The sequence below is a fragment of the Nyctereutes procyonoides genome, unplaced genomic scaffold (genome assembly GCF_905146905.1).
Source record: "Nyctereutes procyonoides isolate TBG_1078 unplaced genomic scaffold, NYPRO_anot_genome, whole genome shotgun sequence".
In the NCBI taxonomy this organism is placed as follows: domain Eukaryota; kingdom Metazoa; phylum Chordata; class Mammalia; order Carnivora; family Canidae; genus Nyctereutes; species Nyctereutes procyonoides.
Genome location: NW_026575146.1, coordinates 52,220,268 through 52,364,446, shown reverse-complemented (window position 1 = coordinate 52,364,446; position 144,179 = coordinate 52,220,268). Strand labels below are relative to the sequence as shown.

Sequence of the window (144,179 nt, the reverse complement as noted above, 5' to 3'; positions counted from 1 at the left end):
ATGATTTCACTCATATGTGGAATTTAAGAAACAAAACAAAGATAAAAAGAAACGAACAAAAAACCCAGAGTTGTAATTACAAAGAACAAACTGGTGGTCACCAGAGGGGAGGTCAGAGGGGAGGATGAGTGAAATAGGTGAAGCAAATTAAGAATATACTTATTGTGATAAACACTGCATAACATGTAGAATTGCTGAATCACTATATTATATACCTGAAACTAATATAACACTGTATGGTAATTATACTGCAATTTAAAAAAAAAAAGGAAGAAATCACAGTATGCTTTGGTGCTCTCTTGTTATTCGTCTTGATGTGAGCCAAATGTTTATATACTTAAATCATGACTTGGTTTATAGCAAGACTAGAACCAATGTTTTACTTTATAAAGTTATTTGATTCAAGGAAATTAAAGCTTTTATTTATTCTTTTTTTTTTAAAGCTTTTATTTTGAACAGAGATGTATCCACTAAGTGGCCACTAGCTAACTGTGGAGATGAATAATGGGCCCTTTCTCACAACTCCTTGGTGACCTGTTGTAACCTTCACTATCCAGATTTAATCAGTGATGTGGTCATTCCAAGATGGCAGGAAGTTTGAATTGCCTGAATGGACATACTGATCTGTCACACAGTAGGGCAGCAGAAGAAAGTTTTGGTCACACCTAAGGGTGACATAACTGTGTATGTCAAGAAGCCTAACTTATTTGCACAGCACCTGACAATTAACAATCCTTACTAATGCAAGGTGCAGGCCTAGGGGGATCATGATGGAAAATCCTTTTAAAAAGCCAATTTGACCTTGGCCAAAACTTGCAGTGTGTTCCATCTCAGATGATTCAAAGCTCATTTTAATAGGCTTGAAAATCTGAAAATAAATGATTTTGAAGTGATGATATAAATTATGTATGAGTATCAATTGAATATTCAACTATAATGAGTTTATAGAATACAAGAGAGTATTTCTTTTGAGATGCTGCAATACTGCTATTGTTAGATTCAGAACCCAGCTGATTGCTTATAGGGAGCCTTTGTGCAAATTTGAAAAAGCCACCCCTTCTGGGTGATGTGGCCCTGTGGGTACATGATTTGGCAAGCAGAGCCTGGGCTGAATCTTAGCTCCTTTTTGTCCCATTCGTTGGGTGCTTTTGTGCAATGCACAAACTGCACTTCCTTAAGTGGCAGCTCCAATTGCTATTTGAAATGCGTGCCAGCAGAAAGGATTTAAAGCCTTGAAGTGCTTATGTTGGTTTTTAGAGAGTACATTTGAAATATACAAAAGTGATGGTTCCTTCTCCTAACCCAATGCAGAATTTATCAGCAAGAGATAAAGAGTCCAGTAAGCTCTAAAATACCATGAAAGCAGGTGAAGCCTCCATGACAGAGAATGGCAGGTATGTTCCTTGAAGAAGCACAGCTAGTAGGCCTCACTCTCCAAGCCAGAGGCAAATAACCTAACACCCAGGAAATTTAGATTTCCAGGACCAGAATTGTCTTATTTGCCCACTGCTGCACTGATGCTGGAAGGAAAAGCTATGTTGTGTCGGTGTGGAGCTAAAACCCTTTACATCCATTTACTTGGACTGAAACGTAGAGGTGGTGAGTGTTAGTAATAAAAAGTATATGGGCTTGATTGTTCATTTTTCTTTGTGGAACCATTGCCTCGTGGTACCATGGCAGTGAGAACAAAACCATGGGTATCTGAAATTGAGTTACCAGTTCTGGAACAAAATGGAGTAGACACACATTTCCCTACTCCTCCAGCTAAATACACCTAAAGACCCTGGACATTGCATATAAAGAAGATTTTAACAGGTTAGAGAAGCCAGGCCTGCTACGGATGGATCTCAAGACCCAGGAAGCATGGTGACAAGGGTTTTCCTGTTTGACTCATGTAGCCTAAACTGGGTGCTAGGGAAGCCAATAGAAAGACAAAAAAAAAAAAAACAAAAAACAAAACAAAACAAAACAAAACAAAAAAAACAAGACAATTCAGCTTTCTCTAGCTACAGGACAAAGAAAGGGGCAGCCTGGCGAAACATAACTTTGAGACAATAACTGCTCTACTCGAGCCAAAAACCATGGGAAAAAATGTCAACACAGAGCCTAGGCTTTTGCCCATGCCCAAATTTATCAAGGTACTTCTCTGCCCTCCCGTCTAGATAGTGTCAAGAAGTCCATCTGGGGAGTCAGAACTGTTATCCATACCTGGTAATAATGAGATTACCCCAACCTCTGCCACAGGTTGTTAGTAAAGGCCATGAGGGAAGCTGGAATTTCATCTCCACCCAGTCAGTGGTAATATGGCACCCCACCCTGGCAAGGTGGTATCAGAGAGGGCTGAGTGGGAGGCTCGGACTTTTTTTTTACCACATTCCAGTGGTAACTAAGCTTCCTAACCCCCTGCAGTGTTGGCAGAGGCTGTAGTGGGGATCCTGAACTCCCATCTTTTTTTTTTTTTAATTTATTTATGATAGTCACACAGAGAGAGAGAGAGAGAGAGGCAGAGACACAGGCAGAGGGAGAAGCAGGCTCCATGCACCGGGAGCCCTATGTGGGATTCGATCCCGGGTCTCCAGGATCGTGCCCTGGGCCAAAGGCAGGTGCCAAACCGCTGCACCACCCAGGGATCCTTGAACTCCCATCTCCACTCAGCAACAGTGAGATGCTCTTCTGCTTCCCATCTCAAGTTTCAATGGAGGCCAAGTGGGGAAGCTGAACTTCCACACCACTTGGTGGTAATAAAAGCATCACCACCTTTCCTCCACTCCTGTAGTATCATAGGACACTTGCTAAAAACAGAAGATGATCTAGAATCTCATAACATAATAGTAAAATGTGCAAGATACGGGGCACCTGGGTGGTGCAATTGGTTGAGCAACCAACACTTGGTTTTGGTTCAGGTTGTGATCTCAGGGTTTGAGATCAAGCCCCAAGCTGGGCTCTGTGCTGAGCTCAGAGTTTGCTTGAGATTCTCTCTCCCTCTGCTCCTCCTACTCATGCTCTCTCTCTAAAACAAATAAATCTAAAAAAAAAAAAAAAAAAGTCCAAGATACAATTGAAAATCACTTATATCAACAACCAAAAACATTTCAACTTAAATGAGAAGAGAGGATCCCTGGGTGGCGCAGCGGTTTGGCGCCTGCCTTTGGCCCAGGGCGCGATCCTGGAGACCTGGGATCGAGTCCCACGTCGGGCTCCCGGTGCATGGAGCCTGCTTCTCCCTCTGCCTGTGTCTCTGCCTCTCTCTCTCTCTCTCTCTCTGTGACTATCATAAATAAATAAATTAAAAAAATTTTTTTAAAAAATGAGAAGAGATAATCAATAGACACCATAACAAGATTATAAGATGTTGGAATTACCTGACAAGGATTTAAAAACAGCTATCAGGGGATCCCTGGTAGCTCGGTGGGTTAGCGCCTGCCTTTGGCCCAGGGTGTGATCCTGGAGTCCTGGGATTGAGTCCCGCATTGGGCTGCCTGCATGAAGCCTGCTTCTCCCTCTGCCTGTGTCTCTGCCTTTCTGTCTGTGCCTCTCATGAATAAATAAATAAATCTTTAAAAAAAATAAAAACAGCTGTCATAAAAAAAAATGCTGGGATGCCTGGGTGGTTCAGTGGTTGAGTGTCTGTTTTTGTATTGGGGCGTGATCCTGGAGTCCCGGGATCAAGTCCCACATTGGGCTCCCTGCATGGAGCCTGTCTCTCCCCAGCTCACGCTCACTGTCTTTCTCTCTAAAAATAAATAAATACATCTTTAAAAAAATACTTTGACAAGCAATTATGAACACAAATACAACATGCAATTTGTTGTATCTCTGGGCAAATTGAGTCTATTATCAGCTTTAGTCTGATATTCTCAGAAATTAGAGCTTTGGTTGGGTGTTCGGATTCTTTGGGTAATGTTCTTTAATTTTTTCCTCCTAAACCACAGAAATAAACTCCTTTTTATGTGACACTTCTGAGTATCTAGAATACTATTAAATACTTTCAACCAGCAGCCTGGTGAACAGTTAAAAAAGTCAAATAAATCTTTGTATATATGTTGTAATACTTTATCCCTTCCTTTTCCAGCCAGTCTTAACGGCCCAACCAGAAACTCTCTGAATAAGAACATATCAATTTGCTATCCTTCTCTCCCCTAGGAATCAAAACTATCCTCTCTACATATCTGTTTCTTCTTTTTTTCCCTCTTCATTCTTCTTGTATCCAAATGAGTTTTGCCATTTAGCATTTCCTTGATGTTTTCCTCTTATGATCCTTGCCCTCATTTGATCATAGGAATTGCAAGAACAGGTTGTAATCCTCAGGATATATTGAAAAGGTTCAGTTCATTTCTCATTTTGTTCACAAGAGGTTAATCTGGGAAAGTCTTTAGTCCCAAGACAGTGGTGTGACCTGAATCTGCTAGGGTCTGTAGCAAACAGTTTGAATTTGATGTTGTTTTTGGCATCTTCTTTAGAATCTCTTCATTCTCTGAGGTTGTGTCTAAAAATGCTAAGGCTTGGGCATGAGTAATTGTGTTTGAGTTAAAAATACGGTGTAATCTAATGTCATATTGGACATGAAGGTGAAAAGGGAACGTCCTTGCATGCCCTCTTTATTCACCAACAAAATTAATGTTTGGCAATAGAAGAAAATATATTCTCTTAGCATTGTGCCTATCAGATGCCTCTTAAAACATACATTTTGGGTATGTGTATATGTAAATTTCAGTCGGCTAATTTAAGTAAACAAAATCTGCTTAGCCTCCCCCTCCCCCAATACAGTTGTGTCTGAGCATGCTGGACCCTGTTTAACCTCATAACATATCAACAAATTAGCCTTTTTTTTTTTTTAGGAGTGATATGATCTAAACTACAATTAAAAAAAAAATCTCTATATCCAATGAGGGGCTCAAATGCATGACCCTGAGATCAAGAGTCACATGCTCTTCCAACTGAGCCAGCCCCCAGTCAGTTATTTCTTGATACAAAAGATTTCCTTTTTCACCATGAGGTAATAAGTATGGATTATGTGGTGGTCACTGTTTGTTTTTATTATCCAAGTTAGAATGATAAAACACCATGGGAAAATTATCTTTTTGGTTAGGAGAGAAAATTTTGAATAGGATTGAAATGAAGAGCAAGAGAGGGAAAAGAAGGGAGAAGGGAAAGATAAGGGGTAAAATTAGAGGTGAAAGATGAAATATATGGTTTTTTATGTATTTCAAGGAGAAGGTGGAAAGAAAACAGCTATAGGGAATAATAGAGAAGCTAAGCTAAAAGTTCCCTGATACAAACTATCTTTAGCAACAAAAATCTGGTGGTGAAAAAGCACCAATGGATCCTCCTTAATGGATCTGAAATGGCTAAACATTTCAGATGCAAAACATATCAACATAGTTGCATGTAGTGCAAAGGAGAAAACATTTAAGGGACTATCTGCAACATAATTTGTATAAACTCCATTTCCTCTTACTTCCTCTGCAATCATATTATAAGCTAGATTCTACAGCCACTTCTATGCATTTCTAAAACAGAGTGATTCAGGGCAAAAGCTTATTATTATTATTATTATTATTATTATTATTATTATTATTATGTTATTTTAAAAGATTTTATTTCTTTATTCTAGATTGAGGCAGAGACATAGGCAGAGGGAGAAGCAGGCTCCCTGCAGGGAGCCCGACTCAGTACTCAATCCCAGGACTCCAGGATCACACCCTGGGCGGAAGGCAGGAGCTAAACCACAGAGCCACCCACGCGTCCCCAAAAGCTTATTATTATTATTTTAAAGATTTTATTTATTTCTAAAGTTTATTTACATATTTTTAGAAGATTTTAAGTACTCTTTAATTTTAAATAATCTAAAAGATTACTTAACAGAGAGAGAGAGAGAGAGAGAGAGAGAGAGAGAGAAGGGAGCCTGATGTGGAGCTCCAACCCAGGACACTGGGATCATGATCTGAGCCTATGCATAGCAGATGCTTAACCGACTGAGCCACCCAGGTGCCCCTATTTATTTTATTTTTTTAGTAATCTCTACACCCTGAGCACCCTGAGATCAAAAGTTGCATGCTCTACTGACTGAGGCAGCCAGATGCCCCAGTTTATCTTACAGATCTGCATTTTCTTGGATGATTTACAGGGGAGATTTAATTATTTTCTTGTGCACTCTAACTATGAACATTTAAGGAGAAATTCAATCTACTCTGGATTACCTTCACTTTTTTCTATGTATGATTATAGCAAATGATGAAACAGATAGTTTTTTCCTGCTTTCCTGTGGTACTAGATGGTATGTACTCACGGTACACAGTATCAGCCTCAGTAAGTGGGTAAGAAGGAAAAAAATCATATGGCTTATTTATATCTATATAGCTTTGATTTTGTGTTTTCCTTCAAATTTTTGAACATATTTACAATACCTGTTTTACAGTTCATGTTAGCTAAATCCAACATTTCCTTTATTTATTTATTTATTTATTTATTTATTTATTTATTTATTCTTTTTTTTTCTTTTCTTTTTTTAAAAGGTTTTATTTATTTATTCATGAGAGACACAGAGAGAGATTGGCAGAGACACAGGCAGAGGGAGAAGCAGGCTCCATGCAGGGAGCCCGATGTGGACTCGATCCTGGGACTCCAGGATCATGCCCTGTGCCAAAGGCAGGTACTAAACCACTGAGCCACCCAGGGATCCCCCATTTCTCTTATTTTTTATCTATGATCTTTCTCCAGGTTATGGAACAGAATTTGCTTTTTCCCCCCCCACAACGTTTAGGAGTTTTTTGGTTTTTTTAAAACATTTTATTTATTTATTCATGAGAGACACAGAGAAAGAGAGAAGCACAGACACAGGCAGAGGGAGAAGCAGGCTCCACGCAGGGTGCCCAACGTGGGACTCGATTCCAGGTCTCCAGGATCAGGCCCTGGGTTGAAGGTGGCGCTAAACCGCTGAGCCACCAGGGCTGCCCCAGGAATTTTTTTTATTGGATGCTAGACACTGTAAAAGTCATGTTGTTGAATGTTGAGATTTTGTCGTTCTCTTTAAAAAGTGTTGAAATTGGTTTTGGCAGGCACTTCCTTTAAACTGCAGATCACCTTGATTCTGCTGAGGCTTGCTTTGAAGTTTTGCTATCATGGGTGTACTGTTGCCTTTATTCTAGGGCCAATTAGCCCTAATACTAAGGTATGACTCTTCTCAGATCTCTTTTGATGACCTCAAATGTTCAAATAAGTCGCTATGACCCAGATGGATGGAATTCAAATGTCCTTAAATCCTGTATGAAAAGTCTTTGGTCCTTTTTTTTTTTTTTTTGGCCTGGCTTTGTAGAATTTCACTCCATGCATACATAGAGAAATATTCAGAAGGGACCAAGAGCACCCTTGTAAAAATTTCTGCATATGCAGCTCTTCCCTTATACTCTTCTGCCCTGCAAATTCCAGCCACCTCAACCTCATCATACTAGAATTTGTTTCCTCATCTTATAGAAATTAGCATGCTCCATGAGTTTCCTCTTCCTTTATTGCAGTTTAAAAATTGCTCCCGGCGAGGAGCCTGCTTCTCCTTCTGCTATGTCTCTGCCTCTGTGTCTCTCATGAATAAATAAATAAAATCTTTAAAATAAATAAATAAATAAATAAATAAAATTGTTTCCAGTAGGGTTCCTGGATTTAGCAAAAATTCAATATTGCATTTTTATATACTTATACAAAAATTATTCATTATGTATCTGAAATTCAAATTTAACTAGATAGGATAGCTGCCCTACCTATAATTCTTTAGGGGAGTCATTAAGAAACAGTACAAAAAATGCGTCTCTTCTACTCATCCTGGGGTATCCTACATAGTTACTCACGTGAAAAAGAGCTCTATCATAGTTCAAGATATCTTATTTGAGATCATTTTATTTGAAATCTTCTTACTTAAAATCATTATTTCTCTTCTGTTTTATGGGCTTTAAATTTATCACAGTTTCAGATGTTCTGTACAATGTTAACCTATCTCTTTGGGAAGTCACAAGAATCCTGCAAGGTGAATTCTGGGCACTTTACACATTGCCTACTGTTAGAAAGAGCATTTCCAATATATCCTCAAAAGTAATGAGATGTTGTGCAGGCATCTTCATACAACAGAGTTCATTTTATTTACATAGATTATCTCAACAATAAATCATTTCTTGGGAAATTCAAAGAGATAGTGTTCATAAAACAATAGTTAAATGGCATGGTAAAAAGAACCTGTGCTTGTGAAGATGAGAGGGCAACTAATATTTATTAAGTATCTACTCCATGCCAAGTGTTTTATATTCAGTGGTGTGCTGGAGCCAGTCTGTGCCAGCTCGTCTGTGCTTGTGAGAGGCAATTGTTAAGTTTTCAGGAATATTGCCAGCCATTTTTTAAACTGTTGGAAGCTTGAAATTGACAACAGGAGGAATATTTATACAATGAAAATTATCAAATGCCCCAAATCATGGTTCCTCCATCAATTCCAAGAGCTGATTGTTAGGCATTTACCAGCACATCACTGTCATCACATTTCTCATATTATTTTATCCTCCAACAACTGCGTGAGGTATTTATTAGAATGCACAGTTTAAAGATGGCAAGAAACCAATTACGTAAGCAACATGTCCACATTTTCCTAGAGAACAAGAAACAAAACCAATTCTGTGTAATTCTATGTCTTTTCTGCTTACATCTCTACATCTTTGAGTCAGGAGGCTTTTTTTTTTTTTTTACGATTTTTATTTATTTATTTATTCATGAGAGACAGAGGCAGAGAGACACAGGAAAAGGGAGAAGCAAGGCTCCATACAGGAGCCCGATGCGGACTCGATTCCTGGTCTCCAGGATCACACCCTGGGCCGAAGGTGGCGCTAAACCGCTGAGCCACCTGGGCTGCCCGAGCCAGGAGACTTAAATTGAACTATTGCCTTAACCTTGGCTGTATGTTCTTGGACCAACACCTGACCACTATGGATCAGCATTTATTTATCTGTAAAGTTGGAAGCAATATACTACTCAATATCCAAAGTCTCTTTTGGATGTAATAGTCTCTGTTGTTTACTAATTCTTCCTCTGTCCAACTGTGGCAGAAATGCTAAAAACAAATACCTTCCAAATAGTTGTTAGAAAAAGGAATTTGTTAAAAAAAAAAAAAAAAGAAAAGAAAAAGGAATTTGTACCAGCAGGGGCTTCATGGGACTCAAGGCTATTATTACACTACCAGGTTTTTCTTTTTTCTCTAATGTCCACCATCAAGGAGACATTAACAGAGAAAATGCATGCAGCCGTTGATTTATTAAAAATCTTACAGGGCAGGGATGCCTGGTGGCTCAGTGGTTGATTGTCTGCCTTCGACTCAGGGCGTGATCCTGGAGTCCTGGGATGGAGTCTCGCATTGGGCTCCCCACAGGGAGCCTGCTTCTCCCTCTGCCTATGTCTCTGCCTCTCTTTCTGTGTCTCTCATGAAGAAATAAATAAAATCTTAAAAAAAAATTCTGACAAGGCAAAGTAGCTTTGTGTAAATTAGCTGTTTAGTTTTCTCAGTCTTTTTTTTTTTTTAACATTTTTATTTATTTATTCATGAGAGACACACAGAGAGAGAGGCAGAGACACAGACAGAGGGAGAAGCAGGCTCCATGCGGCGAGCCTGATGTGGGACTCAATCCCGGGTCTCCAGGATCAGGCCCCAGGCTGAAGGCAGCGCTAAACTGCTGAGCTGCCCGGGCTGCCCCAGTTTTCTCAAGTCTTTGACTAAAAGTTATCTACCAGGACCCTCCCGTCCCAGAAGGATAAACAAGTCTTTGTGTCATTGATGGGCTTATCACTGAGGACAACTATGTAGATCTTTGTTTTCAAAGGATACATTAAGGAAAAAAATAAAGAGGACTTCAAATGTACAAGAGAATTATTCCATTTTAGAAGATATATTCAATTTATATATAAAATTTTTAAAAAAGATTTTTATCTGATAGAGAGTGCATAAGTAGGGGGCATGGGAGAGGGAGAAGCTGGCTTTCCGCTGAGCAGGGAGCCTAACGCAGGGGGGTCCTGGGATCATGATCTGAGCTGAAGGCAGACACTTAACTGACTAAGCCACCCAGGTGCACCAAGATGGATATATTCCTAAACACTGGGAGAAGAATTGCCGGTTTATAAGGTTCAGAAGACCCAGTTTATGGGTTGCACACGGGAAAGATTGCAGGGATGCCTATAGGGACCAGGCACTAAGTCCCTTGGCTGTAGGGCTCCAACAAAGTTTCTAATAATGGGGCCCTACTAGATTTAAGACTCTAGAACAACCACTAACCTTCGAATGGACCAAGAAATGATTTCTGAAGCAGACATAGACTGAGAATTAGGGCTTACTTATTTAGCTTAGGAAAGAGGAGTGGGTTCTGAAGAGTATTATTTTAGTGATTGGGCTTTACACCAAGTTTGATCTACTTGTTAAAAAAATATCTACTTGTTATGAAGAAATGCATACCTGTTATATACAACTAGCTATAATTCATAATATCCAATATTATCAGCAAAGAGATTCCATAATTTTTTAAAAAGATTTTATTTATTTATTCATGAGAGACACAGAGAGAGGCAGAGACACAAGCAGAGGGAGAAGCAGGCTCCAATGCAGGGAGCCCGGCGTGGGACTCGATCCCATGTCTCCAGGATCACGACCTGAGCCGAAGGCGGCACTAAACCGCTGAGCTACCAGGGCTGCCTGAGATTTCATAATTATACCTGTGTAGCAGAGTGGAGAAATATGATAATCTTAATGCTGGTATCATGATTCTTCTTAGGGGATATTTCAGTTGGGGCCTTCCAAGAAGCAGGTGGAATTATATGTGCAATAGATTTACTGGGGAGAAGCAGGATGGTGGCCATGGAAGTCGGAATCCGCTAAGGAGTGTGTAACAACTCACCTGCAGAATCAAAAAAAAAGAAAAAAAGAAAGATTTACTGAGGAGAGAGGCACCTGGATGGCTCAGTGGTTGAGCATCTGCCTCAGGTCATGATTCTGGGGACCCTGCTCCTCCCACTGCTTATGTCTCTGCCTCTCTCTGTGTGTCTCTCACAAATAATGAAAATCTTTTTATAAAAAAGATTTACTATGGAAAAAGATATGAAGCAGAGAGGGGAGGGATAGATGAGGAGGACCATCAGGTTATATGAAGATCTGATGGTAATAAGAGGAAAAATATGCAGGATAAGCAGTAGAATTCTGAAAAAGTCTTGGCCAGGTCAATGGGGAATCCTTGAGCAAAGTTCTAGGGACTCGTATGGAGAAGTCCTATGTCAGGCAAGAATGACCACTCCAGAATGTTCACTGCATGGAGTCTTGGCTGGGGGCAGCTTGGGAAAGCACAGCCTCTTTGTGAATGCCACAGTGAGACAAAGGTTTCTCATCTGTTAGCTACCTGTGGTCTATATGCTCCTGCAGCACATTCTCTTGCAGGGAGTTCAAAGGGGTGCCTGCCATGTTTCAGAAAATTACGTTTTTAAAAGCACGCTGTGATGCTGCTGTGCGGTAGAAAGTGATACCCTGAGGAATGAGCTTACTGAGAAAAAAGGCAGTAAAAGAGTGCTAAAATTTTCACCTCGATAGGATTAGAAATTTGGGCGAATGATTCAAGAATAAAGGACACACAGGCTTAACATGGCAGGAAAATGGCTAAAGGCCCTTTACAAAGAGGGGTATCTAATATTCAGAATTATTTTTTTTAAGGTCTAAATCCCCTGCCACTCCAAACCTTAAATAAAATATGACATATGTACAATTGCCTCATGGGATTGTCACACAGCTAAGAAGATAGTTTGAATCTAGATAATCCTTTTTTTTTTTTTTTAAGATTTTACTTGAGAGAGAATGAGTGAATGCAAGAGCAAGAGAGTGAGAGTGAGTGAGAGAGAGAGAGAGAGAGAGACCATGAGCAGAGGGACAACAGAGGAAGAGGGCAAAAGACTCCTCACTGAGCATGGAGGCCGACATAGGGCTTGAAACCAGGACTCTAGGATCAAGACCTGAGCCAAAGGCAGACACTTGACTGAGCCACCCAGGTGCCCCTAAATCTAGATAATTCTTGATCCAAAATCTCCCTTCTATCCACTGTGCTACTTTTCCACTGTTCCTTCTATGTAACTTGATTTAGTGATTAGCTTCCATAATTCAGTGACCCTAGGACTTACAAATGTTTTAAGCTATGGGGAGTATTTTCTTAGGGATTCCCAGAAGTAGAAGTAGACCCCAAGACAACAATTTCAGGGCAAATAGTCTACTTGGAGAGTGAAAGAGATTTAGGAGGGTAATGGAGAGGTGAAATGGGAGAAAAGCCAGCCAATAAAGTTTATGAAATTGAGCCAACGAGGACAGTGAATGACTAGAGCTTACCCTCTTAACCCCTCTGGGGAAACTGGAGACTGTGTAGGACATATGACTCTGAGTTATCCCACCTAGGAGGTAAGGAACCTGGGGTGTAAGCTCGCCAGTCTTTGGTTAAAGTCTGCTCCTACTGAATGTTATTCTGTTGTATTTCCAGCTGGCTGGCCAGCAAAACTGGCTCATATAGCAAGAGAAAGCTCTCAAGGAAAGAAATACAAGTGCTGGCAGGGGGTAATTGTGCCTGGGTGTGTGAATGAGGAAATGTGAGGCCGCAAAAGCACCTCACTGGAGGTATCAATGAAATATTTTATATACAGTCATCATACTCATTTTTTCCTAATGAAAAATAATAATCATTAGAATTAAATTTAGTATTATAATTTTAAGAGTCCTTTCATATATATCATCTTATTGGATTATCAAATGGTCCTTTGATATAAGCAGCATTCTGCAGATGAAAAGGATGTACATTTTATCTCCTCTATGAAGACCTCATGAATTTAAATTTATAAATTTCTTTTCTCAAGCCAAGTTGATAAGTTCCAGTTTTCTTTATATTGGGAATTTGCAGAACATTTTTGGTGGGGCAGGCATGGAGGTAGGAAAATTTAAGAGGTGGGAGTAATGAACATTTTTGGGCCTCAATCTAAAAAACCTTTTTCTCGGGATCCCTGGGTGGCGCAGCGGTTTGGCGCCTGCCTTTGGCTCAGGGCGCGATCCTGGAGACCCGGGATCGAATCCCACGTCGGGCTCCCGGTGCATGGAGCCTGCTTCTCCCTCTGCCTGTGTCTCTGCCTCTCTCTCTCTCTCTGTGTGACTATCATAAATAAATAAATTAAAACAAAACAAAACAAAAAAAAACAAACAAAAAAAAATAAAAAACCTTTTTCTCAGAACTATATGACCTAAACAGCATATTAGAACTTCATTAAAAATAAACACAGTAAGGATCTTGGGGCCCTGGGAACGAGCCTGCTCAGTGGGGAGTCTGGTTCTCCTTCTCCCTTGGTCTCTCCCCCACCCTCACTTGTACTCTCGCTCACTCTCTCTCATGAATAAATAAAAATCTTAAAAAAAAAAACAAATATTAGTTATAATCAGAAAAGACAAACCATGTGTAGATGAAATTTAAGCCAATTAAATTTTCTCATTTATACACATTTTATGTCATCTTATGTAATAGAAGAAACATTTTTTTCATTAAGTGGTTTATTTATTTATTTTTTAAAAAGATTTTATTTATTTGAGCGAGAGAAACAGAGATAGCGACAGAGAGCACAAGCCTGGACAAGAGGGAGAAGTAGGCCTCCCGATGAGCAGGAAGCTTGATGCAGGTCTCTATCCCAGGACCCTGGGATCATGAACCCAGCCAAAGGCAGATGTCCAACTGACTGAGCCACTCAAGCACCCCACATTAAGTGGTTTAAATCAAAGTGTTCCTCTTTACCCCTTTTTTAAGTCTGGCATGATGAGCTTATTTCAGTGAAGCTGCCGCGGTAAGTACTGGGAGAACCCTAGGATAGTTGGAGGCCAATTTTGTAATTACTAGCTTGTGTTTCAAGGTGGCTAAATGAATGGTAACTCTGCCTGCCCAACTATTTTCATGGGATTATCTCTTCTGGGCTGAATTGCTGTTTTTAAGAATTTTTTCATTGATGGTTGGGTAAAGCAAAGGAGTGACTGCTGTCAACACATTATAATGAGAAAGTAAAAAAAAAAAGTTATGACAAGAACTTAGTCAAGTTATAGCTTCTTGTAGGCCACATTTTTGTTTTAAAAGGCAAATCTGGTTTTATGTTAAGAAAGGATTTATATTTTCAAATCCTTGACAAAAAGGATGAAATCTTATTGTTTATTAACATGTTAGTAGTTAAAAGTTAAAAGTTAAACATTGGGGCACCTGGGTGGCTCAGTAACCGTTAGGTGTCTGCCTTTGGCTCAGGTCATGGTCCCTGTGTCCTGGGATCAAGCCCTGCATGGGGCTCCCTACCCTGCACGGTGGTGGTGTAGGGGGTGGGAGAGGTGTGTGTGGGGGGTGGTGTGGTGTGTGAGGGGGTGAGTGGGCCTGCTTCTCCCTCTCCTGCTGCTTCCTCTGCTTGTGCTTTTCTCTATCAAATGAATAAATAAAATCTTAAAAAAAAAGCTAAACATCAAGCCCCTTATAAATTAAATTTGAATCATTCTTATATCAATGGAGAACAACTGTGATTGAAAAAATGCATTCAGGATTTTACTTATTTTTTAAAGATTATATTTATTTATTCATGAGAGACACAGAGAGAGAGAGGGAGGCAGAGACACAGGCAGAGGGAGAAGCAGGCTCCATGCAGGGAGCCCGACGTGGGACTCAATCCCGGGTCTCCAGGATCACGCCCTGGGCTGAAGGCGGTGCTAAACCACTGAGCCACCAGGACTGCCCTGCATTCAGGATTTTAAAATTTCGTTTTAGTAAAAATGAACACTAAGGATTTTTATTTTTAACACTAAGGATTTAAAGACCAAATCCTTCCCGAGATTTCCTTAAGAATTTCATTTCAGCTGTCCCAGAGTTATATGCTTGTCCTGCCTCCTGAATTTCCAGTTTAACTCTCAAAACTACGAACACAAAGGCAGTATGTTTAGTGACAATAGGACACATTTGGAGCCAAAGTGTCACGGGAGCAAGGCAGAGTTGGACCAGACAAAAGGTGCATTTGCTCTCATTTGCTATGGTTCATCCAGCTGTTGCTGCCTTCTGGGTCTGACCAACATTTTAAGGCATGTCAGATAGGAGCTTCTGGTTGCTTTAGATTCTCCTATCATCTAAATATCGCCAAAGTAAGAAATGGGCCAGAATTTACCACATAATTTCACGGACTCAAGTTCTCTGCAAATTTGCTAGTAAAATGGCACATTGTCAAGAATAAAAATTCTTAAAGAATTATCTAACAGTAATTCATGGCTTGACCTTCATTTCTATACACAGACCCACCTTCAGAACACAAACCCCTTACATTATTATATTTCTTTAGAGTACTGAAATTATTCCCACTTAGTATTATCATTTGATTATTATGGTAAATCTCTAGTGTCAACAGAATAGATATCAATATTAACTTTTAACTGAAAGTGAAATTCTGGCTCCACGACATTAATTAGTAGGTCTAACATTTTAAAAGCTACGTACCTCCCATCAACGCTTGTACTGTTAATTCTCTAATAATTTAAAGATACACAAGGAAAATATGAAGTCACAGCTTTGAATTATGAGGAAAAGTCCTATCCTTTTGCAACATGTTTTCCCCTTAATATTAATTTAAGCATCAGGAAGCATTCAGTTACCAAGGTAAGGATAAAGATATATGAAGAGAGAGACACATTCTCTGCCCTTCAATCTAACAGATAAATTAGCAGATAGTGTCCTGGAGGACATATCTGTAATGTGAAAAGCCTGCTTTTTTCTGGGGGGTGGGGGGTCTTCTTTCTTTACAATGCTCTGTAAGACACTGTTCAGAAAACTCCCTAAAACTGGTAGAATTAGAAGTACACAGTTCAATATCTCTTATGTCTCATTTGATCTTCTTGGAATGGGGCCTTAAGTAGATGTTTTCTGGAAAATAATGGGAAGACCCTGAAAGACTTGGTGCAGCCACTAGCTTTTGTTAGGCTTTCTTACGGAAAGAAGAAAGCCTTTTATATTACTGTAATCATTGTTTTTTGCGTATTTCTCTCCAGTTCCACAAAAATGCAGAGACCAAATGCAAAGAAAATAAAGGCTTATTGATTGCTGAAAAGTCAAGACTAACTCTTAGTCATACTCCCATCATTATGGCCTGTTTCTAGCATTTAAAAACATTTCTACACTCTTTATTCATATTCAAATTATTTTTTTTTTTTAAATTTTTATTTATTTATGATAGTCACACAGAGAGAGAGGGAGAGAGAGGCAGAGACACAGGCAGAGGGACAAGCAGGCTCCATGCACCGGGAGCCCGACGTGGGATTCGATCCCGGGTCTCCAGGATCGTGCCCTGGGCCAAAGGCAGGCGCCAAACCGCTGCGCCACCCAGGGATCCCTCATATTCAAATTATTAACCCAGTCTTTTAAAATTTTTAAAAAATATCTTTTGGAGCTCCAGGTATCTCATGAGTTGTAAAATACTCCTTAATTGATAGGATGTTTCGTCTGTATTTGCATCTACCCTTTCTCTTATTTGTGGATATTTATTTGGATGGATTTATTAGTCTTAGAGCATACTGCATTATGTACTCCTATTCTGTTTCTGATATGGATTAACCCGTTCCTTCAATTTCAAGGTCACTTAAATTCTATTCCATATTCCTTGATGTTTGCAATTGCATTCCTATTTTTCTTCATGACTCTAAAGAGGAGCACTTTCAAATCCATCATCTTGGTCAATGATGGTTATTAGTGCTATGGCTAATTGTACATACTACTACTTCATATGTTCCCTTGTAAGTTTCTCAGATTGGTGCTAAGTTATTTATTTATTTATTTATTTATTTATTTATTTATTTACTTAATTTATTTTTAAAACTTATTCATTCATGAGAGTCACAGACAGAGAGAGAGAGAAAGCCAGAGACACAGGCAGAGGGAGAAGCAGGCTCCATGCAGGGAGCCCAACATGGGACATGATCCTGGGTCTCCAGAATCAGGCCCTGGGCCTAAGGCAGTGCTAAACTGCTCAGCCACCCAGGCGGCCCACATTGCTAAGTCATTTAAAAGCCACTGTTTCAACATTGGCAACATCGGAAATGGTATGTTGTTCTGTTTTTCAAAAATTCCAGACTTTTCCAGAGAAGCAAACTCTTAGCAGCCTGCCTTAGAAATCCAGATCTTCTAGACAGAATTCAGTCTCTTGGACAGGCAGTGACTAATGCTTACCTCTGGGTGGGGTAGCCTTGGTCTTGGCGGACTGTAGCTCATAGCATGGTCTTTCAGGGCTTCAAAGTGGAGCCATGTCGCTCTTAACCTAGAAATAGTTTAAGCAGTTCAGTTATATCTGGTTTCCTAGATAATTGGAATAGAATCAGAGAAAAGTCAGAGCAGAGGAAATAGGCTCACAGAAGCAAGTAGTGGCAATCAACAGGGTGAAAGGCCACCAGAGAAAACCAGAAAGCAAACACTGGAACTTGAAAAGCAAAGCAGATTGAGGCCCACTAATTAAGAGCAGATGACTAATTTTGTAATTGTACAGCCCTTGAACTGGGACTACCAGGAGAGAAACATGAAAATGTTGAAAAACAGCAAAAGAAATCCCAGATTTATTGAAAAACAATAATCTCCATATCCTGGAAGCCAATGAAGAGACCCACAGATAGAGTAAAAAAGGCTGAAAGTCAAAGATAAAGAAAATATTTTGGAAAAAAAGCTGGAGAAAAACAAAACATCACTTACAAGGAAGCCCAGTAAGAGCAATGGCTGACTTCTCAGCAGGAACAACTGAAGCTAGAAAGCAGTGGGAAAACATTCAAAGTCTCAAACAAAAAAAATTAAAACTGTGAACCAATAATCTGATATTCAGCAAAGGTATCTTTTAAAAATGAAGGTGAAATAAAGACTTCCCTAGGTAAACAGAAACTGAAATAATTTGTTGCCAGTCAATTCATTTTACAAGAGATTTTCTAGTAAGTTCTTCAGATGGAAAACAAGTCATCTCAGACAGTTACACAAATCTATGACCAGAGAACATTGGTAAACTTATACATGCATATTTTCTCATTTCTTTTCTTAAATGAGTTAAAAGCAATTTCATAAAATATGTACATACAACTGATCCATATACAACATGGGGGTTGGGGCACCACCCCTCTATACAGTCAAACACCCATGTATAATTTTAGACTCCCCCGAAACATAACTAATAGGCTGCTATTGACCAGAGCCTTACCAAATAACAGAAACAGTTGATTACCATGTATTTTGTATGCTATATTTACTATATGCTGTATATTTACAATAAAGCAAGCTAGAAACAAAAATGTTAAGAAAAGCATAAGGAAAATAAATTAATGGTACTATCCTGTACTTATTGCAAAAATCTGCATATAAATGGACTTCTACAGGGCAGCCCTGGTGGCGGCGCAGTGGTTTGGCACAGCCTGCAGCCTGGGATGTGATCCTGGAGATCCAGGATTGAGTCCCACATCGGGCTCCCTGCATGGAGCCTGCTTCTCCCTCTGTCTGTGTCTCTGTGTCTATGAAAAAAATAAATAAAATCTTTAAAAAAAATAAAAAAATAAAAGTTTTAAAAAATAAATGGACTTCTACAGTGGATACTTCTGTTGTTCAAGGGTCAACTATAACCTATTACTGAGACTATAACATATAGAAGTGTGATATATATATATAATTCCCAACAGCATAAATGGAGTTAATGTGAGCAAAGCTATAACAACCTGAGGAAATGACCACGCATGGTAAAGTAATAACTGCTAACAGTGCATTGTTAGATTTCTAACACTAACAGATGTAGTACGTGGGGATTGCCTAGAAAATACTTGTTAAACTTGGGACTCCATGAGATAAAGTTTTAGATATTTTTATACAATTTGTTACATTCCCTACCAAAACCACCCTCTCCCACCTCCCAAAAAAACACACAAAAAACTCATCATCTGAATACAAAAAATAACAGCAACGTGGAGGATGTCTAAGAAAAGGAAAAAAAACTCACCTATAATCCTGTTACCTTAACATTATAATTCTCTTATTCCATAGAAGCTACTTTCTTGTGTCTCTCTCCCACCTGCCCAATCTATTTTCTGATGGTGGATTAAGAAGGCCTGGAGCTGGGCTGCCTGGGTGGCTTAGTCAGTTGGGGATCTGTCTTCAGCTCAGGTCATGATCCTGGAGTCTTGGGATTAAGCTCCACATTGGGATCCCTGTTCAGTGGGGAGTCTGCCTCTCCCTGACCCTCATCAATGCTCTGACTCCCAAAATAAATACATAAATAAAAATATTGTTTTTTTTTTAAATATGAGAGAGAACAAGCAAGAGAAAGAGCACAAACAGGAGGGAGGGGCAGAGGTAGAGGGAGCAGCAGGCTCCTGGCTGAGTAGGGAGCCTAATGTGGGGCTAATTCCCAGGACCCTGGGATCACTTACCTGAGCCAAAGGAGATGCTTAACTGAGCCACCCAGGTGCCCCAATAAAAATCTTAAAAAAAAAAAAAAAAAGGCCTGGAGCCAAACTTCCAGACTCAAAAGAGCTGGAAAAAAAAAAAAAAAAAAATATATATATATATATATATCAAAATCTCTAACTTGGAGAAGCAATCTAGATGATCTCTGGATTTTGCCACTTTTAAACTTGAATATATCTACATAATTTGAAATTGTTTAAATACAATCACAAATCTTATCTAAGATTTATATTGTAAATTGCTAATTATAAATCTTGATTTAGTCCATGAATCCATCATACTTTAAATAATTTGGAGCAGAGAATTTTAAAATTCTGATACTCCATAGACCTACTCACTACCCTTCTTCCCTCCTCAGTACAATATACTGCTTTCAGCGGTAATTTTTTTTTGGGAAAAGACCCCCACAATCTTGAATTAACTCAGGATCATGGCAGCATTTTATCAGCAGAAACAAAATATCACAAATTATTTAAAAACATTTCCCTATTATAATAGGCTTCTAATACAAGGATTTCATTTAAAGCATACTATTAAGACATTCTATGTTAGTACATGGCCTACAAGATAAAGAGTAAAATAATTTCAAGTCCATCAGGTTTCTAATGAAAGAACAAATTTAACAGCTTTTAGCTGGTTGACATCTATAAAGACTATGCTTTACTTTTTTTAAAAACTAATATCTAGGGATCCCTGGGTGGCGCAGCGGTTTGGCGCCTGCCTTTGGCCCGGGGCGCGATCCTGGAGACCCAGGATCGAATCCCACGTCGGGCTCCCGGTGCATGGAGCCTGCTTCTCCCTCTGCCTATGTCTCTGCGCCTCTCTCTCTCTCTCTCTCTCTTTCTGTGACTATCATAAATAAATAAAAATTAAAAAAAAAAAAAAAAAAAAAACTAATATCTAGTGCGTCATTTCCAGGCTTGAGGTATTTGCTTCCTTCCTCAGTATTACTCATTCAACTACTCAGTCAGATGCATAATCTATGTAGTAGACAATTGTCTTCTCTCTTCATTCTGCATGTTATAACTCAAAACAGAATTCCAAGTTTCATATGTGTGGTTCCTCTTTCGGTTACTGGGCACTTGGCACTATCACTGGAATGTAAGATGCTACCACAGTATTTAAATATAACGTCCATTTAAAATTAAGGCAACAAATTAAAAGGCCACCCATCACTATTTAGTAATAACAGCTTTAATGCTTTTCTCAATGTAATTGCTTTTTCTCATTGTTATAATTTGTAGTAAATGTGCTGCTTGAGTAAACACCTGTTTATTCATGACAGTACTTACAATCTTCACTAGGTTTTAATAATCAAATGTCTGTTAATGAGCCTAGGGAAAATGGACAAGTATTAAAATTCCTTATTACTTTATTTTTTAAAGATTAAAAAAAAAGATTTTATTTATTCATGACAGAGAGGAGAGAGAGAGAGAGAGAGAGAAAGACAGAGGCATAGACACAGGTAGAGGGAGAAGCAAGCTCCAAGTAGGGAGCCTGACGTGGAACTCGATCCGGATCATGCCCTGGGCTGAAGGTGGTGCTAAACCGCTGAGCCACCCAGGCTGCCCATTTTATTTTTTAATGGTTTATTCATGAGACACAGGCAGAGGGAGAAGCAGGCTCCATGCAGGGAGCCTGACACGGGACTCAATCCCAGTCTCAAGGATCAGGCCCCGGGCTGAAGTCAGTGCTAAACCCCGAGCCACCTGGGCTGCCCTTAAAATACTTTAAACTATTAATTTGTTAAATGTGAAAGGGATAACCTACAAACAGTATTCAATGACTAGGTGATAAGGAGAAATCTAAGAGCCATTTACAAAATAAAATCATGATTAATATTGGAGAGCAAATAAGTTTGTTGTATTATGATTAATCATTGGTATATTAGTCCAGATAAATTTGATTGGCCTTCACAAGATAAATTAGTACAACTAATGACACTTATATTGTAGATCTTGGCAATGTTATTTCTTTTCTTTGGGTTTGTTTCCTCATCTGTAAAATGAAGGGATTAACTTATTTCATGTCTATAGTTTTTAAAATTTAAGAATTGGTCTTGGCTTTCCAATACCTGTTCTTGAAAAGTTAAATTTTTGTCATGTAGAATGTTTAAATGCACCAAGAACATTCTATTTATTGGACAATTGATGTCAGTTTGCAACTTTAAAATTTTATTTTCCTTTTTCAAGCTTTCTTAAAGTGAGCAATGCCTATACATTTATAGAAATCACCAAGAAAAGCTACTGTACTACATTCTTAGGACGCAGATGTGGCAAATTCTTAGTAAGGCAAATTCTTAGTAAGTTAGAAGTCTGGAAACGTGTATAGATTATAGTAATGTATTAAAATTCTTTTTTTTAAAGATTTTTATTCAGAGAGAGAGAGAGAGAGAGGCAGGCAGAGACACCGGCAGAGGGAGAAACAGGCTCCATGCAGGGAGCCCAACATGGAACTCGATCCCGGGTCTCCAGGATCAGGCCCTGGGCCACAGGTGGTGCTAAACCACTGCGCCACCAGAGCTGCCCTATTAAAGTTCTTATTCTGCATTTTGTACTCAAAGATATGACAGGAGTTATGTACACTGCTATCCATTTCCCCAGGATTACTATTACCCTTTACCCTCCAAACTGTACCATGTTGGTATGCACAAAAGCCAACAAAGTAAGTTATCTGAGGAGGCTACTCTAGTCCAGGTTAAAAAGGGTATGAATTTTTACAGGTGAATGGGGTTGAGATTTTCATTACATTAGAAACAAGGGATCACATCAATCCATCAATTCCATCTCTTCATTTCTAATGAGTAAACTGGTCCAGAGAAGTACTTGGCAAGGCCACAGATCTAACTGGTATCAGTTGAGAAGAGAACCCAGATCTGCTTGCCAATTCTTCTATACGATACTGCCTTCTGAATGCCACAAGGCAGGCAATGCTCTGAGAAGATAGGAGAAATCTAAATGGAATATAAAATCTTTTTTTTTTTTTTATTTACGATAGTCATACAGAGAGAGAGAGAGGCAGAGGCACAGGCAGAGGGAGAAGCAGGCTCCGTGCACCGGGAGCCTGACGTGGGATTCGATCCTGGGTCTCCAGGATCGCGCCCTGGGCCAAAGGCAGGCACCAAACTGCTGCGCCACCCAGGGATCCCCTGGAATATAAAATCTTAAAAGGGACATTACATGGTCCATCCAGTTCAACTTCACATTTAAATCTGGAATTTCTTCTGCAGCACTGTGACAAATGTCATTCAGCTTCTGATCTGTTCCAGTGCTAAGAACCTCTCTGACCCTGGGGAGGCAATCCCTTTTTGTTGTGGACAAATAACCATATGGTTATTTCTTACACTGAGCTCTAGCCTGTCATTTTGGAGCTTTCACCTAGTTGTACTGAGTCCAAAGAATAAATTGTTCAAATATTTGAACACAGAGCTATCACTCCTTAGTTACAGAATTCTTCAGTTGGTCTTTGGATCTTAGTTTGTGGAACTCCTTTCAATTTGGTAAAACATCCCAAGATTTGCTTTAATTTATGAATATCCTGAAATGATATTAATATTTATAGGTATGGTTTGACTAGCCCTTCGTATGAGATTATGTCCCCATGACACAACCTACAATTACAGCCAATGACAAGAGACTAACATGTTATTTTTAGCAAACAAAAAATATCCATTTTTCTTTCATCTGTCAAATCTTGGCAAATGCAATTTCATATTCCTATCAATGGCCTTTTATTGTACCTCAGATACTAACTACTAGGGTCTGTGACACCATGTATGATTGTGCCTCTCACTAATTTGCCAGCCAGCCTCATCTTTATGCCATCTGTTCCCCTTGACTTTTGGCCAGTCTTAAAATGCACTTTTTTTCTAGGCTTCCCCGTACTGTTCCCTTCAGCCAGCAATGATTTCCTCTGGCCACTAGGTTTAGTCGTTTGAGATATCCTTCAAAGTTCCTATCAAACATCACTTCTTTGTGAAACTCCTCCTTGCACTTTTCCTCATATCCCCCTACCAATAGTACCATTTAACCTGTTATAATGAGCTACATATCTCCCTCAGCCATTATTCAAATACTTGTGCAATAAGGTGTCTGTCTCCTTGGCTACACTGTGAGGTCTATGAGGACATGGCCAATGTCTACCTTTATCTGGCATAGGGTATTAGATGATTTAGACATTCAGTATTTGTTGAATGAATGAATGAATGAATTCTGAATTAGTATGATCAGAATTTTAAATTTAACAGGTATTCAAAGAAAACACATAACTAAACTCTGGGGTATATGGTGTACAAAAAAAGGAATTTTTACAGGTTCCACAACAATCTTGAGAAGGAAAAAACCTCTCCAAAAAGAGAAGTGATGATAAAATTGAGAAAACCACACAACTATTTTCTATAAAGATAAATGGTGAAAGTTTTCAGTCTTTATGGTAAGGGATGGAAAGCATGGAAGAAGGCAAACAAGCACAGCTGGGTGGTATATTTGTTGTTTTACTGTTAATTTGACACATCTGAACCAAAGCATTCACAATACTTGATATACTTTGAAGAGAATCATATACTATAGTCTTAGACATAACCACAGAACAAGCAGAACAATTAAAACTACATAAGGCCTTAAAATATATCCACAGTGTGTATTATTTCAATATTCATTCATTTACAAATTAGACTACATACCGTTAATTTTATTTTTATTTTTCTTTCATTGTTTTATTCAGGCAGGATTCATTCAAGGAAAGGCAACTTAGTTTTTGTGTGTGAGCTCTGTTTTTTACTACATTGGTTAATATAAAAGTTATGAATTAAATGTTCTTATATCCTGCATCCAGGAGTGAATCCATGAAATTCTCATATAGTAATCTAAAACAATAGGTCCTATTAAAAGGAGCCAAAGTGAAAAATGACCAAATAGCCAGCCTGTTTGTGGTCTTAAAGAACATCTAACGGACTTTCAGGTTTTCTTATAATAAAGTGTACTGCAATTCTATGAGATTAGTCAAAATTTAAAACAACATCGCGTACAAAATCATTCTTGAAGCTCTAAATGCCTTTTAAATAACAAAATGAGATTTTTTAAGTAGTTGCTTCATGGTACCAAACCTATAAATCAGAACTAGTTAAAATTCAGTGCTATCATGACTTCTCATTTACAAGGTAACTAGTTGGTAAATTAATAGATGGCATAAAAATTAAGACTTACATTTCTTTTTTAAAGGAGAAAATGTATGATAACCAGGGAATACAGAAAATGCAATGTATTTTACAATAAAATAACTGTTTAAACCTCGATCCCTGTACAACAGGGTTTAGGTCATCTCTAGTGAACTTCCATGTTTTCATACAGTTTATTCTGAGTACTTGAATTGTTTTAGATATACAGCTTTTTATTGAAAGAATATTACATTTGTATACCTGGATAAGATTTAGTACATTGAGATGTTTTAAAAATATTTATAAATTTATTTCTGATATGCAAAAGCATTTGGCAATACTTTTACAGCATTTGATTTTATAGAATTAAAATTTCATACAGTACTCATTTTGATGTTTAAAAAAAAATTCACAGAAAAAATATAAATTACACAGCCTGACTGCATGATACTGTTATTTCCAGTTTCTAGTTCTGGTAATTAAAACCTTCATTAAGTCTGTTAACAAATCATTACCTGTACATTTATGAAGGCAACTGACATGATTTGCAAACAAAACCTTCAGGTTTTATGTAATTTACCAAAGAGTGCAGTTCAGCAAGAAAAGAAAACCAGTATGCAAATTTACAGAATATTTTACAAATTTACCAGTTCCTGTGACACAAACTGTTTCAACCTTTCAAGGTACTGTCCATAAAGTTCCACATCATTGTGACCTGCCCCTTCAACCCACAGAGGCTCCACAGGTCTTTGGCAACGCTCAAACAATGCGAGGCCATGTGAAAAGTCAATTACTTCATCTTCAGTCCCATGAATTATTAATACTGGAGAGGTTATCTTAGAGATTTTGTCAATGCTGCAAGAAAAGGGGGGGGGGAGAAAGTCAATGAATTAGCTAGAAAAGAATTGTGAAACAAATTTTTTGTGTGATATACTGGTAGATCATTCAAATATCAGAACAATCTTTTGAACACATTCAGAAGAAATGATATCTCTTGGATTTTATAGATTCCTTATTTTAAGATTACCTGAGGAAGCTACCTTCATGCACTTCTGTTTTGAGGAAATTACTCAATGGTTACTCTCAACCTACTGTACAATGCTTAACATAGAGAAACAGGTTGGAAGTAGAGGATGAAACTAAGGACCATTCAAGTATGTGCTAACTTTATACCTTTCTGTATGCATTGTTTTTTTTCCTTCCTCTTAATCTACTAAAATGACAGCAAAATGTATTGTTTTGGGCTATCACAAAAATAGGGAGAAAACCATTTTTAAGGGAATAGATGTTAAAATGAAGAAACAATCTAATTTATCCCATGGGATACCCCAGAAGGCAGGAACTGACATGGGGATGAAGGCAGATGACAGGAATCTATAGAACTGATTCAAGAGTCTGTTTAAGAAATAGGTCCCTCTCCTTCAGGTTCTTTCCCTTTCCTTCTGTAGATTGGTTAGTTTTACTCTACCCAAAAATGGAGGTTTTTGAGGACTAAGGGAATTGCTAGGCACAGAATAAGATGAGAGGCATCATAGAGAGCAAGTAAACACACACGCTGCCGCTATGAACCCATTTTCTGTACTGAGTTTTCAGAATGCTGGCAGCCAGGCCTTCAATCTTCCACGGAGGACTTTTACAAAGAATCCTTGTTGGAGACTCTATCCACCTTAAGAGGAAAAGTAGAGAAAGTGTCACAGGGTGGGATCCCCAAGTAATTGATTTGACCAGATCACTGTACAGTGAAGCTCACAATCAACAAGACGTAACACCACGGTGCTTCAGATCAGCTCTTTAGTTCTTCACTCTTATGTATAAACATACTATCTAGAATTATCAGACATCAGAGAACACCAAATATAAGACAGAGATCAAGACAATTTTAAAAAGACAACCTGAAGGAGACATAAACGACATAAAGAGAACTTACAAATTTTTACACTTAAAGTCTTTCCAGATAGAAGGCACTGTAACTATAAAATGAGGATAGAGGGATCCCTGGGTGGCGCAGCGGTTTGGCGCCTGCCTTTGGCCCGGGGCGCGATCCTGGAGACCCAGGATCGAATCCCACATCGGGCTCCCGGTGCATGGAGCCTGCTTCTCCCTCTGCCTCTCTCTCTCTCTCTCTCTCTCTCTCTCTCTCTCTGACTATCATAAGTAAATAAATAAAAAAAAATACTACTTTAAAAAAAAATGAGGATAGAATCTTAAAAAAGAGGAAATCAATGAAGTAATTCAAGGCATTTGGTAAGGAAAAATGGTTGGGTGTATTATTTGCTATCAAATGCTCAATAATAAAGGAATTACAACAAAAAAATTTTAAAAAGTATGTTCTTCTTCAAATGTTAATGCTGCAAGAAAAAAGAGGGGGGAGGAAGTCAATGAATTAGTTTGCAGTTAAGTGCTGCTCTCTTTGTTGGTGTAGCAGAAATGAAAGAGGGAGCTGGACAGAGATTTAAGTTGGCAAAAGCATTAACCCAAATACTCCCTATCAATCCTAAAGTTTAGTTAGACAGAAGCAGTATCATACACATACCTTCCAATAAACCATTATCTAAAACAGAAACCACCCCCATATTAACATAAAAACAAAAAATCTCCCATAGCTCATATACTCCCACCATTAGCTTCCCTACAAAACCCCTTACTGGCTAATGATGAAAAAATTTGCTTTTAAAATGACCCTTGTAAAAAAAAAATGACCCTTGTTTTTATAAATTAGCAGGTGAGGACTCTGGCCTTTGGCCTATCATTCTCAAAAAATTCTTTGTATTACTGCCAATTAGGGAAAAGAAATAAGACTGAAATTTGCCAGCTTCTCACTTCTTGCCTTCTCCCTTTGAGAAATGGGCCATCAGTTTTTTCCAATTCTGAAGAACTGGAGGAACTTCCATCTTCTCTTGAAAAGTAGTCCTCCTTTCATATTTGTGTAACATTGTGTTTGCAGACTTTCAGGTGCCAATACTTACTCAAATGAATTCTAGACACAATTTTGTAACTGACTTCTTTTGTAAATCAGCTATCATTAATTAGATACCATTCACTAATTTTTATGCACACGTCTCATTTCCCTCTACTTTTCCTCTATTCCAGTATTATGTCTCACTGAATGGTACTATTCATTAGCAGCTCAAGTCAGAACCCTAGGAATTACAGTCACAGTCTTTTGTTTAGCATCCTATATTCACTCTGACACTCAGTTCTGTTAATTTCATTTCTCAAATTCATTCTTGGGCAGCCTGGGTGGCTCAGCGGTTTAGCACCGCCTTCAGCCCAGGGTGTCATCCTGGAGACCTGGGATTGAGTCCCATATCAGGCTCCCTGCATGAAGCCTGCTTCTCCCTCTGCCTGTGTCTCTGCCTCTCTCCCTCTGTATCTCTCATGAATAAATAAATAAAATCTTAAAAAAAAATTCATTCTCTTATCTCTAATACTACTAGTACCACTCTCTGGGGTATAAGGCCCTCAGCTCTTTTCACCAGGATTGCTACTTGCTCAAATATTTCAGCCTCCCAACTGGGCTACTACCACCATCCTTTACGAACTTTAATCTTTCACAATTTCTATAATATATGTAAATTAGAAGCTCATGGCTGAACGAACTGTATTATGAATGCCTTAAGTGATGAAAATAAATGCCCTTAAAATTTTCTTTGAATTAAACAATCTTGAATATGGATACTTACTTTGGGAATGCATCAAAACAGTAGGTCTTCTTGGTATCAGGAAAAGCAACTCGCATTCCCGAGGTCAAAGGAGAATGGAGAATAACAGCAGCACTCTCATACCGAGCAGCGAGATCCACAGATGGTACTGTCCCTATACTTTGGCCATATATAATCACATTTTCAGGGCGAATGCCGTATCTACAAAGTTAAAAAAAAAAAAAAAAAGGCAGAGTTGGACTGGTATGAAATATTCAGTCATTTTCTAAGGACTTCTAATAATAGAATGACTCAGAATGAGACAATGTCAACTTTATATTTTAAATGTTTCTTAGCCATCATTATCATATTTAATGCTGTAACAAAATCTATATTCTGGGCAGCCCCGGTGGCCCAGCGGTTTAGCACCACCTTCAGCCTGGGTTGTGATCTTGGAGACCCTGGATCGAGTACCACATCAGGCTCCCTGCATGGAGCCTGCTTCTCCCTCTGCCTGTGTCTCTTGCCTCTCTCTGTGTCTGTAATGAATAAAAAAAAAAAGAAAGAAAGAAAAAAAAAAGATGGCTTTAAAAATAAAAAAAAAAAAAGAAAGCAATGGCTTTCAACGTTTAAAAAACAAACCAAAAAAACAAAATCTATAGGGCAGCCCTGGTGGCGCAGCGGTTTGGCGCTGCCTGCAGCCTTGGGTGTGATCCTGGGGACTCGGGATCAAGTCCCACGTCGGGCTCCCTGCATGGAGCCTGCTTCCCCCTCTCCCTGTGTCTCTGCCTCTCTCTCTCTATGTCTATGAATAAATAAATAAAATCTTTTAAAAAAAACAAAAAAAACAAAAACAAAATCTATATTCTTAGCTTATTTCATCAGCTTCATCTTTTGGTGAGGTCTTTTAAAATTTCAAACTTAAATGAATTCATTAAATCATTTATGCAATTTGACACGGCACTATTAACTAAATCCTGAACATATTACATCACTAATATTTTAATGGATTGATGTTTAATAGACATTAAATGTAACATTTAATATAACAAAAGTTACATTATTTTCCATTCAATGTAACAAAAGTTCTTTGTCTAGACATCAAAAGTGGCTATTTTATTTTTTGAATTTGGTCATACTGATGAAAATTGCTAGATATAGTTACTGTATGGGATAAAAAATATATATACATATATATATTAGCTGAAAGCATATGACTATTTTTCTTGAAATTTGCCTTTACTTATTAATAGAAATGAATGGAAAGATAAAAATATGAGTGAGAATTTCAAATGCTTTATGATTACGTTAATTATGAATAGACTTCATGCTAAAAACTCCAGAGTATTGTTTTACTCCCTATAAAAATGCTGCAGATTTAAATATGTCAACTCATTGCCTCAAATATATCACATATATTCTATGTTCCAAGCACTGTTACTTGTCCATGGTATAACTGTCCCAACTTTAATACTGCAAATAGAAATGGGGTGCTGGGCAGCCCTGGTGGCGCAGCGGTTTAGCGTCGCCTGCAGCCCGGGGTGTGATACTGGAGACCCAGGATTGAGTCCCATGTCGGGCTTCCTGCAAGGAGCCTGCTTCTCCCTCTGCCTGTGTCTCTGCCCCTCTCTCTCTGAATAAATAAATAAATCAAAAAAAAAAAAAAAAAAAAGAAGAGAAAAAAGAAATGAGGTGCTACAGGAGTTAATGAATGTGGGGTTAAGGGTTAGAGTGAGATCAAATATGCTTTGCCTCTTTAGAAGTCTGACAGCAGTCACTTCTGGATGCTAAGGGCCATTTGCACAACAGCCTCTGGTCTTCTGAAAAGCTAACGGAGCTTTCCAAGTATCTAAGAATGAAAAAAATAGCAAGACTAACCCCATGTGCTTCCTCTGGCCCTTTCCAGGGGCCCAGGGCTCTTTGACTATTCACGTAATGACATACTTCCCCATCATTTCTTCCAATCAGTTATACATAAGCATTTGGATATATCCCAGAGGTTGGGTTCCATCTACTCTAGACTGACTCTAATTGTAAATAAACTTAGAAAAGCTTTTTTCTTTACAAAGACATGACTGTAATTCTTCATAGGAGTAAAGAAGTTATGAAAATGAACTTCTGCAGCATCAGCATTAACTCTTGAGGCTGTATGATTGCTATTAGCTGAATGCAGCATGGTCGGTGGCAGTATGGGTTTTATTTTTATTTTTAATTTTATTTATTTTTTATTTATTTATGATAGAGACAGAGCGAGAGAGAGAGGCAGAGACATAGGCAGAGGGAGAAGCAGGCGCCATGCACTGGGAGCCCGACGTGGGATTCGATCCCGGGTCTCCAGGATCACGCCCTGGGCCAAAGGCAGGTGCCAAACCGCTGCGCCACCCAAGGATCCCAAGTATGGGTTTTAGACTAATGTTAGCAATGGTAAAGCTCCAGAGTAGAAGCAACTGCCAATTTAGCATCAGAAAACTCAAAGCAGTAACAGAATTTCAGAATAGTACAACTTAGGTCTTTATTTTTTATTTTTAAAGATTTTATTTATTTATTCATCATAGACATAGAGAGAGAGAGAGAGGCAGAGACACAGGCAGAGGGTGAAGCAGGCTCCATGCCGGGAGCCCGACATGGGACTCGATCCTGGGACTCCAGGATCGTGCCCTGGGCCAAAGGCAGGTGCTAAACAGCTGAGCCACCCAGGGATCCCCATAACTTAGGTCTTTAAAGACCATCTAATCTAGTTTAGCTGCTTGCTGAGCAAATGTTCAAAGTCAGAGTAAGTGGCTGACCTAGAATTAGAACCCAGGTACCCTGACTCCTTGTTGAGTGACTTTCTTTTTCTTTCATTAAAGATTTTATTTATTTATTCACGAGAGACAGAGAGAGAGAGAGAGAGAGAGAGAGAGAGAGACAGAGACACGCAGACACACAGGCAGAGGGAACTGTTAACAGGCTCCTCCCAGGGATCCAATGCGGGACTTCATCCTGGATCCCAGAATCATGCCCTGAGCTGAAGGCAGAGGCTCAACCACTGAGCGTTCCAAGTATACCTCCAATGACTTTTTCATTATGGTACACAGATAATGAGCTCAAAAACTGTTGTACTATTTAGAAATTCATCTAGTCTGCCCTTGTTGCTCATTTATCAAGTATGTATGGTCATCAAGTATGTTCAAAAAGATGAATTAAATCAAGACTAGTAATTATTTTATATTTTCCTTCAAACTGGTATGAGACAAGATGAAAAACAGGAAAAAGTTAACCATGTACATGAGTGGTTTTTTTTGTTTTGGTTACATAAACCCAGAACATTGAATTGGATACTAGTATGTTTTGGCTGAATAAAGTTATCATTTCATGTTACTGGGAAGCATTAATAATGAAGGCTATCTGCTATAACTTAGCATCCTTAAAAATTGTACCAATCCAGTCAAGTTATACTTTAAAAGAGTTGTATCTCTCAATAAATCTTCTTTCAAAGTATTTATCATATTTTCTTGACAGGTATTATATACTACATTCATGGCCAAGTCTGGAAAGTAGGAACTCATTTATTTTTGTTTATAGATTGAAGGGACTGACATCATTATACATAAAGCAGCGTTTGACTTTGGTCATTTAAGGCAGTTTTTAAGTTAAAGAATTTAAGTTAAGAATTTTTACCATTTCCCTGTCCCCCACAACTCGTTACCTACTTCTTATACTACTTACCATCTTTTCTTACTCATCATGTATGTTTTCATATCATTTCAAGTGATTTAAGAATCCCCTTTATATGAAACTGCTATAAAAAGATAGTTTCATTATATATCTTAGAGGAATAAATGCTTCTAAAGGTATTTTCTAAAAAAGGTTATGCCTATTAACAAAAATAAGGAGGTTCTAACTGAAACCACTAATATTTAAACTTTAAATTAGGAATGAAAAAAAAGGACTGATAAATTTTCTTTTTGAGTGCTTCAACTTTAGTCTAAAATACTTTGGAAGTGAGGCAGCTTATCAGCTGGATAATGAAGAATAACTTGAACTAAGACATTTTTTATTGTATATGAACCATCTGATGAAAACCCTGAAGTCTATAAAATTGCAATATTTTTCAATATTGGGGACTAGGAAAGATGAAAGCAATTTCTAGTTTACAAAAATGTATTGTTAAAGAATATGGTAATTGCTTAAATGATTTATTGTAAAATTACTTTTTTTTTGAGATTGTCTCTCCAAATTTTATTAGTCCAGAATGAACAGTAAAAATCCCACTTCTTTAGAATGAATACTTTAAAAATAGTTCCAGCGCAGCAGCCTGGGTGGCTCAGCAGTTTAGCGCTGCCTTCAGCCCAGGGCCTGATCCTGGAGACCTGAGATCAAGTCCCATGTCAGGCTCCCTTCATGGAGCCTGCTTTTCTCCCTCTGCCTGTGTCTCTGCCTCTCTCTCTCTATGTATCTCATGAATAAATAAATAAACCTTAAAAAAAATAGTTCCAATAAAGTATCTTTAAGTCACATTTCTAAGAGATTATTATATAAAATAATGCAAACCTTGGATTACGATTTTATCAAAAACAATCCAGCCTCTTATACTCTTAAATGATAAAGTAAATCATTAACTAAGTAGCTGTTTTCTCTTATTCCCTTGAAATGTTGCAACATTGAATAACATTTTATTATCACACTCCACAAGTCTGTGAAACCAAACATCTGTCATTGAATTTTAAAGAAAAATCACACACATGTAACACACAAATGAGATCTTAAAAATTTATGCTATTTTAAAAACATTTAGAATTACAATCTAAGAGATTAACTGTTCATAGGGTATGTACTGGCAAATACAACCTCTTAGTACTTCAAAACGTGTCATAAAAACTTATTTTTACATAAGGCAATTTTAATTTTAGTTAATCATGATAATAAATGTGGAAAAGAGTTCCCAATCATGATTTACCTTGTCCTAAGAGCAAGCCAAGCAGCTTCAATATCTGCATAGAGGTTCTTCTCTGTTGGTTTCCCAGAACTTGCGCCATATCCAGAATAATCATATGAGAATATATTACAATTAATCCGTGATCCCAGTCCTATGTAAAAGCTGCTCATTTGACCAAGATCAACAGCATTTCCATGTGAGAAGAGTAAAGTGTATTTAGCATTGGGTGAGCAACGCACAAACATGCAGGCAATTCTGTTGCCTTTACTGGTTCTAGTCATGAAACATTCAATAGCATCTTTTTCTCTAGAAGAATACTGCCAGTCTGCTCGTTCCGACAAATGTAAAGTCCAGCGGCTTCCACTTTCATCACACATCAGAGTATAAGTAGGATCAGGTGGCAAAAATGCTAATTTTGAAGCAATTTTTCCAGGGCAAGGTGGACAGCAGAAGAGACAACACAGCTCACTAAATGAAAGATTATTCATCTTCTGAAAAAGAGAAGGAGATAGCAAATGTTTTAATTATTGAGTATGGATTCTGCATTTTTATATAATAGAAGGTTAAAACAAAGACACTGGTAAATTCTACTGGTGTTCAGTGTCTACTGCTATTTCCAGTATCCTTAGCCCAGATTTTTGGCATCTTTCTAGAAATAATTTAAATCCTGCGGTGAGGCAAATATTCACCAGGAGATAATCAACTATTACAGGATTTTTTAAATAGTAGTGATTATATATTAGAATATTTAACCAAAATATGAAAACTAATATGAAGAATTGAGGTCATATTTATTTCTCCAGAGATAACAACGTAAGAGGTATGAAATGTTTTTTAGAGTAGTGTATAATTTCTGGGTTAAGTCAGTGAAAATTCTCAGATTTTCATAAAGAAGCTAGGTATTTTATTTACATGATATAGTAAATACATAGCAGTACCATATACATTGTTCATTTCCATAAATGAAGTGCTTACTATCAGTCAGGCATTGTGCTAGGTATTATTCTGTATTACCACACTTGATCCTCAAAACAACTCTGTACGTTGATGTGAGAAAGGAAACTTGCACAATGTGAGGCAGCAAGAGAGCCAGGATTTGACACCTGGCTCAACCACTGTCCTACACTGCTGAGCTACACGGCCTCAAGGGCTCAGAAAGCTATTTGTCTCAGAAGTCTATCATTTTAGCCATAGTGCCAGTGGCTCAAATAACCTATAAAACATTAAAATATAGGTCTATATGTAACTATTGCCCAAATTAAAAAGGCTACAATATAAAGTCTATTATGAAAAAAAAGATAAAATCTGCTAAAATTTCCTATATGATCAAATGGGAAGGATTATAAAGTTTGAAGTCTGAGACAGCTGGGGTGGAATCCCAACTCTACCACTGACAAGCTCTTTGCCCTTGGGCAAATTATCTACTTTTCAACCCTCATGGTCTTCCTAAGTAGATGAGGCCAATGCCTGGTTGTAAAGAACAGATACAATGACATAGTTGGTGCATAGACTACAGCAATGGCAATACAGTTGGCACACTTAAGGATGGCCTACTCTGTCTTTTTCATTAATATTTTTAAAGTACCTAGTTGATACTAAGTCAGGAACAAAAACAGAGTAGTACTTGTTTGCCTTACATCATTTTTTATCTTGTCCTTTCTCAAATTCCTGTCTCTTTTTAGCAGTAGGTGACAACTGCTTAGTTCTAGAAAGAAGGATTCAAAACAAACACCTTCTAGAGATTTGGTAACACCTAGTTTTCTACAAAAATATCTGAACATAAGGATGGGGAAAAAACATACATTATGCCATCAGACAAAATTACCTCAGGAGACTAAAGAAGTGACAATATTTGGAAAGAAAGAAATGTCCTTTTCATTCACTACAGAATCAAAATCTTGTTCAAAAGACATGTACTAATTTTCCAGTGTAAACCTATTAGGTAGAAAGAAGCAGAAACAGCATATAGATAGAGAAACAAAGATAGAGGTGATATATAAGGCTTTAAATGACTAAGAGAAAAAAAAAGACTAAGAGAAAAGCAGTAAAGTGTCTCTTGGATATTAGGAGTCACCTTTACTCGCTATTCTACCTTTATTCTTTTTCAACCTTCAAAACAAATATAGCCTAAATAAGTTAATGTCACAGTCTACTTTGAAAGAGTCTGATAAAACAGCAACGACCAGGTGTCATCTTTAGTGGTAACTCTAATTGATTCCCTGAAATACTGTACTGAGAAGGATTCTAAGGGCATACCTAAGGCTTGGCAGGCAGAGAATATGTAATAAATCAGTGATGTCTACTACAGGATTTGGCTACAAATTCATTTTCCTGGTCATGAGGATATAGGACCAGGTGGCAGGAAAGAAAGTTTAAAGGGTCAGTTCGAGAGAAGGAGATGACCTAGAAAAAAAAAAAAAAAAAGAGGAGGAAGAATGTACAATGTTAATCAGTGTTATCTGCTTAATAATTTGTCTATGGTTATTTCTGCTTCCAATTACCTTAGTAGCCACAACAGCTGATCCTTAATAGTCTATTAAAAGCTTGGTTAATAATAAGTAAGCTGTACACAGCTATGTTCCTGTAATTATCTCCTGAATATGAAGGCTTTTGTATATAACAATAAAAGTGATTTTATTTTTATTTATTTTTAAAAAGATTTTTTATTTTATTATTCATGAGAGACACAGAGACTCACAGGCAGAGGGAGAAGCAGGCTCCATGTAGGGAGTCTGATGTGGGACTCGATCCTGGGTCTCCAGGATCAGGCCCTGGGCTGAAGGCGGCAGCACTAAACCATTGGGCCACCCAGGCTGCCCAAAAATAAAGTAATTTTAAAATAAATCTGGCTGGGGCAGCCCTGGTGGCACAGCGGTTTAGCGCCGCTCTCTGTATGATGCTTGCTTCTCCCTCTGCCTGTGTCTCTGCCTCTCTCTCTCTCTCTCTCTGTCTCTATGAATAAATAAAATCTTAAAAAAAAAAGTAAAATAAATCTGGCTGACTGAACATATATAATACTGCAGAGTTGCTTCTGAGAATGAACACTAAATGAGAGAAGCAGGAGAAAAGGTGCAGTGCCAGAATCTAGTCTAATGAAAGGACAACCAGATCTTCTTCATGGTGGTGAAAGAAATTATTTCCACCTCCATGCCCTAAGCCAGGCAAGTGGTGTCCATTTAATAATAAAAACTTGCAAATTACCACTTTGTTAATAAGAAGCCTGGTATAAGGCAGCAACATAGACTTGATTTAAAATAGGGGCACCAAGCTGGTTCAGTTAGTGAAGCATACAAACTCTTGATCTCAGGGTTGTAAGGTTCAAGCCTCACATTGTATAGAAATGATTACTTAAAAACAATCTTAAAAAAAAAAGTTATAACGAACTGGTTTAAAAAAAAATACTTGAAGAGGTAGTAGAAAAGTGTCATAAAGAAAAATCCAACTGGAATCCCTAATATAAAGAAATCAATATCCAAAGCAAAAAATTAACTTGATGCATTGAGTACAAGAATTGATAACTGAAGAGTGTATTAGTGAGCTGAAAGATCAGATTGAGGAATTCCCAAATAGGGATTTTTTTTGGACAAAGGGATGATGATACAGAAAATATAAAAGAAAATTTAAGGAAGATAAAAGTAGAAATACTACTATCAATAGTAAGAAGGTCCTAGAAGGGGAAGAAAAGGGAAAAATAAAGGTAAGAATCTAAGAATTTATCAGAATTAAAAAAAAAAAAATCCAGCCTCAGACTAACAAACAGATATTTAAGAAAATTCTCACAGCTAGACAAATTATAGTTAAGATTGACAGAAACAAAATATGAAAGTTTCTAGAAAGAGTGAATGCCTACAAAGGAAAGAATCAGATGAACATCTGATTTTTCAAAACCAACACCAGAAACCAGAGGATACTGGAGAGATAGTTTTAAAGTGAGAAAGAAAAAACCCCCACAACTTTGAGCCTATAATTTACAGAGATAAAATAACATTTTAATATAAGGATAGAATAAATTTAGCTGAAGGCATACTCAGAAGGCTTACCAAACCCAGAGACCGTCTTTGAGAAATTCCAGCAAGGACAAAAATAAACCCAAGAAAGTTCTATGAAGTATTTCAGGTATGATAAAGAATAGTTCATATAATGTTTTATTTTGTTTTAAAGCAAGCGATGGAGGATTAAAAAAAAAAAAGCAGGAAAGTATATCCCTAAACAATCCAGAATCAAAACTTTGGAGAATATGAATATAAAGAGAATTAGAAGAAGAGTTAGTGAAAAATGTGCTGAGGCACTGGTCACTTGTTCAGAATGGTATTAATATTGATAAGCTTAAGACATGGAAAAAATATAACCATGACTTAATAAATCAGATGTAACCACCATAAAATTAGGGGTTGTAGGATACACCTGTAGTAGTTATAGTTATCATTACAAATGTCCAGCTTTGACTATTAGGCAGTGTGTTAAACTCAAGGAGTGTAAACACAAAAATAATTAAGGGCAGACATCAACAAGTTAGAGAACAAAAAAACAATGGATATCAACAGACCCAAAAGCTGACTCTTAGAAAAGCCTTCTACTATTAACAGCAGTTAGCATTAACTGAGCACTTGTAAAGTATCAGGCAGTATTCTCAACAGTTTTCATATATTAACTCATTTAATCCTTTCAACAACCTTTTTACATAGGGACTATCAATTCACCCATTTTCCATCTGAGGAAACAGAGGCACAGAGAAGTTATACAACCTACCAAAGGTCACATAGCTGGTAAGTGACAGAACCGATTATGTGTGGCAGGATGAGTTTTGGGTCCTGAACTCATAAATACTGTTTTGTGGAAAGAGTACCTACACAAGACTGAAGAACAGAAAGAGATAAGCAAAAACCCAAAGTACTACCATGAAAAGGACAGACATAGTTTTTACAACTAAAAAAGTTTCAAATAAAAAGCCCCGATAAACTAAGTAAGTTTGACATGAATTAAATTCTTGAGTAGCAGCAGCCCAGGGTGTGATTCTGGAGACCCGGGATCGAGTCCCACGTTGGGATCGAGTCCTACGTTGGGCTCCCTGCATGGGGCCTGCTTCTCCCTCTGCCTGTGTCTCTGCCTTTTTCTCTCTCTGTGTGTCTCTCATGAATTAATAAATAAATAAAATCTTAAAAAAAAAAAAACAAAACCCAATCCAGGCAGAAAATGGACAGGGGTGCCTGGGTGGCTCAGTCTGTTAAGTGTCTGATCTTCAGCTCAGGTCATGATCCCAGGGTCCTGGCTCTCTGCTTAGTGGGAAGCCTGCTTCTCCTTCTCCCTCGGCTTGCCACTCCCCCTGCTTGCTCTGTCAAATAAAATCTTTAAAAATATATATATTGGAAAAAAAAATGAACAAAAGATCTGACATTTCTCCAAAGGGATACAAAGGGCTAACAAGTATATGAAAAGACACTCAACATCTTTAGTCATTAAGGAAACAAATGAAAACCACAATGATACCCCTTCATACCTGCTAGGATGGTGGAAACAGAAAAGACAGGTAAGATCAAAGTTGACAAGGACATGAAGAAATAGGAACTTTTATACACTGTTGGTGGGAACTAAAATGGAGCAACTAATTTGGAAAACAGTTTGGCAGTTCCTTAAAGAGTTTAAGCACAGAGTGTTAACATTTGATCAAGCAATTCACTCCCAGGTACATAAGAAAAATGAAAACTACGTTCACACAAAAACTTAAACTCTTTCTGGTGGCATAATTCATTATAGCCAGAAGGTAGAAACCATCCAAATGTCCATCAACTGATGGATGGACAAACAAAATGTGATATATTCATATAATGAAACATCATTCAGTCATTAAAAAGGAACAAAGTATTGATGCATGGCATAAAGTAGATGAATCTTAAAAAAAACTTATACCATGTGAAAGTCAATCACAAAAAAAAATCATCTATTGTATGATTCCATACAATAGAATAGAATTTTTTTTAAGATTTTATTTATCCATTCATGACAGAGAGAGAGAGAGAGAGAGAGAGAGAGAGAGAGAGAGAGAGAGAGAGAGAGAGGCGCACAGAGACACAGGCAGAGGGAGAAGCAGGCTCCATGTAAGGAGCCTGACAGGCAGGCGACTCCATCCCTGGTCTCCAGGATCATGCCTCGGGCCGAAGGCAGCACTAAACCGCTGAGCACCCATACAGGGCTGCCCTGTATGACTCCTATTATATGACATGTTTAGAATAGAAAAATTAATAGAGATGAGTCTAGGACTATGGAAGTTGTGAAGGTGGGGCAGGGAGTAATGGCTGAAGAGTACGGGGTTTCTTTTGGGGGTAATGAAAATGCTCCAAAAATTTTTGAGTGACAGTTGTATAACTTTATCTGCACATTTTAAGTAAGGAGATTGTATAGTATGTGAATTACATCCCCCCCCCCTTTTAAAGGTAGGCTCTATGTCCAGCATGGAGGGCCCAATGTGGGACTTGAATTTAAGTAAATTTTAATTTACTGAGAACAAACAGAAGTCTGGCACTTTAACTGCTTCAGCCACCCAGGTGAGCTGAGAATTACATCTTTTTTTTTATGATTTTATTTATTGATTCATGAGAGACAGAGAGAGAGAGAGAGACAGAGAGAGACAGAGAGAGAGAGGCAGAGACACAGGCAGACACAGGACTCCCTTGCAGGGAGCCTGACGTGGGACTTGATCCCCAGATGGGATCACACCCTGAGCCAAAGCCAGGTGCTCAACCGCTGAGCCACCCAGATGTCCCGAGAATTACATCTTAATAAAGCTGTTTACTGTGGGTGCCTGGATGATTCAGTTGGTAGAACATGCAACTCTTGATCTCAGAGTAGTAAGTTCAAGTCCCATGTTGGGTGTAGAGATTACTTAAAAATAAAATCCTTAAAAAAAAAAAAAAAAAAGCTTTTTACCATACCTCCCCATACGCACCAAATCTATGAAAATTTAAGGTAATCCTGCAAAGAAAGAGCTGAAGTATGCATGTATTTGCAGGGTATCTGCAATTAAGATAGAGACTACATACTAAGAGAGACTATGCAAAGTAAAGTAATAGACTTGTGCTGACACAGAAACAAACAGACCTAGTTGTAACAGAATACAAAGCTTATAAACAGGCCTATATATAAATGAGTTTCCTATGACATAGCTGGTTTTCTCAAAGCAGTAAAAAAGGATGAATTCTTTCGTAGATTTTGCTGGAAAAATTTACATATTTACATAGGCAAAAGTAGTTAGAGCTCTGCCTCTCCGTATATATGGAGAACACAAACTCCAGATGGATTAACATATCTAAAAGGCAAAATTACTTAACAAAAGTCTGTAAAAGATAAAATATTGGCAGGTTTAACTTCATTCAAATAAACATTTCAGTAAAAAATGCTTTGGGAGTAATGATTTTTTCATCTAAAATTATCAGTTAATACCTTAACTATGAGGAACTTCTACAAAAGCAAGAAAAAAGGTAACTCAGAAGAACAAATGGGCAAAAGATATTAGTAGTCAATTTACAGGATGAAGAGGCTATCAAGTAAATTAAGAAAGGCCACTCTTTAAATAAAAATTAAAAAAAAAAAAAAAAAGAGGGGATCCCTGGGTGGCGCAGCGGTTTGGCGCCTACCTTTGGCCCAGGGCGCTATCCTGGAGACCCAGGATCGAGTCCCACGTCGGGCTCCCAGTGCATGGAGCCTGCTTCTCCCTCTGCCTGTGTCTCTGCCTCTCTCTCTCTGTGACTATCATAAATAAATAAAAATTAAAAAAAAAAAAAGGCCACTCTTACCAACTCTCAGAGAAATGCAAGAAATACTATTTTTAAACTACAAGAAAAATAAAAATTAGAAAGCTGAGTAATATAAAGTACTGGTAAGAATAGAGGAAAATAGGAACCTTTTTGTGAACTGCTTGATAAGCCATTCTGTTTATCTATGACCCAGAATTCCACTCATGGGTAAGTACTCCAAAGAAATACTTGCAGAGATCCTTAAGGCAATACATACAAGGGTGCTTGATCACTGCAGCATTATTTGTACCAGGGTATAGAAAGCAACATAGATTCCATCACCAGGTAATGACTTAAAGTAAATGTTTTGGATGCAGATAATGGAATGTTAGGCAGAGTTAGAAGTAGAGACTATGATTGGCTGGAGCTTAAAAATACAGTACTGGGTAAAAACAAATAAGCTGAGATCTACACTACCATTAATGTAAAATTACAACCACACATAAATATATATTTAAAGTTGAGTATCTGAGTAGATGCTTATGGAGGGGGAACCTGAAAAGAGATTGAAAAGTAAAAAAAAAAAAAAAAAAGGTAAATGAAACACAAGTAGGGCTTATGTTCATAGATTGATGATGACAGTGTACCACGAAGTATACTGAGTTCTACAAGGCAAAAATCACATTTTGCTGGGATGCCTGGTGGCTTGCTCAATTAAGTGCCTGACTGCTGGTTTTGATCTCAGGATAGTGTGAAATCAAGAGAAACTGAGTTGGGCAGAGACAGAAACCACCTCTGGCTCCATGCTCAGTGGGGTGTGGGCTTGAGATTCCCTCTGTCCTTTCCCCCCTGTCCCTCCCCTGTTTCATTTTCTCTGTCTCCCTCCCTTCCTCCCCACCTCTCTAAAATAAATAAATCTTCAAGAAAAAAATCATATCTGGTTGTTTACCACTGGGCCTATAGTGTCAAACAGAACACCCGACACATAATAGGGTTTTTAATATTTTCTGGGTGAATGACTTAGTAAATTAATAAGATTAACTCAATTCTCTACACCTGAGAGATTCCCACAAAAGAAAAAAGTTTACTAAATCCTATTTTTAAAATAAAGCAGATATGTTTTGTGATAATTACTTAGGTTTTTGTATGTGAGCAAAGTAGAAGCAGTATAATAAAAACCCATGAACCTAGTTTGGGGTGAGGGGTGCAGGTGGGAAAAGCAGAGCTAGTTACCCAGAATCATTCAGGGTCATGAAGCACAGAAAAGGACAGTCTTCTAGGGAGGAAGAAATCTTGCCCCTCTCAAAATCAATTCACAAATAAAAGGTCAACTGAAGGTTAAACAGATGGTCCATTGTGAAAATTAAGGTTTTCCTTTTGGCAGGAGACTCTTAAAGTTACTTCACTTATAGCAGGAGCAATTTCCTAAAATTGTATGAATTAATAATTTAAGAACCTGATAATCTCCTGATAACTTTTCCCTGCTCAATGACAAAGGAAAAAAGATGAACATCTGAGTCCCTTCTCAGCAAAACAGGAAAACTAAGGTTAAAAAAGGTCTCTAGGGCAGCTCCGGTGGCTCAGTGGTTTAGCGCTGCTGTTCAGCTCAAGGTGTGATCCTGGAGACCTGGTATCGAGTCTCATGTCAGGCTCCCTGCATGGAGCCCGCTTCTCCCTCTGCCTGTGTCTCTGCCCCCACTCCCCTGTGTCTCTCATGAAGAAATAAAATAAAAATATCAAATAAATAAAATAAATAAATAAATAACCGACCTACTATATTGCCTTCCTCTCTTTTGACAAAGATTATTGAAATGACTCTTGTCAATACCTGATGTAATAACAGTTTAGTGAAAAAAAAATCCCCTTTTATGTCCTTTCTAATAGTTTCTTGGTAATGTATATCAACACACATTACCACCATGTAAGGACAATTGTTTCTTTTAGGGTTCAAGTTGTTGTAATGAAGAGAACTAGTCTTCAGTCTTTTTAGAGAAAATATTTTTTTTTAAAAAAATTTTTATTTATTTATGATAGTCACACAGAGAGAAAGAGAGAGAGAGAGAGAGGCAGAGACATAGGCAGAGGGAGAAGCAGGTCCCATGCACCAGGAGCCCAACGTGGGATTCGATCCTGGGTCTCCAGGATCGTGCCCTGGGCCAAAGGCACGCGCTAAACCGCTGTGCCACCCAGGGATCCTGAGAAAACATTTTTAAAATGCTTAAATCTCTTCTTCATTTTGAGCAAAATTTTGACTACTGTGCTCTAAATAGGATCTATGCTGACTTACCCAATTTGGAGCGTAAGTAGGTATGTAATAAACCACTTAAATTTTGATATACTAGACTTCAGGTTAAGAACGACATTCTAAAGTCAAAAATGAATTGCTTTAAATTTGGCTTCATTCATGGATAAATCTGGGAAAGTACTATTACCCATCCAGGTAAAGTACTATTTTACCATCCAGGTAAAGTACTATTACCCATCCAGGTAAAGTACTATTACCCAGTCAGGATTTATCATGTCACTTAGAAAATCTCCAAATGATTCCAGTTAGTTAAGGCACATCTACTTAGCAATCAGATTTCTGTAAGTCTCAATGACTCAGGATAACAATACCTCCAAGAGATTATTTTTTTTAGTAAAGAAATCTCTAAGCATTCAAAAATGAAAAAGAATTGAACATGAGAGTTTGCATAAAACGTAAAAGATTGATTCGCCACCATTTAAAAAAACAAACTCACTTTTTAAAAAGATTTTAGAGATACAGAGTGTAGAGGAACAGGGAGAGACAGAATCTCAAGCAGATTCCCCTGTTAAGTGTAGAGCCCAACAAGGGGGTTGATCTCATGTCTGAGATCATGACCTGAGCCAAAATCAAGAGTCAGGTGCTTAACTGACTAAACTATCCAGGCACCCCTAAACAAACTTACTTTTGATTTTTATCTTTGGTTATAAAAATTAAAGCCTGATTTTTAAAAAATAAACTTATAGAAGAAACAAAAAATTAGATTTACAGCAGAGCTTAACACCAAAGAGACAAAGTAGATTTTTAATAACAGCAGTAAGTAGGAAAGATCAGAATGGACCAAAGTCACAAGTGAAGGCAAAGAAATTCCATTGTGAAAAAGCAGGGGGAAAAAATCTGACATTAGGTCAATTCTGTTCAATGGGGCAACATATCCCAAAGACAGACCTAAAGGAAATCACTGTAATAGTACTATGCAAAGATGGTCGATTATATAATAGCTCAGTAGCCCTAGAGGTGTTATCAATACCAAAATAAGGAAAATTAAACTTACTTCAATATCCTTTATGGGTACCAAGTATATAATGCATACAAAGAAGCAGAATACTCATTCACCTTTAAAGGAGTCTTTGGCCGCATGCTCCTTTTTCAGTCAAGACAGAATCCAAAATACTTAAAACTATCAAAATAAGTGCAATTTAGAAACTAGGTGTTTAGTATATATTCTAAAACACATTTTTCTGGGATGTCTGGGTGGCTCAGCAGTTGAGTGTCTGCCTTTGGTTCAGGGCCTGATCCCGGATTCCCAGGATCGAGTCCCACATTGGGTTTCTTGCAAAGAGCCTGCTTCTCCTCCCTCTACCTGTGTCTCTGCCTCTCTTTGTCTCTCATGAATAAATAAATAAAATCTTTATTAAATAAAATAAAACACATTTTCTACCTTGGGGCACCTGTGTGGCTCTGTTAGTTGGACATCTGTCTTTGGCTCCGTTGTGATCCCAGGTCCTGGGATGGAGCCCCACGTGGTCTCCCTGCTCAGCAGGGAGCCTGCTTTTCTTTCTGCCTCTCCTCCTGCTCATGCCTGCTCTAACAAATAAGTAAAGTCTTAAAAAAGAAAATAAATAAATACAAGTAAGATTCTAGAAATACTTAGTAATTGTGCCAATGAGTCACCTGAAAACACCCTAAGAAATGTGGTTTTATTGGTATATTGAATAGATGCCTTAATAACTGAGTTTAGAAAAGTTTAAGAGTTTCCCAAGTAGGAAAGACTTACCAGGCACTGTCAAAATAAGATTCCTTTCCACCAAGGATGAGAAGAGTTGGGGTTAGACATACAAAAATAGTTGAGGTAAAGAGGACAAGCATCTACCAGTTATCAGAAGTCTTAATCCTAGCATTTGGTTATGAACCTAATTTTTTAGTTAAAAAATCAGCAGTAAGAATCAGAAGTGAGGAAGTTGGAAAGCCTATAAGCTATGCTAAACTAATTTATACCAGAAGTCCTAACAGGTCAATGTAACTGCTTCTATATTCATGTTTTCCCTCAGTTTCTTAATACTACATTATTACAGAAGCCATTAGCTACAAGTAGCTACTTAAATTTAAGTTAGTTAAAATTAAATATTCAGTTCCCCAGCCACACTAGCCACATATGACTAGTGTCTACCAAACTGTATAGTGTAGAATGAACATTCCCATCATTGCAGAATGCCCTACTGGGCAGTCCGGAACTAGAATCTTTCAAACCGAGGCAATCTAGAACAAGAGTTTTCATTCTTCCTATCCATGTCAGCTTGAAATGTTAGAGCTCTTTCCTTCCTGGTACATACAAGGCAAGATTTATAGATCTTCCTATTGAACACTGTAAATGACACAGAACTAAGTGAGATTACCTACAAAATACTTCTTTATAAGAATGCATTTTGACAAAAACATCGCAACATCTAACCCAATTTTTTTTTTAAAGAGTGCAAGTATGGGAAAGGGGGAGAGAGAGAAGCTTAAGGAGGTTCCACACCCAGCATGGAGCTTGATGTGAGGCTTAATCTTACAACCCCGAGATCATAAGCAGAAGTCAAGGGTTGGACACTTACCAACTGAGCTACCCAGAAACCTCTTATTTAAATTGTACTTATTTAACATACAGTGTAAAACTAGTTTCGGGTGTACATTATAGTGATTTAACACTTCCATATAACACCCGGTGCTCCTCACAAAAAGCATGCTCCTAAATTCCCATTACCTATTTCACCCATCCCCAATACCTACCCACCCCTGGTAATCATCAATTTGTTCTCTGTATTTGAGTCTGCTTCTCGGGCAGCCCTGGTGGCTCAGTGGTTTAGCTTTCAGCCCAGGGAGGGATCCTAGAGACCCAGGATTGGGTCCCGCGTCAGGCTCCCTGCATGGAGCCTGCTTCTCTCTCTGCCTTTCTAAAAATGTCTTTCATGAATAATTTAAGAGTCTGTTTCTTGGTGTGCTCCTCTTTTTTCCCTTTGCATGTTTGTTTTGCTTCTTAATTTCCACGAATGAAATCATATGGTATTTGTCCTTCTCTGACTTATTTCACTAAGCATTATTCTTACATCATTGTAAATGGCAAGACTTTCATTCTTTTTCATGGCTGAGTAATATTCCATGGTGTGTGTGTGTGTACACATACGTACACACACCCCCCATATCTTTATCATTTAGGGATACTTGGGCAGTTTCCTTAATTTGGCTACTGTAGATAAGGCTGCACATATCTCTTCGAACTCATATTTTTGTATTCTTTGCATTTAACCCGATTCTAATGAAAAGCTATTTTATTAAAAAGGAGCAAAGCAGGGGCAACTGGGTGGCTCAGTTGGTTAATCATCTGCCTTAGGCTTGGGTCATGATCCTGGGGTCCTGGGATTGAGGCCTGAATTGGGCTTTCTGCTCAGCAGGGAGTCTGCTTCTCCCTCTCCTCACTAATAAATACTCTAATAAATAAAATATATTTTAAAAATGAGGAAAGCAAACCAATTAGGACAACTATACATTTTAACGCATGCCTTTGATGTGTCAAAGTGATTCACACTCTTGAAAGGTTCTTCATATGCTGCAGCTGCAAGCAAACCATAAGAAACTATAAAAACATTTGTGACTATTAGTTAAGTAATTTCTGAATGTAGCCCATACAGTATTCTGAACACCTACAATCCTGATGATCCACTTAAGCAAAGACCAAACAAGCAAATCAAGCCTTCCTAATGATTAAGTAGGACAGGTTGTTGATTTTTACATATGTCAGTATTAGACTCCTATAAAGCTTTTCGTAACTGGGAAGGGATTATAGCTTAGCTTTCAAAATCAAACCTGTCCAAGTTGCTGAGCATAAACTAAAATATGAACAGGCACACATTTTCCTCCCTTAATTATAATTTTTTGGCTCCCCTCCTGACTTTCCAAAACATGCTTATCCTTAAAGTTCACAGAAAAGCTAACCATAGTACATTGGGAGAGACATTCCACAAATATGCATTATTCTCTCCTCTATTTATAAGAAGTTTAAGATATTTTCCTAGGAAACTGCTCAGATGAACATCTACTCAATGTATTCCACAACATATAATACCCATCTATAGCACAATATGATCTAAATGAAGTAGTCACAAATTCAGCAAGTTTAAGGATTATTGCTGATTATAATGATGAACACAATCTTTTCCAAAAACAGGACTGCTGGGCAGCCCTGGTGGCTTAGCGGTTTGGCGCCGCCTGCAGCCCAGGGCGTGATCCTGGAGACCCGGGATCGAGTCCCACATCGGGCTCCCTGCATGGAGCCTGCTTCTCCCTCTGCCTGTGTCTCTGCCTCTCTTTCTCTGTGTCTCTCATGAATAAATGAATAAAATCTTAAAACAAAAACAGGACTGCTATTACTGATATCTCAATTTAAATTTCTAAGAGTTAAAAAAAATTTCAAACCACATAGGAGGTTAAAAAAAAAAAAAACGAAAGTCTCACTGTCAGGCTAAAATAAGGACTAATTAAAAGTCAATCAAAGAATTCAGTTTCCTAGATAATCTCCCCAACTAAGAAGACCAGAGTTTTACGTGATAAGACCATTTTCGAAGGAATAAGACTAAACTGAAGGAAAGATCCAAAGATCTGGGAGGTTCCAGGGTGGAAATGGAGTGTAACTGTAGTGAGGGAGAGCTATCCCCTCTTCTATAAGTGGATGTCAACATGTACAAAATAGTGAAATAACAGTTATCCAAAGATACAGAGGTAAACATCAAAAGAATCCTTCAGGGGTGCCCGAGAGGCTGTCAGTTAAGCTACTGACTCTTGATTTTGGCTTAGGTTATGACCTCAAAGTCCTGGGATCGAGCCCTACATAGGGCACTGTGCTCAGCCCGGGGTCTTGCTTGGGATTCTCTTGCCCTCTCCAGTTGCCCCTGCCCCCCTGCTTGTACATGTGTATTCGTTTTCTCAAATAAGTAAAACCATTGGAAAAAAGAATCCTTCAAAATAGGTGAATGCCACTGGGAAGAGATCTATCATCAAAGAGATAGAATGGGGGCCTGGGGTGGCCAATTTCCATAACTTTATTGAATTACTTGGTTTCTTAACCATGTGCTCATATGAATTCAATAAAAATAAAACAAGAAATCTCCCTAATTTTCATCTCAAACTCAAACCACTTCAAATCTAGAAATTATAACCCTGGGTCATTTGTTTTAGTTCTGGTGTTTACTACTGTACTCATATTTATCCTTTATTATAATGTATCATTATAAAAGATTCAGAGAATTCACCCTATTTTCTCCCTCCTCTACTCCTTCTAATTGTTATTTTTAGTTTTTATTGGTTATTTTAATAACTTTATTATACTTCAGTCTTCATTTCTTGTCCCATCAACGTGAAGAAGTTTCCACTGGCTCCCCATGTAATCATCTACCTAAATTTTGTATCATCTGCAGTTTGTTTTACAACTATTAAATTTTCCTGTTGATTTTTATTTTTTTATTTTTTTTAATGTAAACTTTTTTTTTAAATTTTTATTTATTTATGATAGTCACAGAGAGAGAGAGAGAGAGGGGGCAGAGACATAGGCAGAGGGAGAAGCAGGCTCCATGCACCGGGAGCCCGACGTGGGATTCGATCCCAGGTCTCCAGGATCGCGCCCTGGGCCAAAGGCAGGCGCCAAACCGCTGCGCCACCCAGGGATCCCAGTTTGCTTCATATTTGAACTTTCTGAAGTAACTAATTTTTCTAGAGGTTCTTTCAATTTTTAGAAAATTAAACTTTTTATATTTAAAATTAAATTATTTTATAAATCATATTTAACACATTTAACTTATTCTTAAAATATGTGCAACAGAATCCATGTTGTTTTTGAAGACATTCTTATACTCCAGTGACTTCTGTTTTAATCTGAAACAATTATGTTCTAGGCCAGTTCGCAGCACAGTTGTCTCCCTCCCAGGATTTCATTTTTCATCACATACTTCTGTTGATTTTTAATCTCACGTTTTAACCTTTTAAAGGTGGGATTCTTTGGTTTTGCTGGAATATATTTCCAAGCACTTTGCCCTGCCTCCTTCTCAAGGACCTATGAAGCAAACCACATTTTTATGCATACTTTCAAAAACTTACTGGCCCACATTTTCTAGCATCCCATTGTGATGTCTAATACCTATCTGGTTTTTTTTTAAAGTGATTCTCATCTGTCTTCCCACAAAAAATTTGAGATTTTCCTTTATCTTTAGCTCTGATGTTTTTTTTCTATTTGTATTTAACAGTTCCTTTTTTTAAAAAAAATTTATTTATGATAGTCACACAGAGATAGAGAGAGAGGCAGAGACATAGGTAGAGGGAGATGCAGGCTCCATGCACCAGGAGCCCGACGTGGGATTCAATCCCGGGTCTCCAGGATCGCACCCTGGGCCAAAGGCAGGCGCTAAACCGCTGCGCCACCCAGGGATCCCTTAACAGTTCCTTTTGATCAAAAGCCTCAGGACTTTATTCAGCTCAGAGAATTTTTCTTCATTCTTCTTCTTCTTCTTCTTCTTTTTTTTTTTAAATTTCCTCTCTGCCTTCTCTTTTCTTTTTTAAAAGATTTTATTTATTTATTCATGACACACACACACACACACACACACACACACACACACACACACACACACACAGAGGCAGGGACACGGGAAAAGGGAAAAGCAGGCCCCATGCAGGAAGCCCGAAGTGGGACTTGATCCTGGGATTCCAGGATCATGCCCTGGGCCAAAGGCAGGCGCTAAACTGCGGAGCCACCCAGGGATCCCTGCCTTCTCTTTTCCACCAGGAATTCCTATTTAGGTATTAGGAATAATAATCTTAGGATGATCCTAAGATTATCCATTATACCTATAAACTCTCCTTTTTACCATCTCTTTCTTTCAGCTCTACACTCTAGGAAATTTCTTTATCTTACAGATCATTACTTTGGTGTTCTAGAGCATAGGCTCACTTTTATTTTTATTTTTAAAAGATTTTAAATTTGTTTTAGAGAAGGAGTACATGCAAGATGGTTGTAGGGGCAGGGGGGCAGGGAGAGGTGAGGGAGAAAGAATCTGAAGTAGACTCCACACTGGGAATGGGATGGAGATGGGGCACTTGATTCTGTAACTGCAAGATCATGACCTGAGCCAAATCAAGTCAGCTGCTTAACCGACTAAGCCACCCAGGCGCCCCCAGAATCACTTTTAATGTTGGGACGCTGTTTTAGTTTTATGGTAACAATGAACTCTCAAATCTCTCTTAAAATACTAATGACAAATTTTTGCTGTTTTGTTCATCTGTGTTTCTCAGATAATGTTTATCCCTGTTTGTTCACCTTGGATTTTCATGGTGGGATGGCTTCTTCATGGACTTCATATTTACTAGTAAAATAGAGTTCTTCTGAGAATAGACTACTTTATGTGAGAATCAGACTCAAGTCTCAAATATCTCTTTCACAAACACACACACCCACCCACACCCCACCACATACCTCTGCCTATAACACAACTATTTTTTGTTTATTATGTTCAATGGGCCCAGAAGATACTTTACAAATACTCAAGAACATTTACAGCTTTAACTATTTGATCAAGTAAACGCAATTAGGACTTCTAACAAGTAAATTCTTCCATTGAGTACAGGGCAGGCCAGAAACCACTAATCTAAGAATTAAAGTGACCTTTCAGTTCTAGTTTTACTACCAAAAAGTTGGTGACTTTAGGAAAGTCAATCTCTTTAAACATAACGTTCCTTTCCCATAAAATGAGAAGTTTGACTTTGATATTAAGGTTTCTTCTAGTTCTGCAACGTTATACTAAGATGCTTTTCAATTCTCATACACTTCTGATTCACTCAATATTCCATAGCATGTAAATGAATAAAGAAATTTATAATTGGAAAAACTTGATATTCTCAAGGCTTCCCACCATCACCACTAAAATAAAGCACCTCAACAAGCACATTAATTTATTTTAGGCAAGTTCTAGTTAAGAAGTTGTAATTTGGAGCAGGTTATAAAGTGGAGGAGAGGGCAGCCCTGGTGGCCCAATGGTTTGGTGCCGCCTTCAGCCCAGGGCGTGATACTGGAGACCCGGGGTTGAGTCCCACGTCGGGCTCCCTGCATGGAGCCTACTTCTCCCTCTGCCTGTGTCTCTGCCCACCCCGTCTCTCATGAATAAATAAATAAATAATTTAAAATAATAATAATAAGGGCAGCCCAGTGGCACAGTGGTTTAGCACCTCCTTCAGCCCAGGGCATGATCCTGGAGACCCGGGATCAAGTCCCACATCGGGCTCTCTGCATAGAGCCTACTTCTCCCTCTGCCTGTGTCTCTGTCTCTCTCTCTCCCTCTCCGTGTGTGTCTCACGTTAATAAATAAAATCCAAATAAATAAATAAATAAATAAAAATAATAAAGTGGAGGAGAGTGAATGTGTTTATGAGAGAGGGAGAAAGAGATAGATTCCTGTTTCTCACAGCTCTACTTTCCAAAATGAGGGACTTCTTATCTCCTGGCCACTGTCGGGAAACAATGCTTCATTTAAAAAATTGTAGTAAAATACACATTTAAAGCATTTTTAAATGTATATTTCTGTGACATTAAGTACATACATTTACACTGTTGTGCAAACATCACCACCAGTCTTCTCCAGACCTTTCATATTTCCCATCTGGAACTCTATACCCATTAATCAATGACTCCTTGTTCCTTCCTTCCCTTAGTTTCTGGCAACCACTATTCTACTTTGGTTTCTATGAATCTGACTACTCTAGGTATCTAAGTGGAATTATATACTATTTGTGCTTTGGAGACTGGATTGTTCCACTTAATATCTTCAAGTTTATCATGTTGTAGCACGTGTTAGAATTTTCTTTTCTGGGCAGCCCCGGTGGCGCAGCGGTTTAGCGCCGCCTGCAGCCCGGGGTGTGATCTTGGAGACCCGGGATCGAGTCCCACATCGGGCTTCCTGCAGGGAGCCTGCTTCTCCCTCTCTGCCTGTGTCTCTGCCTCTCTCTTCGCTCTCTCTGAATGAATAGATAAATAAATCTTAAAAAAAAAAAAAAGAATTTTCTTTTCTTTAAAGGCTGAACAATATTCAAGGGCTCCAAAATGGCCCAGATTCCAAGTTGGTTTATGAACCACTAATACCAATTCCATCTCCATTTCCATGCTAACACATACTCCATGAAGAGTGCCAAGCTTTCACAGAAACAAATCATTCAACTCCACATTTAAGGCTTAGAGATAGAATTCTTTTACCAATGGCTGATAGGACAGACCTCAGCTCTTACTCTTTCTTGCAACAACCTCTCAGTTTGAATTCTGGATTTGTATTAGGTCCTGTTTATTTTTACTTCATTATTAAAGCAACCCTCTGAAATAGGCAGTATTCATTCCCATTACACATCATTGCAAGGATATCTTCATCTGTCCTCCAGTAGCTGACACTGAATGGTAAATCTGTAAACTCCAGAAGTCTATAGATCAGACATTGCTTAATTAAGACTCATTATGTTAGAGGAGTTTTTGTGCAGTAGGCAGTATTGTTCTGTGAGATATCATCCATTTCTGACTTCTCAGGGACAGCTACTACCAAACTGTTTTTGCCTTTTTAAAAATGCTTTATTGAGGTATAATTGACCATAAGCTGCACATAATTAAAAGTACACAGTTTGATTTTTTTCTAATTGAAGTATAGTTGACTGTAGGTATTTTTAAAAAGAGTTAAAACACAGGGAAAGAATAGCAAGAGACAATGGAGATCATAAAAAAATCTTTAGGTAAAAAATATAACAATAAATCCAATTATTGACTATAAGAAAAACAGAACTAATTTTTCTTTAGCACAAGAACACACCCCAACTAAATTATATGAAGTTAACATAAAACACTAGACAAGAAATATGAAAGCAGATGATGAAATGCCATTCTTTTTTTTTTTGAAAGGCCATTCTTAATCATGTATGTAAATGAAAAACCTTATGCAAACTATAAGCAAAGGGAGTCTAGCAATGCATAAAGAAATATTACATTACCACAAAATTAGGGTTATTCCATGAATACCACGTTGGTTTTGTAAAATTTATCTCATTAAAGGTCTTAGAAAACTAGAATAAGAAGGAAGGAAATTTCCCTAATCACTGAATGATATCCATAAAAATTCTGTAGGAAAATTTATACTTAAAAAAAAAAAAAACTGGCTCAGTGGTTGTGTGTCTGCCTTCCACTCAGGGAGTGATCCTAGGGCCCTGGGATCAGTCCCACATCAGGCTCCCTGTGGGGAGCCTGCTTCTTCCTCTGCCTATGTCTCTGCTTCTGTGTGTCTCTCACAAATAAATAAAATCTAAACATACTGTCAGTGTTTCACCATTAAGACCATGAGCTTACATGGTTATTTTATGGACAGTGTGCTGGAATGCTGGCCAGTGCAGCAAAGCAAGAAGAAGCAATAAAAGAATATAAGAATTTACAAAGTTGTTGTGTACTAGTAAGTCAGTACACAAAAACATTGCATTTCTATACATCAACAGAACTAGAAAATAGGATTTTTAAAAAGATGTAAACAGGGATACCTTGTTAAGGAATGCAGATAGTCAAAAGATTTCAGTTCTCTCCAAACTGATTTCTAGATTCAGTGCTACTCATTGACATCCCATGGAGTATCACTTAAACTCATTAATGTATCAAAGTTAATCCAAATGACAAATCCCCAAGGGTTGTTAGTATAGGTGTTACTGCAAACTGATGCCACCTTTGAGAAGTTTGGTGGTCCATCTCAGACATGCTTCTAGAAACAGAAATTTGCTAATACTGAAGCATATATCCAAAGACTTCCTAGACTCTACATATTTAAAGCTCATTGAAATACATCACCTCTATGTAATAAGTAAAATTTACCTTATCTTTAATAAAAAAGTGACCTCACCTTCAGAAGAGAGCAGCAAAGCTGTGAACATATACATGCCAATTCAGATCCCCCCCCCTCCTTTTTTTTGCCATCTGGTGGCTAAAACCACTCTCTCTTCTTTCCTCCGATACGTACTCTCATATTCTGAACTATCTAAACTTTATTTTATCCATTCTTAGATTTTAAAAATTTTTTGGTTTTTGTATATGAAATGGGAAGATCTTTCATCTGTATTTTTCTTCTTCCACTGGACTCATGATACTCTCCACATCCACATTATAGCAAAACACTTCATTCTCACACTTTTTTTAGAGACAGAGAGAGAGCACACAAGTGTGCATGGGGTAGATAGAGAATCTCAACCAGGCTCCATGCTGGGTGTAGAGTCCAACGTGGGGCTCAATCCCACAACCTGAGATCATTTAACTCCAAAATTAAGAGCATGAACTCTGGACACAAACTGCTGAATATGAATCTTGACTTTACCATATTTGTGATCTTGAATGTTAAGTATCTGCAATGAAAGATGTGTGATAAGGCTCAAAGCAATAAGGAGAGACACCCTTGGGGTTAGTAAATAATTGGTGATTTACAAAGTAGTTCAGTTGATTAATTAAAGAAGAAACATTTTTAAGCCCCAAAAGTCCAGCTTCTTGAAACAGTATTTCCTGGGTCCTTCATATACATTTCCATACTTTTAGAAGATACCTTTTAGTAATACGTAGAGTGGAAATTAAACTTTTTAGTGATGATTCACCAAATACTACAGATATAAAATATCTAAATTTTTTTCAGTTTAGAGAGAGTAAATGTTTAAATTTAAATTTTTTGAAAATTTGAAAATATGAAGTTTTATTTTAGGAACTTAAGAAGTATTTTTGCTATAATCCAATATTGATCTGTAAGGTAGAAAAGTGCTACACTACCTTCCTTTGCAGTCTGGCCAATCTGAAGAATTTATCAAGCCCTTCTGCCTCTATATACCGATCTTGCCAATATTCTAATGCTTAATGAATTGTTTCTTCTTTTTTCTTATACTACCCCAAATGGCAATGTATCAGGATACTGTGATATATTGCTCTCAGACTTGACATTGGACAAATCCGTATCTGGATAGTTCCTTCTTTTTTTTTTTTTTTTTTTTTTATTTATGATAGTCACAGAGAGAGAGAGAGAGGCAGAGACACAGGCAGAGGGAGAAGCAGGCTCCATACACCGGGAGCCCGATGTGGGATTCGATCCCGGGTCTCCAGGATCGCGCCCTGGGCCAAAGGCAGGCGCCAAACCGCTGCGCCACCCAGGGATCCCCTGTATCTGGATAGTTCTGAGCTAGATACTACTTAATCAATTCCATGCAAAATCAGTTTGTGTATTATCAACTCAGGGTCAAACCTGAAAATTACCTTAGATACCACCGCTATTAAGAATATGGTTCTAGCGCTCACTTCAGCAGCACATATACTAAGAATATGGTTCTATGGCCCCTGAAACTATATGCAAAGTTTTTAGATGGGTCCTAAACATTTACTAACAGAATGACCTGAAAACAATCTTCTCAAAAATCTGGAAGTTTAAGATTTCTGTAACATTAAAATAAAATCTGTAACATACTCATTTTATGCTTCTGAAGTCTTACCATGCATGCACCCAATCTAGAATGACTACAGCATTTTTTTATAGAGGTATCTGAAAAGCTTTAAGAACTCATCCCCTTTACACATATTTGATTTGTGGTTAAGATGAATTATCTCCAATGTTGCACAGGCTTTTCTGTCACAAATCAACCTGGATGTTAACCTACCTATACTTTGATTCTATAAATACTCTCTCTCCCATAATTTACTGCTATGTAATTAATATTCTCAGCTCTAGGTTACTTTGTACTTTGGAATTTCTACTTTGTACTCCTGACTTCCTTTTTCTCCTTTGGCACTGCACACAAACTAGGTTCAATTCTGGTAGCTGACTTTTTATTCTTATTTTGGAGATATGCCTTTAACTGTGCATTAAGGAATATCCCTAGTCCTGTCACTTACCCGGTGGAGGTTCCAGAGAACTTGGTCAAGACATAGTACTTCTAAAAAATAGATTTACAGATACTGGGGAGAGGAGAGGGTTAGAATTTTAGTCTGTGAATATATATTTAGATGCCAGATTTTTAGAGTAAGGCTGCCAGCTTTTCATAGAAGATCTATATACTAAAATCATCATATTAGTATCAACAGAAGAAACAGGAATATACACATTTCTCTTATCCTAAAAGACATATACAAACCTGTTCCTCAGAACAAGAGACTATCACTCCCTACCTTTTAAAAGGTAAAAAAAAAAAAAAAAAAAAAAAAAAAAAAGCCAAATATCCTTCTCTGAGAAAACACTAAATGATGATGATGATGCCAGTGCTGCGACAGGGCCCTGGAACGGGAGGCTACAGTAGAAGGCTTCTGCTGCAGCAGCCGGGGTCAGGGTGGTGGTTGTGGTTAGAGCCAGCTGAGATCACAGAGTGTGAAGAGGCAAGGTCGAGGACAAGGAATGGATCCTGTCACCAAGCTGGGCTGCCTGGTGAAGGACATGAAGATCAAGTCCTGGAGGAGATATATTTCTTCTTCCTGCCTGTTAAGGAATCTGAAATCACTGACTTTTTCCTGGGGTATCTCTGAAGGATGAGGTTTTGAAGACTATACTAGTGCAAAAGCAGCCCCGTGCTGGCCAGTGGACCAGGTTCAAGGCATTTATTGCCATCAGAGAGACTACGCACATGTTGGTCTGGGTGTTAAGTGCTCCAGGGAGATGGCCACTGCCATCCGTGGGGCCATGGTCTTGGTCAAGCTTTCCACCCACCTATGTGGCAAGGCTACATGGAAAACAAGATCAATAAGGCCCACATTGTCCCATGCATGATGACCAGCTGCTGTGGCTGTGTTTGTGCACCTCACCTCTGACCACAGGGGCACTGGCACTGTGCCTCAGCTCCTATGCCCAAGAAGCTGATGATGGCTGGTATAGATGACTGCTAAAACTCAGCCAGGGGCCACGCTGCCACCCTGTGCAACTTTGCAAAGGACACTTTTGATGCCATTCCCAACACCTACAGCTGTCTCACCCTGACCTCAGAAAACAAACTGTGTTCACCAAGTCTCCCTCTCAGGAATTCACTGACCCATCTTGTCACGACCCATACCAGAGTTTATACAAACTGAGCCACCCAGTCTGTTAAGCATGACTTCAGCTCAGGTCATGATCTTAGGGTCCTGGGATCGATCCCAGAGTTGGGCTCTCTGCTTAGCAGGGAGTCTGCTTCTCCCTCCCTCCCTTTCCCTCTGCCTGCCTCCTCCACACCTCCTGCTCATGCTGTCTCTCTCAAATAAAATATTAAAAAAAGTGAACTAAAGCCTGTTTTTTAAAAAAAACAAAACAGAAAGATAAATGTTAAGAATAAAAAGAAAACTTGAATAGAGAAAATTGATCAAGTATCTGTATACATTTTGCATGTTGGTACAAAAAGTGTGTATTTTCTGAGCTGAAGAAATCAGATTAGGTTAGGAATGTTGTATGTACTATGGGGCTGATTATATGGAAAACTTCTTAGAATGAAATAAGGTCTGGGATGTCTACTAGCAGGCTTCCACAAAGAAGTAGCAAACAGTAAGAAAACTTTGAGGTATTTCATAGGAAACACATAAATTTGTAACTAGAAGTAATTTCAAATGCCAATTAATGCTAATAGATTGATTTGCCCTTATCTAATGATTAATCTAAGAAAAGCTGCAGCTCTCTAAGCAGCAGCTCTAGTAAGTTATAAAATTAAAAACAGCTGCCTTAGAAGACTTAACTGCTCTACATTAACTTCTTATAACCTTGTTATAGGAGATATGAAATCGACTAGCAGAGAAATTACTTCCTAAGACATAAAATCAAGGCTATAACAGTGTGCCAAAGCTGGATAAAATCATGAGCCTCTGGTCAGAAGTGAGGAAGAAACGTCAACATTTATTTTAAAAATCAGAAGAACATATAAAAATTATAAACAAAAAAAAGAAAAAAAGAAAAAAAAGTATAAACAATGACTACTGTCTAAATTTAACAATGTATCAGGTTTCATCCCCCAACCTTAAAAAAAATATCAGTAACTGATCTGTGGTATAGTATAAAGAACCCTGGTCTATAAATTAGAAAAACTGGATTCTATCCCTATTCTGATACCAATTAGGTCTGAGACATTATATATAAGTCATTTTCCCCTGAATCTCAGTCTCCTTATTTCCAACAGCAAAGGCTTGAGTTCAATGGCACTTAAATTACATTCTAGCATATAGGCTTCTTAACTTTGAATGTAAATATATAGTAGCTAAGAAGGGACTGATAGAGTGAATTGAATGTCTAAAGAGTGGAAACAGGGATCCCTGGGTGGTGCAGCGGTTTAGCGCCTGCCTTTGGCCCAGGGCGCGGTCCTGGAGACCCAGGATCGAATCCCACGTCGGGCTCCCGGTGCATGGAGCCTGCTTCTCCCTCTGCCTCTCTCTCTCTGTGTGTGACTATCATATATATATAAAAGAGTGGAAACAAAGTAATAATTTATTCCTCCCAAAACGGTCTTTGGATTTTCCAGTTTTCTTATTAAATGTACTTAGAGTCTAATCTTTGACAGTTACTTTTTTCCTCCATTTCTTTAGCTTTTATCTTCTACTTTAACATTCTGTTCAAAGACTCCTTTTGAGAGAAATTTCAATTGCCTTCCTTGTTATGAAAACATTCCACCGTCTTACAGGATAGACTGCAAATGGAAGTGTATTAAACATTAATTCTCAAAATAATAGGCTCTTCCACTAGGCCATTTCTGAAATATAACATCCTAAGAATGTTTATTTGGTGAAGGAGTAAAATTTCAGTTACTTAAAGTTAAGTCAGTATTATCCTACCACTTATTTAATAAAGCAGTACAGAAGTAGGGCACATAGAAGTCTGTTTCAGCATACAAGAAACGAAACAAGACTACATGACTTCAGAGTAGATCAGAGTACAATTTCAACTGTTCCTACAAATATTAATTTTGAAAAAGGTATTTTTATCAACCATGTGGAAAGCAGAACCACAGAACTGCATAAGTAGCATGTAAATATATTCCTCTTATCTATCAACCCCTTCTCTATATTTATTTTATTTTTTTATTTTTATTTATTTATGATAGTCACACAGAGAGAGAGGCAGAGACACAGGCAGAGGGAGAAGCAGGCTCCATGCACCAGGAGCCCGACGTGGGATTCGATCCCGGGTCTCCAGGATCGCGCCCTGGGCCAAAGGCAGGTGCCAAACCGCTGTGCCACCCAGGGATCCCGCTTCTCTATATTTATAATATATAGGGCCCTTTTAGTAGGGATACAGGGGGATTATAGCATTTATGCAGTCTCAATATAAGTATTATATTCCTTAACAAGATCATTGCCTCTCTTTACAAAGGTTGTGTAACAAGTCAGTCAATCCTTACTAATACGGCCTTCACAGTTTGTTACCAACAGTCTGTGGAGTCTAGTCATCTCCACAAACTGCCATTTCTACCACTTCCTTTTCCTCTATTTGCCAGCTGCTTTTCCTTAGCTATACCCATCAGTAAGTAAAAACAAAGAAATTACCACTACTCCTAGAGAATGTGTAATAAACACCTGTCACTGTACTTGTGCTTAATACCTTTCCTGTCCCAACAAATCAACATCTTGTCAATGTTTCTATAAACATGAAAATTTTACCTTTCGCATACATTTTCTTAAGGAGTACATAACACGAACTAGAATTATTACATCAAAGAAAAAAGGTTTAAATTCCCAATTAAAGAAAACAAATTTAATAATTAGGAGCCAGTTTAAATTCTCCAGACTTTGGGCAAATCACTTAACTGTTCTGTTTCCTCCTGTGAAAACATAAGGTAACTGGCTTCATGTTCATTCAAGTCTCTTTGAATACTAAATGCATTGCTCTTTTGTAAATTGGTAGTCAATACTTTAAATGCATTATAATCAATGAATATATAATTTATTATTAATAAATCAATGCTATACTGGGTCTTTTCATCTTCTAAAAATCAAGTACTATATACTGTGAGGTAGGTTTTAAGCTTCAGAAATCAGACAAAAGTAGGTATCAATAATCAGAAAAAACTTTGTGGACTTAGAACTTTAAACTAGATGTGATTTCCAAAAGCAGAGGGAAAAATTTCCAGGCTGGGAATATAATACAAGTAAAAGTGTAATAGAAAGAACTGAAGCAGAGAGTGCATGATAGAAAGAAAGGGAAAAAATTGGGAAAGGGAAGGATTAGATAAATAAATGGAAAATTTAAAAACAAATCTCTGTTCAACAATGTACAGAAATCACTGTAGTTCCTTACACATCTGTTAGAATGATGCAGTTACAGAACACAGGCAACACCCTTTTTGAACTGGGCCACAGTAACTTCTTGCAAGATACATCCATGAAGGCAAAAGAAACAAAAGCAAAAATGAACCATTGGGACTTCATCAAGATGAGAAGCTTTTGCACAGCAAAGGATACAGTCAACAAAACTAAAAGACAACCTACAGAATGGGAGAAGATATTTGCAAATGACGTATCAGATAAAGGGCTAGTTTCCAAGATTTATAAGGAACTTATTAAACTCAACAACAAAGAAACAAACAATCCAATCATGAAATGGGCAAAAGACATGAACAGAAATCTCACAGAGGAAGACATAGACATGGCCAACAAGCACATGAGAAAATGCTCCGCATCACTTGCCATCAGGGAAATACAAATCAAAACCACAATGAGATACCACCTCACCACACCAGTAAGAATGGGGAAAATTAATGAGGCAGGAAACCACAAATGTTGGAGAGGATGCGGAGAGAAGGGAACCCTCATGCACTGTTGGTGGGAATGTGAAATGGTGCAGCCACTCTGGAAAACTGTGTGGAGGTTCCTCAAAGAGTTAAAAATAGATCTGCCTTACGACCCAGCAATTACACTGCTGGGGATTTACCCCAAAGATTCAGATGCAATGAAACGCCGGGACACCTGCACCCCGATGTTTCTAGCAGCAATGTCCACAATAGCCAAAATGTGGAAGGAGCCTCGGTGTCCATCGAAAGATGAATGGATAAAGAAGATATGGTCTATGTATACAATGGAATATTACTCAGCCATTAGAAACGACAAATACCCACCATTTGCTTTGACGTGGATGGAACTGGAGGGTATTATGCTGAGTGAAATAAGTCAATCGGAGAAGGACAAACATTATATGGTCTCATTCATTTGGGGAATATAAATAATAGTGAAAGGAATAAAGGGAAAAGGAGGAAAAATAAGTGGGAAATATCAGAAAGGGAGACAGAACATGGAAGACTCCTAACTCTGGGAAACGAACTAGGGGTGGTGGAAGGGGAGGTGGGCGGGCGGTGGAGGTGACTGGGTGGTGGGCACTGAGGTGGGCACTTGATGGGATGAGCACTGGGTGTTATTCTGTATGTTGGCAAATTGAACACCAATAAAAAATCAATTTATTATTAAAAAAAAGAAGGATGCAGTTATTTAGACATTGTATAAAAGCCTATGTACTGAGGACTTAAGTAGAGCACAGTAACTTGGTAACTATTGTACTGCTGAAGAATTTATTTAAATTTTAAGATCTCAAATTTAAGGTGTTCAAAAACAAGCCTCAAATAAGCAGACATTTCTTTTTTTTTTTTTTAATTTTTTTTTTTTTAAATTTATTTACGATAGTCATACAGAGAGAGAGAGAGAGAGGCAGAGACACAGGCAGAGGGAGAAGCAGGCTCCATGCACCGGGAGCCTGACGTGGGATTCGATCCCGGGTCTCCAGGATCGCGCCCTGGGCCAAAGGCAGGCGCCAAACCGCTGCGCCACCCAGGGATCCCTAAGCAGACATTTCAACCTACTACATGGAGGCATGTCAAACACACTATTAAGTAGAAAATAAAATGGTTATCATATTGCAAAATGTGTAAACCACATCCTTCAGTTAAACATCAATACTTGACTACATTTAAATGTCATTGTTCCTCTACATATATAACTTTCTACTCTGCAAAATAAAGATAATCTTGATTTACGGGATGTTTCAGTTAATAAAATTTTCACCTTACATTTTCCTTTTAAAGAGGCAAGTAGCAAAGAAACAAGTGAATATTGTAGACTTTATTTCTTGTAGAGACAATTTCTAGACTAGGTCTGCAAAGGCTTTTAGTCAAAGCTAATAGAGAATATTTCTGAAGCCTTATACCAAGTAATGCAACTGGAGAAGAGTGGGATGGAGAGGAGAACAGTAGTTTGCAGAAAACAGTGGGGGTAAATCTTTGATATCTGATTTGAGAAGAATCTGATAGCTAGTTTTTTGGTAGTCTACACATGTAGTATACTTCTGGTGTAAATACTTGTTTGGGATGGAGAAAGCAAAGATTAAAGATAGAGTCCATTCATCTCTCCAAGTGTCATTAATTGGGTTAGTAAATATCATCTTACATGTGATTCTATTTATAGTTATAATTTTATTTAAAATGAACTTTTATCCTCCTAAATGTCTCAATTTTAATGTGAGAAGACTGAAACACAAGAGCTGGAGCTTTTCCAGCAAGAATATTTTGTTATATTGAATCTTCCTTCTCTTTTCTATCTGCCTGGATGTTTTGTAACATCATATCCTATGTTCATGTATCTTTCCTTACACAACTAGATATGGTTCTCTTCCTGTCCTTGCTCCTACAGAAAGAGAAATCTGATTGTACATTCTATCAGAAATATAAAAATAACTTCTAAATATGACATTTCTAAAGGAAAAAAGGAAACCTTTGGTAGCATTACTTAAATACAAGTCAAAACAGTATCAAACAGCAGGAAGTTTACATTGACCTCAATATCTTAAAGTATAAACACAAAAGAGTCCAATCGAGAAGTCATTTCTATCATCCTTATAGAAGAAACACATACTATTCTCTTGACTTAAGTGTGAATTTCTCCCATTCTTATGTTCTTCAAATGTACAATTTCTTTTCTACAAGACTGTTAGGTGATGACTTGCTTAAGAACTCCTCTACGGCTTTCCTCTGTACTTGTAATAAAATCTAACGTTTCCCACAAGTCTTTAAAGGTGTTGCAGGATGCGGCCTTTGCTTACCTTTCCAAACTTATCTTGATACACTCTCCTTTCATCACTTATGGTGGCGGTCTCCCTCTCTATCTTCCATTTCCTTGAAAGCATGAAAGCTGTTTCCACTTCAGAGTTTGCACACTTTCTACCTTTTTATTATTCCAATCTCAAATGCTCTCTTTTCAGAGAGGTCTTGTCAACCCCAATTCTAAATTAGGTTATTCTTTTTTTTACAGTACCCAGTTCCTTTCCTTTGTAGTTGAAAACTGTGATCTTTGCCACATATTCACCTGTGAGCTTGATAAATAACCTATCATCTTTAATATGCAGCCATTGACTATGTTTTCTTTAGCACTACATAAAATACCTAATAACAATCTAAATGAAAAAGAGTAAAGAACACAAAGCCTACAGTTATACCTGAAGTGTCAGAATATAAACTGAGATAATGCTAAATATAATCGAAACATATTTTAAAAAAGATTTTTGTTTATTTATGAGAGACAGAGACACAGGCAGAGGGAGAAGCAGGCTCCATCCATACAGGGAGCCCAGCCCAATGTGGGACTCAATCCCAGGTCTCCAGGATCAGGCCCTGGACTGAAGACGGCACTAAACCGCTGAGCCACCGGGGCTGCCCATCAAAACAGATCTTGTTTTGAACCAGGATTCACAACACTAATGTAATTTAAGGCTTGAATCTTTCTGGAGATCATGATAATTACACATATTTCTATTTACACTACATTCTATGCATTAAAAAAAACACACCTTATGATAGATTTAAAATCCTTTAGAGGCAATTAAATAGACCATTAAGTTGGAGGTAATTTCCACATGGGCAGATTACTAATTTATTAAAGATGTTTTATCTGGTTAACGCGCAATAATTGCAACATAGCATATCAATTTCCGGACTATAAAGTGGTAATACTTTATTTTTATATATCAAGTTATATCATGAGTGTCCTTTGACAAGGTTGGAAAATTCTTTATTTAAAGGGTCATTTGATGGGTGGCCAAAAAGAAAAAAAAAAAAAACAGAAATGCTTCCCAACTGATTAATTTGGGAAGCCATTTAAAGAGCCTAGTAGGGCAGCCCGGGTGGCTCAGCAGTTTAGTGCCGCCTTCAGCCCAGGGCCTGATCCTGGATACCTGGGATTGAGTCCCACGTTGGGCTCCCTGCATGGAGCTTGATTCTCCCTCTGCCTGTGTCTCTGCCTCTCTCTCTGTCTCTCATGAATAAATAAAAAAAAATCTTAAAAAACCCTCAAAAAACTGAAAGAGCCTAGTACTCATGAATTATTTTGAATAATCTTTCCTATTGGCAAAAATGGAATATTCTTTTATGTTTGACTGAGGGCTTATTTTGGGATAAAATGTATGCTAATGAGAAGGCTTTACATCTTGAAACATTCATTTTTGTTTTTGAAACCTTCGTTTTTAAATGGTTCAGGCTTTTAAGGATTTATTTGAGAGCCAAAGAGTAAGATAATGGGCAGAGGGAAAAACTCAAGCAGACTCCCTAAGTGTAGAGCCCAGGACCCTGAGACAAAGGTTCAGGCATTTAAAATAAATGATTTGCTCCCACAGCCCCCAGGTGCAACACATTGTCTTTAAGTGATAAAGCAGCAATCAAATGCCCTGACACCACCTTAAAAGATCAAATTTGTCTTTAGAGGGGACTGGTCTTGCCATCTAGTTAGGGTAGTCAACCGCAGCTGCTGAAGACCTCAGGTAATGGAGCGTATCCTCACTCAAAAGTTAGCCCATCTTCAGATGGTAAGAAATTCTTCTCTTTTCCACCTTTAGCATCAACATCAGGGAATATCAGCAAATGTCTCACTCACCATCTCCCTATCTTCAGAACTTGGGGAGATGGCAGCTTGGGTGGCTCAGCAGTTTAGTGAGTGCCGCCTTCAGCCCAGGGTGTGATCCTGAAGACCTGGGATTGAGTCCCAGGTCAGGCTCCCTGCCTGGAGTGTCTGTCTGTCTGTCTGTCTGTCTGTCTGTCTCTCTTTCTCTCTCAAATAAATAAATAAATAAATAAATAAATAAATAAATAAATAAATAAATCTTTAAAAAAACAATGGCAGCTATAAGCCTCTGAACTTTTGATTTTTTTTTTCTGTATTACTCTCATTGTAGCCTAAGAGGTTTCAAATAGTTGCTACCTGGACTTCCACAGAAAAAGTGTGCTTTGTCCTAGAGCTATGCACTAGAGCATTTACAGATCAAGGACAGATGTCGAGCAGAAGCAGAGCAGGAGCAGTCCAGGTGGCTCAGTGGCGTGCCGCCTTCAGCCAGGGCGTGGCTTTCCAGTACCATCAAAGGCAGAAGCAGAAATTCAGAACATGGAGCCTAGGACTTTGATAGGAACCCTAAAAAATGTGTCACACATGTGTTGATTAAAGATGGGATGTTATAGTTGATTAGGTTAATACTTACATTTCTTTTTTTCTTTTAAGATTTTATTTATTCATGAGAGACACAGAAAGGGGCAGAGACATTGGCAGAGGGAGAAGCAGGCTCCCTGCAGGGAGCCTGATGCAAGACTGGATCCCAGGACCCCGGGATCACGCCCTGAGCCAAGGCAGATGCTCAACCACTGAGCTACCCAAAGTGCCCCAATACTTACATTTCTATAAGCCAATAAGTTTATGCATACAGGAGAATATTTCTAAACAGGAACAAGGTAAGGTAGTAAGTAATGATATAATGTTAGAGCAACTTGATTTCCTATTTCTAAAAACATTTGAGGGCATTTGCAGGCTCCATCAGTGGAGCATGTTAACTCTATTTCCGTGTTGTTAAATTTAAGCCCCACACTGGGTATAGAGATTACTTAAAAATAAAAAAATAGAAAACATTTGGATTTACAATAGCTTTCAGCAATTGACAAAATAAACCATAATAAACAAAACCACAAGTACTTAGTATGTTAACAAAAGGAAAAGAGTTCAGAAATTTTTTTTTTTTTTTTATTTATGATAGTCACACACACAGAGAGAGAGAGAGAGGCAGAGACACAGGCAGAGGGAGAAGCAGGCTCCATGCGCCGGGAGCCCGACGTGGGATTTGATCCGGGGTCTCCAGGATCGCGCCCTGGGCCAAAGGCAGGCGCCAAACAGCTGCGCCACCCAGGGATCCCACAGAAATTTTTTTTAAAAGATTTTATTTATTTATTAGACACACACACACACACACACACAGAGGCAGAGATACAGGCAGAGAGAGAAACAGGCTCCATTTAGGGAGCCTGACTTGGGACTCGATCCCAAGTCTCCAGGATCACACCCTGGGCTGAAGGCAGCGCTAAACCACTGAAGCCACCGGGGCTGCCCAGAGTTCAGGAATTAATGCTATATATTTCTCAGAGTTGTTTCAGTTTATCACTTTATTAATTTATCATAAGTTTGGTAATGAGAACCCTTAGAAATCAATTTGCAGCAAAATACGAGTTTCTAACAAGGAGGGAAATACAATATTTATTTATTTATTTATTTTTCAATATTTAGTTTCTTTGAACATAAATGTTTATCAGTAACAACCGAAGTAACAATGTACTATATTTTTGTGTAAAATATTGTCATTTCATGAGTCTTTTGGAAAGGGTGGTTTGAGGACCGGTACTGATCTATGATAAAGTTATTCTTTGGCAAAATGAGAAAAGCTACAGATAATAGTAGTGGGCTTAATGATTTTTTACAGGTTTGCCTTCTACTTGTTTGGACATTATGTCCTTCTTATTTTTGTTAAAATACAACGTTTTGTGAAAAACTACATAAAAAAATTAAAAAATTTTAACAGGCACTAAGTTAAAAAACATTTTTTTTTAAGTGATTTCACCGGGCAAAACAAATTAGAAGCCTCTTACTGTTTTTCCCTTTTGGGGGAATTTGGCCCTTAAAAACAAAAAAAGTTTTAGTACTAAGCTCTGGAGCTAGACATAAACAATAAAATCATAGCTTAGTTTCCTATTAGTTGTGTGGCTTTAGACGACTTCAGAGCCTCAATTTTCCTATCTGTAAACTTTGCAAGAGTTGCTAGGAATATTTAAATAAGGTAACATCTAAATTCCTGGCATACTAGATGCAGAAAAAGATGGTTTTTACTTGGAACAGGCAGGTACATATTTGATAATCTCCTTCTGAACCTTAGAAATCAATTCATTGAATCCTGATTGCCTTTTCATTCCTTTAAGTTCTAATTCCCTCATAACCAATCCCTCCACGTATTCTAGATTGTTTCAATGTCTCTAGCATCTTCAAAGACCCCGCCTAATCAATTATCCTGTTTCCTGTATCCTTAGTCTCTCCTGCTCTACTGGCTCATTCATTATCTTCTGTTCAGAAACATAATCAAGATTCTCCTCTTTAAAACGAGTATACATCTATATCTAGATCCTTAAAAAAAAAAAAAAAAGATTTTATTTGAGAGACAGCAAGAAGAGGCTCCCCACTGGGCAGGGGGCCTGATGTGGGGCTAGATCCCAGAACCCTGGAATTAAGACCTGAGCCACCAAAGGTGCCCTATATCTGGATTCTAATTACCATCTCTGAGTGTGCTTCAGAATCAAACTTTTTATTTCTCACTTCCCAATCTTCCATAAATGAATTGTAATCTAACATCTACCATAAAATTGTTGACCCATTTAAGATTACCAACAACGTCTTAAAATTTCAAAGTGCAGGGGCACCTGGGTGGCTCAGTCAGGTTAAGCATCTGCCCTCAGCAGGTCATGATCCCAGGATCCTGGGACTGAGCCCCTTGATGAATTCCCTGATCAGCAGTGAGTCTACTTCTCCCTCTAGCTCTGCCTTGGCCCCTGCCATGTGCACACACACTCTCTTGCCCGCTCTTTTCAAACAGATGAATTCTTAAATTTTTTTTCCCCAAAGTGCACTGGGTACTTCTCAGTCTTCAATTTATAAAATCATCTGTGGCATTAAACACCACTGTCCTTTCTTTCCTTCTTGAAACTAACTTCCAGCCTTGGTTTTTCTGGTGACCTCTTCAGTTTTAATATTATTTTTACAGATTGGCCTTTTGTCTTCCTCTTTTGTTTAATTCACCCAAGCCCATTGGTTTAATTATTACTTGGGTTCTTTGTCTTCCAGTCTTTTTATCTCAACTGTACCCATGGCTATAACTACCTCTTACAACACTAAAGAGGCCTAAATCTAAAAACTTCAATCTCTAGCACAGACTTCTCCTGTAAGCTACAGACTCTGAGTTATCTCCATGTGTACTGCCCTCTATCTTTCCTTTCTCTTCATTCCTCATTCAATCAAGGCCTGTCTCCTATGTATCTCTCTCCACTCCCTCAGCCACATCTTCGCTTAAAAACTTTTTATTTAACATAATAGAATCACTCACTAATATCTGTATCATACTCTTCTAATTCACACTCTACACTGCTGTCAGGTGATGTCACTTTCCTGTTTAAAATCTTTCAACGGGCCTTATAGTCCTCGTAAATAAATCAAATTCTTTAGAATACGTCATACATGATTCCTTTACCCTCTCTGCTTCCTACTCTCTAACCTCATTTCTGAGCATTTGCCTATTCATGCATTCTACTGAACATACTATTCTCCTCAGTGAGACCAATTCTTTCTTCCCTCTATGCCTTTGTGCATACCGTTCCTTCTCCATTGGTTAAATTCCCCCAACTCAATCACTTCCTCTACAAACAAATGACACAACTTTTACTATTTTTTTTTTTAAAGCCAACTTTTACTTCTTTTTCTAGGGGGAGAAAATCTCCCCTGAAGAATGCTCACGCTGACAGATTTAATCCCTTCAATGAAACTTTTTTGGAGTGCATACGCACCTATCAAGTTATAAAACAAAATGTCTTTCTAAGGAATTCTAACCAAAAAAATTGAAAACCATTACCCTAGAGAATTGTATCTGAATGTCCTTAATGTAAAATTTTAAAATGTTCTCCTCAATCCTATTAACTTTACTGCCCTAAATCTTTATTAATACAAGTGTCAATAAGGTCTGTTAAAAAGCTCTGAACAAAATGGAACTCACAGTGTTTTACTTATAAGCTTGCCAAAAGCAGTTACTGAATGGCATTATTTCCTTGGTAATAACTGAAGTGCAAAGAATAATTTTTACTTTTGGGGTTGGAGATGTCTAGGCTAGAGTAAAAAAAAATATCTAGGCCACAATTGGTGGATGGCATTTTTTGGGGAAAAGTTTATTAGAGGAATTGTTTCAATTGATTTTAATCTTAAAAAACACATTTAGGGGGCAGCCTTGGTGGCACAGTGGTTTAGCGCCGCCTGCAGCCCAGGGCCTGATCCTGGAGACCTGGGATGGAGTCCCATGTCGGGCTCCCTGAATGGAGCCTGCTTCTCCCTCTGCCTGTGTCTCTGCCTCTCTCTCTCTCATGAATAAACAAAATCTTAAAAAAAAAAAAAAAAAAAGAATCTAAATTCAGAAGTCAAACAAGTTTACCGATTGATAAATTGATTGTCTTCAATTTTTGTTCATAGGGGCACTCTTGCTCTACTTTAGGTTTGCTGAGGATATAACGCAGATTTGCTTATCCCAAGTTAATAAGGTTATTTCAACCCCTTTTCTTCTCTACCCTGACCTACACTAAAAGCATATACTCATTTTCTCTTAATCCTGTTCTTTTAATGTGACATCTTAAAAATGTTTAATAACCCAAGACAACCATACTGTTTGAAATTTCCTTAGCAGTATCTATTTATAATAGTAAAGACCTCTAACTCTACTGCCAATTCTATCTAATACTACCTCCTTAGTTAGATACAATGAGAAGCTTCATGGGGGAAAACAAAATAGTCTTAACTACAATATTGTTTGTGTCATAATGATTTTCCAAATGCTACAATCTAACAACATAAGCTACGTGTTTTTGTTTTATACTTTAGCTGTATTGAAGAAAGGGGGGAAAAGGGGAAAAAGCAGCACAGGGAAAATAAAACCAAATATATTTGGATTTCATCCAAATTCTCCTTGGCCTTGTCATTTTATACCATTTAGCAGTGTCAATTCATCCCAAATGCAAGATGATACGTATCTATCCCCTACCTCCATCACAAAGATGGTGTGCTATGATAAGCTAAAGCCTATAAGACATTTTGAGGCTCTAGCACAAATACACAACATTCTCAACAAATCTGAGATCTTCGCGTAAAAAAGGGTTAAAGGTAGTTTACGAATGACTATGTGTTAATAAAATATAACACTGACTGGTTCTTCTCATTAGTATTTCAGAAGAGGTGGGATAAAATTTATCAATTTATCTGGTGACACCGATAATTACACTGTGATGCTATGAAAATAAAGTACAGAGTGCCACATGAGAACTAGGTGGGGGCAGGAGGTAGGTGTTTTCACTTGTTATCTCCTTTAATCTTAATAATACTTTTCTCAGGTTATCATCCTTTTATACATGAGGAAATCAAGGCTTCAGGTTTTTAACTCAGTTAATTTGTCCAAGTTCACACAACTTATTACATGGGAAAGCCAAGGATACATATTTAACTTAAAGACTATACTCCATCCACTCTTCCAAGATTTTGCTAATATCTGCATGGCTAGTGTCTTGTCTTCGCTGCTCACTCTTCTTCTCAATGAAGCTTACCCTTAACCACCCTATTTAATAGGTCCAACTGACTCCTTTAATTCCCCCTATGCTTTACTTTTTCTTTAGAAGTATTTGTCACTTTCCAAATCTTAGATAGGTTTAAAATTCTGCATATAGCTAACAGTCCTCTGCTACGTGGCAGGCCTAGGAAGCTAAGGATCTTTGCTTGTATTCTTTATAGATGTACCCCCTGTGCCTCCAAACTCTAAAATAGTAATGACACACAGTAGACCCTGACCCAATTTTCTTTTACTACTTTTCACCTCTACCTATATGTAAGAACTTGCCTAGCCATTCTCATTTTTAATTCTAGGGAAAATAAAACAGGACCTATTTCTGAGCCAAATTAACATCAAAATAATATGTGAATTTAGTCTAAAATTCTGTTTAAAAATTAGGGTCATAACCATTAAAACTATTCGAGCCAGAATAAAAAGTGATAAAAACACAAGTAAAATAAAACAAAATGTAAAGGATGCAAATGATGATGAGTGATCAGTACTGCCTGCTCACGTTCTGTGATGCTTGAGAGGCTGAATTTAAGGTAGAGAAGAAACATGGGAATGAAAGTAAAGCAGTGGTCCCCAAAACTTAGGAATTTCAAAAATCAGATTTTTTAAAAGTTGGAATGACAGAGTAGCCAAATTTTAATTTTCCTACAAAGGAATATTAAAAACTAAATACAATCTATCTTTAATTTCATCAAAACACATTAACATAAAAAATGACATAGTTTCACTATGGAGAGTAGTGATTTTACTAATAAGTAAATTCAGATCCACATATACCTCATTACATAAAAATAGTCCCGGGGTACCTGGGTGGCTCAGGTCATGATGCCGGGATCCTGGGATCGAGTCCTGCATCAGGTTCCCCTCGGGGAACCTGCTTCTCCCTCTGCCTCTGCCCCTCTCTCTGACTCATGAATAAAAATAAAAATCTTTAAAAAATAAAATAAAAACAAAAATAGTTTTTGTGTGAATTTAAGACCTAAAATGAAAAGTAATTCTTTAAAAAGCTGTATCAGAATCCTCACAACCTCAGGATAGAAAAGACTACCTTTAAAAAAAAAAAAGCACGATTATAAAATGCATTTGACTAGGAGCACCTGCTCGGCTTAGTCAGCAGAGCATGCAACTCTTGATCTTGGGGTCATGAGTTCAAGTCCCACTTCGGTGTAGAGACTACTTAAATAAATGAATCTTGGGCAACCCCGGTGGCTCAGCAGTTTAGCGCCGCCTTCAGCCCAGGGTGGGATCCTGGAGGATTGAGTCCCATGGCAGGCTCCCTGTATGGAGCCTGCTTCTCCGCCTCTCTCTCTCTCTCTCTGTCTCTCATGAATAAATAAATAAAATCTTTAAAAAAAATAAAATGAATCTTAAAATTATATATATATTTGACTTTAAAATAAAGAATATTAAGTCAGGGACGCCTGAGTGGCTCAGTGGTTGGGAGCCTTCCTTCTGCCCAGGGCAGGATCCTGGAGCCATGAGATCGAGGAATCGATTCCTCATCAGGCTCTGCTTGGAGCTTGCTTCTCCCATGAATAAATAAATCTTTAAAAAAAAAACCCAACACATTAAGTTGTACAAAAAAACCATATTTACAGTGAAAAGACATGCTAAAGACTGGAAAATATTTGTGAAGGCTACTAAGCATTGTTATCCAGAATACATAACAAGCATTTATGAATCAGTAAGATAAACAATCTCATTAAAAAAAAATATATATATATATATATAAAAAGAAGCTGCTGATACATACCCTTTGTTCTAACATACTACCATTAGATTTACATCCCAGTGCAATCTTCTCAGTGATGGCTTTTTAGTTGTATAACAATAGGGGGCACTACTGAACAGCTTCCAGGGATGCCAGGCACTCTTGGCACATAGAGATGATGCTGTCCCGTCTCATGACTTTTGAATATTCTGTTGGTCACTCATTTAAGGGAATGAGGCAGGGGGTGGGGGACATATGGTCAGATATTTAAAAACAGGACTTAAACAAAATATATTTCCATTGCTTTAATATAGATGAAGATTTTAAAGAATGCAACCACTGTGTAAAGAGAGAAGACTGCATTTTTTTGGTCCAAACTTTACTGAAAACAGTTATTTCAGAAACTATTTTATCAACAACAGTGCCACCATTGGTATTTGAACAGCCAATTCAACACACCTGTTTTAATTTGCATCGGTAGCTTAATCTATTCATTGTGATACTAAACACGGTGCAAAGTGTCTGACTACTACTGTTTCTTCTAGCAGTGCCTCTTGGATTTTAATGTGTGCACAAATCACCTGGGAATCTTCTTAAAATTCAGCATGCGTCAGTAGGGTAGGGCCTGAGTTTCTGATTTCTAACAAGCTCCCAGGATTCTGATTTTACTAGTCCACTATCACACTTGGTAGCAAGATTAGAGCGTGGTTTGGTCTGAGTATCTACATAGTGAGACACAATATTTAGTGATAAATTCTTATATTTTAGTATAATGTAAATTTACTCTAAGTTTTCATTTTATTATAAGTTTGTAAGTTAAGTTTCAAATGAATGAAAGTTGATTATTTTGAATTTCATTTTAGTGCATTATTGGGGATGTTATAAACTGTTTTTTTTATAAACTTTCTATAAAAATGGAATATAGGCTCAAAAACCACTGCCCTAAAGGAAGTCTTGCACATGTACCTAAGTAAACATATACAAGAAAATTTCCTTCTTGTGTTTAAGAAGTAACTGGAAAAAACTAAAATGACCAACAGAAATCTGAGTTACATAATGAAACACATACCATTATCGCTGTAAAAATAAACTAGTTACCTGAATGAACAGATAAATCTTGGCAAATTGAATTTGGAAAGCAGGCTACCCATACAAACATTTAAATAGTTTTAAAATAATCAAAGAAAAGCTATACAATGTTAAAGGACATAAAGGCATGTAGTTAAGTATAAACATGTGGATAGGAAGGATGCATTTTAATTTCTGGTTAGTGGTTGGGAGTGGGGGAAAGAGGAAGTAGGATTTAAGAGGACTGTTCAAAGTACAAAGGAAGCTTCATTTTGTTTTGTAGTTTTATTTCTTCAACTGAGTAATGGATGCATGGATATTCATTATATTGTATGTTGCCAATATGCAAAGGATTCAGGACTAGAAGTCAGGAAATTCAGGTTCAAGTCTCAGTTCTGCTTCTTACAAATTATGTAGCTTTAGGCAATTCAAAGAATTAACTTCCCTTGGCTTTATTTTATTTGTAAAATTGTCGTAAAACATCACTTTTCCTCCCCAACTCACAAGGCTGGGTTTGAGAGGTATAATAAAGGGCAACTTATATGAGAATTTTCTTAACATGGTAGGTAGGAAAGGTAGAACAAAACCTTGGATATATTAGAAATAAGATCTACAGTAAATAAACCAACCAAGCTAATTTGTCCCTCTCTATTTTCTCATCATCACTGATTCTAAAGATATTAACAGCAATCTTAACACGGAAGAAATTTTGTTCTCAATTCTTAGATGGTGGCATATGGATAGACCTTCTCCTTATTAGAATTATTATTTCTTTAGGCTAATTCTTCACCAAGGAATTGAAATTCCTGATACAAAAATAAGAGAACTGCATTGAAAAACACTCTTATTAATAAACTAAATCAATGTCACATAACCAAAGTAACTGTTAGTTCTCTATAAAGTGAGGAGGTGGCACATCTTATTAGCCCTATATTACAGATGGAGAAACGGATTCAGATGTGGGATAGCTCTGCTTGTAGTTGCAGACCAATTCAATGACAGAACTTGGAACAGACACTAGTTGCCTAGTTCTTTTGTGTTCATAATAATGTTCATCAAAAACATTATTTTGCAATGATGTTTTATGATGATTTTGTCAGTCACAGGAAATAGAAAACCAACTACAGTCCTGCACAGCAAGGGACAAAATTAAAACTGCCTAGCCTGCTAAAAATCTAATCCTATCCTTTCCAATTAACCTTATTAATATTAGAGTAGGAGAAAAGAGAGGTCAAAATATGGGCGAGGGTGCTATTCATTTCCTCATGGACCTCAAATAATAAAATTACTGTACAACAGGGATTTTATTGCTTTTATAGGTTGAAACATGTCTACTTCCCCTGTTCTTTAAGCCACCACCTCTAAATCTCAAAAATTAAGCAACAAGCGAAGAGTTGGGTAGTCCCAAATAAGAACACTGGTAATTACGATTATTAAAATATTGGTCATGATTAGATACTAGATATGTTCCACAACTGAATGTATGGTATCCACACATGAAAAGACAAACTATGGAGAAAAGTTCATTTTAAGTTTCCCTGTTAACATAAACAGATACACGCTATTACAACATATACCTGACTTTTTACTCAGACTCATTTGGCAGTTCCAAATGCTGACACAAGAAGATCTCCAAAATTTTTTATTAGAGCCTTAAAAAAAAAAAATCAATGAATCATCTTGCGGATGAAGTATTATATGCATATATATTACGAAACATATTAAACAGAAAACACCTTTTCATAAACAGCCAAAATTTAAAGGTCACCCTCTCTGTATTCCGTTATTCATCTTTTTGCTTATCAAACCCACCTCACGCAGATTTAGATCACAGCATCACTTAAAAAAAAACCAAAAAAAAAAAAAACCCTGTGTTCTGGCATTGGCAGGAATCTCCCAAGGATCAAAGCTCTGAACTTTTTTTTTTCTTACAAAAAGCTGGGGTTAAACTCACTTTTCTTTACACACACACGCACACAAGAGCCCTACACAACGGTACACTCTTAACTCGACAGAACTTTCGTTTTAGGGTTAAAAAGAAATTTCCAAACAAAATCTCTCCTTTTCCAACTCAAAAGCAACTACGCAGGAGCCCAGCCTAGAGTTCGAGGGCAGAGTTTGAAACAGGTTAAGATTCAGGCAGAGCCACCCCGAGCGAGAAGAGGAACCCTGCGACGGGCCGATCCCAGGTCGGAGCGAGGCTGGCACACTCGAGGACATTCCGGAGAAAGCCTTCGGGCATCGCCAGCCGCACAGCGAGCCCGGGAGGAGGAGGAGGAGAACCTGACCCCCTCTTCCTGCCCACGGGGCGAAGAGCAAAACAAGTGAAACGAGACCCTGCTCCGCAAGGCGGACCCGAGACCTTTCCCAGTCAGTCCGTCCGTCCGTCCGTCCGTCCCCCTGCCGCCCCCGGACTCCCCCAGCCTCCGGGACCGCAGCGACCCTCCGACCTCTCCCCCCCCCCCTTCCCCGAGCCACCGGAGAAGCTCGACCCGAGGCGGCTTCCGCGGCGTCCTCGCCTTCCGCCGCCGCCGAGAGGGATCCCGGTCGCCAACAACAAAGACGCCTCCCGTTCCCCTCCCCCTCCCCCTCCCCCTCCCGGCCCGGGCTCGGCCCTCCCGCGCTGCGGCTCCCGGCCTAGCGCCCCCTCCCCGAGCCCGGCCGCAGAGCCCGGCCCACCGCGGCCCCACGCACCTGCACCTGAGGGGCCGCAGCCAAGGCGTCGGGAAGAAAGGGCCGGGAGAGACAGCCTCTGCCGACGCGCTGTCCCCCACAAGGTGCGACCCACGCCGCCGCCGCCGCCGGACTGTGCCGGCCTGCGGGCGGGCGCGGCCGAGCAGGGGGGGACGAGGGCTGCAGCCCCCGGCGCCGGGACGAAGAAGGACGGCGGCGCCCGGGCGGGGCGGCTCGCGCTCTCGAGCCTCGCCTCGCGCCGGCCCTGCTCCTCCACACGGGCTCGCGTTCTGCTGACTAACGGCCCCGGCGCGAGGCTCTGGGGCGGCCGCCGCCGTCGGCTGCTCTCGGGCCTCACGTCCCGCGCGGCCGTGGTCGCAGCCGCCGCCGCCGCCGCCTCCCTTTCTGGCACTGCAGGCACCAACCAGACCCAGCCAGGTCTTTCTTCTCCTTCGTGCTCCTTTCTTGGCTCCTCCTCAGCTTGCCACCGCGGGGCTGGCTCCGGTGGCGGGAGGAAGGCTGCAAGGGAACCGAGGGGGCGAGCAGAGCCCCGGCCGAGGCTGGAGTTGGTCACCGACTGGAGGAAGATGCCAAGCTGACCCGGGCTCCAGCCTGCGAGCGGGCCGGGGGAGGGACGCAGCCCAGCTTAGCCCGACTTCCGCCAATCACAGGCCGCCCAGCCGAGCCGGGCGCCGGGAGAGGCTGAGCGGAGTCGGCAGGAGGCGGGGACTGCGGAAACGAGGAGCCAATGACAGCAAAGGCTCCCCGCCTCTCCGCCTTGATGGGCAGCCACGTTCGGACCAATGGGGGAAATTCTCGCTTCGGAGGAAGCGGGATTTAGACGCCCGGGTTGAGAGAGAGGTGGCGCGGAGGGGGATGGGTCGAGACCGGGCCGCGTGGGAGAACCTTGACGGTTCTGAGGGACCGGAGGGTGGCCTTTGACCTCCGCGGTGGGTCACGTGGGCTGGCGGGGGGCGGGGGCGGAAAGGCGGGAGAAGTTCCTTCCGGGTCAGTGGCAGAAGCGTGGACTGCGTGGGGGAGAGCTCCTGGCGTCTTGGTCTCCCCCGCGTCTTCCCTGTACCGACGCGAGGCGATCGTGGTTTCCACGATGAGCTCCCAGAAAGGGAACGTGGCTCGTTCCAGGCCTCAGAGGCACCAGAATACGTTTAGCTTCAAAAATGACAAGTTTGATAAGAGTGTTCAGACCAAGGTAGGAACCTGCCTGTTGCACCAAATGGGACTCTAGGAAGGAATGGCTCAGTGGAGGGGAAAGAGGAAATGAGAGGAATTGGCGAGAGCGAATGTGGACCGCAGCCCAGAGTTAGTCTTGGCTGCAACGCAGCCTTTTCTAAAATGATATTCCCACGCCCTCTCTTTGACCTGGACGTGTTACCTCCTCGTAAATACAGTTGGCGGGCCACACTTAACCAGTTGCTTCGAGTGAACGGGTCCCTCATCAAACCTAAAATGCAAATGGGAGCATTGGTGGTTGAGCTGTTGCCATCTGGCTCCTACGTCTGCAGTAGGAGACGAGGATTGTGGCACGAGTGTCTCACCACCACGTTTATGCAGCCACGATTTCTCTGTGGAAATTCCAAGCCCATAGGTTCGTAGGGAGAATGTGAAAGATCAAGAACTCAGCCCGAGTGTTCTGCCCAACATAATTGTCTCTTGTATGATTGTTTTGAGGGTCAAATTATTTGGCGAGTATAAAAATGCTGGTTTTGTTGGTTTGTCAGTCATTTGCTTCTTTAGGAGGATTTCTGTGACCTGGAAGAAAATTCAGATGTCTGCTCCGAGGCTAAACTAAATGACGTACGCATTATTCTCGGTCATGATAAGTGTCCATTAGGTGATTAATTTCTCAACATTTAGTAGGAAGGCAAAGTCAGCTTTATGGTAATCTGTGATCTCCTTTTCTTTTTCTCTGTCTTCACTTACTTACCTTATAGATACTTGTGAGCACCCTCCAAGTACAAACCCTATGTTCATGTGTTTGCAGCATTGAAGAGTGGACTCTGCCTTCAAGGGGCTTATAGTTTTCTGGGTCATTGGACAACAAGCAAGCACAAAGATCCATAATTACAAATTATGATAAACTCCTTCAAATGACGTGAAAGATAGCTCAGTAAGGAAGAGGAAGGAGGGATATTTTCAATGGGGTGTTCAGAGGACCTCTCCTTTCCCTTACTTAGGTTGAGATTCAGAAAGAAAACCTGAAGCAGCATTTGATGGACCCATGTTTGTGGTCATCAATCGGTAAACCAGGATAAAAAGCTGTGCTCTTCCAAATAGATGTCTGTCTTGTCCTATATTTTTGCTCTGAGCTTTTGCACAAGCATTTAATTCTGAATGGTTTTCATCAGATGGTAAAAAATAGTTTTAATATTTAGCTACAATGTCGCTTACTCTACCTCTTGTGGTTTTAAGTATAAGACTTCTTGACCTTGTACTTGTGCTTTTCATTGTTCTATTTTTTTTTGGTGTTCTCTAAAAAACTTGTCATTACTCTCTTAAATCTTTCCATGATCTCAAACTCAGTCACTAAGGTTCATTTTATAGCTTTTATCATTAATTTCTTTGCCTCTTTTAAATCATGAGGAAGTCTCATTTGTCCATTGGTAGAACGACCGGGTATTTTGTTATTGGAATATCGACCAGGGCAGCCCAGGTGGCTCAGCGGTTTAGCGCCTGCCTTCCGCCCAGGGTGTGATCCTGGAGTCCCAGATCGAGTCCGAGTCCAACGTTGGGCTCCCTGCATGGGGCCTGCTCTTCCCTTTGCCTGTGTCTCTGCCTCTCTCTCTCTCTCTCTCTCTCTCTCTGTCTCTCATGAATAAATAAATAAATAAAATCTTAAAAAAAGGAAAAAAAGAAAAGAAAAGAAAATCTGACCAAAACAGCAAGAAATATTTTACTGAGGAAAAATTAAGTTGATTGTTTGTCTAATGGAGGAGTAATATTGGCTGCGTTCATAACAAATTCTTGAACCAGTTCTGTGCAGCTGTCTAAAGCCAAGATTTTGTCAGAAACATCTGACCCTGTCTTCATTCCTGTTTTATACCAGAAAACTGTTTGATTTGGTGCCATCCAACAGAGGAATGGTGAGAGTGCATGATAACTCTCTAACTCTCTTACTGAAAGGACTCCTTAAAGGACTGTAATGACAGTTGCCTATTTGTACCTCATGAGTTTGCAGGAGTCCTGCATAATAATTTCCTTTTCTGCCAACCAGATGGTCAAGACTTGACCAAGAATAGAAGTGGGATACTGACAGGTGTTTTATTGGGAAGGTTGTATAAGTAAAGCACCCATTCTCAAAAGGACATGGTGATAGCTGTCTTCATATGTTCGAATATAATCCAGAAGATGAGAGAAGCTTACTCTATAGTCTTCCTATTGGCCAAACTTGGACCAAAAGGCCAAAGTTACAGAGAAAGATGTCAGCTGAATATAACGGAGTCATCTAATAGAACCATGTCCTAGGATTTTGTAACCTGTCTTTCACTGGGATTACTTAAAAGAGGCCTCCATGGCAATTGGCCTGCAGTGTCCTCTCATGATTTGCTGAGATGGGAATAGGTTTAAATCTCTTCTGGTCGTTTGGTACTAAAATGTTGATTGTATCAAGACTGCTTTGTGTCCCTTTCTGGAAAGGCAGTGATGTGTAATGAAAAGAATATATTGGACTAAGAAAAAAGATGCACATTTTAGCCTCAGTTCTGTTGTTTATTTTGCTTTGTGATGTTAAGCAGTTTATGTCTAGCTTTTGATTAATTTTAATTTTAATACAGGGTAATTACTGTCTCTTATTTACCTCTCAAGATTGCTATGGGGTTCATTACAAAAATATCTTTGAGAAATAGTGATACAAATATGAACTGAGCCTAGAACATATGGGAATTTTGAGCATATGCTCAAAGCAATTAATTACAAAGGAAATGCATACTTCTTGGAGAATATTGAAAATAGAGACATGTATAAAGTATAAAAGTGGAAGTACCTTTTCCCAGTCCTGTTCATCTTCAAGTGTAGTCACTATTAACAATTTTTTTGTTAAGAATTTGTGTATGTTTTTAGATGTCTATGCATAATATGTGTAATAAAGTACATTTTTTGTTTCTCATTCAATTAAAGTGGGTATGTCCAAACACAAAGATTAAGCTTGTTCTTTTTAATGGCCATCTAATATAATATAAATGTAGAGTACCTAACTTTCCTGTTAGTAAATGCTTAGATTGTTTTCAGTTTTTCACTGTGACAAGCTGCAGTGAAATTCTTGGATTCGCATATTTGTTCCACATCTGTTATCCGGCACATTTGTTCCACATCTGTTATCTGGCACCAAACATTGTGCTAGATGCTATTGGTATAAGGGTGAGCATAATATAGTTTGGTGAGTGAGATGAAAGCAGTAATCAAATAATCTCTCAAGTATGTTAATACAAATTGCAGTAAGGGCCATGAAGGAAAAGTCTAAGGGAACCTGAAGGTGTCAAGCAGAAAGTCTTAAGTTTGAAGGCTGAAAGAAGACATCCCCAGGTTCTAAAGGATGGATAGCATTTAACTAAATGAAAAGGGAAGAGCATATTTGGATATATACTATAGGATACTATTTTTTTTATGTATACAGTTAGTGTTGTTTTTCCTAGCATTTCCTAAAGTGCCCCCAGATCACATCTTTGTGAGGCAAGAGTCAGTTTCATGGTTAATTACTTTGGAAATAGTGTATTCTCAGTCTCACTTTTAGGGATTGTAGTGTGCATTACATACAACACTGAGAAGTTCTGCAGTTTAAAAAAGTTATTTAACCAAAACTTGCTTGGATATGGAACCTTTTGGTTTACATAATACATACTGAATCTGAACAAATTTTGGGAGGAACGCACTCACTTTGGCAAACTCTGGTCTTTACCTTGAAATGGAAAAAGAAAATGAAGATCTGAAGCTGTACTCTCTAAACCGTTTTGGAAATACTTTTGTTAGCAGCAAATAATATTGATGTTCTTAAATGTGTTAGCCACTATGCATACTTGAAATACATCATCTAGTTTTGTTTTGTTTTGTTTTTTAAATTTAATTTTATTTATTTGAGAGAGAGAGTGGCCTGAGGGAGAAGGAGAAGCAGACTCCCCACTGAGCAGAGAGCCCCATGTGGAGCTTCAGCCCAGGACACTGAGATTGTGACCTGAGACAAAGGGAGATGTTCAACCGCCTGAGCCATGGAGGCACCCCTGCATCACCTAATTTTGATCTTCAAAATGACCCAAAGGGGCACCAAGCTGGCACAGTTGGTTGAGTGCCAACTCTTGATTTCACTCCAGGTTGTGATCTTAGGGTCTTGGGATTGAGCCCTTAGCCAGGCCGCACTTGGCTCAGAGTCTGCCTGAGATTCTCTCTCCCTCTACCTCTGCCCCTTGCCCTTACTAGTGCATGCATGCTCTCGATTTCTTTCTCTCTCAAATACATAAATAAAATCTTAAAAAAAAATTACCCTAAGATAGTTGCTATAATTATCTCATTCTGCATATTGGGAAGTTAGGACTTAGTGATAAATGATGTACTGATCCAAAGTTACATAACTAGTACCTGGCTAGCCATTGATTAGGTGATGTCTGTGCTAGGTGCCCTTGAGGGCAAATAAATCAAAACCCTTCTTTTGTGCATGTGTGTTGCAGTTGTTGTTTTTAAGTAACCTCTACACCCAATGCGGGACTCCAACTCACTACTCTGACATCTAGAGTCAGGTGCTCTACTCACTGAGCCACCAGGTGACCCAGTGTTGTTTTTTATTTATTTTTTTTTTGGTTTTTTTTTTTTTAAGATTTTATTTATTTACTCATTCATGAAAGACATAGAGAAAGAGAGAGAGAGAGAGGCAGAGACACAGGCAGAGAGAGAGAAAAGCAGGTTCCATGTAGGGAGCCCAACATGGGACTCGATCCCGGGTCTCCAGGATCAGGCCCTGGGTGGAAGGCAGATGCTAAACCACTGAGCCACCCCAGATCCCCAGTGTTGTTTTTTAATACTGCATTTTTGTGTGTAATAGCAGCTTGACACCACATTAGGGTCAGAACAAAGATGTGCTTTATTGCCATTGCCCCTAAACACTACCTTTTTGAAATATGTCAGAGAGAGTCTCTCCTCACAAGGTGTGACTGCCTGTGGTGTCACGTATCACAGATTGGGCTGTTTGGAATGGGTCCCTTCTATTCAGTCTGGGCCCTGTGGCAGGGGTGGAGCTCCTTTCACTCCCTACTGTGATGCTTATATAGTCAGATCCCTCAGCTTCTGATTAGGAAGAAAGGTATCTTTTTTGTTGTTGTTAAAGATTTTATTTATTTATTCATGAGAGACACAGAGAGAAAGGCAGAGACACAGACAGGGGAAAAAGCAGGCTCCATGCAGGGAGCCCAGTGTGGAACTCGATCCTGGCACCAAGATCATGCACTGGGCCGAAAGCAGGTGCTAAACCATTGAGCCACCCAGGCATCCCAAGTAGAAAGCTATCTTTTCTTTTTTTTTTTTTTTAAGATTTTATTTATTTATTAGAGACACAGAGAGAGAGAGAGAGAGGCAGAGGGAGAAGCAGGCTCCATGTGGGGAGCCTGACATGGGACTCGATCCCGGGTTTCCAGGATCAGACCCTGGGTTGAAGGCGGCGCTAAACCACTAAGCCACCAGGGCTGCCCAGTAGAAAGCTATCTTAAGTTTAAGATGATATGATTACATTTACAGAAGAGCAGGATTCTGTGTTTACAAGCAACTTTATTCACAATAGCCAAAAACTGGAAAAAACCTACGAACACGTAAATATCTATCAACAGGAGAATAGATAAGCAGATTGTGTAAATCATACAGTGGCATACTACTCTGCTATTAAAAATAAAAAGAACTACTGAGGGCAGCCTGGGTGGCTCAGTGGTTTAGCGCCTGCCTTCGGCCCAGGGCCTGATCCTGGAGACCTGGGATCAAGTCATCGGGCTCCCTGCATGGAGACTGCTTCTCCCTCTCCCTGTGCTTCTGCCTCTGTGTGTGTGTGTGTGTGTGTGTGTATCTTGAATAAATAAGTAAAATCTTTAAAAAAAAAAAAAACTAGTGATAGCATTATTTGCATGTATCGGATACATTGTGGATGAATCTCAAACATTGTGTGGAGGGAAAGGAACCAGATATTTGTTTCTTTCTTTTTTTAAGACTTTTACTTATTTATTTGAGAGAGGGAGACAGCAAGCGAGTGAGCACAGATGCGGGGAAGGGCAGAGGGAGTATATAAACACTAGACATGACACTTGAGTTTGTTTTTCCTTATGACAAGTACATATGATCATTACAAAGTGGATTTTGTGCATAAGATTACTCAGTTTGGGTTCCATTTTTTCCTATTTTCACTTTAGGATAGAATTATATTAATTTAGTATATGAATAAATAATAAGTGAATGAATAATGAATAATGAATAAAATTTTGCTGTGTAAAAGGATGTCCTGCTGTTGGTATGGGCCATTTTGTCCAGATAGGTTAGAATCAGGTGGTCTAGAATCTGTTCTATCTCACCTAGCTCAGAGCTTTTATACTTTAGGGAACAGTCTCAGATTGGTTCAGATAATTCCTGGTGTAATTTCCTTGTGATGAAGCGTTAGTCATGGGAATAAATGTTATTTCTCAATCAGTTGGTGTCAACAATATAGGGTAAAACAAGTGCGTAGCCATTGAACAAATCTGCAGTTGGACAGATACAGAATCCATGGTAGTTTCTACCTAACCATCTCTGGGACCCTAGAGACCCTCTGGGACTCCCTTTGATCTTTTTCCCAATTGGGAAATGTTCTTTGATAAATTTCACCAATGCTGTCTATTAAATTGGTTCATGTTAAATCAGTCTTGCCCCCAGGTGATTGGTTATTAAATTCAATATGCTTTTTCAGCTGGCAAGGTGACAATCTATGATATGCTAGGCATTATTATATGCATAAGAATCTTCTACTGAGGGCAGCCCCGGTGGTGCAGTGGTTTAGCGCTGCCTGCAGCCCAGGGTGTAATCCTTGAGACCGTGGATCGAGTCTCACGTCGGGCTCTCTGCGTGGAGCTTGCTTCTCCCTCTGCCTGTGTCTCTGCCTCTCTCTCTCTCTGTGTCTCTATGAATAAATAAATAAAATCTTTAAAAAAAAAAGAAAAAAAGAAAAGAATCTTCTACTGAATAAAAGTTGCAGTGCTAATGATACTCTTTACTTTTCCTCTGTGGTATTTTCAATACTTGGAAATGTTGTATTCTTATTCTTATTTACTTTTTATTTTCTCTCCCTTTCACACAAGAAGAATTCCATCATGCTTGGGGATATTTCATATATCTACATTCCCATGGTGCTTCCACTTGAATCCAATTAAGTGATTATTTTTAAAGAGTTTATTTATTTATTCATGAGAGACCCAGAGAGAGGGAGAGAGAGAGAGAGAGAGACATAGGTAGGGGGAGAAGCAGGCTCCATGCAAGGAGCTGGATTCAGGATTTGATTCCAGGACTGCGGGATCACACCCGGACCCAAAGGCAGACGCTTAACCGCTGAACCACCCAGGCATCTCTCAATTGTATATTTTAGACATTTCATTTTATGTACAGTGACAACTGAAATTAATTTGTCTTGATTTGATCTATTGTGTTAGGGAATAATACTCACCATTATATTGTATCGTCAACCCTTGTTTCTTCATAAAGTTAAATATACACTGATGGAAAAAGTATTCTCAGAATTCTTCATCCAGGTAAATTAGTTTATCTGAGAGAGGGAAAGATATAATTTATATTAACTCTCCCCAAAGGACCTCTTTTTCTGTTTAGAGAAACACTATAGTAGTGAGTGGTGTGTAATTGGACAAAGAACCTCCAGCCTAACAGTTAGAGGCTGTTGTGGTTGTTATTGTAAGCCGTAGGACTCTTTCCACACCTGTACAAGTGTTATTGTGAGGTCACAGGCAGGTGTGCGAGAATCCTGCCTGTCTTCTGAACAGCCCCACTTCACGGCCAGCTCACTCCATCCTCAATAGTGGTTGCTCTTTTTCTCACCACTGACTTTTGTGAAAGGAAGAAACGAAATGAGAAGGGGATAAAGGAATAGCTAACATGCCTGAGATTCCTTTCTGAGATGTTCCTTATCACTCCAGGCCAAATAGCACTTAAATGTATTGAACGAATTAAATAAACATTCTGTTTCTGAACTTCTCTGAGGTGTTCAAGGTCCTCTACGTGAAGATAATTATCATTAGGATTCTTCAATTGCTAATTTAAACATAAATTTTATTGGAAAGATCCTGAGCTATTCTCATAAAGCTTTGAAAAGGTGTTTGTTTTGGTTGATTTTTTTTTTTTAAGAGTCCGAGATTCCCAGGTTAGCTGTTATTATTGGGAAATTTATCCCCATTTGGCTTTGTTCATATTCTAACCCGATGCAATCTTCAGTGCCCCTCCCCTCACCCTTCCAGTTGGCCTCTTGGAATCAATAGTTTATTGTAATCAAATAAAGGCATAGTGTTAAACAAAATTGCTTTCACTTTCTTGCCCTACCTGACTATTCCCTGGAATGCTGTTTCCTTGTAGTCCTTAAGTAATGATGTTTGTTCACCCCACCCTCCGTTTAGAACTCTTTCTCCCATTTGCGGCTTCTGTCCATTTTCTTTCTTGCTCAAACCCCCACCTCTTCTGAAATGCATGCCATCAGACTGTTATACCTTGTGGATCTGTCATTGCTTCCTAGTTATACCTCCGCATCAGTGCCTGGCTCACTGCCTTTCTTTCCATGGTTCCTGTCATCATACCGAGTGATTGCTATATCCCCGTGGGTAATGCAACATCTGATCTCTCAGCTTTTAGACCTTCCCCCACCCCCCATCAGAAACCTACTCCCATGGTCAAGCCTTAAACTTTGGTTTGTAACTGCTCCATTTACAAACCTTTTAGAAAAACAGATCACTATTTACTTCTCTCTTTTCCTTGTGCCTGAAATATATTTTTCAACTCCCTTGGGTGCTCCTGTCCACTAACCTTTCTGCTTTTTACTGTACCTCATTCATGTCTTTGTCCCCCTCCCTATCTAGCTTGGAGTTCACATTTTATCAATATACCTTTTTCTTCTTGCCTTCAGCCTTACCCTTCTTTCCCTCTATGGTGCTTGCCCAGTAGAACCTCTGCATTGAACCAGTTTTCTATTTTTCCACCATCACATCTACCAAACAACCTGCATCTGTACCCATAGACTCTGCCTTCCTGTGATGTGGATGAAATGCCCATCCTTCCCAAAGACTAGGACCTCTGTTTGCACCTTGGAGCTTATTCCCTGTTGTCTACCTAAGGACTTAGAAGCTTATGGCTCCTCTGTTGTCTGAGTTGTCCTGCATCATCATTATTTCAATATCTTAAGGAAGAAAAAAAAAAACCCTCATTAGGTGGAAACCCATATTCTTTTCTAGCTTCATCCTATTTCTTTCTTACTCTCTGTTAAGGAAAAGCTCCTGGTTCTCAACTTCTTTACATCTCATGGCTTTCATCCCTGTCCAGATAGTATTTGTACTCCTCATTCCACTAAAACTCCTCTTGTGAAGTCATTGATATCTGGTTGCCAAATCCTTGGTAAATAATGCTCTGTCTTCATCTTTCTCAGTCACTTTGTATCATTGCCTCTTGAACACTCTCCTGAATTCTGAAATTTCTTCATTCAGCTCAGTCTGTGGCATTAAATACCATCTTTATGTTGATACCTTCCACATCTGAAGCTCTCTCCTGAGCTGCAGGGCTGTTGTATATTTAGCTACCTACTTGACCTCTGTTCTTGAATATAAAAAATGACAGAGAAAGTTTAACATGGCAGAGAAAGAACTCTTCATCTTTCTCTCCCAAACCTTTTCCTCCAGTATTCCCCAACTCTGTAAACAGCTCTATCATTTACCCAATTCCTTACACCAAAAATAGAAGAATCATCCTTGATTCTTGGCCTTTTCTCACATTCTGTGTTTCTTTGTTTTTCTTCCTATGTTTCAATTTATCAGCAAAACTCTGAACTCTTAAATTATTTTTATTTTTTATAACCTAACTACATTCTGGTATGTTATTTGTTTACTTGTTTGTCTTATTTATAGTCCACCCTGGAATATTATTTCCTCCAGGGCAATTGTATATTTTTTATATTCTCAATACCTAGACCAGGGGTTCCTACATAGGAAGTATCCAGTAAGTAGTTGACAGTTCAATGAAGTAAATAAGGAATTTTAACAATGTATTAAATGCTGTGGTAGGGATAGTACAGGGGAGGACTATAGCAGTTCTGAAATGAAGGGGAGGGAAAGGAAATAATTGATACAGTATTATCCTCAAGGAGATAATACAGCCTGGGGATGAACAGTCAAGGAAAAGTTGAGTGGAATGAGATAGAAGAGTGGAACAAGGCAGAAAGGGAGGATAGCACTGATGATTTTGTAGGTTGTGGGTCAAGAAGTTGAAGGAATTTAATCTGGAAAAATAAATAAATAAAATAGGGTCAGGTAAAATTGTTACATTAAGGGATCTTTTAAAAACAAGGCTTCTCTTAACTCATTTTTGAGGGAAGAGTTCCTGACACATTGAAGGCTCCTCAGGAATGTTTGCATGAATGAATAAAAATCCTCTTCAAATGAACAGAGAAGGGCAAGAAGAGGCTATGAGTCTCTGAAGGTCTTGTTCCAAAACAAGATTATAAATTGGTATTTATGCTTATCACCAAAATGAACATATTACATTATATGGTGGCCAAAGCATAAGAATGAAAGCATCTCTTAGGCTCTTTAATTAGAAGACTGTGGTTGACTAAAATCTTTTTACCAGAAAAGGCTAGCTGATGGATTGATCTCAGGGTATGAATTAAAATTTCAGTACTGTCGGGATGCCTGGGTGGCTCAGTGGTTGAATATCTTCGGCTCAGGGCATGATCCCAGGCTGCTCTCAGGAGCTTTAGTCCCCTGTGGGTTCTTGCTGGAGCTGAGTACTTCTAGCAGGTGCTGATAGTCCTGAGGCTGGAAGCACTGTAGGTACCTGATCAGCTTGACAGATGCTTTCTCCTGTACCGGCACACCTGCAGGCAAAAGTAGAATGAGGAGAGAACCAGACAGAGCCTTAAATGCTTTGATTCTGCTCCCTGCCCACATAGACCCCAAAGTTGTTTCCAAGGCAGAACTGAGATTCTGAATGCCATCCAACCAGTTTCTGTAACCCATCAGTGCATGCATAACCTGATTGGCCTGTACAAGTGGGGCCTACAAGGGCCACTTCAGGCAGCAGCTGGGCTGGGAAGCCAAGCATTAGCCTCTGCTCCAGCAAGGAGAAATGGTGAAGAGTTCAGGTGCCATGAAGCCAGGTCAAAGCTCGTTAGGTTGGTAATGAAGCACATGCAGAGATGCACACAGAAACAGGGCTATAGAATAGAGAAGCAGCTATAGCCATGGCGTGGGAATCACACAGAATTCTAGCCTCTTTGTGGTACGGAGCCATGATCAGTCAATGTCTTATTGTTAGAGCCTGGCAGCACGCTGGGCATATTTGCAGAAAACTCAGCTCAGTGTATGTCTGCTGAGAAAGTGAGAGCAACATTCCAGGACTTTAAGGCATCACAGGATGTGCAACCCCATCCTTCTGTGGATGAACTGTCTACAGAAAAATCTGCCCCGGAGGCCTGGGATCAGGATCCAGTCCCGCATTGGGCTCCCTGCATAGAGCCTGCCTCTCCCGCTGCCTATGTCTCTGTCTCTATCTCTGTGTCTCTCATGCATAAATAAAATAAAATAAATCTTTTAAAAAATGTCAGTTCTGTCAATATAGACTATCATTCTTGTAAGTCAGTGTGGTCTGTTTTGACTTGGTTTTGATTGGTTAACTTTGACCCCTAAAGATATTTTGAAGAGTATACATTAGGTAGGGAAAAAATTCCTTGTCAGTGTTTGTCAGATTTCAAGCGTGAGCTTTTGGATTTTTGGCCAAAGACATCAAGTTCTTGTTCAAGACAATGGCAGCATGGTGTAGCAGAATGTCTGATCTTGGAGTGAGAAGTTTAGGACTCATTCTATGCTATTTATTGGCTATGTGACCTTGCACAAATTCTTCAGCCTGTCAGGGTCTCAGTGGACTTAGCTGAGGGTTGAGTTGGACTTGTAAGGGTTGAGTACAGTCTATGAAAATGCTCACATGGTGCTCACATGCAGTGTGAAGCATTCTGTAAGTGCTAGTCCATTCCTTCATCTTACTAAGATGTTTATCATGCTCACATGCTACTCCTTCAGTTATTCCTTTCCTGGTTAACCCTACTGGAATGTCTCCCTCCTTCCCGGTGGCATTTATTGTCCTCACCACACATATGGTACGTGTCATGTTAGTTATTAACATTTATGTCCTGGCTTCTTTCCCTTTCTCTCATGCATATGTACACAAATACTGTCTATCTTTCAGAAGACAGGGACTCAAATATTTTTTTAACTACTCATGAACTTGTGGCAAGCAGTTCTATGATGTGGGTTAAAAGAATAGGTAACAAGTAATTCCTATGGACATTGTATGATTGATTATCTGTTAATTCACCTGTCATTATTAAGCCCCTACTATGTACCAAGCACCAACAAAAAGATGAGTAGAATATGAATCCTTCATTTGGGAATCTCATAGTAGTAACTACTTTAAAAAGTGGAAAAAAGCAAATATGGAGCATTTTCACTTAATTAAACTTTTGTTAAAATATAATATATAAACATACAGAAAAGTGCAAAAATTATAAACACAGTTCAGTGAATTTTCACAGAGTGAATGTAATCATATAACCAATATAGAGATCAAAAGAATGCTACTCCTCTTTCTTATCACTACTACTCTCCTCAAATTTAACAATTATCTTGATACATATGAAATATTTTAAGACAACCTGAAGTCACAGCTTTTGGAAGCAAAGGAGAGAGAACTATAAGTACCTGGATGACTGGTACCCTCTTTTCAGAAGTAGTATTAATGGGTATAGATAAGCATCCTAATGGATCATCTCTATTATTTTTTTTGAAGATTTTATTTATTTATTCATGAGAGACACAGAGAGAGAGAGAAAGAGAGAGAGAGAGGCAGGCTCCATGCATGAACCCCTATGTGGTACTTGATCCTGGGATTCCAGGATCACGCCCTGGGCCAAAGGCAGGCGCTAAACCTCTGAGCCACCTAGGGATCCCCTATTCTTTAGATATACAGTACAACTTCATGTAATACTTTTTTGGGATGAAAGAAAATGGTGTGATTAGATTTTCCAACAATGATTAACTTGGCCTCTGTTGGACATTTGGCTTCTAAGAATATCAGGAGTAAATTTGAATTTTCCCATAGCTTTGGAGCTGATTATTTCAACCTCAGTCCTAATTCTCTTCCAATTTACCTGTTTATTCATGGGATTGAATGACATTTTTAGAACTTCATTGTAGGGCAGCCCAGGTGGCTTAGGGGTTTAGCGCCGCCTTCAGCCCAGGGCTTGATCCTGGAGACCCGGGATTGAGTCCCGTGTCGGGCTCCCTGCATGGAGCCTGCTTCTCCCTCTGCCTGTGTCTGCCTCTCTCTCCTCTCTGTGTTTCTCATGAATAAATAAATAATATCTTAAAAAAAGAAAGCAGTCACCTTTAAAAAAAAAACTTCATTGTAGACATTTTCTTGGATATTTTATCAAGTTCATTTCTAGTTGGAATAGGTGAGTTTACATTCTAAAGTTAATTATTCACATTGTCCCTTGAAATTAAATTGAATGACACTTTCTTTTTTGTTTTTGCCTTGTCAGAGGTATGTCTCTTTAACAAGGAAGTTTTTCTTATAGATGGTGGAGCTGTGTATGTGTAATAATTTTCAGTGATGGTTTATCAGTGATAGAATTCTATTGTACCTTTATGTTAATCACGTCTAGTTTTGAAGGTCCTTTGGTATTGTATGCCATTTACAACATCATGGCTGTGAAATACCAAGCTAAGCTGGTGATTATTTTAAATGCTTTGTTGTTCTGTGAAGATTTGTATATTATTAAATGCTCAGCCCTCTCTTACCAGGTGGCTGATTTGTTTGTTTTGAAATTACTCATGTCACTGAAGTCATCAATTTGAGTAATATATTTGACATCATGATATATACTTGTATATGTGACTGTTCTGTATACCATCAACTTTTATCACAAGACATTAGAGTGATATCATATCATATTTCCAGTAAACTTGATTGCTTATAAGATATAATGCTAGATCTAGGTTTTTTTTTTTTAAGATTTATTTATTTGTTTTGAAGAGAGAGCATGAGCAGGGGGAGGGGAAGAGGGAGAGGAAGAGAGAGAATTCCTCAAGCAAACTCTCTGCTGAGCATGGAGCCCAACCCAGGGCTCGATCCCATGATCCTGAGATCATGACCCGAGCTGAAACCAAGAGCCAGCTACTTAACTGACTGGGCCACCCAGGCACTCCACTAGATCTAGTGTTGTTTTGTTTGTTGTTGATGTTTTTAAAGATTTTACTTATTTGAGAGAGAGAGAGATCACAAGCAGGGATGGGGATGGGTACAGAGAGAAGCTGACTCCCCACTAAGCAGGAAGCCAGATGGAAGACTCCATCCCAGGACCCTGGGATCATGACCTGAGTCAAAGGCAGACACTTAATGGACTGAGCCACCCAGGTTCCCCTAGATGTAGTTTTTTAATAAAACTAGAATAGTCCTGTGGGATAAGTTATCTATTATCTATACGTGTAAAAGAATATTATGGTTACTTTTACCTATGTGATCTTGTTGCCTTAATGTACTCATTTTAATTAATTAATTTACATATTTTATTTATTCTTGAGAGACACGGAGAGAGAGGCAGAGACAGGCAGAGGGAGAAGTAGGCTTCCTGCGGAGAGCCCAATGCGGGACTCCAGCCCAGGAACCCAGGATGCCTGTCTCTTCCTGTCCCTCCCTCTTGCTTGTGTGCTCTCTCTCAAATAAATAAAATCTTTTTTTAAAAATGTGGGATTTGGGGGCACCGGTCTAGCTAAGTTGGTAGAGCATGTGACTCTTGAGCTTGGGGTTATGAGTTTCAGCCCCATATTGGGTGTAGAGATTATTTAAAAAATAAAATCTTGGGATCCCTGAGTGGCTCAGCGGTTTAGCGCCTGCCTTTGGCCCAGGTCCGATCCTGGAGTCCCAGGATTGAGTCCCGCGTCGGGCTCCCGGCATGGAGCCTGCTTCTCCCTCCTCCTGTGTCTCTGCCTCTCTCTCTCTCTCTCATAAATAAATAAATAAATAAATAAATAAATAAATAAATAAATAAATAAACAAATCTTTAAAAAAAATAAAATAAAATATTTTGGGGCAGCCCAGGTGGCTCAGCGGTTTAGCGCCGCCTTCAGCCCAGGGCGTGATCCTGGAGACCCAGGACCCAGTCCCGCATCGAGCTACTGGCATGGAGCCTGCTTCTCCCTCTGCCTATGTCTCTGCCTCTCTCTCTCTCTCTCTGCTCCTCTCATGAATAAATGAATAAAATCTTTTAAAAATAATAATAAAAGTAAAATTTTTTTTTTTAAAAAGTGGAATTTCTTCTCTCTTTAGAAGGGGTTATTTGGGGCAGCCCCAGTGGTTCAGCAGTTCAGCACCGCCTTCAATCCAGGGCCTGACCTTGGAGACCTGGGATCGAGTCCCACGTTGGGCTCCCTGCATAGAGCCTGCTTCTCCCACTGCCTGTGTGTCTGCCTGTGTCTTTCCTTCTCTCTCTCTCGAATAAATAAATAAAATCTTAAAAAAAAAAAAGCAGTTATTTGAACACCTTGTTCTCTAGGTGACTTTTTTAAAATAGTTTTATTTTTATTTATTTATTTTTAAATATTTTATTTATTTATTTATGAGAGACCCAGAAAGAGAGGCAGAGACACGGGCAGAGGGAGGAGAAGCAGGCTCCATGCAAGGAGCCCGATGTGGGATTTGATCCTGGGACTCCGGGATCACGCCCTGAGCCAAAGGCAGACACTCAACCACTGAGCCACCCAGGCATCCCTCTAGGTGACTTAATATTCCATTATCAAGTCATTTACATTTCAGGAAAGACTGAAACCCAGAAGCCTGTGTGCATATCTATGCATAGTCTCTCCTGCTTGTGCTTATGATTGAAGCACATTTCTGGTTTTAATACATGAAGAAGTACAAGGAAGGAAGATGGGTTGCTGTTGCTTTAAATTAAGACTGTATATCACTTTATTTTTAAAAAACTTTTTGAAGATTTTATTTATTTATTTATTTATTTATTTATTTATTTATTTATTTATGAGAAACACAGAGAGAGGCAGAGAGTGAGAGAGCTTGCACAAGTGATGGGGAGAGAGGGAGAGGGACAAGCAAACACCACGCTGAGCATAGAGCCCTCCATGGGGCCAATCCTATGACCCCTAGATCATGATCTGAGCTGAAATCAAGAGTCTGATGCTTAATCAACAGAGCTATCCAGGCACCTGCTTTTTTTTTTTTTTCCCTGACACTTTTTGAGGACTTACTTAAGATAAATGGTCTTTGAAAACATAAAATGCAATATTCTGTGACACATTTACAAATTTGTCATAAGTAGCAGATACATGACTCCCTCACTTTGTCCCACTGGGTTGGGACTAAATAAAATGATAGTGCTTTTAAGTCTGCAAGGCTGTCCGCACTGGATCTATACTGACTCCCCCTTAATCCTAGTCTTTCCAAAAGCTCGGTTGGAAGATGCCAGTCAGTTAATCTCTTATTTTAAACACCATTTTAGGGGTGCCTGGGTGGCTCAGATGGTTAAGCATCTGCCTTTGACTTAGGTTATGATCCTAGGCCCTGGGATCGAGCCCCCACGTTGGGCTCCAAGCTCAGCAGGGAGTCTGCTTCTCCCTCTGCCTCTGCCTCTCCTCCCTGCTCATGCTTGCTCTCTCTCTGTCTCTCTGTCTCAAATGAGTAAATAAATATTATAAATAAATAAAATATTTTAAAAAATTAAAGATAAACACCATTTTAACTCTAACAGATACTGCTTACTCTTCAGATTTCATGCCCATTATTTTTGTTTCTCCAAATTCTAAGCACTGTGTGGAAAGGACTGTACATCATAAATCTTCTGAATCTTTGAGATGCCTGGCATAGTGCTGAGTACATACCAACTCATACTTTTTTGGATTGTTCCCATAGGCAGCAGAGAGATAATCATAATGCATGCTGTATTTAATTCTAATCCATGACACATTTTATAGTTTGACATGTTGGAAGAAGTACTAAGCTTGGAGTCAGGGCAGCACCATAGACTCTTCTGACTCTTGGTGTGGCTACTGAGTCACTCTATAACCATAGGTAAGTTATATTAACTCTATAAATTAGGATAACAATAAATAACAATACCACCTTCTTGCTTATGCACGGGGATGACGTGAGAATAAAAGAGAAGCATTAAAGGACATTCGGATTTTAAAAAATCTATAGAAATAAAATGTAGTATTTTGTTACAGGTGATTTGCATCCTTCATTCAAAATACACCTTAAGGGCAGCCCTGGTGGCGCAGCGGTTTGGCGCTGCCTGCGGCCCAGGGTGTGATCCTGGAGACCCGGGATCGAGTTCCACCTCGGGCTTCCTGGATGGAGTCTGCTTCTCCCTCTGCCTGTGACTCTGCCTCTCTCTCAATCTCTCTGAATGAATAAATAAATAAAGCTTAAAAAAAATACACCTTAATTTTATTCCTTAGCTTTTTTAAAAAAAATTAAGACTTTATTTAATATTGACAGAGCAGTGCAAGCAAGGGGAGGGATAGAGGGAGATGGAGAAGCAGACTCCTCATTGAGCAGGGAACCCCATGCGGGGCTTGATCTGTATGACCTGAGCCAAAGGCAGGTGCTTCACCAACTGAACCACTCAGGTGCCCCTCCCTTAGCTTTTTACATTTTTGTCATCAAAAACAACTTTGTTTTCCTTTTAAGAATGAGAAAATGTTCTCCACTCAAGTTAGGTAGGTCATGTGTGAATACTGAGCTCTAAAGAGAATGAATCATGGCACAGACCTAATATTTTCCTTAAGTGACTTACTTCCTGAATCAATTATCAGCATATTACTAGTTATTGTTACGACATATTAACATGACCAGAACAAAGTGACTATCTTTGAAGAAGTTAACTAGCTTCAATATGGTAATTGTCCTCATATATCTGCCCCCAAGTAAATGACTTAAAATACTGATTTATTTTAAAAGGTAAAATCATTTGATTTGTGGACATTACCAGTTATTATGCTTGGAAGAGTTAATCCATAAAATCCTAAAATATGCTAGTAAGAGGAAATGAATATCATCCTTCTTTTTTGTTTGATACATGTTAAACAATGATCAGTCATTTTTGTCTCATTTAAGATCACTAACTTGGGGCATACCATACCGGTTGGGCAAGATCTTAGACTGTGACTAACTTTTAATGAGTGGTTATAAAAACATGTGTTGCCTAATGACACTATACACAACTGCTGCTTGAATAGGCTTTTTGCATTCCAGTTGTGCATAGACCATTTGGCTCACCACTTACTTACCCTTTATTGTTTAAGTCTCAGTGCATTGAAAATCTCAGAGGAGCATGGTAGAAAGTAAATCCTTTTCTTCTAGAACATTTGCCTAGCAAAGATAATATTTTCTTTCCTAAATGAGTTTTTCTTAACTTTGGAATTTCATTTTGTGTTTTCTAAACAAATAATGTATAATACTACAAGGTTACCTTACAAATGAGCCAGCAGGTTTGGCCCTATTTGTAAAACAATATACCAGTGTTTGAATTTGAGTCCAAACAGAGTGCAGATTGAAGTGTATGCCCTGCAAAATTTTTTTTCTTTTAATATGGAGAAAACCTTGAAAGCTGTAAGGGACCACTTTCTACTTGTAACTTCAGTACAATGCCCTAAACTAAATGGCATCTTTTTATGGGATCTGCCTCTGCTGCTTCTGATTAATTGTGTGACCTCAAGCAAATCTTTTAATTCTCTGAGCTTCAGGTTTCTCATCTGCAAAATGAAGATAATTATGCCTGCCCTAGCCACAGGAATGTTCTAAGAATAGCAGCAGAAAGAATTTTTATAAAGGATTAGACATGTGGTTTATAGATTTACGATAACAGTCTATGTAAAAATTAGTTTGGTATTATTTTTTTAGTGAACACCAAAACTACCTGTTTTATAATAAACCATGTAAACAAGTAACAGTTCCCTAACTCTGCTTTTGTTCAGACACCTGAACAAAGTAGACATGTTCCTTGCATGTTAAATCACTCACAGACTTGAATAAGCAAAAGAATATTAACTAGGAACTGTAAACAACCAGTCAGAGAGTTATATGATAAGTACAATAGAAGGTCTTTTGAGAAGATAGAAACTTTAACTCCTTTAATTTTGATAGGGACATTCTGTGTTGGGAGGCAGTGTATCAGGCTTTCTCTTCCCTGTCCTTCCCCAGTACTCATTACTCTTGTTTTTTTTTTTTTTAAGAATTATTTATTTATTCATGAGAAACACAGAGAGAGAGAGAGAGAGAGAGAGAGAGAGAGAGAGAGAGAGAGAGCAGGCAGGCAGAGGGAGAAGCAGGCTCTTTGCAAGGAGCCTGATGTGGGACTCGATCCCGGGTCTCCAGGATCACACCCCGGGCTGCAGGCGGCGCTAAACTGCTGCGCCACCGGGGCTGCCCTACTCTTGTTAATTAAGACATTTCCTGGGGCTCCTGGGTGGCTCAGGTGTCTGCGTTTGGCTCAGGTCATGGTCACAGTTCTGGGATCTCTGGGATGGAGCCCAACATAGGGCTTCAGCTCCACGTAGGGCTCCCCCTGCTTGTGCTCACTCTAGCGTGCTCTCTCTCTCTCTCTCTGTGTCAAATAAATAAATAAAGCCTTTAAAAAAATTAAGACATTTCCTATATTGGAGCACCTGGTTGGCTCAGTGGGAAGAGCGTGCAACTCTTGATCTCGGGGTGGTGAGTTCAAGCCCCACGTTGGGTGTAGAAATTTTTTTTTTTAATTGGGTGTAGAAATGACTTAAAATCTTTTTGTAAAGGAAATTTCCTGTATTCAGTGATGAGAGTAACCTCAGGATGTGAACAGTGGAGGCAGAAAGGAAGATTGAGAATCACCGATCAGAAAAAAAAAGAGAGAGAGAGAGAATCACTGATCAGGAAATTGCCCAATTTCCCAGCATATCTTTAATTTTAGATTCCCTAGCTATTTGAGATTTGGCCTGCGATTTGATTCTATTACTAAGGCAGAGTTAAAACATAGGGATGATTTTTTCCCCTTTCTTCTTTTTATTGTATCTAAATGAAAAGATGGATAGTAGTGGAACCTATTGTAATTATTTCACAATATAAGTAAATCAAACCATCATGCTGTATGCCTTAAATTACAGTGTTATATGTTAACTCTTTCTTTAAAAAAAATATATTTTATTTATTTATTCATGAGAGACACAGAGAAAGAGAGAGGCAGAGACACAGGCAGAGGGAGAAGCAGGCTCCTTGCAGGGAACCTGATGTGGGACTTGATCCCGGGCCTCCAGGATCAGGCCCTGGGCTCAAGGCAGCACTAAACCGCTGAGCCACCCAGGCTGCCCATATGTCAATTATTTCTTTAAAAAACTGGAAAAAATAGGGAAGAACAATGAAGAAACAATTTCCCCCATTTTCAACATGTTTAGATTTGGCTTAAGTTCCCAGAATAGGAATAAAGGTTAGAAACTACTGCTATAAATTCTATTTTTCCTGACCATGAGGAAATAAGAGTTTCCATACAATACGACATCATTGTGAACCATGTCTGAATTAAGGGGCGTTATACATGTGAGTGAGAATCGAGTATAAGGTACATTTTGGAGTAATGTCTTTGGATATAAAATTTTGGAAAAGCTTCTTAAATACTAGCTCTTCTGCATTCTGATTTATGTCTCTAACATAGCTTTTCCTGTCAGTTCTGAGGTCATTCTGGAGACTCAGCTATTTGATACATTATTCTAGAAGATAAGTAGGCTAGGGATCCCTGGGTGGCTCAGCAGTTTAGCGCCTGCCTTTGGCTCAGGGCGCTATCCTGGAATCCTGGGATCGAATCCCACGTCGGGCTTCCGGCATGGAGCCTGCTTCTCCCTCTGCCTGTGTCTGCCTCTCTCTCTCTCTCTCTCTCTCTCTCTCTCTGTGTCTATCATAAATTAATAAGTAAAATATTTAAAAAAAGATAAGTAGGCTAGTTGTAACACTATATGTCTCAATCTTTCTTTGAGAAATGAATATTTTTTTCATTCACTTGGTTGGAAATCAGAGTGCATCTTCCCAATGACGTGATGCTCTCAATGGTGAAAGTAGGAATCAGATTGAGATTTAGTTCCTAAAAGAGAGGCAATATGGAATACTGGGGCGGAATATGGTATTTGGAGTCAGAGGTCTTTGTCTTGACTCCTGGTTGTATTATTCTGGGTATGTGCATTTGCAGGTAGATTATTAAGACTGTCTGGATTTGTTTCTGCATCTATAAAGTAGAAATAATACTATTTATCCCCCAAGGTAATTGTGAGGAAATGATATACTTAACTGTAAATACGGAGTTTTAAGCAAAAGACACTATATGTCATTTATTATCATCATCATCATTTCTCGTTGACACTATGGTGTTTTAACTATAATAATCATAACTTTCTAATCATAATAATCATATCCAAAAGCATATCACCTCCCTTGTAGTAGTACTTTCAGTAGCATAGATGAGGTAGGGAATACACTCTTCTTTCTAGAAATGTCTACTTTCTTCAGCTGCCTACGACAGTGGTTCTTAAACTTTGGCATGCTTAAAGATCATCTGGAAAGCTCATATAAAATACATAATCCCATTTTCCAGAAATTCTCAATCAGTAGTTCTTGGATTGAGTCCAGGAATCATCATTCTTAACAAGCCTCACAGGCAATACAATGTACATGGTCCTCAAACCATACCTGAGACTATTCTGGTAATTACCTTCTCCATATTTGATATTCTGGTCTATGTGACTAGCTTTCTAAGTACCATATGCTCCCTGTCTGTACATTTAGGTCTACTTTGGGAAGATGGGAGGGTTCTTTTTCCAGAAGCCCAACCTGTCTGAGCTCCTTCTTGCTCCAGAGCTGTCCCCCATCCTTCAACCACAGGGTCTGAAAGCATGATCCATGCAACAGAATCTCCTCAGTTATAAAATCACAATCTCATGAAGTGGGACCTGGAAATTTGATTTTAATTTAATTTAAATAAATTATTATTTATTAAAGTTTGTTTATTTTTAGTAATCTCTATACCCAGTGTGGGACTTGAACTCACAACCCTGAGATCTAGAGTCATATACTTTTCTGACTGAGTCAGCCAGGTCCCCCTGGAAATATGATTTTTTTTTTAAGATTTTATTTACTTATTCATGAGAATCAGAGAGAGAGAGAGAGGTGGAGACACAGGCAGAGGGAGAAGCAGGCTCCATGCAGGGAGCTGGACATGGGACTCGATCCCAGGTCTCCAGGATCACACCCTGGGCTGCAGGCAGCACTAAACCAGTGTGCCACCAGGGCTGCCTGGAAATAGGATTTTTAATATGCTTTCCCGTTGGGTCTTTTTTTTTTTTTTAAGATTTTATTTATTTATTTGAGAATGAGAGTGAGAGAGAGCAGAACAAGGGAAGGGACAGAGGAGAGGGAGAAGCAGAATCCCTGCCAAGCAGGACCTCATGACCTGGATATAGGGCTCAGTCCAGGAACTCCAGGATCATGACCTGAGCCGAAGGGCGATACTTAACCAAGTGAGCCATCCAGGTGCCCCTCCTATACCCCAGAATTTGAGAACTGATTTAAAAGTCACTCCCCCCCCAAAAAAAAATTTAAAAATAAATAAATAAATAAAACAAAATAAAAGTCACTCTTCCCTGGAGTCTTGGCTTTGCTCCAACTCTCTTATAGTCATGTTCTCTTTTACTGAATCCAGATTGTTTTTTTTTTTTTTTTTAAGATTTTATTTATTTATTTGACAGGGAGAGTGTGCACAAGTAGGCAGAGGGGCAGGCAGAGGGAGAAGGAGAAGCAGGTTCCCCACAGAGCAGGGAGCCTGCCACACAGGGCTGGATCCCAGGACACAGGATCATGACCTGAGCCAAAGGCAGACGCTTAACTGAGCCATCCAGGCGCCCCAATTCAGATCATTTCTCTGTCTTTATTACCTCCCATGCCGGTGCCCACCTCTGTATCCCCACTACCACATCCAAATTTAGTGTTTTAGTATGTAATTCTAAGTGACTCTAGCAACTTCTGTACTGATCTCCATACTTTCCTCTAGTCTTGTCTGTAATTATATTTTAGGATCCTATCCAGTCAGGTCTCCTCCCTATTGAAGAGTCAAAATTCTTTAGCTGAGCAGTTTCTCTTAAAGTTTAGCTCATTCCTCTCCTTCTCTTCATACCCTATTCAGCTGCTTGGTTTTAGTTTCCCAGAGGGCCGAATGTTCCTCATGCACCCACAAGGTCTTCCCTGTGTACTGGACTCTGTTAGGTAGAGGATGATCCCAAAACACTTCTGGTTTGTCTGTCATCACAATTTCCAGTGTCAAAACTGTTCTTTTCATTTACCTGCTTATTTGCTCAAAGGCAAGGACCTTCCCTCACTCTTTTTTTTAAAGATTTTATTTATTCATGAAAGACACACACACACACACACACACAGAGAGAGAGAGAGAGAGAGAGAGAGAGGCAGAGACACAGGCAGAGGAGAAGCTGGCTCCATGCAGGGAGCCCGACATGGGACTCTATCTCAGGTCTCCAGGATCACACCCTGGGCCGAAGGCGGTGCTAAACTGCTGAGCCACCAGGGCTGCCCTCCCTCACTCTTTTTTAAACCCTGCATCTCTAGTGTGCAGCGTGGCCTGGCTGTTGGGAGTGTTGGTGTACATCTTCTGAGTTGGATGAGGTGGGAAATACTGCAGGTGATCTAGGGTGATTGCTTGGAAAGCAGACCTGGAATATGAATGAAGAGTTAAAAATTAGCATGCAAGTACTGAGCGAAAGGAGATGCAGTGCCAGCACAGCAAGGACAGGAGGAGGCACAGTGTAGTTTCTGTGTGACCAGATTTGTTTACTTGGGAGTGCTTACTTAGATGCACAGGGAGGGAAAACAGGAGATAGGACCAGAAAGAAAAGTAGGGATCAAATTGCAGAGAGTTCTGACTATCAGTCTTTCTTTTTTTATATATATATAAGATTTTATTTATTTATTCATGAGAGACACACACAGAGAGAAACCTAGAGACACAGGCAGAGAGAGAAGCAGGTTCCATGCAGGGAGCCTGACAGGGAACTCCATCCCCCGTCTCCAGGATCACGTCCTGGGCCAAAGGCTGCGTTAAACTGCTGAGCCACTCGGGCTGCCCCTGACTATCAGTCTTAGAAGTGCCTTAAAGAGTATCAGTATCCTGGGCACCTGGGTAGCTCAGTGGTTGAGTGTCTGTCTGCCTTCTGCCTAGGTCATAATCTTGGGGTCCCAGGATTGAGTCCCGCATTGGGCACCCCACAGGGAGCCTGCTTCTCCCTCTGCCTGTGTCTCTGTCTCTCTCTGTCTCTCATGAATTAAAAAAAAAAAAAAGAGAGAGAAAAAAAGAGTGTCAGTTTCCAATCAGAGGAGAGTTAGGGAGAGATGTCCACTAAAATATAACTGTTGATGGCTTGGTCTCCCGTTCTGTCTCTCCCTCATTGATACTCCCCAGTCCATCTTCCATTTGGGATGCTACTTCAGTAATACAGATCAGAAATAAGGACCTGGGATCCCTGGGTGGCGCAGCGGTTTGGCGCCTGCCTTTGGCCCAGGGCGCGATCCTGGAGACCCGGGATCGAATCCCACATTGGGCTTCCGGTGCATGGAGCCTGCTTCTCCCTCTGCCTGTCTCTCTCTCTCTCTCTCTCTCTCTCTCTCTCTCTGTGTGTGTGTGTGTGTGTGTCTCTCATGAATGAAGGAATAAATAAATAAATAAATTATTTAAAATAAAATAAAATAGGTTTCTCTACTGCTAGAATATAATGCAATGGCATGTTTTTGCCCGTAGGGAGGTGTTACTCCACTTAGATGTCTGTTTGCATTAAGTTTGTCAGTGAAAATCTGGGTAGTTAGCTTGGCTGCTGAAATAAATCAGTAGGTAGTTTGGGTAGTTTGTAACAGGCCCTCTCTGTATAATTCCAACTGACAATGGCTCTACCCGCTTATTGAGAGAATAGTCTTCTGTTTGGGATGATCAGGACTCATTTTATATTCAGTGTTTGGATGAAAATGCAATTGTTTATTTTCACAGATGTCACTTGTTAAAGATTCCAGCAGTAACAAAAAAACTCGGAGAAGGACACAAATATTATTTCTTGACTATAAAAAGCTCATATTTTAAATATATTGAGTAAAAGGAGCAGTTTGGGTATTTCTGAATTATATTTAAACTTTCAGTTTGGTATTGATTCTTTAAGGACTTAAGATTAATACAGAGTAAATGGAAAGAAGATAGAGTAGACGTTGGGGAAGAAAGTTATTTTAGCTCATAGTAGAAATATACCTCAATTTATGCTTTAGGTATCATTTTGTTTTGGGTTTTTGAGAAAGAGAACATGAGAATGTGTGTACATGAGGGGAGGGAGGGGAAGAGGGAGGAGGAGAGATAGAATCCCAAGTGGACTCCATGCCCAGTGTGGCACCCCACTTGGGGTTATCTTATAATCCTCGGATCATGACCTGAGCAGATATCAAGAGTCAGAAGCTAAACCTACTGAGCCACCCAGGTGCTCCTGTGTTTTGTTTTGTTTTGTTTTGTTTTGTTTTTCCATTTTCTTTGTTTTTTCTGTGTTTTTTAGTGTTGGGTTTAAATTTACTTTCCTAAAATAAATAATAAATAAATAAATAAATAAATAAATAAATAAATAAATAAATAGGGCGGCCTGGGTGGCTCAGCGGTTTAGCGCCGCCTTCAGCCCAGGGCCTGATCCCAGAGACCTGGGATTGAGTCCCGCATCGGGCTCCCTGCCTGGAGCCTGCTTCTCCCTCTGCCTGTGTCTCCGCCTCTCTCTCTGTATCTCTATGAATAAATAAATAAAAATCTTTATAAATAAATAAATAAATAAATAAATAATTTACTTTTCTTTTTAGTAATCTCTACACCCAGTATGGATCTCAAACTCATGATCCTAAAATTAGAGATGCTGGCTCTTCTGACTAAGCAGCCAGATGTCCCTATGTTTGAGGTATCTTTTTTTAGAATTTTATATAGTAAAAAATCAAATATTGGTAATTCAAATATTTATGAATATGATGTATGGATGTATAGTAAGTATTTTAGAACCCTAAGGTATTATTTTGCTTAAAGGAGACTTGGCCTGAATTTTTTCTGAAAAATTGTTGTCAATGTTGGCAGCTAATCTGTAATTAGCTATATTGAATAAATGGTTTCCTAAAAAGAAATAAGCCCAAAGTAACTTTTGTTTTTGTTTTTAATTTTTTTTTAACTTTTGTTTTATATTTTTCCTTAAATGACAGTAAAATCAGTTTTACTATCAGAACTCACTTCAAAAGTATTTCTAGGCTATTTATATGACCAGCTCATTTTGTGAATAATAAAATACATAAAAATAGGAAGACTCAGTGTCTTAATCCAAATAACATATTTCTGAGAGTAATGGACGTTCGCATTTATTACTGCTTTATCACACTAAAAAAAGAGTTCGTAGGTTTGAAAGTTTGAAGTCAATAGAACTCAATGTTGATATCCTGGGTGATATATTAATGGTGGTCTAAATGTGATATTAAGTTGATTTTAGCAAGAGTATTTTTAAATTCTCTTTTTAAAAGGAAATGGCAGTGTTTTCTATTCTTTTTAGAATGTTAACTACCTGGATAAAAAGCAAAGCAAATTTTTATAGGCAAGATTATGAACATTTACTTTCATATCCAAGTAATTATGTACTTGATTCAAGAAAGGGGCAATTAGAAGCACCTGGCTAGCCCAGTTCATGGAGTGTGTAACTCTTGCTCTTGGGGTCATGAGTTCAAGCCCCATGTTGGTGTAGAGCTTACTTTAAAAAATATTTATGTATCTGTATCTATTCAGTCAGGAATTAGAGACAGCCAAATTGTCAAATAACAGGAAACAGGTTAAGTAAATGATAGTATTACTCGGAGAGAATATAATGCAGTGAATAAAAACAAGCTTTCAAAATATATATTAATGTGAAAAAATAATAACAGGTTATAAAACAACATGTACAGAAAAAACTGAAAGTTTTGTAAATATACTTTAAGTGCTGGAAATTATGGCTTTTTTGATAAGACTTGCCTTTTTTTCTTTATCTGTATTATAACATTTCTCTAATATGAATATTTAGATGTAATTGCTCATATTGTTTTAAATCTATAAAATTCACCTGTAAATTATTTTTCATCTACAAGAGTAATTCTTATAAGAAAACTGTATAACCTAGTGTGCCATTGTTAATACCCAGTGGGGAGAAGTATTAAAGGTAAAGAACCACTGTAGTTGCAAAATTAAGCAGTAAGAAAATGAACAAAGTTTGCAGACTACGGAACAGAATACAAAAGGGATTTCTGGTTGAACTCTATCTTCTCCCCTGTCCCATTTCATATTTATCCACTTGAAAAGTTGAGTCCAAAAAGTGTTCTGTAAATATGATCAAACCAAAGGCTAGTTATAGCTATAAGAAATTTGAGTTCCATGCCAGTTATGATCATTTTCTTTTTTTTATTATTATTTTTTCAGTTATGATAATTTTCTTTCCCAGGTTTGTGACCAAAAAAAACACACCACTTTTAAACATGTAAATGTACTTTTAAACATTTAAAAATAGGATTTGAGGGCAGCCTTGGTTTAGCGCCGCCTTCAGCTTAAGGGCCTGATCCTGGGGTCCTGGGATTGAGTCCTGCATTGGGCTCCCTGCGTGGAGCCTGCTTATCCCTCTGCCTGTGTCTGTGCCTCTCTTTCTCTGTGTCTCTCATGAATAAATAAATAAAATCTTTAAAAAAATGGTTGCACAATCCAACAATACCATTCTTAGGTATTCACCTAAGAGAAATAAGAAGCCCACACAGGGATCCCTGGGTGGCGCAGCGGTTTGGCGCCTGCCTTTGGCCCAGGGCATGATCCTGGAGACCCCGGATTGAATCCCACGTCGGGCTCCTGGTGCATGGAGCCTGCTTCTCCCTCTGCCTGTGTCTCTGCCTCTCTCTCTCTCTCTCTCTCTCTCTCTCTCTGTGACTATCATAAATAAATAAAAATTAAAAAAAAAAGGAGCCCACACAAAAACTTGTATGCAAATATTACCACCCAAAACTAGAACCAACCCTGAACATCCTTCAAATAGTGAATGAGTAAATGTTATTGTAGCACATCTGTGCAATGGAATACCATTTACCAATAAAAAAAGAATGAGCTCTGCATATACTTTATCCATATTCATATATATCCATATATGACACCTGATAAAGGCATAACTATGGGAGCAGATTAAAAAATCAGCATTGCCTGGGGATTGGCAAAAGGGATCGACAAAAAAGGGCCACAAGGGAACTCTCTTATCTATTTGTTTATTTTCTTATTTAAGATTTTATTTATTTATTTGAGAGGAAAGAGAGAGAGACAAAAGAACACATAGGAGCAGGGGGAAGGGCAGTGGAAGAAGCAGATTCCCCACTGAGCAGGGAGCCCAATCTAGGTCTCCATATCAGGACCTGCATAGAGTAATGAAAAATACCTATATTTTGGTTGTGAGATGCATAGACTTAATACATCTAAAATGGGCCGATTTTATTATATGTGGATATAATATATGCATTATATTAAAATATAATGACTGACTTCAGCTGGTAACCTTTTTATTCTTTTTTTTTATTATTTTTAAAGTTTATTTATTTACTTTTGTAATCTCTACACTCAGTGTGGGGCTCCAACTCATGACCCTGAGATCAAGAGTCACATGTTTTTCCCTGAGCCACCTAGGTGCCCCCAGCTAGTAATCTTTTTTTAATATTTTATTGATTGATTGATTGATTGATTACAAGTTGGGGGAGAGGTAGAGGAGAAAAGAGAATCTCAAGCAGAGTCTGCACTAAGCACGGAGCTTGACATGGGGCTCTATTTTACAGCCCTGAGATCATGACCTATGCTGAAATCAAGAGAGGAATGCTCAACTGACTGATCCACTCAGGTGCCCCCCAGCTGCTAAACCTTTTAAAAAATTTTAATGAATATATAATAAATGATATAGTTAGCATTTACAGTGATTGATTCAGGAGCACCTGGTTGACTCTGTTGGTAGAGCATGCTACCCCTGATATAAGGGTTGTGTGTTCAAGCCCCATATCAGGCATAGAGCTTACCTAATTAATTAATTAATTAATTCAGGCAAAGGATCTTGAATGGGTACTGACCCATGAGATGAAATATATTATGGAACAGTATATTAACATGACCTGCATAGATTATTGCTAATCTTTATAATTTGAGGAGATCAGGGCAGTCACCATCTTAACCAAGGCAAATTTCATATCCCTGACTAGGTGAGAACCGGACATTTTGTGCCTCCTAGGGGGAGTAATATGAAGTATGTAGCAGCAGCACATATGAACTACTCTTACCAAAAAATGTTAAACCTGGATCTAACCAAGCCGTTAAACCTAACTTCCATTTTATGGAAATATGGTACATAAAGCAATGAGTTAAATTATACTATGAAGAAACAATCAGACATATCCAGAATGTGGGATGTTTTCAGATACTACTTTGAAATTTCAAAGACCTGCTATTTTCAAAAAGATTAGTGCAAGAGAGGATAAAAGAGGGAAATCTTGGGACACCTGGGTGGCTCAGTTGGTTAAGCGTCTCTTGGATTTTGGCTCGGGTCCTGAGATTGAATCCCTCATCGAGCCTGCTTCAGATTCTTTCTCTCTCCTTCTGCCCCTCTCCCTTATGCTCTCTCTCTCTCTCTCTCTCTCTCTCTCTCACTCAAAAAAGAAAAAAAAGGGGGGGGGAATTCTTGTAGAACAAAAGAGATATAACTGTCAAATAGTACTTGAATACTGATTTAGAGGGCAGGAGAAAGGTGAGGGAATTTCAATACAGACCAGCTACATTCAATGATGAGGGTTATTTTTCTTTTTTTTTTTTTTTTAAAGTGTAACAGTAATGTAGTTAATTAGAGGAAAAGATTTCTAGGATACATATGATTAGGAGGTAAAGAGTCCTGATATCTGCAACTTTAAGTGTACACACACAGAGAAAACAAATAGGTTAAAAAATGTTAACAGTTGTCTCTAGATAATGTATATATGGCTATGTATTAGTATTGTTTGAACTCTTTTCTGCATGTTTGAAATTTTTCATAATAGAGGTGAATGTTTTTAGAACTTAGTTAAGAGAAATACTATTTCTGATGACCTTATTATGTGGGGTGCATTCCTGTAGATTCTATTAATATCAGGCATATGTACCTACATTGTACCCTTGAGAGTAACTTTTACCACACTGTATTTGACATTATGTAACACCAGACTACTTGGAGAACCCTGGTAGAAAACAGCTCTGTGAAATGCTTTATATCATAAGGGTGTTGTTGAAAGCATGGCTTACTGTATCATAGGAGATCCTTTTTGGGAAAGACTAGACTTTGGGTTTTAGTCACCAGAATAGTTATACTACTGAGAAACTGGCTTTTGGGCATATTACAAGCATTGAAGCAGGTAAGGGAGTGGAGCTCATTTTTTACTGGCTGCTAGAAAGCATGGATCTCACTTGTGGTTCCATCTCTAGCAAGTGCACTTCTCAGCTGCACTCCTGAGTGCTTCATCATTTTCCCTGCACCCTCACTTTGCCTTCAATCTGATTCCCTCATCTATTTTTGGTTGTGTTGATTCTGAAGATGCCCAACAATGTTCTGGCCATATTAAAAGGATTTAAAACAAAAGAGTTTATAGTTTGAAAGTCACAACCTAAAAGATTTTTATGTTATTGTTATTAATCATATAAGTTCTTGCTCTCAAATCTAGAGATCCTTTATCCTCTAACCAAATTTATAATAAGGGGGTATTACTAGAAAATTTAAAAAATATATACTTTTAAATATAAATAGGACATACATATCTATTTTCTGGGGTAATACTGTTATAGCTATATTAGCCCCAAAACCTTATTTTTTTTAAAGATTTTATTTATTTATTCATGAGAGACACACAGAGAGAGAGGCAGAGACATAGGCATAGGGAGAAGAGGGCTCTATGCAAGGAGCCCAATGTGGGACTCGATCCCGAAACCCCAGGATCATGCCCTGGGCCGAAGGCAGGCACTCGACTGCTGAGCCACCCCGGCATCCCCCAAAACCTTATTTTGGAGGAAAGGATGAAGCAAGGGGAAGAGCAAGCCATTTCTTGGAAATGGATTTTCAGCAGCTGTTAGAATTGTCATTTTCCTTGACTTTAATTTTTATAATTCCTTTTTTTCCCCAATTAATGAAGGGAAGCAAAATATGCCACTGTTTGCTATTAGCATTTCTGAAGGGAATATGATGTACAAAAAAAAAATCCTAATGAAAAATTATTAGTTTTTCTTGAGTAGTATTCAAATTTCTTTCCCCCATAATAGTATCTTCTTTCCGTTAAAACATACTTTATATTTTATAACGTATTTTTCAGTATCAGCCTGTTGATACAGATATTATATTTACAGTTTGGCTCTTGGGTGGTAAAGTCCTCACCTAATTTCTTGAGATTGCCGCATTACATCACAAAAGATGAATTGTCTGACAACAGAATGTTAACAGCAGGAATAACAACATTTACTATAAAATATGTTATATGAGTCAAGGATGGCTAAGACTTTACATATATATTAAGTAAATGGTTCTTTTGACACACCCTGTTTATTCTAACTTAAAAGTGTTCAATTTATAAATAAGGTTTTCTTATTTAATTAAGATTCCTAGGTTCATGGGATACCTGGGTGGCTCAGCCAGTTAAGTATCTTCCTTCAGTTCAGGTCGTCATGATCTCAGGGTGGTGGGATCGAGCCCCGCATCCAGCTCCCTGCACAGCCCAGAGTCTGCTTTCTCCTCTCCCTCTACCTGCTGCTCCCCCTGCTTGTGCGGGTGCTCTCGCTCTCTGTCAAATAAATAAAATCTTTAAAAAAGAATTCCTAAGTTCAGTGGAATCTTACTCTGAAGCTTTTTTCCTTTAAAGTTCTAGAAAGTAGGGCAGCGGGTGGCTCTGCAGTTTAGCGCTGCCTTTGGCCCAGGGCATGATCCTGGAGACCTGGGATCAAGTCCCACGTCGGGCTCCCTACATGGAGCCTGCTTCTCCCTCTGCCTGGGTCTCTGCTTCTCTCTGTGTCTCTCATGAAGAAATAAATAAAATCTTAAAAGAAAAATAAAGTTCTGCAAAGTAGCTTTAAAGAATGATCTTTAAAAGCTTTTGTATTTATGAAACTAAGTTTTGATTTTATATTTGGACATGCTTAAATCTTAACCTTAATAACCTATTATTTCTACGAGGAGGAATATGCTAAAATTAATTGCCAAAACTGGGTTAGTTGTAAACATAGGTGTGAGTAAGGTAAGATTGCAATCTTCTTTGCTTGGGGCAGAATGATTCCTAGAACTAGGATTTAGTTTTCATTGCTCACATCTCTGGAATTCACTTTTTCTAGATTGCCAAAATACAATAAGGCAAGGTGCACAGTTTTCTTTCTTTTTGCAGTTCTTTTTAAGTGGAGAGTACCATTCATTTTCATTGTTACTCTCATTTCTTAACACATCAAAATCAAGTTCAATTTTGTAGTAGTGCCTGTTAGTCATGTGAACTCTCTACAACATCTCCATTTATACTGCTTCACACGCCACTCACAGAACAAGTTTCCACAAAGACCGGTTTTGTTCTACTGTCCAATCCACCCCAAAGAAACCAGTTTCCACGCTATGTGCAGCTTTGTAAATCAAGATGAACTGGTGCTCAGAAATTGGATACAGAAACAAACAAGAAACCAAATAATGCTTCCTAGTTAACGAGCAGAATGTGTTATATATAATAAAATTGCAAGTAGCAAAATGTTTTGCATTCTAAGAATATTTTATTAAGAAAGTTCATATCACATTTATCTTGTAATCATAGTTCAAGTTGTTAGCTTGTTCCCATTACTGTTAGAGTTAGGAAAATACAAGTAATGCTTTTAGTAAGATATTCTAAGCAATAGAAAGCAATGAGAACAAATGATGAAATGTGAACTTTAGTTCTGGGTATTTCTTAGCAAGTCTTATATGGGATAACTAAGTATCAAGTTTGATAAGAAGAGGAGTTTGGTATTGGACACAGATTTCCCTCTTTCTGGCAACAGCAGACCACTATAGGAAGGAATATAGTGTCATGTAGAATTTATTTTCCCAGGAACTCTCCATTTAAGTCAGGGAGAAAGGAATACCCATACACAATTCATAAATAACAGAATATGTGTTTTACCACAGAAGTAAAATCAAACATAATATATCCACAGCTTACTTTGTGGCTTGAAAACACCCTTGAAATATTTTCTCTTTGAATAAATGTTTTGTCAAATTATTTTACCTTCTTGTTTAAAACTTTAAAGAATATCAAGCACAGTTCAAAAGTTTCAGATTTTTTTTTCAGATCCTTAAATGTTGTACTTTTAACTCAGCATCTGATAACCTCCCAAAGAATCTGCATCTTTTGTGATCCTTTTCTTTCACCTCTTGAGAAATTAAAAAAAGGAAACAAAGGAAGCAAAGAAAACATAAAATGTCGTCTTCTCATTATTCTGACAATAGGCCAAGAAAGACCAGGCTTTTATGGCCAAAGTAAATTAAAGAATTCTCAGAGAACTTAGTGAAAATAAGTACTCTGGGTCCTGAATCACATGAATATGTTATAGAATATAAAACTATTGGGGAAAACACATGACATGTTTATATTTTTTTCATTCTCCTAATTCCCCAATACATTTTGAGAAGAAAATCATAATAAATGTTTTTTTCTTTCATAAATCCCTTTCCCCAGCACAGATATTTCCATGCACACATTTATTTTGTTTTGAAGAAATCAGATTAGCAACATTTTTTATAACATTTTTTCTTCACGTAAGAATATACAAATGTTGGGGTAAAAAAAATGTTGGGGTGCCTGTGTTGCTCAGTCTGTTAGGCATCTGCCTTAAGCTTGGGTTGTGATGCTGGGGTCCTGGGATCTAGCCACCACCCCCCACCCCCCAGTTGGGCTCCCTGCTCAGTGGGGAGCCTGCTTCTCCCTCTCCTTCTGCCTGCCACTCCCCCTGCTTGCTCTCTCTCTGTCAAATAAATTAATAAAATCCTTTAAAAAAAACCCAAAGTCTTTTTAAAAATACAAAAATATTAAATTAAAGAATTAAATGCCTTTTTGCTTCCAGCTGCTTCTCCCTGACGCTCCTTTCTCAGGTGTCATAATTTCTGCTCTCCCCTAGAGACTGACAATTTAGGACTATAATTTCTCAGTGTATTTTCTCATTTCTCATTGGTAAGATTTGAATTGTTGGAAACAGTAGTCTTAAAATATGCATTAGGTTTTCTACTTTATTATTGCATTGTTATTTCTTCCCTATTATTACCTACATACAGTAAAATGCACATATCTTGACTATATAAATTTGAATTTTAACATTTGTGCACATCAGAATCAATGAGGAGGGCTATCTAAAATGCTCTTGCCAAGAGGTTAAAAAGTTTCCTGGATGATTCTGAGCTACATCTAGTTAAGAATCTTTGCCTTTGTAGAGAACCAACTTGAGTAATGCATATAAAAATATATAGTGTATCATAGAATGTTACACAGATTCAATTATGTTACTATTTTTAAAAACTTAAATTTCTCATGTGCAGTTTTCATGGGTTTGCAATGCTGGCTCACAGGTGAAATTCCAACTTTGTTTTTCTGTTTAAGAAAATTAATGCAAAGCTTCATGATGGAGTTTGTCAGCGCTGTAAAGAAGTTCTTGAATGGCGTGTAAAATACAGCAAATATAAACCATTGTCAAAGCCTAAAAAATGGTGAGTTATATTTCTTAATTACCTTACTAATAATATATGTATCATAGTTTATTATTTCATTCCTCAATATTCAAAATTGTATCCAACTAAATATTAAGGTAAATAGAGAAAAAACTCCCATTCTCTCATGTAGAATTTCATCTAAACATGCTGATTTCTGCATTATAAAGTGAATTCAGGGGCACCTGGGTGGCTCAGTGGTTGAGCTTCTGCCTCCCAGCTCAGGTCGTGATCCCAGGCTCTGGGATCAAGTCCCACATTGGGCTCCCTGGGGGAGTCTACTTCTTCCTCTGCCTGTTTCTCTGCCTCTCTCTTTCTCTCTCTCTCTCTCTCTCTCTCTGTCTCTTTCTGTGTCTCTCATGAATAAATAAAATTTTCAGAAAAATAAAATAAAATAAAGTGGATTCGCCCTTCCCCACCCCATTCTTCTATAAATAATGCACCATTTTAATGGAATCTTTCATAAAAGGTAGGTTAGGGCTGAGAGGAGAGAGTTTGTTTTGCAAAATTATTCTCCCATTGACCAGATGACGTTATTTATTGTGGATCGTCTTTACCAAAGGGGTCTTGAAAGAGGCCTGATGTTTTTGTTGTTTTTTTTTTTTTTAAGATTTTTTTATTTAATCATGAGAGATACAGAGAGAGAGAGAGAGAGAGAGAGAGAGAGAGGCAGAGACACAGGCAGAGGGAGAAGCGGGCTCCATGCAGGGAGCCCGACGTGGTACTCGATCCCAGGTCCCCAGGATCAGGCCCTGGGCTAAAGGCGGCGCTAAACCGCTGAGCTACCCAGGCTGCCCTAGGCCTGATGTTTTTAGTTTTTAGTTTTAGTTTTTATTTGAATGTAGTTGACATGCAATGTTATATTAGTTGTAGGTATACACATAGTGAGTCCACAAGTTTATTCATTATGCTATGCTTGCTACCATCTGTCACCCTGTGTGTGTGTGTGGGGGGGGTCTGGTTTTTAATTCAATACATGAAGGTTACTGGGGATCCCTGGGTGGCTCAGCAGTTTAGCACCTACCTTTGGCCCAGGGCATGATCCTGGAGTCCTGGGATCGAGTGCCACGTCGGGCTCCCTGCATGGAGCCTGCTTCTCCCTCTGCCTGTGTCTCTGCCTCTCTCTCTCTCTCTCTCTCTCTCTATCTCTCATGAATAAATAAATAAAATCTTAAAAAACATGAAGGTTACTGAAATGGCTTAGATTGAGTATCAAATAAATTGCTAGATTGATAACCTATAATTTTATTCCTTTGAAGATTTTGGTCTAAATGAAAAGATACTGGACTTTGTTTCTCATCCCTCTGTACCTCACCGTTTTTCTATAATTCTGGCATTCTCTTTTATCAGCTTTATTATGTACATGCTGGTGCTACTTTCTTCCATCCTTTAGCTCAGCTGAGTAAGAACCATATCAGAAGGTAATTGCTGCTTGCAAGAGAAAAATGATTATTTTAAATATAAAAATTAGCTTAATATATGTGATAGCATTTTTACACATATGAGTTTGAATTTACATACATTTACTACAATTTATATGTGGTAATATTTTTATATATATGAGTTTAGAAGGTTAGTCTTAATAATAAATATGGTATAACCTTTGTCGTTTATTTTAATTGAAAAATCATGTCAGCCTTTTTGTGAATCTGTAACTCAAGCTATGGGGTAATGTGTTTTCTTGAGAATATTTAACATTTTTGAATGTTTTAATTTGGGTTATTTATTTTCCATAAGATACTTCTTTTAATACTGAAAGATAAAAGCCTAACAGAAAGTGTGATTTCAGCTATCTAGATTTTTTCTTCCTGTATCAGTCTTTGAGAGCAGAATTTTTGGTATTTGTTATAGGTGGAGTTGACCCCCTTTTATTTTATTTTTATTTTTTTGTTTAAATATTTTTATTTATTCATTAGAGACAGAGAGAGAGAGAGAGAGAGAGGCAGAGACACAGAGGGAGAAGCAGGCTCTATGCAGGGAGCCGGATATGGGACTTGATCCTGGGTCTCTAGGATCACGCCCTGGGCTGAAGGTGGCACTAAACCGCTGAGCCGCCTGGGCTGCCCCGACTCCCTTTTAAATATATGAATTTCTCTATCCTTTTTTCAGTCTTTTCTTCATTTTCTTTAGCATTTCCTCCAAAAGTATACTTTTAAACAAATCTGTTGAATTTTATGCTCACTGGCCCAAATTAGCAGTAGGGAAATTTGGCAACTGTTTGTGCTATCTAAGGCTAGATTTCCATGAATGAATTAACTGTGTTTTCTACTATATTCTGTATAGCTGGTTGTGCTGTAAGCCATGTAGTTTTAGTTGATAGACCTATTATATGATTTATAGTTTTCTAGGGGTAGGCTCAGTTGGTGGAGCATGATGTTGGGAGTTTGAGCCCCATGTTGGTATAGAGACTTTAAAAAAATGAAAGTCTTTTGTTTTATTTCACTTTATTTTTTAAAAGACTTTATTTGAGAGCAAGAGAGAGCACAAACAGGGGGATCGGCAGGCAGAGGGAGAGGGAGAAACAGGTTCCCTGCAAGCAGAGAGCCCAAATGGGGCTTGATCCCAGGAAGCCAAGATCATGACCTGAGCTAAAGTCAGACGCTTAATTGACTGAGCCACCCAGGTCCCCCCAAAATAAAAATCTTTTAAAAAAGTGATTTCTCAGGACGCCTAGGTGGCTCAGTGGTTGAACATCTGCTTTTTGCTCAGGCGTGATCCTGGGATCCAGGATTGAGTCCCACGTCGGGCTCCCTGCATGGAGCTGCTTCTCCCTCTACCTATGTCTCTGCTTCTCTTTCTCTGTGTCTCCTATGAATAAATAAATAAAATCTTTTTTTAAAAAAAGTGATTCTCTCTACATGTTGGTATAACATGGAGTGCCTGGGTGGCTCACTCAGGGCAGGTGACTCTTGATCTTGGCATCATGAGTTTGATCCCCACGTTGGCTGTAGGAGTTACTCAAAATAAATACATTTAAAAATTCTTTAAAAATCTTAAAAAAAAAAAAAAAGAATGATTGGATATGGACACTTAGAACCAAAGGTTAATAACTCTGTCCTGGGGATCCCTGGGTGGCTCAGCGGTTTGGCGCCTGCCTTTGGCCCAGGGCACGATCCTGGAGACCCGGGATCGAGTCCCACGTCGGGCTCCCGGTGCCTGGAGCCTGCTTCTCCCTCTGCCTGTGTCTCTGCCTCTCTCTCTCTCTCTCTCAACTCTGTCCTGTCTTGGAGTTGCTGCAGTCCTTGGATCAGGAAAGCTCATGATAGGGCAGCCCTGGTGGCTCAGTGGTTTAGTGCCACCTTCAGTCCGGTGTGTGATCCCAGGTTCCAGGATTGAATCCTGCATCAGGCTCCCCACAGAGAGCCTGCTTCTCCCTCTGCCTGTTTCTGCCTCTCTCTCTCTCTCATGAATAAATAAATAAAATCTTTAATTTTTTTTTCATTTATGATAGTCACAGAGAGACACAGAGAGAGAGAGGCAGAGACATAGGCAGAGGGAGAAGCAGGCTCCATGCATGGAGCCCGATGTGGGATTCGATCCCGGGTCTCCAGTATCGCGCCCTGGGCCAAAGGCAGGCACTAAACTGCTGCGCCACCCAGGGATCCCCAAAATCTTTAAAAAATATATTTATTTGAGAGGGAGAGGGAGATAGAGCATGAGCTGGGGGAGAAGCAGATGGAGAGAGGCAGACTCCCCCCTGAGCAGGGAGCCTGATGTGGGGGGCTCAATCTCAGGACTTTGAGATCATGACCTGAGCTTAAAATCAGACACTTAACTGACTGAGCTACCCAGGTGCCCCAGGATTTTTATAATCATGTTCTTTATGACAGTTTCTCCCAGTTACTGAAAACAACCCTGGATCATTCCCAGAGACTTTTTGGAAAAGATGTCCTAACTGTAGCTGGAAGAGCTGAAAACTTTGTATTTGGTAGAGGGGGATGGGAAGATGGTCCTGAGAGGGCAGGGAATAAATATGCATGTCACCTGTTAGTGCTATGCAAACAATGTGATCCTGGTACTACCCTTTGGTAAAGGTAGTTTTAAATATCATTGAACATTCAAATCTTTAAGTCTTTATAAAAATAAAGTAAAAGACTTGTAAAGATAATGTTCAGCTTTTCACAGCTTTTCTTTTCTGTAAAAGAGCTGACATGAGCCACCACTTTGTATGCTACTTAATGAGAGGTCAGCATTAATCCTGTAGCAGAATTCCCACTTGTTTTGGCTTATGTCTTTTGATTCCTCCACCAGGGATTAGAAGGCTACTCTGGTGCCACTAACATCTCCTTGATACCCAAATGGTCTAATCATAATTAGACTTAAAGATTACTTATATATGTAAGAATTGTGGATCAGGACAGGTCTAAATCTTTTTGTATAAAACTTCGTCTTTCAAAAGTCTTGGTTTTGACTTTGAAAAAGAAACTCAAAGATAAATGAAAAACATTATTACTATGCTTGGTCAGTCCCAAGTTCTTTAGGAATCCTGTAAGTAACCTTGAGTGTGGAGCTGAATTATTGGAAAAGCAAGAGATCTTACAAATACTAAATGATTTGTATGGCTTCTAAAGAAGAAAGGAGTCTTGACTTTTTTACTTGAAATTCATTTGTCAAGATTATTTTCTAGCTATACTGAAATACAGATGGTGAAAAGATTATTCCTTTCCTCAAGCAATGCAAGATGAGAAATAAAGGAGGCTTTTTCCCCCCTTTTTTCCTGGGCTCAAAGGGATTATGTGTTTTACCCAAGACAAAGTAAAGCAGATGGAGTTAAGATTCAAATGCAAATTGATCCCATTCCAAAGCCCTGTTTTCTTGTCTTCAGTAATTTCTCAGTATTGTGTTATTCATTAAAAAAGTCTTTTTCTTCCCTTCATCTGAGCCTGATGCTATATTAATTTTTATTTATTTTTTATTTATTTTAAGATTTTATTTATTTATTCATGAGAGACACAGGCAGAGGGAGAAGCAGGCTCCATGCAGGAGCCCGACGTGGGACTTGATCCCAGGTCTCCAGGATCACGCCCTGGGCTGAAGGCAGTGCTAAACCACTGAGCCACCCGGGCTGCCCTATATTAATTTTTATAGTCACCTATCTTGTTTATGAAAATTATCCACTGCTTGCTTGCTTGATTGATTCATTCAAGTAAGCAAACAAGCAAGCAACCTCGCTAGCTCTATGCCCAACATAGGGCTTGAACTCAGGACCTGGGAACAAGAGTTGCATGCTGGGGAGCCTGAGTGACTCAACAGTTGAGCATCTACCTTCGGCTCAGGGCGTGGTCCTGGAGTGCCGGGATGAGTCCCACATCGGGCTCCCTGCAGGGAGCCTGCTTCTCCCTCTGCCTATGTCTCTGCCTCTCTCTCTCTCTCTCTGTGTCTCTCATGAATAAATAAAGAAAATCCTTTAAAAAATAAACTAAAGAGTAGAGGTGCCTGGCTGGCTCAGTCAGTAGAGCATGCAACTCTGATTTCAGGGTTGTGAGTTTGAGCCCCACCTTGGGGTAGAGTTTACTTAAAAATAATAAACATTTTTTGAAAAGTAAACATTGTTATATACTACAATGTTATCAGTCCCTCCATGTTATCAGTGTATGACAATAAACTATACAGTTTGGCCTCTTTGGTTATATTCTTCAGCCCCTGCATTTCTTATAATAGATTGAGATTCTACTGGTTCATCAGTGATAAGGGAGTTTTGCAACCTCATTCCAGGAGTATTAAAATGTCCCACAGTTTTGCCCACAGGTTGCTATTCATATCACATTGAAGCATGCGATGACTGTAAACCCTGGCTTTATTCTTGCCCAGAAGCTTGGTCCTTCATATTTAAATGTAAAAGCGAACAGTTTTCATTACTGTTGTCTGTTGTTCATCTGTGATGAAATCTACTTTTTGACATTAATATTGATTGATACAGGGATCCCTGGGTGGCGCAGCGGTTTGGCGCCTGCCTTTGGCCCGGGGCGTGATCCTGGAGACCCGGGATTGACTCCCACGTCGGGCTTCCTGCATGGAGCCTGCTTCTCCCTCTGCCTGTGTCTCTGCCTCTCTGTCTCTCTCTGTGGGACTATCATGAATAAATAAAATCTTAAAAAAATATGATTGATACAGCAAGCTTTAATTTAAAATAGCCTGCATAAGGTGCAATAATTTCCATTTTCTCTTTTTTAATAAATTACTCTTGGTCCGAGATGAGTATTTTGTACTCTTTTAAAAATCGTTCTAGGGATCCCTGGGTGGCGCAGCGGTTTAGCGCCTGCCTTTGGCCCAGGGCGCGATCCTGGAGACCCGGGATCGAATCCCACGTCGGGCTCCCGGTGCATGGAGCCTGCTTCTCCCTCTGCCTGTGTCTCTGCCTCTCCCTCTCTCTCTCTCACTGTGTGCCTATCATAAATAAATAAAAATTAAAAAAAAAAAAAAAAAAAATAAATAAAAAAATAAAAATCGTTCTAATCAAATCTGTGGTGAGAAGAGGTAGTACAATCTCTCTCCATTTGTGTTTAAACACATCATTTAGAGACACAAGAAAGTGAATTGTTAACTTTTCTACTCAAAATTCTTTAGAATTTAGTTACTGTTTTCTTAAAAGCATTTTTAAAGTAGCATATGATATAATTCCTTCGTATACTTTCAGAATCTTTTTTTTTTTAATTTTTATTTATTTATGATAGTCACACAGAGAGAGAGAGAGAGAGGCAGAGACACAGGCAGAGGGAGAAGCAGGCTCCATGCACCGGGAGCCCGATGTGGGATTCGATCCCGGGTCTCCAGGATCGCGCCCTGGGCCAAAGGCAGGCGCCAAACCGCTGCGCCACCCAGGGATCCCCAGAATCTTTCTATGTTAGCAGATTGCTTAGAGTCACTGAAGGAAGTGTGACTTTATTCTGAATCTCTGTCAATGTTGAGTTTCTAGTATTTGTACACCAAGGGTGGAGTACCATAGCTCATTGTTTACAAAAGCTCCTAGTCATCGCATATGTCAGAGTATTGCAAGTGGAGCTGAATTATGATAAAGGTTAAAGTGTCATAATATAACCAGGAAATGAAGGCAGTGCCAGCAGAGTTGTGGCAGAGTAAAATAAGCCCTTTACTTCTAGCAAGTACTAGAAATGGATCAGTTCTTTTTCCCTTGGTATTTATTGTCTAGATCAGTGGTTCTGAAATTTTTTGTTTTCAGGAACCCTTTCTAACTCTTTTTTTTTAATTTTTTTTTAAATTTTTATTTATTTATGATAGTCACAGAGAGAGAGAGGCAGAGACACAGGCAGAGGGAGAAGCAGGCTCCATGCACCGGGAGCCCGATGTGGGATTCGATCCCGGGTCTCCAGGATCGCACCCTGGGCCAAAGGCAGGCGCCAAATCACTGCACCACCCAGGGATCCCTCCTTTGTAACTCTGAAAAATTACTGAGAACCTGGGAAAGCTTGGTTTATATGGGTTTATGTGGGTTATATCTATTGATACTTATTGTGTTAGCTATGAAAACTCAGAAATTTTAAAAATAATTATTTAATAAATAATATGAATATAAACAACATGCAAATTAAGTGTTAATAACTTTAAGAAAAATGACTTTTTAAAAAAATATTTATTTATTTATTCATGACGGACACAGAGAGAGGCAGTGACACAGGCAGAGGGAGAGGCAGAGGGAGAGGCAGGCTCCATGCAGGGAGCCTGATGTGGGACTTGATCCCTGGTCTCCAGGATCACACTCCGGGCTGAAGGTGGCGCTAAACCGCTGGGCCACTGCGGCTGCCCGAAAAATGACTTTTGAAACAAAAATATCAGTGAGACAAGTGGCATTGTTATACATTTTTAGAAATTTCTTTAGTGTCTGGCTAGTAGAAGAAAAAGGAAAGAGCAAATTTGAGAAGTAAATTTTCATAGCTCTTCTCAGATTGTAGAAATCCTTTCAAGAGTTGTATGCTCTACCCAGTGAGCCAGCCAGGTGCCCCACATGTGATTTTGTAATATCATGCATTTGCTCACACTGAGTTATCCTGTCTTCCAGAAGTTATGTTTTATTACACAATATAAAAAGTCATGTTAATGTCATAACAATATCATTAAAAAGTGAGTTATTTTTGTTTTTTAACTGAGTTTTAGGGGGCAACAAGTACAGCGATTACTAGTACAGTTTGGCACCACTGTCTTTGTTCATGCTGAGGTGCCAGCACTTTTAGTATCCATTATGAGGAATGAAACTCAAAGAAAGTGACTTGCAAAGATTATATGACAAGGCAATGTCAAAGCTGGGTTAGAATCTAAGTCTCCTATTTCCCAAGTCTGTGCTATTGTCAAAATAATATTTCCTAGTATTTGCAGTGATCCATTGAAAACTTCAAATTTTGTCCTAATTTTGAAAACCCTTAAATATTCAGTGAACATTTTTTAGCTTTAAATAACTTTTTCCTTCCTTTTGTGTTTTTCATTATAAAAAAGTAAATATGGTAACATTTTTTTAAAAAGTGTCCTACTGTCTACTTTGCCAGTGAACATGGTTTATAGGCATGACTTGTTTTTTTTTATTTGACCATGGTTTCCACTGAAATTATTAGTTGTGGTATATGCATGGTCAAGATTGATTGTTTCTAAAAAAAAAAAAAAAAGATTGATTGTTTCTGGGAATTATATTCCATGGAGAAATAAAGAGAAGACAAGACCATGATTGTTTTAACACCTCTGAAATTCATTTAGTGTTGGCAACTCACAAAATATTCAAAATATAGCCATTTTCAAGAGAAAATATGTAAGATTTATATTTAGGTGAATTTAAAGTTTTTCTTTACTGTGTATTTTATTTGTTTATTTATTTTAAGAATTTTATTTATTTATTCATGAGAGACACAGAGAGAGAGAGAGGCAGAGACACAGGCAGAGGAAGAAGCAGGCTCCATGCAGGGAGCCCGATGTGGGACTCGATTCCGGGACCCCAGGATCATGCCCGGACTGAAGGCAGGCGCCAAACCCGCTGAACCACTCAGGGATCCCTTTACTGTGTATTATGAGAAAAAAACACTCAAGAGTGATTAAATAAATATAAAAAAAAGAGTGATTAAATAATTTTCAACCATTTTAAAAGGTGTTTCAAGCTATTTCACAAATTTTATGACAATTTGGAAGATGTGTCTCTTATTAAAATAATATCTAAACGAGTCCATTAAAAGAAACCAAAAACCAAACTAAACAAACAAACAAGCAAACAAAATAAACCAGTCCATTCTTAAGATCAGGATTCTTTGAATCTTGAGGTAAAAAGAAAAAAAATGCAAAAACTTAATTACTTTCATGCCTTTCATTCTGCTCCCAGTGAAGACATAAAGCCTGAATTAAGAGATTTGAAAGAGAAGGCACATAAAGGTCTTACTTACTTGTAAGGGAAAATGAAAGATTGTTTAGATTACATTTTCACAAACAGATTTCACATTGACAAAAAGGAAACATTTTAAAAATGTGTGTGTCTCCTTAAAAGATAGGTATATTTATATTCACAGTTACTAGCCTAATAAAACCTGGCTGTTTTTCAGAGTGAATTTAAATTTGAAAAGAGCATAATTGCTTTCAGCATTAGAATTCCTTCTCTTCTTTGAATTGGCTATTGGGATCTCTACCGGCAGTAGGAACACTGGGAACCCCCCATCTGTAGGCAGTCTCACTTTGATCTAGTCAAGAGTTCTCAAGTGGTAATGTGCATAAGAATTTCTTGAAGAGTTTAACAGATTCTTGGGACCCATCCCCAAGATTCTGAGTATGTAAATAATGGCTCTAACCTAGATATCTGCATTTTAATAAGCTATGCAGGTGTTGGAGTCAGTGTTAAGGAGTCACTGTTATAGGGACTCAGTGGGCCAGAGAATAGATTTTGGGATCTTTTGACTCCAAATTCCAAAACAGGATATCCCATGTTTAAGCCTATTTTACATGCAAATTTTAACATTAACAGTTCTGTAAATACAATTTTATCCCTGATTTATCAATTTGAATACTTAAGGTTTGGCTTACTCCAGGGCTCTCTGGTATGTAACAGCACATCTACAGAAATGAAAACATTGTAATTTCCTTGAAACTTTGAAAAACCTAACAGAGACAAACTTTCTTTAAAATTATTTGAAAACTTTAAAAAATGTGAAACTAAAAGAAAACCTGAAGCTTTTCCTAATCCATGTGGATTGTTAGAGCTTTATTTGTGCATGTTCTAATGGTATACATTTTTTAAATCTATTTTTATTGCAGAGTAATTAAGTAAAGCTTTTTGAAAATCCAAAATATAAACAAACATACCAAGTTATTTATTTATTTATTTTTAAAGATTTTATTTATTCATTCATTAAAGACACGCAGAGGGAGAGAGGCAGAGACATAGGCAGAGGGAGAAGCAGGATCCATATAGGGAGCCCGATGTGGGCCTGATCCCAGGACCCCAGGATCATGCCCTGAGCCAAAGGCAGACTGAGCTACCAGGCGCTGAGCCATCCAGGCATCCCACATACCAAATAATTTAATAAAAAATGTTTAATTGTTTTCACTTAGATTGTATATCAGAGTGGGGATTTTCAGCTTTTTTTTTTTTTTTTAAGTTCTTAGATTTTTGTCAGGTCTCTTGAAGATACAATTTATATGCAGTAAAATTTATCCATTTTAGTATACTGTATTAAAAAAAGACAAAATTCACCCGAGTAAATTTTAATGATCTTATTAGCTTTATTCATTGATTCATGAATCAGGTAGCATACAGTTTAGCAGACAGAAAGGAACTCCAAGGAGGTATCCAAAATGAAAGATGTTTATAGACAGAAGGGAGTGGGAACAAGGAAATTACACTAGATAACAATGCTGGTTGGTTACTGCAGGCCCCTTTTCCCTAGGGGCTGACTGGGGTCTGTCAGGCAGCTTACCTAACTCTGCTGATGAGATGCCTGATTTGACTGGAGTAGGATTCCACTTCTGGCAGAGCTGAAAGTGAACTACATCTTGATTTGGTGACTTGGGGCTCATCATAAGTAACTCCATTTTGGGCCTGCTTTCATGTTTTTAACTACAATTTTATAAGTTTTGAGATATGAATACAATTGTGAGACTGATAACCACAATTAACATAGAGGACAGTTCCATTACCCCAAAACTTCATTCCACCTGTTGCGGGGTCATCAAATGCAAAGGCCAGAAAGAATTCTTGAGATATTATAAGGTGCAACTTAAAAGGTTTATTTAAATAGCATGATGATAGAACTCATGGGCAGAAAGGGCTGTACTTTTGCTGTATGAAGCTGGTGGTTATACAGTAGTACTCAAGGAGGAAGGAATGTGCTGGGAGTATTAGATCATAAATGTCTTCTTTGAATTTCTTTTTTTTTTTAAGATTTATTTTTATTTATTTATGATAGACATAGAGAGAGAGAGAGAGAGGCAGAGACACAGGCAGAGGGAGAAGCCGGCCCCATGCCGGGAGCCCGACGAGGGACTCATCCCGGGACTTCAGGATCGTGCCCCGGGCCAAAGGCAGGCGCAAAACCCCTGAGCCACCCAGGGATCCCCTCTTTGAATTTCTACTCGTAAAACTAATTTTGCATGATTTCTATGGTGTTTATCATTCAGTTTGATATTAAATTTTGGTGATATACACAAGCATTTGTGAGACCCCATAAGAATGTAGCAAAAAGGGCCCCTGAGTGGTACAGTTTTTACCCCAAGAGAGTGAAACCCCCTCTTGGTTTCAGCTCAGATTGTGATAAGGTTGTGAGATGGAGCCCCTTGTCGGTTCAGCATGTAGTCTGCTTGAGAAATTTCCTCCCACTCTCCCTCTCCCACTCTAAAATAAACTAATAAATCTTAAAAAAAAAATAAAAAAAATAAAAGAATGTAGAGCAACCAGCACTTATTTGATCCTTATCAAAACCATGCAAGCAAAAAAAAAAAAAAAAAAAAAACATGCAAGCTAAGGACACCTGGGTGGTTCACTGGTTGAATGTCTGCCTTTGGCTCAGGTCATGATCCCAGGGTCCTGGGATGGAGTCCTGAATGGGGCTTCCTCTCAGGGAGCCTGCTTCTCCCCCTGCCTATGTCTCTGCTTCTGTATGTGTCTTTCACGAATAAATAAATAAAATGTTTAAAAACAAAAAACTATGCAGGCTATAGGTCAGCCTTAGGTTCACTAAAGGTGAACGTTTTTCCGCTTCTATCCCTCATCATTTCCCCTCTGACCAATTTTCAGTAAATTTTTAAGGTTGTTGAAAGGCAAGGGGCTCATGTTCTATAGCTTCTTCAAGTAATAAGGGTCGTAGAGATGACCCTACTTATGAACCAAAACTGTTCACTGTCTGCACCTATAAGCAACTATTATGGAAGACCATTGCTATAGAGTACAAAGTAGACATCAGGGAGGACTGTTTCATATATTAAGGATCATCTGTCAGTTGGGCAAAGGAATTAGGAACTGTTTCCATGTACCTCGACCATAGGAGAGAGCAAAGCAAAAGAGACAACACATTAGGATTAATATTACAATAAAAATAAGAAGTTTGGGGCTCCTGGTTCACTCAGTTGGTAGAGCATAGAACTCGATCACAGAGTTATAAATTTGAGCCCCACTGTTAAGTGTAGAGATAACTTAAAACCCTAAAAAAAAAAAAAATCCTGCTTTCAGTTCTTTAAAAAAACAAAAAGTGTGATAAGACTCTTTAAGGTAGACTATAGTTCACTTCCCAACCAAAATGTAACCAGGCGTTGATAAAACTAGGAGTCAGACACTGCCTTAATTTGTGTATGTATGTCTGCTAAAACTTTGGATACATTAGCAGAGTCCTCCGGGATATATACACAACATTTAGTCTCAATATTAGCATAACTTCCTCTTTGGCTTACAGTACGAATATCAAGGGCCATTAGGTTTTGGAGGGCCACTTTTCCAATTTATGGGTGACTTCACATTTGGTTAAAGGTGGCTACTGCATGCTTGACTAAAGCCTCTATTTGTAATTTTTACATCCATAGTGGTGGCTCCCAGAACAAATATGGCTAAGGGAGAAAACCATGAAGAAATCTTACTTGCCTCCTGTCTAGCCTTAACAGTATCCTCATTATGAGGAATTGCTGGTGAGTGGGAGATGACTTGTCCCAGGAACTGAGGGCATGCCCCCAGTGTATTCTCCAATCCAGTTATGAGGAAGGTGGGGCCATCTATTATCTGCACAAGTTCATAGTTAGCTCCAAGGAGCGAAGTATACTCTGACTTTTAAGGAGCAATTTTGTTACCCTAGCCACATAGAATTGATCAAAGTGAGAGCTGAGGGGGGATCCCTGAGTGGCTCAGCGGTTTAGCACCTACCTTTGGCCCAAGGCATGATCCTGCAGTCCCGGGATCGAGTCCCGGGATCGAGTCCCACATCAGGCTCCCTGCATGGAGCCTGCTTCTCCCTCTGCCTGTGTCTCTGCCTCTCCTCTCTGTCTCTGTGTCTCTCATGAATAAATAAATAAAATCTTTTTTAAAAAAATCTGCTTTGCTGGAACTTTTTAAGATTGAACTCTTAGTAGCCTCTTGAGGCCAGAGACAAGCCAAATAGTTATCATCAGACTTGTCTGCAATACCTACAGATTTGGGTGTTTTCCTCCTCTTGAGGTCCCCAAAATATTCTGAGGTCCCTGTACCTGCCAGAAGTGACATTCTTTACTTACCTGCTAAGGCTACTGGAAATTCTGTAAGCAAGGTATCAGGTCAATATTTCCAGGCAACTCCCTGGCTCCATATGGTCATCAAATTCCTTAAAGCTGTCTCAGCAAATCTGTGTCTATGCGTGTCTCTCAAATATGACATTCTAGTCAAAGCCTTGATAAAATAACCAATGCTTTCAGTGGTGTCCTGTTAAAAGGAGAACAGATTTTCGTTGAACTTGTACAAATAATTATAATTGCTAAGGAAGAAAGAATACTCGTTGAGAGTTTCTGAATTTCAGAGGGTTCAGGTGGAGAGAAAATTTAAATACTCCAATTTGTTCATAAAGGAATACTTTATCATGTTTCTGTAAGTCATGAATATCTTTAGGTAAAACAGGACCTTGGGATCATGACCTGAGCTGAAGGCAGATGCTTAACCAACTGAGCCACCCAGGTGCCCCAGTGCTGATAACTTTAGACATGTCTATCTTTATTAAACTACCAATCTGATCCTCACAGTCAGTTTTTACCTGGGGCACCTGTGGGGAGATCTGAAGTGGGTGGTTTAAGTCCAGGGAGGGGTCCCTGAACACTTTCATGTTGATTAGGGAGGTGCTCCAGTTTAAACCTCATAAAGAGCTGGCCCAGCAGCTTGGAGTGGCTCTTCACTCTTTGATAGCGAGGGCAGGAGGAGCAGGAGCCAAAGGCACCGGAGAAAATGAGGATGGTTTAGAGCCAGTTATGCAAGCTGTGCCCATCGTGGTGCAGAATCAGGAGGGGGACGTGGAGGCAGAAGAGGTGATGTACTGCCAGCAAGGCTGGAGGCAGATAAAAGCCCAGATGGCACAGAAAGAGGACTCATGGCCCTAAGGCTCATCAACTTAGATGGATGAACATACACACATTTTCTTTCCACCAACAAAAAGTGAAAATAGGTAGTCCATGTCAGATAGAGAAGACAGGGAACCTCCCTGAAACCAATGGAGTTTTGGCAGCCACTTGGGTATATTCCTTAAAGTCCATATCCTGAGGTAGACAAACCAGACAATTAGCTCTAGTCATTATAGCCACTAACCTGGGAAATTAATTAGAATCAAGCAGTATTCATCCATTCCTCTCAAGATGTATTCCAGATCTGACACACAAAAGCCTTAGCAAACAAACAGAAGATGAGTAACTCAGGAGTAACAGAGGGAGGCATGTACAGGATCATGGAAATTCTAAAAATAGGTAACATGATTTATATGAGCTAAGGAGAGGTTACAGGTCTTGAGGATACCATTAGGAGGAAGGTGAGAGGAGAGGAGATGTTTAGAAAACAAAGATTGTGCTATTATGTTGGTAAGTGTCTAGGTAAAGTAGAATTTCTGTTAATAGCTGTCTTCCTGGGGGATCCCTAGGTGGCGCAGCGGTTTGGCGCCTGCCTTTGGCCCAGGGCGCGATCCTGGAGACCCGGGATCGAATCCCACGTCGGGCTCCCGGTGCATGGAGCCTGCTTCTCCCTCTGCCTGTGTCTCTGCTTCTCTCTCTCTGTGTGTGTGACTATCATAAATAAATAAATTAAAAAAAATAAATTAAAAAAAAATAGCTATCTTCCTGGTATGAGCAAGCAATTGTGTGAGAAGTGAAGGGCTTTCCTGAATCTGCTAGGTTTTGATTTCTTTTAACTCAACATAATGTTCACACCAAAGTGGCCCATCTTGGGGTGGCCTGCCCTTGTCCCCTATACTTTTAAAGAAGAATAATTTTTTAATTTTTTTTAATTTTTTATATTTTGGTTATGATCAGGATTTATCAGGAATTTTTTATCATGACTTTGTTGTTGTAGCTAAGAAATCTTTGCCTGGCCCAGGGTCACAAATGTTTTCTCCTGTGTTTTCTTTTAGATGTTGCATAATTCTTGGTTTTGTATTTGGGCTTATGATCCTTTTCCTGTTAATTTTATGGATAGCCAGTTCCAGCATCGTTAGTTGAAAGGACCATTTTTTTTTCCATTGAATCCCCTTTGTACTGTGCTGAAAATCAATTGATTATGTATGTATGGATCTATTTCTGGAATCTGTTTTGTCCCATTGATCTATATGTCTGTCCTTCCACCAGTGCCACACTAACTTGACTACTACAGCCTTATGGTTAGATTGAAATCCAATCATGTGTCTTCCAGCCTGGTTTTCTTTTTCAAAATCGTTTTGACTATTAATAGATTTTTGCTTTTCCTTATAACTTTTAGAATCTATTTGTCAATTTCTACAGAAAGACATTGGTCATTGCTAGAACTTTGATATAGTTTTTTTTTTTAAAGATTTTATTTATTTATTCATGAGAGACACACAGAGAGAGAGGCAGAGACACAGGCAGAGGTAGAAGCAGGCTCCATGCAGGGAGCCTGACATGGGACTTGATCCTGGGTCTCCAGGATCATGCCCTGAAGGTGGCGCTAAACCGCTGAGCCACCCGGGCTGCCCAAACATTGATATAGTTTATTTTTGTTTATGGACTGTATGTGCTATGACTTTCATAAACTCACTTTTTATTTATTTTTTAAAATTTCAAAAGTTTTAAAGACTTTATTCACGAGAGACAGGGAGAGGGAGAGAGAGGCAGAGACATAGGCAGAGGGAGAAGCAGGCTGCATGGAGGGAGCCTGATGTGGGACTTGATCCCAGGACTCTAGGATCATGCCCTGAGCCAAAGCCAGACACTTAAGTGCTGAGCCATCCAGGCATCTCTAAAAATTTTATTTTTTAGTAATCTCTATAGCCAGTGTGAGGCTTGAACTTACAACCTCCAAGATCCAGAGTCATGTGCTCTACCAACTGAGCCAGTGAGGCACCCCCTACTTTTTATTTCTAATACTGTTTTTGTAAATTTGTTGGAATTTTCTACATAGATAATGATTTTTTTAAAAAATCAAGGCAGTTTTATTTCTTGATTTCCAATCTGTATGCAATTGTATTTCTTTTCTTTTCTTCTTTTTTTTTTTTTAAAGATTTTATTTATTTATTCATGAGAGACAGAGACACAGGCAGAGGGAGAAGCAGGCTCCATGCAGGGAGCCCCACATGGGACTTGATCCTGGGTCTCCAGGATCATGCCCTGGGCCGAAGGCGGCACTAAACCGCTGAGCCTCCCGGGCTGCCCAATTGTATTTCTTTTTTGCCTTAGCTGCACTGCCTAGAACCCCTAGTATGTTTTTGAAAAGGAATAATGAAGGCCTATATTCTTGCCCTGTTCCTGATGTTTTGGGGAATGTATTCATTTTTTCATCAGTAAGTGTGATATAAGCTGTAGTTTCTTTGTAGGTGCTTTTTATTATGTTGAGGAAGTTTCCTTATACTTTGCTGAGAGTTTTTGTCATGAACAGATGTTAAACTTTGTTAAATGCTTTTTCTACATCTAATGAGATAATTTTTGGTTTTCCATCAATTTGGTGCATGATTTTAATTTTGAATCAGCTTTGCATGCCCTTGGATAAAGCCTACTTGGTCGTGATGTATATCCTTTTTATATGTTGCTAAGTTTCAGTTGCTGACATTTTGTCATAGGTTTTTTACATCTATGTTCATTAGAAATACAGTCCGTAATTTTGTATTTGTTTTGCTGTGATATTAGGGTCTCATCAAATGAGTTGGGAAGTATTCCTTCCTATTTTGTTTTCTGTTTTCTGGAAGGATTTGTGTAAAATTAGTACTATTTCTTTTTACTTTTTTTTTTTTAATTAGTACTATTTCTTATTTGGTAGAATTTTTTTTTAAGATTTTATTTATTTATTCATGAGAGACACAGAGAGACACAGGCAGAGGGAAAAGCAGACTCCCTGTGGGGAACCTGAGCCAGAGGCAGACACTGAACCACTGAGCCACCCAGGTGCCCCTTATGTGGTAGAATTCACTAGTGAAGCCATTCTGCGGCTGGAGTTTTCAACTATGATTAAATTTTTCTTTAATGGGTAGAGTTTTTAGATTATCTGTTTCTTCTTGAGCAAGTTTTGATAGTATGCTTTTTCAGAAATATGTCTATTTCTTTTTTTAAAAATTTATTTATTTATTTATTTATTTATTTATTTATTTATTTGAGAGAGAAAGTGTGACCCCTGGTGGGGGGGAGGGGCAGAGGAAGAGGGAGAAGGAGACTCCCCCCTGAGCAGGGAACTGGACACAGGGCTCATTCCCAGGAACTCAAATTCATGACCTGAGCTGAAGGCAGAGACTTAACTGACTGAGCCACCCAAATGCCTCAGAAATGTGTCTGTTTGGGACACCTGAGTGCTCAGTGGGTTGAGCGTCTGCCTTTGGTTCAAGTGGTGGATCCTGGGGTCCTGCATCGGGCTCCCCATAGGGAGCCTGCTTCTCCCTCTGCTTATGTCTCTGCCTCTGTGTCTGTGTCTCTCATGAATAAATAAATAAAATATTTTTTTTAAAAAGTGTCTATTTGAATGAAGTTGTTGGATTTATAGGTATAGAGTTGTTAGTAAAATTGCTTTATTATTTTAATATCTGTTGGATTTGCCTAGTGCTATCTCTTCTCTCATTCTTGATATTGGTAATTTGTCTCTTTTTTTTAATCTTCATGAATCTGGCTTTGTATTTATGAATTATATTAATTTATTTTTAAAAGAGCCGGCTTTTGGTTTTATTGATTTTCTCTATTTTTCTGTTTTCAATTTTATTGATTTTTTTTTTTAAATTTCTTTTATTTAGTTATGATAGTCACAGAGAGAGAGAGAGGCAGAGACACAGGCAGAGGGAGAAGCAGGCTCCATGCACCGGGAGCCCGACGTGGGATTCGATCCCGGGTCTCCAGGATCGCGCCCTGGGCCAAAGGCAGGCGCCAAACCGCTGTGCCACCCAGGGATCCCTCAATTTTATTGATTTTTTAAAAAATATTTTGTTTTTAAGCAATCTCTATACCCAACATAGGACTGGAACTCATGACACCAAGATCAAGAGTCACATGCTCTACTGACTGAGCTAGCCAGGCACCCAATTTTATTGATTTTTTTTAAAGTAATCTCTATCTTCAGTGTGGGGCTTGAACCATCATGACCCCAAGATCAAGCATCGCATGCTCTTAACAACTGAGCTAGCCAGGCCCCATTCAATTTCATTGATTTTGGTTTTATTGATATTGCTTCCTTCCTTTTGTTTTCTTTGAATTTATTTTATTTCTTTTTTCCCCTCCACTTTCTTAAAGTAGAGGTTTAGGTAGTGTTTAATATAAATATTTAATTATATGAATTTCCCAGGAACATTTGTATTTCTGTTCTATAAATTTTGATGTTGTGTTTTCATTGTTGTTCAGTCAAAGTATTTTTTTAAGTCTTCTTTCTTTTTAATATATTTTTTTTAAATTCATTTATTTCAGAGAGAGAGAACTTGTGCATGCACACACGCACATGAATGGGGAGGCGGGGTGGGGGAGACAAAGGGGGAGGGAGAAGCAAATTCCCTGCTTAGCAGGGAACCCAATGTGGGGCTTAATTCCAGGACCCTGAGATCATACCCTGAGCTGAAATCAAGAGTTAGAGGCATAGCTGACTGAGCCACCCAGGCGCTCCCAGGCAAAATATTTTCTGATTTTCCCTGTGATTTCCTTTTTGACCTGTAGGTCATCCAGGAGTGTTTTTTTTCTAGATATTAGGGCATTTTCCAGATATTTTTGTTTTTATTGATTTCTACTTAATTTCACTATGGTAAAAAAACAAATTTCAGGTTAAAAATCTTTTTTTAATTTGTTGAGGTTGGTTTTATGGCTCATGATATGGTCTGTCTTATGGAATGCTCCATGTGTACTTGAAGAGAATATATTGCTCTTGTTGGGTTGGAGTGTTCTGTAAATTTGACAGCGTTCTATCAACCAATCAGTATCTTTATTGACTTTTTGTATACTTGTTCCATCAGTTACAGAGAGAGAAGTGTTAAAGTCCTTAACAGTACTTGTGGATTTTTCTACTTCTCTTTTTATCAATAACTTTGCCTCATTTATTTTAACACCCAATTGTTAGGTGCATAAACACTTAGGATTTTTCAGTGTTTTTGGAAAATTGATCCCTTTATTGTCATGTAATAACTCTTTTTTATACCGGAAAATTTTTTTTAAAGTATATTTTGATGATAACATAGTGACTCTAGCTTTCTGTTGATTAGTGTTTGCATGTTTTTTTTTCCCTTGTCCTACTTTTAACTACATGTCTATGTTTATTTTTTTAAAAAGATTTTATTTATTTACTCATGAGAGACACACACAGAGAGAGAGAGAGAAAGGCAGAGACACAGGCAGAGGGAGAAAAGCAGGCACCATGCAGGGAGCCCGATGTGGGACTCAATCCCAGGTCTCCAGAATCACACCCTGGGCCGAAGGCAGCGCTAAACTGCTGAGCCACCGGGGCTGCCCACATGTCTATGTTTAAAGTGAATTTCTGCTATCTTGGGTCTCTCATTCCAAGTTTTTCTTAGGTTTGACTTTTTACAAAAAGCCTTATGAAGGGGGCACCTGGGTGGGTCTGTGGTTGAGCATCTGGCTTTGACTCAGGTTGTGATCCCAGGGTCCTGGGATGGAGGACCCCACAGGGAATCTGCTTCTCCTTCTGCCTATGTCTCTGCCTCTCTCTGTGTGTCTCTCATGAATAAATTTTAAAAATCTTAAAAAAAAATTAATAATAAAGGGAGAAGCAGGCCACCCTGCAGGGAGCCCAATGTGTGGGACTCGATCCCAGAACCCCAGGGTCACGACTTGAGCCAAAGGCAGATGCTCAACCACTGAGCCACCCAGGCATCCCTCCACATTATTATTACTGATACCTGTTATTGTCTTTCTTTATGGTAATAGTCATTCTAGTGCTGTGAGGTAATATGTCATTAAAGTTTTGATTTGCTTTTCCCTGGTGTCTAATGATGTGGAACATCTTTTCGTGTGCTTATTGGCCATTTACATATCTTATTTTGTTGTGATTCTGGGGTTTCTGGGATTAAGTCCTGCATCAGGCTCCCCATAGGGAGCCTGCTTCTCCCTCTGCCCATGTCTCTGCCTCTCTTTTGGTGTCTTTCATGAATAAATAAAATCTTTAAAACAAAACAAAACTGTAGTTATTATGCTATCCATGACTTTATTTATTTTATAACTGGAAGTTTATACCTTTTAATTTCCTTCTTTTTAATGTCTGCATAATATTCCATTGTATATTTTACTCATTTTCTTCATTCGTCTATCAGTAGACACTTTATTTATCTATTTATTTATTTATTTATTTATTTATTTATTTATTTATTTAAGTAATCTCTATGCCCAAAGTGGGGCTCAAACTCATGAACTCAAGATTAAGAATTGCCTACTCTGCTGACAGCCAGCCAGGTGCCTGTAGGTTGTTTCCATTTTTTGACTATTACAAATAATTCTGCAGGTAACATGGGGTGCGTCCATGTTTGTGAGTTAGTGTTTTTATTTTCTGCAAATAAATACCCAGAAATGAAGTTAGTAGATCATATAGAATTTCTAGTATTGTTTTTTTTTAGGAACTTCCATATTCTTTTATATAGTGGCTACACTAATTTACATTCCTACCAACATTGCACAAGGGTTCCCTTTTTCTCCATATCCTCAATAATGCTTATTTCTTGTCTTTTTGAGAACAGCCATTCTAACATGTATGGGGAGATATCTCATTGTGGTTTTGATCTGCATTTCCCTGGTAATTAATGATGTACATTTTTTTTCATACCTGTTGGCCATCTGTATGTCTTTTCTAGAAAAGTGTCTGTTGAGATTCTCTTCCCATTTATTTTTTTTTAAATTTTATTTATTTATTCATGAGAGACACACACACACACACACAGAGGCAGAGACACAGGCAGAGGGAGAAGCAGGCTCCATGCAGGGAGCCTGATGCGGGAATCAATCCCAGGTCTCCATGATCAGGCCCTGGACTGAAGGTGGGGCTAAACCGCTGAGCCACCTGGGCTACCCTCTCTTCCCATTTATAATCAGACTGTTTGTGGTTTTGCTATTGAGTTGTGTGAGTTCGTTATATTTTGGATATTAATTCTTTCTCAGATACTGTGTATGATTTATAAGTATTTTCTCCTACTTAGTAGGTTACCTTTTCATTTTGTTGATAGTTTCCTTTGCTGGGCAGAAGCTTTTTAGTTTGATGTGCCACTTATTTTTAATTTTGCTGCTTTACTTTTATTCTTTTTTCTTTTTTTAAAAAATAATTAAAAAAAATAAAAATAATTTATTTATTTATTCAGGAGAGAGAGAGAGAGAGAGAGAGAGAGAGAGAGAGAGAGAGAGAGAATGCATGAGGAGGGACAGAGGGAGAAGCAAACTCTCACTGAGCAGGGAGTCTGATGCAGTACTCTATTCCAGGACCCTGGGATCATTGACCTGGACTGAAGGCAGATATTTAACCAACTGAGCCACCCAGGCGCCCTACTTTTAATCTTAAATCCAAAAAATTATTGCTAAGACCTTTATCAAGGAGTTTATTGCCCATGTTTTCTTCTAGGAATTTTATAGTTTCAGGTCTTACATTCAAGTCTTTAACCCATTTTGAGTGAATTTTTGTGTATGGTGTAAGATAGGGCTCAGTTTCATTCTCTCTCTCTCTCTTTTTTTTTTTTTTTAGTTTCATTCTTTTATATGTGGCTGTCCAGTTTTCCCAGCACTATTTATTGAAGAGATTGTTCTTTCCATATTATTTGTCCTTGGCTCCTTTGTTGTAAATTAATTGACCATATATATATTAAAGAATTAATACCAATTCTTCTCAAACTATTCCAAAATGTAGAAAAGAAGGGAGCACTGCCACACTCATTTTATGAGGCTTACATCACCCTGATACCAAAACCAGACGAGGATGCTAGAAGAAAAGAAAATTACTGGCCTGTGTGCCTGATGCACATAGACACAAAAATCCTCAACAAAATATTAGCAAACCAAATTCAACAATACATGAAAAGTATCATACAACATGATCAAGTATGATTTATTCCAGGGATACAAGGATAGTTTAATATCTGCCAATCAATGTGATGCACTACATTAACAAAATAAAGGATAAAAATAATTTGATCATCTCAATAGATACAAAAAAGCATTAGACAAAAAAATTCAACATTTTTTAATGATAAAAACTCTCAAAATAGGGTAAAGAGGGAACATACCTCAACATAATAAAAGCCATATATGACAAGCCCATAGCTAGCATTATACTCAACAATAAACAGCTGGAAGCTTTTCCTCTAAGATCAGGAACAAGACAAGGACGCCCATTCTTGTCACTTTGATTCAACATATTACTGAAAGTCAGCCAGGGTAATTAGGCAAGAAAAAGAAATAAAAGAGATCCAAATAAGAAAGGAAGAAGTAAGACTGTCAGTATTTGCAGATGACATTTTTAAAAGCTTTAAGAAAGTAGATAAATCTGGAGTGCTTGCCTGACTCATTCGGTGGAGCATGTGACTCTTGATCTCGAAGTCATGAGTTCAAGCCCCACGTTGGGTCTAGAGCTTACTTAAAATTTGAAAAAAAAGATAATTTTCAAGTACTAATATTTTGTAATATCAGCTGTTAGAGATGCTATATAATCGATCTAAATTGACAGAAGTAACTGAGATTGAAATATAAGAGTTCTGATTTTTAGGATTTTCACTTGTATATTTAGCTATACCCCCTTATTTCATCAAATAAATCTTAGGTAATTAGATAAAAATAATACTTGATTTTTTTTCCCACTTTCAGTGTTAAATGTTTACAAAAATCAGTAAAGGATTCTTATCACATAATATGTAGACCATGTGCCTGTGAACTTGAAGTTTGTGCAAAATGTGGAAAGAAAGAAGACATTGTTATTCCGTGAGTATTTTTTTTTTTAATGTTTGGAATTTACTCTTTTAGTAAGTGTTTTTTAATGTGTAGAATTTTCTTTTAAGAAAACATCTAGTAGCGCTGAGAGTCTTATGGTAGGTAGTGTGTATCACAACCTATTTAGACTTCTTTTTTCTACCTACCAGGAAAAAGTCCTAATTATTTGTTACATTTTTCTATCATTCCAGTAAAAATAAATATATATCTGTAGGAAATTAAAATATTTAACCATGAGGTTCACATTCATCACTCATCCAAGAAGAATTTACTCATTATGCAACTACTTTACTTTAATGGACATCACGTATTAATTTCTTTGAGCCTACTTTATTGACTACAGTGTTATAATTGATTGGATCTTGACTGATGTTAACCTTCAAGGATCTTTTTCTCTGTACTAATTTTATTAGACTCTGTTAATCAGGAAATGTACTATAAAGTTCTTTTCAATCTGCAGTTAAATAATGAAAGCCTGAGAAATAAAGATAAATTTTTTTAACTTTTTATTTTTAGGTTTAATAAGGAACCAGAAAAGACAGAAAATCCTGAAATTAATCTACATTCCAACCATAGAAGTTGTAGAAGAAATGAAGAAAGTGATGATGACTTAGATTTTGATATTGATTTAGATGACCCAAAAGATAATCAAGTAGATTAATATTTTAAAAGTCAGTTTGAAAACATGAAATTCTGAAGAACTTTTGACTTTTGAGAGTTTTACACAAAAATACTGTGAAATCCTAGTGAGATAAATAGCAAAAACCTATGGAAAACAAGCAAAATTCATACATGGACAATTTAAATTATGCATGATACTTGGATAATTAAATACTTTCATCCAAAGTTAATTATAATAAATTTTAAGTAGCAGATACTGGATTATCTGCCAAAATGAGTATTAAGATATCATATTGCGGGCAGCCCTGGTGGCTCAGTGGTTTGGTGCCACCTTCAGCCCAGGGCCTGATCCTGGAGACCCGGGATCAAGTCCCACGTCGGGCTCCCTGTGTGGAGCCTGCTTCTCCCTCTGCCTGTGTCTCTGCCTCACTCTTTCTCTCTCTCTCTCTCTTATGAGTGAATAAATATAATTTTAAAAAATATATCATATTGCATATGGGAATTATTTAGAAGAGTATATTATCTGATACCAAACTAAACAAGATTCAGAATTGTTGGTTGTTACAATACTATAATACTATCTCATTAATACTATCTAAATAATATACTATCTCATGGAAAAATCAGATGATATTACTGGTGCTAGCCTCAAAAATTCGTCCTCATTAAATATCTTTTCATAGATTGACCTCAAATAAATGGTCCACATAACAAAGCCCACTTACTTATAAGTTTGCTTGTTATAAAAATCTCATTATTTTTTTAATAATAATGTTTAACAAGTGTATACAGCTTTTCTTTCAAAGTATTTTTACAGGGATGCCTGGGTGGCTCAGCGGTTTGGCATCTGCCTTCAGCCCAGGGCGTGATCCTGGAGACCCGGGATCAAGGCCCACATTGGGCTCCCTGCATGGAGCCTCCTTCTGTCTCTGCCTCTGTCTCTGCCTCTCTCTCTGTGTCTCTCATGAACAAATCAATAAAATCTTTAAAAAAAGAAAAACGTATTTTTACATACCTGATTGTTTTTTACCTCCCTTCCTTTGCAAAATATACATACAGGAAAAAATGAATAAAATTCATATGCATAGTTTAATAAATAATTATAAAGGAAAGTCATACATCTGTCATTCAGATGAAGAAACTACTTTTAAACAATAAAAATGAGCTTATCTGATTTTTAATCTTTTTTCTTTCTATTTTGAAATATCTCAAACCTAAAGAAAACAGCAAAATAGTACAATGTATATACTTGTATATATAGTATATTCTTCATCTAGATTCAGAATTGATTTGCTACATGATTTTCATTGTATCTCAAGAGATTGATATAGATACATATTTACTGAACCATTTGAAAATAAGTGGCAAACACTGGTTTCGAACTTTATATGAACAGACTTATACCATGCATGTTATTTTATATCTCTATTTTATTGTTTGTGAGATTGATCCATGTTGTTGTAAGAGCTCCAATTTGTTCATTTTATGTTACTGTGTTTTATTCCATTGTCTTTACATATCACGATTTATTTATCCTCTTTAATGTTGAGGGATATTTGAGTTATCTTAAGATTTTCCTAGTGCAAAGAATACTCCTATGAGCGTTGTTACATGTGTTTCTTGGTACATATGTCTCTTTTCTTGGTACACATTTCTATTAGATATATATCTAGCAGTAGTACAGGCCATCCAGCCATATGCATATGCATCTTCAGAATTACTGTATAATGCCACGCTATCTTTCCAGAGGAATTGTTATCTCCTTTTCCCACAGCAACATATTACGTGCTCTGTATCCTTTCTAACACTTGATCTTTAAATTTCTATCAGTTTGATAAGTGTGCAATGTATGCTTTTATCTTATTAATTTATAATTTATATGTATATTTATGCATATACACACACATATATGTACCACATCTTTTTATCCTTTCATCTATGGATGGATGGACACTTACATTGCTTCCATATCTAGGCTATTGTAAGTAATGCTGCAATAAACATAGGGCTGCATATATCTTTTCAAAGTAGTGTTTTTGTTTCCTTTGGGTAAATTCCCAGGGGATGGGATTGCTGGATCATACAGTATTTCTATTTTTATTTTTTTTATTTATTTTTTTGAATTTATTTATTTATTCATGAGAGACACAAAGAGGGGGGGAGGCAGAGACACAGGCAGAGGGAGAAGCAGGCTCCAGGCAGGGAGCTCCACGTGGGACTCGATCCCCTGTCTCCAGGATCACGCCCTGGACTGAAGGCGGCGCTAAACCACTGAGTCACCTGGGCTGCCCAGTATTTCTATTTTTAAAGAAATGTTTTTGAGGAAACTTCATACTGTTTACCATAGTGGTTGCACCAACTGACATTCCCATGAACAATACACAAGGGTTCCCTTTTCTCCACATCCTCACCAGTATTTGCTATTTCTTCTTTCTGAGAGTGGCCATTGTGATGAAGTGTGAGATGATTGCTCATTGTGGTTTTGATTTACATTTTCCTGATGATTAGTGATGTCAAGCGAGCATCCTTTCACGTGTCACTTGGCCACCTATATGTCATCTTTGGAAAAATGTCTATTCAAACCCTCTACCCGTTTTTAATCAGATTTTTTGTTTAAAAATATACAATCTTGGGATCCCTGGGTGGCACAGCGGTTTGGTGCCTGCCTTTGGCCCAGGGCGCGATCCTGGAGACCCGGGATCGAATCCCACGTCCGGCTCCCGGTACCTGGAGCCTGCTTCTCCCTCTGCCTATGTCTCTGCCTCTCTCTCAGTGTGTGTGTGACTATCATAAATAAATAAAAATAAAAATATATATATATATATAAAATCTTATCAAAACATTAAGGAAAATGGACATATAGATGGAGAAAGATAAACAGAGAGAGATAACTGTGTTCATGCTGGGAAAGTTTCAATATTCTAAGCTTACAGTCTTACAGAAAGTTTCCCATAAATTTGTGTGGCTCACCTTTTTGCATTTAACCTTATTTTCTGGACAAGGTAAATTTTGTGGCTAAAGAGCCAACTAAATGATTATATTCCCATCTGAATGAGTCATAACTCAGATTACCTTCTCAGGAGAGAAATTTAACAAAGAGCATCACCTAGTGACATATCCTAATATCTACACTTACGTCTTTAGTGCTTATAGAAAAGTTTTGTTTTGTTTTTTAAGCAGACATAAATTTGTTATATTTAGTTCATTTATTATTATTATTATTATTATTATTATTATTATTATTTTAAGAATTATTTTGTCTCATCTAAACATTTCTTTTCATTGGAACTCAACATAGATTTAATCCTGCTGTGTCACATACTAGCTGTATGTCTTAGTACAAATTAATCTTTCGGTGCCTTGGTTTTCATTAGGTTGATAGAAGGATTAAATGTGGGCACCTGGGTGGCTCAGTAAATTAAGTATCTGCCTTCAGCTCAGGTCGTGATTCCAGGGTCCTGGGGTTGAGCCTGGCATCGGGCTTCCTGCTCAGCAGAGGACCTCTACTATTCCCCCTGCTTATTCTCTCTCTCTCTCTGTTAAGTAAATGAATAAAATCTTGGGGAAAAAAAAGAAGGATTAAATGCATTAATATGGGAAATGCTTAGAACCTGTATGAACACCATACAATTGGTTTATCATTACTATTTGATTATATATAGATTAATCGGTAACAAATTAAAATTATTGATTAGTAACAAAAACAGCAATTTAGCTGTTTGCCTACATTCTGCAAGTTATATATGTAAATATATATATATAAAACAGAATATATATATAAATCCCATATATAGGGACAGCAGAATAATATATATATAAATATGGGATATAAATAACATACATATATATGGAATTCTGTTACTTGCAGATCCATGCTATCTGGTTCCAGAGTGTTTTTTAACTCTGTACTATAGTACTACTCTATCACACATCAAAAACAGTTCCAAAGGTAAATAGAGAAAACTATATTAGATGGAGGACATGAAATGGAACTTAATTTGCAACAATTAACAAAAGTTATCCTTTCAGAAATTATTTGTTTGTTTGTTTGTTTGTTTGTTCATGAGAGACAGAGAGAGGCAGAGACATAGGCAGAGAGAGAAGCAGGCTTCATGTAGGGAGCCTGACATGGGACTCAACCCCAGGATTTCAGAATCATGCCATAGGCCAAAGGCAGGTGCTCAACTGCTGAGCCACCCAGGTGTCCCCAGAGATAACTTTTTATCTGGTGGAGACAGACAATGAGTATTGAACAGAAGAAGCAGATTATATTAGAAGGTGAAAGTGCAACAGGAAAAAATAAGGAATGATTTGGTCATTAGGAATCTAAGGGCTTAGATGGCATAGGGATTTGGGTGTACAAGTTGATGGCAAGTGGGCTATGATTTTTAAATAAGGTGCCCAGAGAGACACATTGGAGAAGAACATTCCAGGCAGAGGAACTACTGCAAGATTTTGCCACATGTATTCAAGGGACAGCAAGGAAGGAAAGGAATGATTACATTGGAGAGTCATAAGATACCCAGGGAGGTAGTGGATGGCCAGGTCATATGAAACCTCCTTTAAAAAAAAAAAATTATTTATTCATGAGAGACACACAGAGAGAGGCAGAGAATAGGCAGAGGGAGAAGCAGGCTCCCTGTGGGGAGCCTGATGTGGGACTCAATCCTGGGACCCCAAGAGCTGAGCCAGAGACAGATGCTCAACCACTGAACCACCTCGGTGCCCCATTTGATTCTTTTTTTATTGATTATAACTGTCGAAATATTCCATATTACCTCTTTCATGCATCTTTTTCTCTTTGATATATTCATTACAGTTATTTTGAAGTCCTTTTTCACTTGTGTTTGCTTTTATTATTTTATCTTGATTATAGACACTTGGTCTTGTTTTGTACATCTAGTAATTTTTATTGTATGCTAGAAATTGTGGATGATCCATCACTGAGGGTTCCTCTAAAAACCAAATTGCTCCAGATCAACTTGATCCTGTCAAAAGGAGTTTAGGCTTTGTTTCAGTTTCACATTTATTTCTAGAGTTTCTTATTCCTGTCTCTTACTCCTCAAGTATTGTCTTTATACCTGGGCATAATATTTCCTGGGTATTAACGTGGGTAAGGCCAGACTCCAACCCTGCATGACCTCTGATATCTCTATCTGGCTCTAAGTCTTTTGGCAGCTGTTTTCTGCTAGGACTTCTTGAGTTGTGCCCTGGGGTTGTGTGGCTTTGGAGAGTAAGGAATGACCAGAGAAGCAGAAGGAGAACCCAGAAAGCATGTCCTAAAAGGCAAGGGGCATGTGAATTAGTGCCAAATATATCCTGATACTGTTCAAAACTAAGCCCTGTCAATGATAAGCTCATCAAATGTTCATCATGACTCTGTAGTGATAACAATCATTATCCATATTTTCTTTGGTTTTTGTTTTTAAAGATTTTATTTATTCATGAGAGACATAGGCAGAGGAAGAAGCAGGCTCCCTGTAGGGAGCCTGATGCAGGACTCGATCCCAAGGCACTGGGATCACAACCTGAGCCAAAGGCAGACATTCCGCCACTGAGCCACACAGGCATCCCCAATCATTATCCATGTTAACAGATGAGAGATTAAGCTAAGTAATTTGACATACAACTGAAAAGTATTAGGTCTAGGTTGTTTTTTTTATTTTATTTTTATATATTTATGATAGTCACAGAGAGAGAGAGAGAGGCAGAGACACAGGCAGAGGGAGAAGCAGGCTCCATGCACTGGGAGCCCAACATGGGATTCCATCCCCAGTCTTCAGGATCGCGCTCTGGGCCAAAGGCAGGCGCCAAACCGCTGCACCACCCAGGGATCCCTAGGTCTAGGTTTTGAACCTATACAGTCATCTGATCCCAGAACCTACTCTGCATATTTAGTATGCATGAGAATAGTATGTCAGTTGCTGACAGGATAACTCCACTGTTTTCCATCCTGTTATTATTCCAGGACTCTGCTGATAAAACTCTAGAACCACTAGGTCTGAGGCATCATTGGAGAGCGCTCATTGCATTCTCCTTGAATTCACATCACTTTGTTTATACTCCCTTCCATGACTGTGGTTTTCTACCTCTGAGTCCTAATTTCTGTAATATTTCTGAGTAGGTGATGTCTCTTTATTTCGAGATCGACTTGCATAATGGAAAGAATATAGGTGTTTGCAAACAGTTCTGAATATATCCAGTAGGTTGTATTGGGAAGGTCAGTTGCAGTGATTATCTTTTAATACATTAATAATTATTAGGAGAAGAAAAAGTTGCATGTACTTGGTACGAATGGTTTTCTTTTATCATGTAAGATAGATGGCAGTTTTCTGAGTAAGCATTCTTCAGTTTTCAGGTGACTAAGCTAAGCTCAGAGGTTAAGTAACTTGCCACAGTCAGAAAGATAATAAGTAATAAGCCTAAGATTCAAACCAAGTCTGTATGGCTCCAAAGCCTGCATTATTTCAACCACATTTGTGCAAAATTACCCATGTTCCATGTTCCTAAATGTCTTTTTTTTTTTTTTTCCCTTTAAGTGAATTTGTAACAACATCAATGTGAACACACCTCTCTCTATTCCTTCTTACTGTCTTCCTCTTTCTGGGTCTTTTCCTTCCCTTGTAACATTAGTTGCAATGATTGCCCTCAAAAGCTACATTTTTTTTTTAAAAAAAAGAAAGTTTATAAATATCCTCCATATAACTTGTGTCATCGAATTTTGTCACTCATGGGGGGCGCCTGGTTGGCTCAGTCAGTTAAGCATCTGCCTTCTGCTCAGGTCATGATCCCAGAGTCCTGGGATCAAGCAAGTCCCATATCCAGGTTCCTGCTCAGCGGGGAATCTGTTTTTCTCTTTCTCTCTCTCTCTCTCTCTCAAATAAATAAATAAATAAAATGTTTCAAAAAAACCAATTTTGTCACTCATGATGTTCTGATTTGTGTGTAATATTGAATGTTGTAAGACCATTTTCCACAGTTTTTACTGGCAACCCTTATGTAGTCATGGGAATATGTTGGAATTACATACTTAGCTCTATAGTGAGTCCCACAATTCTGTCAGTAATTATACAGATGGAAATAATTATGCATTCCCAAATCTCTTACATAAGACTTTTTAAGAAATTAAAGTACCAGGCTTTCAAGAGATATTACTACGTAGAATTACACATGAAGTTGCACCTTTTATTTCTACACATGCTTAAAAATGAAAAAATTTTTATAATCTTAAAAATGGTTCGTTTAAAAGGAAAAATGTGCATTATCATAAAATGTATAGTTGGTACTTGTGTTCATATGGAAGATTTATGTATTTATTTTTAAGATTTTATTTATGTATTTATTTTTAAGATTTTATTTATTTATTCATGAGAGATACGGAGAGAGACACAGGGAGAGGGAGAAGCAGGCTCCATGCAGGGAGCCTGAGGTGGGACTCAATCCCAGGACTCCAGGATCACGCCCTGGGCTGAAGGCAGCGCTAAACTGCTGAGCCACCGGAGTTGCCTTCATATAGAAGATTTAAGGGGCACTTGGGTGGCTCAGTTG

General features: G+C 38.6%; 2 protein-coding genes across 3 annotated transcripts; one reads left to right on the top strand and one right to left on the bottom strand.

The window, feature by feature from the left end:
* Window positions 1–23,989: 23,989 nt before the first annotated feature.
* Window positions 23,990–76,986, bottom strand: ABHD17B (abhydrolase domain containing 17B, depalmitoylase). 2 transcript variants are annotated; one of them, XM_055311645.1, is made up of 4 exons: window positions 76,384–76,986; window positions 33,253–33,722; window positions 28,356–28,535; window positions 23,990–25,527 (listed from the first exon to the last, which is right to left on the bottom strand). In XM_055311645.1, the coding sequence occupies exons 2-4, from the start codon at window positions 33,717–33,719 to the stop codon at window positions 25,308–25,310; spliced, it is 867 nt and encodes a 288-aa protein (XP_055167620.1). In that variant the 5' UTR covers window positions 33,720–33,722; window positions 76,384–76,986; the 3' UTR covers window positions 23,990–25,307. The 2 variants fall into 2 exon arrangements, with proteins under 2 accessions (XP_055167620.1, XP_055167621.1); XM_055311646.1 differs by lacking the exons at window positions 23,990–25,527; window positions 76,384–76,986 and adding exons at window positions 25,537–26,338; window positions 72,664–72,685.
* Window positions 76,987–77,383: 397 nt separating this feature from the next.
* Window positions 77,384–138,797, top strand: CUNH9orf85 (chromosome unknown C9orf85 homolog). Its single transcript, XM_055312051.1, has 4 exons — window positions 77,384–77,572; window positions 112,387–112,493; window positions 135,888–136,001; window positions 136,527–138,797. Exons 1-4 carry the CDS (start codon window positions 77,471–77,473, stop codon window positions 136,669–136,671), a joined length of 468 nt encoding a protein of 155 aa, XP_055168026.1. The 5' UTR covers window positions 77,384–77,470; the 3' UTR covers window positions 136,672–138,797.
* Window positions 138,798–144,179: the final 5,382 nt, after the last annotated feature.

What these genes read in the sequence shown, in the direction of transcription:
- ABHD17B (XM_055311645.1), bottom strand. Translation starts at nt 33,719, where the DNA reads ATGAATAATCTTTCATTTAGTGAGCTGTGTTGTCTCTTCTGCTGTCCA. An exon ending in TGGCTTGCTCTTAGGACAAG is followed by an intron (nt 28,536 to 33,252) that starts GTAAATCATGAT and finishes TTAACTTTGTAG; the next exon opens with ATACGGCATTCGCCCTGAAA. An exon ending in TGTTTTGATGCATTCCCAAA is followed by an intron (nt 25,528 to 28,355) that starts GTAAGTATCCAT and finishes CTTTTCTTGCAG; the next exon opens with CATTGACAAAATCTCTAAGA.
- CUNH9orf85 (XM_055312051.1), top strand. Translation starts at nt 77,471, where the DNA reads ATGAGCTCCCAGAAAGGGAACGTGGCTCGTTCCAGGCCTCAGAGGCAC. An exon ending in ATAAGAGTGTTCAGACCAAG is followed by an intron (nt 77,573 to 112,386) that starts GTAGGAACCTGC and finishes TTTCTGTTTAAG; the next exon opens with AAAATTAATGCAAAGCTTCA. An exon ending in TTGTCAAAGCCTAAAAAATG is followed by an intron (nt 112,494 to 135,887) that starts GTGAGTTATATT and finishes TCCCACTTTCAG; the next exon opens with TGTTAAATGTTTACAAAAAT.